Below are 121,896 nucleotides of genomic sequence, written 5' to 3'. Positions count from 1 at the left end.
TATTCATACATCAAAACACAAAAAGAATTTATTATTTGGGCTATTACTGTACAACTTCAAAATGAAGATGGCGTACAGATAAATCACAAAAGTACAGTAAATTGAAAGGGACTTTAACATAGTTCACACTAATGGAGTTATGATGGATTCTGTTATTCAGAACCTCAACAGATGTTTTAGTTGTTGCTTTGATGTTTATATAATTGGACCCCTTTTCACAAATCTGGTCATACTTATCTCCGTGATGCAAACATATGTAATGATGAATCATTTATCTTTAAACAAAAAACTGCCAACTTTATAAAACACTCACACACAGTCACTAAAGCATACAAGTTTCTCGTAGTACAAAACACCAGTCAGTGTAGCTATATAAACAATATACAAGTGTTAATCCATCACATTAAGCCAGACCAAGTTGCTCCGCCATCTTCCCCCATCATACTACTGGCCTTCTGTTGTGTCATCACCACTGGCTTGCCTTGAGCTGCTGCTATTTGTGCTGGAGTAGGGGCTACCCCTGGGGGAGGAGGCTGTGAAGACAATGAGATAAGCATGTCACTTCAAATCTAAAATTGGACAACATTATAAGTACTTAATTAAACAACATAATATTGTAGCAATTTTCATTGATCAAGTAAATATTGTGATCAGATCTGCAAAAACCTAACACAATCATGCAAGCCCAAATTTACAGCACAAAGAATTCATTTCAGTGACCTATATGCAACAATCACAGCAAAATCCTGTCTATAAGTATGTAGGCATTGAGCTGGATCCTCAAAAACATTTAATAACTCATGGATGTAATTATACACCATCTTGAAATTTGGCTCATTTGTAATACTGCATGCTTGACCCACTAAAAATATTTCAAAATCTTTTTGTTCAAATATCCGACATAATATTTACAGCCAATCAAAATTTTCACCACACATTTCCTATGAGGAAGCCATAAAGTACAGTGTCCATTACAACCCTTTCCCGAACTTGTAGTGGAGCCAAACTGTATGTGTCTGTTGTTGACAACTTTGTTGTTGCCACTAATCATCTGGTTGGCTGAAATGTTAACTCTGTTAAGAAAAAATCCACTTTTAGTTTTAGCTGTTATTCAGGATCCAGCTCAACTTGTACATACTATAGTTTGCACAAACATACTTTTTTTTTTTAAGTGAAATGTATGCTACAAAGAAAAAATATAAGCAAGTTTTAATTACATCATTACCCAGGGAAGCAAGTTTCAAAACCTATACACATCATCTTATTCTCCTGCTCATAGAAAGTTTGAATACCTTTGTTTAGGCCCAATGGTATGCATATCACATGCATTTGTTTACAATGCTGCAAAAGACACAATATTGTTGTCATTTCATCATTTAAAACATCTTCATACTTGCACGCACAGCGCTAAACTGTGCTTCAATTGATTTGCCAATTTGTGGTGAGCATTTTAAGCCAAATATCAACTCTGTGGATCAATGCAAACAGAAGTTATGGCTGTAAATAAATAGTTGTTGTACAAATCAATTTCTTTGTTCTTCCAACTGTCCACTGCTATGATCTAAAACTATTCAACATAATGGACCTTATCTGCATTGACATCACAACATAAAATGGCAGCAATAGTATGGGGACTTTGTACAGAGGGTATTGGGAGAGGTGGTGGTTTATAATATATTCCAGCAGGGGCCAAGGTGGGGCATACTGTACATACATACTTACAGAGTTGGGGTCATTACTCTAAAAATGTAACTAGTTACATATTACTCATTACTTACTGAAAAAAGTAACAAGTTACATATTACTCGCTACCCTGAGGGCTGTAACTAGTAATAATATTACACATTACATTTGTTCGTAACAAACTATAAAGTAAGTCCAACCTTCTAAATACAAGCTACACTACTATTCAGGGGATATTAGCAGATATTTGGCATATCTAGGAATAAATTCCTTACCAAGAAATTTTTTTACCAATGTGTTTGTAAAGGTGTCTACTAACCCTCCTCAAAAGATTTAAACACAACTCCCCTAGGAGAACCCATGACAGCTTCGGGAAGTTGGACTATCCATGACCTTATTTGAAAATGGTTGATTTGCTGTTAGCACAGCAAATCATGTGGTTTAATATGTATACATTGCAAGCTTTTAACCACTCCTGAAATTGATGAAAAGACCACATTCATTCATTATTATTGTTATTAGTTGGAACTCATGTATTTCTTAAGGACTAGTTTGATAATGTCTATTGCCTCATAAGTCAACGTCTGGGTCTTCTCCAGACTCTCCATCATCAATGCAATTCTTGCATGTAATTCCTTTGTAATTTCCACATGCTGAGATGCACTTGACATCGTTCTTCTTACAGCTGCACCGTCGGTTGCTACAATCTCCTTTACAATTACAGCTTATGAACTTTAAAAATTCATCAGGTGCCATAGGGTCTAATGTTGCAGTGCACGAAATGTGCTGACACACTGTCAGGACAACATGAAGGTTGAGTGGACATAAATCAATTTGTCCAGACATTTTTGCATTTCTCTTTTCTTGCCAAATCATTTGTTTCAAGCATTGGGGTCACTGTACAACTGATTATTATTACTTTACACTCAACTGATTATTACTTTTCACTCAATAACAGTGACAGATCAGAAAAGCACAACATTTTAGGGTTCTGGTCACATATAAGGTCCTATAAATTCAGTGCTATTACAGGAGCATTTGTAGGAAAGGACTCAAAGGAGAATTAACTCAGTATTATAATAGCTATGTAGTCAAACTATACTATTGCTGCTATGAAATAGTGCCTCTATTATGAATTGTAAAAAATGAACTCCATTCTATATAGCTCAAAATGCAAGTTGAGTGTACAGATGAATACCACAAGTAAAAGCTAGTAATGGCTAACAGGTCATAAGTACATTTGCCAAGTAACTGAGTCAACAGGCTGTGCAATGTAACCTGTTGGTCTCTTGGACATGGCTTTGTGGCCACACCACAAACCATAAACACATAACTCAATTACATGCCAATGTCACTATGTCTGGCCTCCTACTAAAGGACATTGTTTCTGGACAAATTCAATTATGGCCTGACAACTAGTGTACTTGACCAGAAATTGTCAGTGTCCTGACTGTTATTTCACGCACTGATGTTGGAACTGGCTCATAGCCTTTACTCCTTAATGTCCATCCATAGCCACTGGGGTCCAAAGACATGCTCTGCAATAGCATCCAGTCTTGGGTTTGTAGATAGGCACGGAGAGGGTTGTATACAATCACTGGATTGGACTAGTGGACTGGACTGGTGGACTCAGTTTTTTTTTTGTTTGTTTTTCATTTTAGCACATATTTGGGCAATTGATTGTAGCTATTGCTACATGGAATGTAAAATACGCAGGTAGACCTGTCTACTTGGCACTATCTCTTAACTTAGGATTGTGTGCAATTCTCTTTCTTGACATAATCTCTATTGTACGACTACCATTCATCTTATCATGAAGTACAAACCATACAGCACATGTGTATGTAGTGTTGTAGGGGAGGGGGATGCCAACCTAGGGGAGGGGGGATGTCACTCTCTAAAGGCAGTGTTTTCAGTCGTTTCTTTTTTTTCAGTATCATTCCTGCTGCATGACTTATAACTTATTGTAGGATGTTATTGTTTGATATCTATTATCAACTTACTACACTATCACTTGGATAACCTGTTAATAGATGCAAAAGAGCCCTAGTAGAATTCACTGTCAAAAACCCACAATTAAAACCTTTGTAGCCATGGGAATAAAACCCACCAAATGTTTCAAGAAAAGGAAGCTAGTTTTCTGCCTGTTCACTGAGGTACAATAATATAAATATTGTCAGGAAAGCATTATGTCCTTCATATTATAAAGATACTATTTAATTATAATGGCTATTGCTTTAGGAATAGTACTCACTGACACTGTTCTGCAAAGGGAATGGTGGGGCTCTTAGCCTCCCCCATAAATCTACCCTTGGAAGGGTGCAATATAGTTTTAGTTATGTAGTTTGACATTTCACACTATGCTTACAGCAATCAGACAATTTCAAATATTTCCAAATAAGGCTCATGGGTAGTCCAACTTCCAGCAGCTGTCACAAGTTCCCCTAGGGGAGTTGTGTTTAAATCTTTTGAGGAGGGTTAGTAGACACCTTTACAAACACATTGGTAAAAAAATTTCTTGGTAAGGAATTTATTCCCAGATTATATTAAAATTTCCTGACTATACCTACAACTACAAGTAACAGGAGAGAGACACGTGTTTCTCTGGTGTAGTTCAGCCACAAATACATGCATTGTTGTCGTATCTTGGTCTCAAGGGCACTCCCCATACACTATCATTCTTTGTTCATGCTTATAACGCTATCTCCAGTCTTGTCTGGACCCAAAATGCAGTCAATCACATGCCTGGATACAATGCACCTTAAAAGGAAGTATTGTGTTACATTTGTTACAATTTCCGGATGCAATATCCGTTACATATTACTCGCTACTTTGTCATGTAATGTGTTATATTACTCATTACTGTAAAAGCAATATTATTATGTAACACGTTACCCCAAACTCTGCATACTTACAATACAAATGCATGCTATTTTGTATCCATATCAGAAGTTTGGTCTGGTTTTGCTAGAAGGATGTAATTTCCTATCGCCACAACATACTAGTTCATTATCCAATAGTTCCACCACAAACACAGTTCATTTTTTGTTACTGTGTGATGAACTATCACGGCCATTTTGTCACATTTCATCCATGCGGTAAGGTGCATAGACTGAAATTTTGGTAACCCATTCCTTTAACACTGCAGATAATGCTGAGACAATAAAAATTTTGGAAATTGTGCAAACTATTTGTCACACTACAGTGGGTCCTCAGTTATCTAATTAAATGTGTTTGTACAAAATGAAGGAACAAGCTTAATTTCACAATTAATTTATAATTATTTAGATCAACCTTAGAGAGTTGGTTTACTAACAACCTTAGAGAAATGGTTGACAAGCATCAATCAACCTGAAACCAAATGCCAAATGAACTGTCTATTAGAGTATTTTTAAGTTGACAGGTGTAGGAAAGCTTTGTATCAAAGGAATGGCTCTTTGATTTTTACATGAGTTTCAATTATACAGACACTCTTACAAATACTTGAAGTGTTTGGATAACAGATGACAAAGGTTTGAGTAGGTAAGGATCTACTTATAAAGTCTCTATGATTTATTTTTCCCTATTATCATAGTATAAATCAATTATCCTGTTGTAACTCGATAAGTTTATAGCATACACTGTATACAAAGATGATGGAAATTCCTTGACAAAACTAAATAAATGAAATCAATTTGAAATGCATCGCTTTTTTACAAAGCTTGAGGATTGAAAATTACTGGACCATTTCACACCTGGCATACACATTACTATCATAATTTTACATTTAGCAAATAGATACTGTACAATATTCCAGTACTATTTATGGTACTAACTCTACAGCTTAACTCACTGGAATGGTGGCAGGCTTGTTTGGGTCAAACCGAGCACCGGCAGCATATTGACCTTGTACAGTAACAGACTATAAAATACAACAATAAATAATATACCATGGATGATAAGCACCTTATAATCTTACCGGTTTTTGAGTCCTTTGACCTGGGTAAGTAGCTGGACTCTGAACAGCTAGTGGAAAAGATCAAAATGCAGTGACTAACATCAACTACATCCCAGCCAATGGTACGTGGACTAAACCCTTAAATCCACTTTGGGGAACGTGTGCTATACCATATAGGCATGCATGATGACATTAGGTAATGTTTGATACAGTTGTTGTTAGACACTGGAGAACAGCAACAGTACACTTATAGCAACAAAAATTATGAACAGTCACAGACGGTACAATATTATTGTACAGTAATGAAAAGCATCTTGGCACTTTGAGCTTGAGATACTCTAATAAAACAGTCATTGCAATATGAAATATCCTAATAGAACAATCATGTATACCTAGGAATGTTGGTTATCTTATGAGCATAGTGACTCCTTAGTTATCTGTACACCTTCACTCCAGACAAAGTGTTCAGTTATGTGGATTAGTTTAGATAAGTACTGTAAATTTTGATAAATTTAAGTCCATTAAATTTATTTACAGTATTTTCAATTACTCTAAAAAAAACACATGAAATAAATGCTAAGATTACGGTATAGTCACGGGCAATCATTCAAAATTTTGAATGCCTATCGATACTTTTTGAGAAGCCCATAAAACCAGTCTAGCAGTGTGAAAAGTTTTAAATGAAGGTGAAGCCCTTCATATTTAATGTTTTTATGTAGCTACAGTGTAGTTTGAGGCAGGTGGAACACTACAATTTGTTGTAGTAACACAAGTAAGCCAACCCGTACATAGTCTCGTGCCCAGCCGGGCTCGCGCTAATGCGCAAACACCGTCTGGTGACAATGCTCGAGTTTCTTGGGCCCGGAAGTGCGATCCAGCCAAAATATTGGCTGGCTAATCAGAATCGACGAGTTGCATAATCGCATGAATGTATTGGAAGTATACGAAAAAGCAGACTATTTAAAGCCATTTTATCAGAAGTTAATCACCTAGGTTGTTCAAGATGTTTGTTGTCAAGTTGTTTTTTCTGATCTCACCTTATGAATCGTGACTTGACGCTTCACCAGAAATGAAACGCGTCCTCTACTAATACAATGAATGAAGAGATCGCATCTAGTAAACGCCCTATTCTGAGTTTTACTTTATTCCTAGCCATTTTCGAATGGCTTTTCACTGTTTTAAAACGATTATGCAACTCCTCGATTCTGATTGGCCAGCCAATATTTTGGCTGGATCGCACTTCCGGGCCCAAGAAACTCGAGCATTGTCACCAGACGGTGTTTGCGCATTAGCGCGAGCCCGGATGGGCACGAGACTAACCCGTACATCGCTCAGCTCCAGCTGTCACTACCATGTTTTTCCGCTGCCAAATACAGCAAAAGCTGTAGGCTCTATTGGCTTTTCTGGGGCATAGTGATACTGTATATTAAATTTGTTAGGTCCTGTGGAAGTGTTTTTGGCATGTTTCTCCCCAGTGACTCTGATACAAGCCTTCAAAGAGCTTGTTTCACCCGAAAAAACTACTAAAAGTTCAATAAAACGTCTATACTACCAGTAACTTAAAAAATCGCTTCCACAGGACCTAGATATTTTAGTTGTTTAGCCACTTGTGTTGAAATTATAAGGATTCAGTAATCTGTTAGTCTTTATAAAACATCGCTCTATTGTAGACCACACACCCAAGAACAGTCGCTGTTCTGTAGTAAAAACAAACAAGCACAATTAGTTGTATTGCTAACACAACACAGTTGTTGAAATTATTTATCCCTGCTTGGTTTAAAGCAGGCTTTGTAATTTGTTCCGCCCACGCATTTAAAACTATTCCGTAACCTTAAACGCTCTAATAGAACAGTCACTTTTGGAGTACAGTGTTCAGAAAGTTGAGGTTGGGATGCACTGTACATAATAGCTCACTGTAAGCCTTGAAATTTGAATGTAATAGTGTAGAGCAAAACAGACAATTAGGATTCTAATGTGCCTGTATATAATATGCTTGTGATGAGAAGAGCTTCCACTCTTCTGTAGGTCTGTGCAAACACTACAAGTCCTAAATTGTGTACGTTGACAAATACATTTATGAAATTAAAACATCGTGTGTGATGAAGGTGTCCAAAAGTAAACGTCATGACTGATCATTGGTACTGGAGCTTACAAGGGTTTACTACATGGGCTGAATACAAACCCACCATGATTGCAAAGCTCTGTATCTAATACTGACAAACACTGGGTTGAGTACTGTAGCCATTGAAAAATGCACAATCTACATATTTCAATCACATAAAGCTCAAATCAATACATTGTTGTATTTACATTTGTTTATTGTTTGTTGCTTAATTGTGCAAATGACTCAATATGATGTAACACCTTGATGAATCAGCAGCCAGTTCATGAACACAATGAGCTAACTTGTGTATTTGACTTATTCAAGTTATGATCCATTAATTAACTACTTTCAGACTGGTGTTGTACAAGTCTCATCTACTGTTTAGCATTATAAAGGATATTAAACATACAACTACAAAGGACAATTGTAAACTTTTCTCAAGAAAGTGAAAATTTCAGCCAACCAGATGATTAATGTGACAGCGAAGGTGTCAACAACAGACACGTACAGTTTGGCTCCATTACAAATTCAGGAAAGGGTTATAATAAACATTGCACATTTATGGCTTCCCATAGAAAATGTATGGTGAAAATTTGGATTGGCTGTAAATATTACGTCAGACATTTAGGATTTTGAAATATTTTTAGCGAGTCAAGCAAAGAGCTAAGTTTCAAGACCATGTGTAATTGCATCCATGAGTTATTAAATCTTTTGAGGATCCAGCTCAATGTGTATGTACATGTATAGTCGAGCACACAAAATGTAACCCTTGGCACACACCTCATTAATCCAGGTCACATCTGGGTCAGCATTAGTGGTTTCTGATCACATGACATCATAGTAGTTGTTACTAAAGTCATCCCAACATGACTCAGCATGGCTGACAACAATGATATCACATTGTCACAAGGTAATATGATGCAATAAGTTAGTCCAAAGCTTTTAGACAAATTGTATCAGCTGAGTCATGTTGATGACCTCAGTAACAACTAGTATGATGTCATCATGTGATCAAAGTTTGCAACAGAATGTCCCTCAAGTTACTATTCTAAATCGAGATTTAGTGGTCAGGACCAAGGTTTCTATTACGTCATCCTAACACTTCCCCTTAGTCTTTTTTTTTGTCCAAGATACTTTTTTACACATTCTTTTCATAACTAATGCAATACACAGGGAACCTTAAGACCTGTGATCTATGGAGTGGTCTCCTTCACAAACATTATTCTCTTACCAGAAAACTTTAAACCAAGAGTTTATATTGCAAAGTATTATTTGAAGTCTTGCTATACTTGTGTGGGTGTAGATGGGTACAATAATTTCACTACAATCCGAAGGCTCAACTATAAATTATAAGGTACAGAACATTGTGATACTCCAATACTAATTCAAAATTTTAATGTTTGGGGTAAACAACTGCACAGAACACACTACATGTGCACACACACACACACACACACACACACACACACACACACACACACACACACACACACACACACACACACACACACACACACACACACACACACACACACACACACACACACACACACACACACACACACACACACACACACACACACACACACACACACACACACACACACACACACACACACACACACACACACACACACACACACACACACACACACACACACACACACACACACACACACACACACACACACACACACACACACACACACACACACACACACACACACACACACACACACACACACACACACACACACACACACACACACACACACACACACACACACACACACACACACACACACACACACACACACACACACACACACACACACACACACACACACACACACACACACACACACACACACACACACACACACACACACACACACACACACACACACACACACACACACACACACACACACACACACACACACACACACACACACACACACACACACACACACACACACACACACACACACACACACACACACACACACACACACACACACACACACACACACACACACACACACACACACACACACACACACACACACACACACACACACACACACACACACACACACACACACACACACACACACACACACACACACACACACACACACACACACACACACACACACACACACACACACACACACACACACACACACACACACACACACACACACACACACACACACACACACACACACACACACACACACACACACACACACACACACACACACACACACACACACACACACACACACACACACACACACACACACACACACACACACACACACACACACACACACACACACACACACACACACACACACACACACACACACACACACACACACACACACACACACACACACACACACACACACACACACACACACACACACACACACACACACACACACACACACACACACACACACACACACACACACACACACACACACACACACACACACACACACACACACACACACACACACACACACACACACACACACACACACACACACACACACACACACACACACACACACACACACACACACACACACACACACACACACACACACACACACACACACACACACACACACACACACACACACACACACACACACACACACACACACACACACACACACACACACACACACACACACACACACACACACACACACACACACACACACACACACACACACACACACACACACACACACACACACACACACACACACACACACACACACACACACACACACACACACACACACACACACACACACACACACACACACACACACACACACACACACACACACACACACACACACACACCCACACAACCATGTACACACTACACAGATAATTAATATACTTACGTTGAATACTATAAGGTGGAGGAGCATGTGATGGATGCGGTGGAGCAGACGGCTGTGGGGGTCCTATAATAAACAACACACCAGTAGTTGTGTAGCATCCTACTGAAGTCCCCCATTAACTAATATAGGTTACTAGATAATGAAGAGCTCCACCATTGAGGCTGCATTACATTACAAACATCAATAGTTATGGAAAGTAGAAGCAAATGATTGTTGACAAATTCTCCATCTACAGCACTCAAAGCAGTTGACAATAGACAGGACCAATTTATAATATGAGTGGAGCACAATCGGGCTACATTCAAAGTTGTACTTACAAACTTTGACAAATGCATCCATAAAATTGCAGGTGCTAAATACGTAGCTACCCAGACTGTTCAATACTGGTACTGGGGTACTGGTAGTCTCATACCAGGACTATGCTACTGGTAGGATGTATGTAATGCTACCCAAAACATTCAGAAATGTCACTGCAGTAAATTCATGAGAATATTATGCTCTTGTGCCATTATCAGAAAAATGTACCCTGCTCACATACGTACAAATCAGTCCTTATAAAAATAATGATATTCAATGTTCGTTCTTAAATGATGTTAATGAATCAGCGTTTTGCTGTTCCAGTACTTCATTTGAAAAATGAGTAGGGATGGTACTCCAATATACCCTGCACATCCTCAGTTAAAGTCAAAATATAAGCCTTGACCCATGACTTGCACTAAAATCAGTGCTTGACTCTTGACCGAATTTTTATAAAATTATGGCTACGTTGTAATTCAAATATGTACACTTTTGAAACGAAGCTTGTCTTATGACCTACTGAAAATTTCTTGATTGGCTTTTGTTGTGACCGAGGACGAGATCAGAGTACACACGGAAAAAAATTTGATACCAATATTGGGAATTGTTCAATGTTTACATCGGTATTTCAAACAATACCAATATTGGTCGATATTTTTATTCCTTGAAATCCCAATGTAAACATTGGTATTGCTGAACAATTCCCAAAATCGGTATCAGAAAATTTTTTTACTGTGACAGAAAGGAGTAGAGTGCAACCCACTTGTAATTTGCAGTTGTTTTTTTTAGTGAAGACTGCTCAGTATAAAAATACTGCTTTTCAATAATACCCTGAGAAACGTACAGCTATTACAGACACATAATTACAAACATAAAATTGACTTATATAAAGATTTAAAATCCGTCAGTTTCCTTACTACATATGGTGTGGGATTTAGATGCTGGACAAAAGTATGGACTAAACATGAAAGGAAAGGCGAACTGTTGATCCTTGGTACAATTCAATGGCCAGCCTGGCGTACATTTGCTGGTTCACCTCATCATTATCTATGACCTCATGGAGAAGATCTATGTATGATGCTCTATTTAAACGCTAATTATCTCGCGAGGTGTGTGATTTTGTGCATGTGTTGTGACTGCATGCAGTATAGTCTACACACTGAAGCTTACCAGATTTTCCAGACATCTTTTGCGAGGTGCGCGAATAAATGACAACTGGGACAACTCGTGACGATATAACTCGGTAGTATCACACCCGTATACTATAATACATTCGTCTACCGGTAGAAACCCCTCCGTATACTACAGATACACTAAATCTCTTTAATACGCATATTGGCGGCATTGCATAGCATATTTCATAGCAAACATATACAATTAATGATAAAAATTTGAATCACGATGTCGTTTAGTATCAGTACCATGTGTAGCCTCCATCAGACCCCATGAGACTATCAGATTTGTTTTGTGTCATCACTACTTGTTGACCTTGTTGTGCCGCCAATTGTGCCGCAGTGGGAGCACATCCAGGGGGTGGGGGCTAGAGGTAAACATTCAAAAGACACAATTACAAATACCTCAGACACGTGTGACTATACATGCAAAACGCACAGCACAAACGTGGCAAGGAAGTTATTATAAACCAAACATATAACATACAAGACAAACACATAAACATTTTAGAACAAGGTCCAGAGAAAGCAGTCCGGCCAGTGACCACTTTTCAGCATTAAGTTTAAAAATATATATCCAAGTGGCTGATAGGCACTGGCCGATTATGCTGGCGTGTTTTTGGGAATAATAGATGTCTAAAGCATCATGTGATATAATGCCAGTAGAACACACTGTTAAATCCTTCTCCATGACAATCAGTCATGGAAAAGATTGAAACACTCTAATAGAACGGTACCCTAATAGAGCACTCAAGTTTTTATTTTACTGATTTATTAGTCAACAGCTTTATGAAGCTAGCAAATAGCTACGAAATATACATAGCTTTGCATGGAAGTGTACATAACTGGATGAATATTTGTTTGTGCATGTGGAGCACTGCAGCATAGCATGATAGAGTAAGATTAAGCATATACTGTAGCTTAGTGCTTAGCCAGCTATTCACTGAGTTGTGACTTCCATCATATTAAAATTAGTTATATAGCTATCAGTTTCAAATGTTAGATTCATGCTGCGGGCATATAGTAGTTATAACAAAAGGGAAACATACTGTATTTACATGTGTTACAACTGTATAATGTAAGAAGTTAATGTGAACACATGATGTAGCAACATACCGCCACAGTGAGTTTATTAATACACACAAGATTATAGTAAAATAATTTGCTAGGGAATTTACAGCTGAAAATTGTCTCAGATTTAATCTCAGAGCATGCAATTTTCCTGATGAAACATGCCCCCAGACCCCCTAGCATTCACACAACAAAGTGCTCAGCATTTCGTAGTATGTACCCTGGCCTTGGCCTGTAGAATTGCTTTCTCCGGCCCTGTAGAATGAATAACTAAATTGATAATATCATATACAATATGATAGTACTGTATAGTAGGAACCACAAAAATGTGGGCGTGGCCCACAATAAAAATGTCATGAAAAACCAGCTTAAATTTACCCTGGCGACAATGAGGCAGTATTGGTTAGGTAAAACTAAGCCCAAACAAGAGATCCTGGGTGTTTGGGGATCATGTGCAAGTTCATTAGTGCAGTGGATAGGTTCCTGGGTAATGGAGCAGTCTGGAGATAATAGGGCCACCCAATTTTTTATTCAGAAGGTTGCTATTGATGTTCAACGTGGCAATGCTGCATCAGTAATAGCAACGATACCATCAACACAGGATTGGACTTTTCTGCCCACAGTTTGAGCTAGGCAAAGACTTTAATTTATTTGAAATGCACTGTATTTGTATTTATACTTCAAAGTCTATCAGGATTGAGCTTTCTGATCGACCTGAAATGCTTTCAACAAGTTTTTTAAAGTTATTAAACGGAATTTTCTACGACTGCCTGACTGACTGATACTTTCAGACAAGCACAACTCGATAACGGCTAAGGCTACCGGTTTGATTTTTTCACTGTTCAAAGTTACTTCAGCCCGAGAGGTGTCTTTTGGCATACCGCAGAACGTACAACACATTCTTCGTGGACTTACCAGTATCCTCCGTTGTGTATAATTCATTTTGGCTGACAGCGAAAGGTGTCGATATGGTGGTAACACGTGATGGCTTCCCTGGCTTCGTAACATAAATTGTCCATATATCTTAGTAGTTACTAGTGATGCACCGATACCACTTTTCACTACCGATCCGATACCGATACATTTGAGGCCAGAAATGGCTGATACCGATCCGATACCAATACTTTGTCCCACGGGCATTTCTCACAAGAAACAGTTAGTGATTTAGCTTACTAAACTCATTTGCTAATCCCATCAACTGCAGTTTGCTGGTTTTGTGGCTATCAATTACGAGCAAAGATAAGTTTATGTCTTCAATGAATCTTATTCCGTGGCTTACTTCAGTTTCCACTGTACTAATAATGGTAGTAGCTGGCTTCTTTTAAGGAATTCATGGCTTATATCAGCTTTTGCTCAACTCTGTTCAATGCGCTATGTATGCCGCCATCTTGATAAGTAATTAAATGACATCACTTTTAAAGTATCGGGCATTTATAGCTTTACCGATACAAGTCCGATACCGCCAAAATAGGACCGATACCGATACTAGTATAGGTATCAGTGCATCACTAATGGTTACTTTGATTGCAGAGGTGCTTTTCAAACAGTTCTTGATTTGTAATGCTGTGTAACGAGTTGAAGAACATAGCTGACAACGAAGCGTAATGGATACTTCACTTTTCAGATGATAATTGGTAGCTGGGGTGCACAACACCTTTTTTTTTTTGGTACAGTATGCGTGAGTTCACCAGTCATAATTTTATTTTACAAACAAACAAGTACACAAAAAATTGGAATTTTAAACTAGAGTAGAGACATCAATAAAAGTACTGAAACAAGCTGGAATAGTGCATAATACTAAATCACAGTAAAGCAATAAGAAGTGTTATATCCCTATTGTGCTTTTTTAATGGTATCTTGAGCACAGTAGGGATATCACAGTTTACTGTGATTTAATATCATGTACTACTCCAGTTTGTTTCAGTACATTTTATCGATGTGCTATGGTCCCTACTCTAGTTGAAAAATCCAATGTTTTTGTGTACTTGTGTACAGAGGAACTGGACTACTCCACAGATGGCTACATTACAGTCACTGGGCTATGTTTTTGACCAATGCAGGCAGGCAGGTCATTATTCATTACAATCATACAGGTACTTGACTGTTTTGTTAGAGTAAGAGCTGAATGCTCTATTGGATTGTAAAGCAATATCCAAAGTGAAAGGCTAAAGCCCCTTCTCTTGACAATGAGGTGGGTCTTCAACCCATCTATCTATGTAAGCAAGCTAGTTTATTAACAGTCTTTACACAGGGTGAAAACACTTGCATGAAGTGAATAATGATGACCAAATTTAGTGAGACATAGCAATGTGGTTGGGCCACCAGAGATCTGAAGCATAACCCTAATTCCCTTTAACATGTGTAAAAATACAATGGGTTGTCTCTCAAATATCATACAGGGTACTTGTTCCATTAATTTCACTCACAGGAACATTGACTGGCCTTCCAGGAGTAAATCTAGCACCGGAATCAAACTGGCCATGAACAGCTGTCTGAGTTTGTGGCTGAGGTGGTGGCTGAGGTGGTGCTACTGTACAGAGGAAAAATAACAAGAAGTCAACACACTTCCCTTTCCTACTACATGATAGCCTGTACAACAAACATGCCAAATAATTGATGCAGTTATCTATTAAGATGGATTCAAAATTGAAACCTCATTATAATAAAATCATGAAGCACACCATAGCTACTATGTTTGGGACCTACTTGACATAATCACTTATAATGGGGTGGTCTTATTTTAATGAGGTTCATAAAGTATACCTTACAGCCTGTTTATACTACAGATCGCTCTGAATGAGATCAATTCAGTGCAATCTAGATCATTTTTGAGCACCGTTTATACAACAAAGGCCAAACCCAAAAAAACTAAAACCCACAATGATAAGTTTCATCAAAGTAGAGATTGCTGATGGAGTTAAAGGATTTGTGCTCTTTTTTTGTGCCAGGTTAGTAGGCATGATAAAGTCTTAAGTGTTGGCAAAAACCTCTCAATTCTGTGGAGTTAGTTAACTATTCAATTGCACATGTACCGGCCTGTTTTTTTTTGAGTGCTTGTGTTGTTCTTGAGGTTGTCCTTCCATACCGTCACCTAAAAACTTTGCTGTTGCTTCATTTCATCATTACAGTCACCATTTTACCTGTAGCTCTCCATATATAATCCATTTATTAGAGCCAAATCGAACTGCAGGGCCGCATCTGCTTATACTGGGTAAGTGGAGCAAACTAGATCAAACCAGACCCCCAACCCTAGCAGGTCCACTCCAGAGTGGTTCGACACGGTTCAGTCCAGAGTTCACACTAACTTGGAAATCGCTCTGATTCGAGATAGTTCAAACTAGGTGGCTAGTATAAGCGGGCTGTTAGCTACAGTATGATTGGGACCTACTGACCATGGCCACTATAACAAATGAAGAGGATTACAACTATGACCACTACAATAGTCAAACAAGTTGTCCATTACTTATTCACATTTATCACACACTAGTGTCACTACATGTTATACCTGACTGTGAGTATCCCGGAGGAGGTGCAGGATAAGCACCCACCTGTTGGTAACCACCTTGAGCACCAGGTGGTGGTGGTGGATAAGCACCCCCTTGAGGTGGCGGATAAGCACCCCCTTGCGGTGGTGGATAAGCACCTGGTGGATAAGCACCTCCTAGTTGTGGTGAGTTTGAGCCAGGTAGTGAGGTATTTGTCGGATACGGTGCAGTCTGTTGCTGAGGGTAACCTATTAAATATTACACAACTCCACACATGATCAAATTATTCTATTCCTTTCTCACCTTGTCCTGCTGATGGCTGTTTGGGATAAGCTCCCACAGCCGCTGTAAAACAAGATAAAATGTACATAAAACATTTAACTTTCACGTGTTACAGTATTTAACACATAAAGGTATAGAAATATAATTTTTCATTACAACAGTAGTGAGTAAGATTTTTTTTTTTTTTAACCCTATGGTCCCAGGAGATGCCTATTCAATGGTGATAAGTAAGAGAAGTATGTGTAAGTAGTGAGCTATATTAGAGTGTATTACTTCAAAAACACAATATCATTGTGCACAGCAAAATGTTAATGGCGGCCCACTGGTGGATGTTTCCCTAGTTACACCCCACACACACTTAGTTGTTGATACAATCACTGGACTGGACTGAGGTATTTCCCTTCTATAACCAAATATTTGGGCAACTGGTTGTAAGTAAGCATAACATCATCTAGTATACATCATGTGTTAAATTCTTCTCAACTGAATCACTACCACCAATACTTGTTAGGATGCATATATATTTTGGGACTAACTATTTTCAGTGCATTTTAATGTCATCACGGTTGTTCTCTCGGAGGTATAATGAGCGATACTGTATCTGCAATGATATTTCGTGATGTTGCGAATACATCACTTGATGTCACAAAACAAAATTGCCACCGAAATGTGGGGACTTTGTACAGGGAGGTATTGGGTGAGGTAGTGTTCTGCTATAATAGCACTTATACTAAAATCAAAAATCAAACAAGGGCAAAGGTGAGACACACACATATATACTATATTGCATGTATTTGTGCATGCATTGAAGAAATTTGTCTGCTTTTGCCAAATGAGCCCATTTTGTATCGTCAAAATACTGTTTACCATGCACAAGCCTTTATCCCTACAATACACATACTACATCTTACCTTTATTATGCCTAGTCTCACGTGGCCAGACTGCTTTTTCTCCACACGGCACTTATCGATTGGAAATTATAAGCGCCTGATCCGAAAAAGGGTTTGGAACGGTTAGCATAGGCAACTCGTTTCTAACACCCCCAATCACCATGGAGGGTGTTAATGAATTCCAACAAGCCTTCGCCCACACAGATTCCGTAGGTTTTGTGTGCTACCTAAAGTGAAGCATGGATTTTTCTTCCGCTGTCACAAAAGTGACTCACACCATGGGGTTACAGTCTGTGTGTATAAAATAGCTACCTCATTTTTACCTTACCATTTGTAGCTGGTAAAAACACCTTAGTGATCCTTCCAACGGGTTACAGAAAGCCCATAATTTATGGTATATTGCCAAGGGTTTTTAATTATATTCATGGTTAGTTTATACTATAAATTATGTAGTGATGAATGCAATGTAAATAATTTTAATCTTCATAGATAAAAATGGGAGCATAGTAGTCGTTGTAACTCCGCTTACTGCTTTAATGCTGGACCAAAAGAAGAAGGTTACTGACTTACGTATAATAACTGAGCTTGTTGGAGGTGCCCAAGATGACAAAGCAGCTATAGCAGCAGTCCTTCAGGGCAAAATTCAGTTGGTATATATCAGCCCTGAATGCATCATCGGCAACAAGAAATTTAGGGCCATGTTTCAGAAAGATGTTTATCAAGATAATTAGGTTGCACTGGTTGTTGATGAAGCTCACTATGTGAAGATGTGGTACGTAACTTAATTGGGTATCATATGGCTTATGCATTCTAGGTTGTTTTCTATAGGGGAGATTCATTCAGGAAGTCTTTTTCAGAAATTGGGACACTATGTAGCATCCTACCAAAGTCAGTAAACATTCTAGCCTTGACTGCTACAGCAACTAAACAAACTGTAGATTGTGTAGTAGAAAGATTGTCAATGAAAGAACCTGCTATGATAAAAGCCAATGTGGGACGGAGAAATATTAAATACATTGTCAAGCCACACCACATTAAGCAGACAGAACTTTGTGCACTGCTTAGCAAGGAGCTTCTGACCAGTCGTACAAGCACACCAAAGACAGTTCTCTTTTGTAGAACTTTGTTGATATTTATGGCAATTTAAAGAAGACTCTTGAAAGCAACATTACAGAGCCACCAGGTCTGCCTAACTTGGTAGAATTCCGCTTGATAAACTTGTTTACAGCAGCCACAACTTCTTGAATGAGGGAAAAATACTAGAAGAATTTTGCAAGAACAATTCTACGCTTAGGTTGGTAATAGCTACAAGCGTATTTGGCTTGGGTGTTGATTGTGGTGATATCATCAGAATAATTAATTGGGGTGCACCTCAGAAGAGCTTCTACAGGAAACTAGCAGGGCAGGGAGAAATGGTGCACCATCAGAAGCTATTTTATATTCCTTCAATGTTAGAAAAATACCACAAAGGCAATGAAGGAGTATTTAGTTAATGCAAGTTTATGTCGTTGTCAGTTGCTCCTGTCTAATTTCATGTTTTGTGAAGATACAGTGACTTTAAAATATTGTCGATGTTGTGATATATGCAGCATCTTGTATGATTGTTCAGACTGGTTTTCTGTCAACATATAATAATAATAATGATTTTCCATTAATACACATCTACTTCTGTTTTACCCAATCAGTAATGTTCTCCCATTTTAAATTTTTAAGGAATGGATTGCTTTTATAGCCACTCAAAGAAAAAAAAACTTTTCATCTTTTACTTGCTTGAGAATTTTTCAAAGTCTTTTTCAAATGATGGTACTGAACTGTGTCCTTTATTAGGTGTAGCCCCAGCTTTTGCTTGGAAGGCTTGACACACATGCTCAACAACAAAAAGTGATTTGGCAACACCAATAATGGCACTGGGTTTTGCATTAGAATGCAAATTCCCCATCATAGACTTCAACCTGCAATTAAGATGTTCCATATGTAAATCTATTGGAATGTTGCATGAACTTGCATCCTTGTCTACCGCATGTGTTCACATTTCGACTCCACATCAATTCACTAGCTTTTCTTTGTGACAAAAACTTTGTTTGAGCAAATAGTATAAAAGCCTCCTTAGAATAGTTGTAGTGGCCTGTCTGTTGAAATATTGGCAATAGGAATTTCCAATATTTCATGATGCGGTTCCCGTCACCTTCTTTAATAGAATCATGAAAGCCATGCCATATTAAAGAAAATGTCAACAAGTCAGTGGCATAGTAGTTATAAACCATACCACTAGAAGTCTCATTCTCATTTACAGATACTGTTAGTTGTACTTCAATCTTCACAAACTTTTTGACAATTGCTTTGGCACAGGCTAGACAGCAGTTGTCAGTCTGAGGTATACTTCTTGCAGCAGCAACAATTAAGTGCATGCATCACAACTAGCAAAAAATCTTCTGAAGCTTTTGTTTCGTGCTTTGAACCAGACCCCACTGCCGTGCAGTGCACAAGATGCTTGGGCTGTAAAGTGAACCTTTGCCATTAACTGTTGTCTTGGAGTAAAATATTTTCCAGATGATCTACATGAAAACATGTAATGTTACAGTGCTTTGAACAGTATGTTACCTCCACAAGACAAATTCTTGCATGCCAACCTGCACAAGTCAGTACAAATCCTGTTAACTTGTCTTCAACTAGTAAATGGGTATCTCGCAGTAACATAGCGAGCAACTGTCAATTGATTCCCAAAAAGAAACAACTTGGTGTCATCATACTCATAGTCTTTGGTGTCATCATACTCATACTTTAGATAGCACACGAAACCTATCCTATGGAATCTGTTGGTAGGCAAGGGCTTGTTGGAATTCATTAACACCTACATGGTGGTTGGGGGTGTTAGAAACGAGTTGCCTATGCTAACCATTCCAGACCCTTTTTCAGAACAGATGCTTATAATTTCCAATCGATAAGCGCCGTGTGGAGAAAAAGTGGTCTGGCCACACGAGACTATATTATACCTTGGTTTCAGTTGTAAAAAAAACTACGAACAATGTCTATATTGATTTCTGTGCAACAAAGTCTCTAGAGTCCCCAAACTACAACTCCCATTTTTCCAATTATAACATCACGCTACGACAGTTATCGTCATTGCGGATATCGTCCATTGTAGCCTACATATCCGGATCACTTCTCTAGAGGAGAATTTTAGGAGGTCTGAAGCACTCCTTCAAAAAGTTTTCGTCATGTATAACCACCATACTGCAGAAATTACAGGTCTAATTGTATCTTGGCAATAAAAAATATTACAAAGAGCAGAGGGATGGGGATGGGTTGAGTACATATAAGAATTGATGGGAGTGGTCAAAATTACAACTACATTTAAGCTGTTGAAAATCAAAATACTCTAAATATAGAACAGTCAATTTAGTAGGTCTAGATCTTTGTAAGTGTCTTCATATAGACTAAACATTTAGAGCAAGACTATTTTCGAAGTTAAGTAGTGTTGTAATAAAAATTTGCTGAATATATATATACAGTGATCTAGAATAGAAATTTTCTATTAGCCCGGAAACCACGAAATCAACAAAAATTTTCTCAAAATATTTGGTATTAAGATTGTTACAAAAATTTTCTTCTAGCAATTTCATGTGTGGATTGTCATTTCTAAAATATGTAAACCAGGCATACTATTCCATAAAAATCATTACAAACTTCTACTTGTAGGTGAATAGTAAACACACTTTCAGTTTCAGCTACAGGTGTTTAGGAACCGAAACACTGTAGCTGCAATATCAATTTTGTACTAACAAGACCACTGGTCTCATGGTCTATATACACATATATATATATATATATATATATATATATATATATATATATATCTAAATTTTCCTTTATAACAATAACTTCGGAGATTGACATCTAATAATATTCTAAAGGACAGATTGTATCTACATTCCAGGGCCCTTACAAGACTTCTCAGTACAACACACTGCTTTCCTCAACACCTGAAACAATAACATGCTTGTGTAATTGCACGTCATAGGGTTATGACACATGACCAACCTCCACGGTGTGGAGTGTGATACATGGCTATTTCCAACGTTAGTTATAGGGATAAAGTAGGCCGACACCAACACCTATCATGTGATAAACACACTACATTTCTTCAGTTAACAGTAGTAGTGTCCACTAATGGACCATAAACTTTGTACCTAATACCCATGCTACTATGACTGTCCCTAAAAGTTGTAGTGACACAGAAAGAATTTGAGAGAGGCAGCTTCATTGCAACTTGTGGCATTTATGGGTTCCTGGCTGGTAATATATTTGCTTGTGACCTTAACGTGAACATGAGATTTCAATGGCTTACACTGAACAAGTTACAAAATTTAACAATCTTTCCTTGTACTGTGCATGGCCATCTGCTGTTACCACAGCAGATGGCCACATCACAACAGCTGAGCATATTTGGTGTATGGAGTTCCATTAGTGAGCATCACAGCACATGTTATACCCCAGCGCTTTTCAGGAAACTCACAAGTCAAGGGCTGTTCTCTACACTTCGGCAAGGCCATACATTGATCTGAGTGGAACAGAACAGAATACGCGACAATTCCACCTCCTTAGAATAGATCAGTGTATTAATTAAAAGTGTCGAAGTTGTGGAATCACTTTATGGGCGGCTGTGCGTTCTATTCGAGGCTTTCCTCGTGAGTTTTACCTTGCGTACAAAACGGGAAAATGGAAACGTTTCTAGAAGGACAATACAAAATATTGGCATGTACGGCCTACTAGTCTCGACTGATAGAACCATAAGCTTTAACCGAGAAACTTGAACGCGCCAACAGAAAAAAACATAAATCATTATCACTTACAAATTTTATCCACAATACTGTATCACACTACACCAGGTATGTATGTATGCGATAATACCAACTGATTACTGTCACTCACTCGTTGAAGACTTCTTCTTTCCAAAAAGCGGCATTTCAGTGAGCGTCCTATAGACTATTACGTCAATGGAAACGAAACTACTGAAACCCACAATCGAAACTGTAGACCTCACGCTGTGCATGCGTTATGCCCTGATAATTAAAAATCCAACCTGTCAGATATGTCACATAGGGCACATCACACACTAATATGTAATTTGACTTCTTGTGTTCTTGTTACAATTTCGTCTTAGTTAACCAAGAACTCTCCTATTAGAAGATACAAGTAATGGTTATGTAGCCATTACAGATGAGCTACCTGAGGTCTCCGTGCAGACACTGGGTTAATACTAACATTAATCAACACCGGCTTCAATTTCTGCTGCAATGCCTTCTCAATACTTTGTCTCAATTCTCCTGGGGTACTGGCGTAGTAGCCATCAGCTCCAAATGCCAACGCCATCTTCTCATAATGTGCATCATGCAGCAGTGTAGTGGGAGCAATCCTACAATGTGGCAGTTCCCATTATACAATAACAATGATATTAGCTCATTCTCCTACGATAAAGTTGGATCCTTTTCAGCTAGAAATCCTTCCCATGTTTCCTTGTCCACTCCACTGTATATCCCATTGTTGTTCATCACAATGAAAATTATCGGTAGCTGGTACCTAACAGCAAAACATTACGAAAGTTTCAGAGTTCAACAACTAAACATGTTAACAACTACTCACTTTACTACATAGCTACAAATGAAAAAAGAACTCTCAAGGTCTAAGCAAGAACTACATCCTATTGTTGCAAAAGGAGGATTGCTGGGCACATACAGAACGTTACCATTAAAGAAAAAACCAAAAGAGGGCACCAACACGTAACTGAAACTGCACTATAATACTCCAATCTTAGAGTGCAGCTCTCTGAAAAAGAACATTAAACTTGTGTGATATATGTACACCACTAGTAGAAAAGGTAAGTACTAGCTGGTATGATAAAGAGGTGGCATAATTTTAGAGCTACAATGTGTTAGAGATTACTACGTATCACTGCATTTGGTTGACTGACTTAAAAGCAAACACATTTATGCTAGAAAATAGCACATTACGATTATCCAGTTGTCAATGAATTTCAAAAAATGCTCAAAGCTCAATTGACTGGCAATCATTTCCCATACTTATAACCAGTAATGAAGCAGGTATTATAGGACATGTTGTAAATATCATCAAGAGAACAGCTATAGTTTAGTTTTAAAAAGTACCTGACAGCCATAAAAGGGAAAAGGTTATTTAAAACTATGTGTAGGCATGAGTGCGTAATTAGATCTCAATGTCCTGCTTAATATTCCACCATTTTAGTACACCCTAAATAAAACAAACACCTAGGTGTAAATTGACCAAAGGTTAACTGAAATTAGTTGTTTTAGACTATTTGTTAATCGAAATATCTACCTGCCTGCCTGTTACATAGCAGCCATACTGACAAAAGGTTATCAAATCAAAATTTTGTAAGAGGTGAAATAGATACTTTAGAAGTTATTCTTTTTGCACCTGCAAGCAGTTTCAAATTCCATTCCAGAGAAGCCAAATGCACTGTCCCCTTGGATGCACACAACCCTTTCCTTTTCAGCAGTGGAACTGTCTCGAGAAAGTAAAGCAGCTGCAACAGCAAAGCCGCATCCGACTCCCATTGTCGCAAATGTACCAGCATCTAACCTGAAAAAATATAACAACAAATAGACTATATCACTATCTATGTACCTGTGACGTGGTAGCTCATTAAACAGGACAGTTCTTCCAATGTCCATTGTGGATGAGCCTTCATTGACAATGATAGCATTTCGTGGTAGAAGACTGCAAATCTTCACATAATCTCAAATACCTGCTCACAATGTATGGTGAGCTCACTTCATTATAAGCACAATAAAAACTCATTGGTAGACTCTTGTCCGCTGCAAGCAGCTATAATGGATGGTATTATATCATAGTCCCAAATACAATATATGGTGAACTCATACCTGATTGGCTCTTGTGTTGCTGCCGATTTTTTGGGACAGATCTTTCCACCACTGGCTACTCTTACTGACCTTGAGTGGATTATTCTTCATGACCTCATTCAGCTGGTAAATGTTATACTACTTAAAAAACAATCATTACTAGATGTTGATTTTTTACTTGCTTCATCACACTCTTAATGTGGCCATTTAACATCACATGGACCGGAACACTGTTGCCAATCTCTTCAGCACAAATGTCAACCTGGACTCATTTTAATAACAAAAACAGTATAGTAGTGTGATGGTGCATACCAGATCTGGTGCGTACCTGAATAATCTTAACATTTGGGTTAAAACGAGGTGGTCTTCCAAAATGCAAGATCCAGTTTAGTCTTGCACCAATCAATAGGATAACATCAGCACCTGCCAGCGCCCTTGATATAACAACGCAATTTAATAACTTCACAATGTTTAGCAGGAAAGTTTGGGAGCAGAAAAAAAATTTCCAGCTTAAATAGAAAAAAATTAATTTGATTGCTAATCTACTGACAAATTTTCCTGCTATTTGCTACTAATCTGACTACTTTGATCTGGCTGCTGCTATGCATAACGGATGAGTGTCAGAGATTACACCTTTGCCCATAGGAGTTGGTAGAAATGGAAGATTTGATCTTATCACAAACTCTTGTATTTCTTCCTCAGCATGAGCATATGCTGCACCTATGACGGTGGACAGATGTAGTAACATTGTGATATGACCACACAAAGAAACCATCATTCATGTAAGGGTTTCCAGACAACACTTGATCACTACTAACCAACTTAAGAAAGACAATTTTTGGTGAAATCCATTACCTTTTCCTATAATCACCAGTGGCCTTACTGCATCACTAAGCACCTTACAAGCTTTCCTCACTGCCAATGGATCCGCTAATGTAAACGGGGCATCTAGACATCTCGGACAAAATCTAAATGAACTTTCATAATCAATTGCATTATTCTAAATAATTAACCTTATTTTATCTTCACTGATTGCATCAGTGATCATGTTGCCCGGTACATCAATGTAACACACACCAGGCCTGCCATAGGTACTGGTGCGGACAGCCTGTCATGTGATACATACAATCAAACAGCTGATGGACTGAGTTAGCCACAACATTAATTTACTACAAGGGGGATCAAGCAAGCAGTGTCACTGCCGGGTTTCTGTGGGATATCAATTACCCATTTGTGGTAGGTTTCACTAGAGCTTCTGTTAGCCAGTCATTAAATTGTGTGGCATAATAGCATAATAATAATAACAAGAAGTCAGCTAACCATGAAATCTCTAGCATATGAAACAAGCAGTTTTATATATGGCATTTTGTTTTTACATAATACATTACACCGTCAATCCATAGATGGTTTTAATGCTAGAACATATTATATTAAGCCTAGAAAGGTATGCATGTAGCTAGTTCTATAATATAAGTATGTACCTTTTCTATGTGATATGGGATAGACTCCAGTGTTTCCAACCTTGTAGCATATTTGCAGTATCTACTGACAGCTTCCACTTGTGGTAGCTCTTGAAAACCACCCATACCAACTTGGTCTTGATCATACGAACCTCCAATGACCAGCAGAGGCCTTGTAGGGTATAAAGCAATTTGCTACATCTCATGAATATACTAAACAGCACACAAGCATGCTGTACGTCTTGTACCACAAAACCATCACTGTGATTTTCTACATGGTGTCGTACATGCATGCATGCACACGTATGTAGTGCACATGACACACACCACAAACATGTACAAATACACAATACATGTATAAGTAGCAAACACACACACACACACACACACACACACACACACACACACACACACACACACACACACACACACACACATACACACACACACGCACAATTTTTTTTTTAATTGCAGCCATTTACAGGAACAAAAGAACCAATAGGTGCTTAAATTTAACAAGACTTATCTCAGAACATATCTATTATGCTATGTCATTAGATTACCACTACTTCTCTACATAGTTCACAATTCATTACGTACTAATGGTTAGGTGTGACTGGTTATGTAGGAGTCATCACAGTATAACATAATCAATCAACTATGTCACAGGTACATGTGAAATATGAATAAGCCACCATGATACCAGTTAAACTACCATTCAAGTTTTTACGAGTCAATGTGATATAATAAAATAATAAAGTTTTAAGCACACAACATTAAAAACCCTCAATGCCACAAGATTGAAGAAATGTGGTCAATCATAGCTGCCAGGGCAGTCCCTGCCACACAGAAACTAACACTCAATTATTATAGCAAAGCAATACGTGCCTTTGTAGACGGAAATGTGGGATTCTAATTTCATGAATCATAACAGAGCATCCCAGCTCCTAGCCCATATGGGTATGTACACAAAAAGCTGGGCAGTCTTCTGTGAAATATGACACAAAGTACATTTGGGTCTTGAATCTACAGCATAAATCAGTATTATAGATTACAAACCTCATCAGTAATACAATTCTACACATTAAAATGTGTTGCTAGTTTATGATATGACCAAAACTCATGACCACTTACCAACAGTTGACTTGAGCATTCACGATTCCTGCCAGCGCATGAATAACCCCCGGTCCAGGCACCACCAGACATACTGCCGGCCTGTGTGAATGTTTTAAAGTACACAAAAGCTATACGTAACTCAGCATACACACCTCTGTGTCAAATATCCGATGATGGATGCAGCGTAACTAGCCTACAGTAACGTTTATTATTAAAACAAGTCGTCTCAGAAGAGTGTTAAACAGAAGGGATACCATATGACAATTCTCAGTAGGTGTGGCTCTATATACTTTAATTAATGCCCCACAATACCACTTCTATGATTAATCAGCTACAAATATGAACATCTCAACTTCCGAATACTTCAGTTAACGCGTATAATGAGCAAATAAATGTTACTGAAACGTTAAAACTCACCGCTTGCTCATTTCGCATTCCCACGTATTTAACGTCCTCAGCTTGAAGTGCCAGTGAAATCTCTACTATAGGAATACCCACTATCCCGAATACATACTCAATTCCCTGATCGCGGATCGATTTAGCGATGATACTTGCGCCATCCATGATCAAGCGACCACGCCCACATAAAATCAGCTGGTTGCGGTCTCTATAATTTTAGCAGCCAGCTGAGAGGCTATAAATAAATTTTTAGCACATTTTCTAACGCGGGTGGAGAGTGAAATACAATCTAACGATCTTAGTAACCTCAGAAGATACCCAGGACCAAAATTAAGACTGAAAAATCGCAAAAGATTATGAATCATTGACAATGTCAAATCATGCTGCTGTTAGCCTCGTGGCTGAAGAAGAATATCGTGATCCGAGTGAGTCGGACCAGTACCATTTCCTCGAGATGATTGGTAGCGGAGCTACGGGCACCGTGTTTAAGGCAAAGGATAAGAAAGACAAGGGCCGTCTTGTAGCCATCAAACAGCTGAGGTATGATAATGCCGAGGGAACTCCGCACTTTATCATGCGAGAGATCAGTGATCTGAGGAGACTCGGCGGATCAGAGTTTATCGTGAAGTGAGCCTTAGTATATGAGGCTTGCAGTGGTACATTAAATGACCATATGTTCCTCCTTGTTTTTCTGTAGTTTGCTTGATGTTTTCGCAGAGCCAGCCAAGTCCCTGCTGCGCAGAAGGAGTAGTGAGATGACACTAAATCTTGTGTTTGAATATGTTGAACAAGACCTAGCTCAACACATTCAGGGAGCAAGTGGTTCTTCGATGTTTTCTGAAGCATATATTAAGGTATGCTGTCTTTGGGTATGCAAGTTAGTTGAGTTTGATGTACTCACATAAGGGTGGGAGTTGTCCAGACTAAATCAACTTGGTTTGCAAATCAATTTAATCACACTTCTTGTAGCTAGCCAACCAGGAAGTAATATTTTAATTTTATCTATATCCTCAAATTCTTCACAATACTGGGTAGATGTTTGGGTGTGACTTGCCTCTAGATAGCTGTCTAACTAGATGGCAGAAGTTAAGAATGTTATAGCTATAGCCAAAAAAGTTTTTGATGGAATTTCTCTGCTTTAGTTTGGTGCGTTTGTTTTCATGGTGTTGTAGCAGGATTCAATTTTAGCTATGAATGAGTTAGCAGTAAAAAGCCAGCTCTACACTAATGTGTATTATGACCATGTTAACGATAGTACATGACTGCCACACTATAGGACTTGATGGAGCAGTTGCTAAGAGGTGTTGAAGCTATCCACAACAATAACATTATACACAGAGACCTGAAGCCCAGCAATGTTCTGGTAACTGATAATGGAAGACTAAAGATATCTGACTTTGGACTGTCAAGGCCGTTTCAAACAGGAAAAATCTTGAGCACACAAGTTGGTTAATATTGTTTTGTTCTCTGACCACAAAGACATGCCCATGTTATTGTGTGTGCGAATTCCAGTGTTTTTACACTTCTTTATGAAGTATTTATATTATTTTAGGTGGTAACAATTTGCTACAGAGCACCAGAACTGCTTCTCTCAACTGGCTCCTATTCTATTGCAGTTGACATGTGGAGTGTGGGCTGCATTTTTGCAGAGATGTACCTAAAACAGTTAGTGCTACTTATATGGTAACACAAGTGTATGAATGCTATCTTTTGGCTGGTGTTCATATGTATGTGAGAAATTACTATGGTATATATAATCTGTTTGCTTTGTAGATTAACAAACTCATTTTAATATTTGGCATGCTTATTAACTATGGAAATCACCGTGCTCTGTTGCAATAACTTTTATCTGTCCACAGTCCCTTATTCCAAGCTACAAATGAAATCAACATGCTCAAACAAATATTCAAGTTTGTTGTCTAATTTTTTTTTATGTTGTTATAATCGTAATATTTCCTATAGGGTGATTGGTACACCATCTATTACTGATTGGCCTACTTCAGTTCACATTGATCTCGATTCATTTGAGAAACTAAAACCTCAAGAACTGACTAAGATTTTACCAGGAGCAAGCAGAGAAACTTGCAGTTTAATATCAGTGAGTAATGTATTTCAAATATGCACTAAGTGAAAACCCCTACTCTTCAAATCCTTTTACGTATAAAGATCTATAACATTGGATACTAAGAAAAACCATTGTGTTGATTTATCAGTGGTCTTCGAATGTGTTGGTATGTGTGTGTACATTTGGTGTTAACTATGCAGAAACTATTGATCTTCAAAGACACTGACAGACTTACAGTTGAAGGTGCTTTACAAGACGACTACTTCCAGGCAGCAGAGAGCCAAGACTCTGGGATCACTGTTTAATATTTTAATAACCCCAACCTATAATGTAAACTACTGCTCAATCTACTAATTTAACTTTATCCCCCTTAATACATTTCATCTATTCTATTTTTATGCAGTAAGGCAACCACGTACATTGTACCAAACATGATTTAATCTATTGTAAGTTTCACAATGTAAAATGTAATGAACTTTTCAAAATCTATACAATAGTGAATGGAAATGATCTATGAATTGCAAAATTGCAAGAAATGGCATTCAGAATTAATGTTCATTGTCATCGCCATTATTACCATCTGCAAATTTCTCTTCAGCCTTTTCTGCTCCCTTCTCAACAGCCTTCGCCACAACTTTCACTGCTTCACTGTCTGTGGCATCCTTCACCCCCCCAGCTGCACTACCAACAGCGATTGCTGCTCTTTGCTTCACATTAACATCTGGATCAGCTGTTGCTTGGTCTTTAACCACACCACCTAAGAATATACATTAGCTTAACATCATGAGAACTGGAGTTGTGCAACAACAGTAACAACTAGTATCTTGATAAGTGACAACCATTTTATCTCGATAATCAATATTATTTCATGTGACATCATAAGATTGTTTGGTAAACACAGTTTTACATATTTGTTCACATAGAGCTCGTTAAGTTAGAAATTTTATCACTTCCTCAACTAGTTTGACACTTTTCCACAAGTTTTTCATCTGTAGATTACAACTTAGGGGTCATCCAATATTTTCAGCCTTTATGCAAGAGTACAAAGAGTACGCTAGGGGGGGGAGGGGGTTAAATCATGCGTACACTTATAAAATGATGAATAATCATCGTGTATATACTGTACATAGTATCAACATTTATACAGTATGCTTTGTGAAGGAGGGAGGGGGTTAGAAAAAAGAGTACTCTTTGTACGCTTGCATAAAGACTGAAAATTATGGATGGTCCCTTACTATTATCTTGATAAGCAAATTTGTTATCTTATTAACAATCAGTGAATTAGGTATCTAGAAAATCGTTTTATCTAAATTGTCTCCCAGCCCTAATATACATTCGTGTTCAAAGCTTCAGCATTTACATTATCATTGACCATTTGAGGAAATAAAAATTATTACTTTCTAATAGAACATTCGCCTACAAATCTACACACTTGCCTGCTATTGCAATAGCATCATTGTCCATTGCATCCCCAACTCCTTCTAAGGCACTTCCTCCAGCTAGTGCTAGCCGTTGCTCCACGGTCAAGCCGTCATCGGCCTCTAGTTGATCCTATAATATTTGAAACATTAAGTTTATTGAGCATGTGCGTAGTGTGTGTGTATGTGGTGTGAACTAGTATATTGTGTAAGTATGTGTATGTGTCAACAATACATGTATCAAACAATATTATGTGACCGGATCTGCGAAAACCCGACATAATGGCGCATTTTTTAAATTCTTTATTATTGAATCTTTATATTCTACTTAGCCAAATGCATGCTCTGGCCAAGTTTCAGCCTTGAATGCCTACAACTTTTGGAATTACAGCCCTACAAAGTTGCAGCAACAGAAAGATCGATTTGTACAGCAAGTATTGGGGAAATAAATTACAGGTGCTTACAAAAACGACTATAACTTACAAATGCAATTCAGTACAAAGTTGCAACTTGCACCATCGTGTTCACCATGAATAGGGGAGTCCATTACATAGTGAATTTTTTCTCCTACCACCTTTCTTCACTACATACAGAGACGAAATCAGTGAAGAAAAATTGATCACATGCGACCGCTTCAACATAACGTAAACAAATGCCCATAACTCACATATACTTTAGGCTACTGCTACGAAACAAAGATTTTCAAACTCCTTTTGAGTAGGCAAATAAGATGGTACCCATGTTTTATCAATACACCCTTTCTTCATAAAGAACAAAACGTTTAAAACTTTTACGAACTTTTTTTCATTTATGCAAATATTTTACACATTGCAATCAATAGCCTATACTGAAAATTTAAGCTTGCATCATTATGTCGGGTTTTCGCAGATCTGGTCACATATTACCTCCATTGTATCACGATTAGAGCTGTGCGATAATAGTAAAAGCTATATCTCAATAAGTGACAACCATCTTATGTTGATAATCAATATTATCTCGATAATGACATAACATCACAGGACTGTTTTGCAAACACAGTTTTACATATTTGTTGACAAAGTCACATGGTGTTTGTTAAGTCAGAATTTCTATTGCTTCCCTGACACCTTTCCATAAGTTTTCCATCTGAATGTCATTGATTTACAATAGATAACAAAGATTTACTATTATCTTGATTAGCAAATTCATACTCTTATTTACGATAGGTGATTTAGGTATCTAGATAATCCTTTTACTAAATTATCTCCCAGCCCTAATCACAATACAGCGATATATCACATGATACAATGTGGAATATAAACATAGGCGTTTGTTACTTTTTTTGGAAATAATGAAACCTTTTTTTCTTTTCCAAAATAATCATAAAAACTGACATCTACAACACACAATAATTTGATTCGTGATAATGTAGCCATTGAAATGTAGTAAAGTTATGTCCATATACTTCAATACATCGATACATCATGATACACGATATACCAATATAACCTATCGATACATATCATGGCCTCAACATACGATCAATATATTGCTGCATCTCTAATGTGCAGTGAGTGTACGTGACAGCATGAACACGTATGCGAGCACAAAGAATATATCATCTAATATAAGCACAAGTGCAGAACATATGATATGTCCTGACACCAGACAAAATCTGGTCAAATGGCATAGATGTCTGTCCATAATGCAATTTGTCCTGACATAACAGTGTCCCATCAAACCACAAGGAAGGAGCCTAAGGGCTGAGCTGGCATGTTATCAATAGTAACAGTCACTTGGTTGCCAGGAGATAGTATTTCTTACAACCCAAGGGAGTGACCACAAATGTACCATAGCCAAACCTCTTGTGTACTGTAACCATGTAACAACTGCAGTAAGGCATGTGACATCTTACCACTACAATGTTTATTTGCTATGCTACAGTGGACATATTGGGCATTCATCTTCCACATGTCCAGTCACTCTGGCAATTATCTGGCCAATTTTGGTTTGCCAAGACATTGTGGCAGGACAACAGAGAATTCTTATCATAAGTTCTGCAAGTGCATGTGTGTGTGTGTACGCACGCACGTGTATATGTGTGTGTGGGCTTTGCTTTTGTGTATGTGCATGTGTACACATGTACCATATGCAGAGAGATAGTAGGTATGCATTGTTAGAGAATGGAAATAGTAGGCACTGTATATTGCTAACTAACTTTAGCAACACCAGCTGCAACCTTCACAGCATCATTGTCAACATTTTCTTGTATACCAGTTGCGACACCAGTGCCAGCCTTCTTTAGTCTCTCTTGTGGCGTGGCATGTGGATCAGCAGCAATTTGGTCCTCAGCTACTTGTGCTCCAACTTTGCCAACAGCATTGAGGTGTTCGTTGCCTGTATCAATGTCAACATTACTCCGAACCATCTTTGCCATTTTCAGACTGATAGCTTGGATTATTTTTATGGCTGGATTAACTGGCTGGCCAACTGTATCATTCTTCCAGTCTGTATTAGGCTTGCCATACTAGTAGAAAAGCATATCACACATCAATCACAAGTCACATAGTTTAATTTTTTTTAAGTATTCTGCATTTAATTGAACAGCCTTCCAATTTATTATCTCATGTACATGTATGTAATTCAAACTGTACAATAAACAACAATGAAACCTAAAAAATCATGATTGTTCTGTAAGAGTATGACTTTAAGGTGCTACAACTGTACACAAAACCTTGCCAGTACCCACAGCTAAAGGGGTTATTTTAATTGAAATGGTAAAGTCACAAAGATAATGACAAAAAATAGAGTAAACATTTCAGAGAAAATTTTAGAAAAATTAAAATGTAAATGACAATACTCAAGGATATACTAACTTTGTCAATACAAGTCTGGATCTGTGTCTTCCAGTCCCTACAGGTACAAATAATGACAACACAGCAGTCAACAACATGTTGTACTCACTCTACATCAGAAGGATCCTCTCCAAAAAAGTACCAGGTTCTACCTTCAATGGCTACACCAAAACAGTGCTTGGCATTTCCTGGCCAGTCGTCATCAATGTTACATTCCTTCTTTGCTCTTATTCCACGGCCTTTCGTAAAGTCGATGGTATTTTTTTCTTTATCGTCTCCTTCCTTGGCATAGTAGTTAAGTGTTGTCTCATGTAAAATAAACCATCGCTTCTTCCAATTTCTGATATTTCCACCTGTAAGAAATAAATGATAAGTGTTTATGTCACAGTATCATAACAGAACATTCAGAAGTGTTACTAAATTTTAAAAACTTGATGAAGCAGTGAAAAGTCTCAGATATGTTGACATACATGAATTAGTAGAACTGAAGAAATAATATATCATTTATCTAAAATTTAAGTAAAGATATAGTTGCAAATGAAAATCCACATTTTTCTGGGATAGATGGACTGTCACCACTCCCAGCGCACTGGCTGTCAAAGTGCTAGACAGCTGGAAATACCAGCGGGAATAAGAGTCAAGGGGTAGGCCACATTGAAATCAGACAGTATGGGATACCAAGTCAATAACCAATGAGGAAACCTGCTTCCATGTTGGCAAGATGTTTGTTCTGACTTCAGTGTAGGTATGTTTTCTTTGATATGATCTGGTGTAATGTGTTTACAGGGTCTAAAAAAAGTGCTTGCATACAGCCAGTAGCCCCAAACACAATGGTGAAAAGTATACACTCTCCACTTCACGGATATCCCATTTATCGTATGACCAACGTTTCTCTTGCTTGAGAACTAAGCAGCACATGGACAGTAGATAACAACACAGGAGTATGCAAAACGGTTGAACACTGTAACACCAAAAACGCAAGCTGTCCATTTCCTAACGACAATGTCAAGAAAAGCACCATCTTTTTCTATTAGCAGCAGTATACCATAGAGGCTCACTATCTAGTGCCAGTAGAGTAGACTCAGCACCAACATCACACTCAGTAGACCTGCTGTTAAATCCCAAACTGCATTGTGATGAATGATGGACTAGTGATAATCCTTATGAACCCAAAAATGAAGATGCAGATTCTAATAACACTGATATATTTTTCCCACCATCATAACAATAAAATAATGCTTCGTTTCACAAATTCCACTAGATGACAATAATGTAGAGTATCACTTTGCACTGAAATAATCTCATCACAACAAATTTTCAAATGTTACTCTGCATGTAGGCATTGCCTTTACATCCTTTACAAATAATAATAATGTAAATTTATGTACGTGCCATACACACAGCTGCGGTAAGCTTTAAAGAGAATTACCTTCACATATCCTTCACCGGTGTTAAGTGTAGCGACGAATTCGTTATTTTAGCTTTCAACTAGCGGAGCCTGTCTGCAGCCCCAAACTTTCTAGGGGCTAATAACCGGGTACCTGCAGATAGTGTGTAAACTACAGTGTGAAACCTTCCAGGTGTACATTTACTTTGGAAGAAAATAACTTGCTGGCCAACACATGATTACATGTGATCCACTTAAATAACATCACACTGTACATGTTATAAGTCCCATTTGAGGAGAAATATCGATCACCAGTTAACACTTAGCAGATGACAGAGAACACTGTAGCACATTTTAGGTGATTCCTGGAAAACAATATCGGTTTTGCAATGGCCACAATTGAGGCGATGGTATTGTTGGCTGCAGCAGATGTTACAAAGACTATGCCATAATGTGTAATATCATTTCTAGTAAATAATTATATACTACCAACTACCATATCACAGCCCACTGTACTGCCAATACTTGAAGTTGCAGAGTCAAATGAGTGCCAAACTCTAGTCGTTCACAGTAAAGTTGCTGTCTGTGTCAAACACAGAGAGACTGGACTTACGTCCACCCATCTCAATGACTTGCACGCATGTACATATGTAGCTGCCAGTATGCCTCAAGGTTGAAAGTAGCTCAGTACTACTGACCTGGGTGACAAGTTGACCAATGTAAGCAAATACTGGTATTCAACTGGATGTGTACTGTAAAAGATCACATCTAGTAACAAGGATAGCTGTTGGACAGCCAAGCATTATAGGAAAACACCAGACAAATACAAAAGGACGATAATCAGGACATGCTGGAAAAGGTCACAACTCCATGATATCTAAGAGCCAGAGATTCTGTGCACATTGGCCCCTGCTGACACCTAGGAGTAATCTTAAACTGTGACACTGAAGAATCCCAATTCAAAGGATTGTTGATACACTGATATGACTGCAAAAGGAAACACCACTTGTGTTAAGCAGAACATCAACAGGACTACATTTAAACACAGGAGACAGATGTTACAAGGTATTTAAAATATACACTCATATCTAATGATGCCATATTAGGGGGTCCACCAGAGCTGCTGTACCACAACAGAAAAGCAGTAACAATCATGTCAAGGAAGGAACATCTCTTGTAAGTAGGGTTGGGAGGTATTTAGGTATTAGTAGTTTAAAAGGTATTTTTCAGATACCGTTGTGGCTTTCTAAAAATACCGAATACCGAATTTAATGTATTAATTAAATTTTTGGTGGTTTAGTGGTGGCTACACATGAAGTCAAGCCCCATACAACCATGTGTTTATGCTGTGGACAAGACAAACACAATAATTTACCTTTTGAGATATTCAAACCTTGTACACTTGTCATTTCATTTGTCCCTTTAAAAGATAATTTTCACTACTAGCACAGTGTGGGTATAAGTGTAAATCATAGCTTACCCAGGTTTTTAAAAAGTGTACAATATAAAAGGTATTTAGTGATACCGAGGTATTTTTTCTAATACCGTACCGTTCTTCAAAAAAGCAATACCACCCATCCCTACTTGTAAGCTTATTTGTCTTACAAATGAAGACTCTGTAAGAATCATCTATCAAATCAAATGTGAGACAAGATTAAAGGGGCCCAGTCACTTCCCCAGCATAGTTGCTGAAACTCTGAAGCACTATTTTGATACAGTTCAGAGAAGTATTAAACTTTATGAGAACTGCTCACCCAATGTTTTGTAATCCCTCATTCTATCTACCTGAATACAGAACATCTCAAATATCTGGAGGGTTTGTGGTGAATCCCCCCCCTCCAGATTCAAGGTACAGTTCATCATGTTGAATACATAGTACTACTCAAAGCATGTACAGAGAAGCTCTAGTTTAACAGGCAAGATACTGTAATAGAGCAATCATCAATAGCTCAAACAGTACCAAGTGTTTGAATGTTACTCAGTTACAAAATATCATAAAATCAGCATTCTCACTGCTCTCCACTCGGATGTAACAATGACAATTGAATGTAAAACTGTAACTAAAGAACTTTTCTCCCTGACCACTTTGTATCCAGCTCCAGGATCCACCTCTATAAACTTAAATTAAACCCTAATGCAAACCAGTACATAACCCTATGTGGGTAAAAGTGCATGTAAATTTTGTAAATATAATAACTTGCTGGCCATGCTCATGTACTACAACCATGAAGTAACCTAATTTGAAATGGAACCACATATCTTTGTACAAAAGGAAACATAGTGAGATTCTACAAACATATACAACTAGGAATTTTAAGTTTGATTAGGAATTAAAGAAATAAAAAAATAGTAAAACAAGGGAGGTCGCCTTCACCTGAAGATATACTACTGGACATTTAATCCCTACTTAAGGTTTATTGTTTTCGTCTGAATGCGTGCCTTAACTATCACTTACTGAAATAGCAAAGTGGCCACTACACTTTGTTGTCTGCTTTGTTCAGCTCATTTACACGGTGTTACAAACAAAGAATACTACAGAAGGACCTCTGCAATCAATCTAGTCAACAAAAAACTCTCGTTACAAACATAGGAAAGCCATCACACAGCGCTACTGCGAATCGACACCAACCTGCTGAGTTGATGCAACATTGAATAGTGAAAAAATCAAGCTCTTATCCTTAGCCGTTATCAAGTTACACTTGCCTGAAGGCATCAGGAAGGAGTTAGCCAGTAGAAAATTATTCAGTGGAATTTTTTTATTGTTATTATTTTATAGAAACCTATTGCAGGTCGTACTGAAGGCACTTTTGAGCTTGGGTACACCCAACCAATACTGCCGAGGTGCCATAAAGGTAATGTGAGGCTGGTTTTTGGTCAATATTTTTTTGTGAGAATATGCAAACCTGCACGACCCCAAACAATATACAGTACTATCATACTATAAGATACCAGGACACAGTGCTACAAAGTACCACCAGAATTTCTAAGTACACTTCGCTTTGTAAATAGGGATGAGTGGAATAGATCCATCATGTTCATCCAGTTGTTTTTTTGCTGATTATATCACTTAAATTGCACAAACAGGTGGGCAGCTTTAAGTCATGCCAATCTACAAAGAACTCTTCTAAGCAATTTTATACTCTCCATGGATTGTAACAGCTACATTTTATGATAAGATGTAAACACAAGAATTTCAAACAATAAATTGGACCATACCAAAATGACAAACGGTGACCAAGTGACCTGAAAAGATTGACAAGTGACAACTTGCTTTATCATTTAGAGTGGTATGTATTTAGTGACATAATAGTTTAAAGTTTAAAAGCAACAGCATCAACAATGACCAGGTTACATGTTGCACTAGTGAAGCAAAAGCACTTAGGTATGAATGGGACTTCAACCATCACACCAGGTACAGAGTCTATATAGTCAGGTAGTTGAGGATTTTGACCCGGAAAAAAAATGGAATAAAAGCAAACTTGGTATCATTTGAAATGTATTGGTTTGTAGTACAACATATCCAAAATCCCAAAAAATCCCTCTCAGGGAAAATTTTTTATGATGAATTAACTTTTGGTATGTTACCATAGCAAAATTGAGTTGGCCAGTTAACTAATATACAGCAGCCCTAATGCATTTGACTAAGATTTTCTTTCCTGAAGTTATTAAAGTTTTAATATCTTCTGATTTATAGTTGGTTTTGATATACCAGTAATAGTAGTGTACATAAACTGTTTAACAGTTGAAAATTTGTTCATCAGTGTCATCATTTTCTTCAACCTCTTCTGAATTTTCACAATTTTCTCCTCAACAATCCCCACAAGCTGTTACACACTTCAAACCATTTTTTCGACAAGAACATGTGTTGGTTCCACAAGGGTTTTTGGATGTCAACTTACATTTGCACCGTACAAACTTCAGTAAACTGTCTGATGCAGCATCTAAATCTGTCATAATTGGTCTTAGCACATCATGGTCAAGCCTCCAACCCCACTGCTGGGGGTCCAAATCATCATGTTCATTTAAAAGTCTCTTCCATAGCATTATCTGTAAAATAATAAACTATTAAACTATGATAAAAGGCAGCGCTTTCTGTAGGTGGAAGTTTTTGTGGGTCTAGAGATGTACTATTTGATGCCACGTTATCCAAATATTTGTAGTATAGTAAGTCCCTCAAGGACTCTTCTTTTTTACCACCATATAAAATAACGAATACACGACTGCCAGCTTTACCAACCTCTTCTGCTGTTATTCGAGACTCTGAAAATATTGATGATATCTGTTGTAACTCTTCAAACTCTTTGTTAAACTTTTTGAGTAAGAATGTTTTGCCTTGTCCAAATGTGGCAGATGTGGTAGGTATCACAACCATTCCATGCGTGAATGAAGAGTATAATTATGTGATGCAAGCAATTCACCAGCATTATTGATAATGTCTTGTATTTTCCACACCATCTTCTTTGCTTCTGATTTAAAATACACAACACTCATGTTCATTTTCCAGTGATGAATTAAAAGGACCAATATATCAGTGTCATCTGACACTACAGTAACTTCATTCCCTTGCGGAGCAAAGTCAAGTGCACATTTAACTATCATGGTGTCAGCATCACCAGTACTATTGTGAACAATATGAGAACCTTGTCGTTAGTAGTAACTCAGCAGCTGAATAAACTGATTTTTGTTTTTATTGTTTGAAAGAAATACTTGCTGGTTATTGTGAACCATCATTAACTCATTTAGATGAATATCTGCACAATTTTTTTCTAATTCTTCTTTGGTGTTCTGCATATTGCAGGTAAGAAACTGTGCTAATTGTGATTTTACAGGTTTTCGCATGTAACAGTCTTTGAACAAAGAAGTAGGTATAGCTGTAAGTTCGTAATCAAAGAATGACTTAATATCCTCTTCTCTATGCAAAAGAGCACTGAGTCATGTAACAAAATGCATGGATTGAAATGTATCTTTTGCTTGTCAATTTGAATAGCAGGATATAGATGGTTTAAACTCTGAATGTGATTGTTCCTCTTGATTGATGCATCTGGAATTCTAAGACCATCCAACTTCTCTTGAATTTTTGCTCCAATCTCTTCTACTTTGTCACAATTTATATGATCATCATCAGCAGCTCTTAATCCTGATGACAAGGATCGTAGTCTTTCTTCAGTAAGGTCAAATGGCTCATGCTGATCAAACCATTGCTGGATGCTATTCAGGTCATAAAAATCACGATTACTTCTGGAAGTTCCCAAGTCAACGTGTTGGTCACTTGTGTGGTGATTCAAACCAGTGAGAGTGGTCATGGAACTATGAATTGCAGCACACTTGTGCATACTGTAAACCCATTGAAGACAAACAGTTTCTGTCAGTCCCCTGCCACTTGTTAGTCCTCCCCGACTCTTAATGGATTTCATCATGACTTGTTCTATTGTCAGATCATGCAGTCCATAAACCTGCCCAAAATCTACTACTTCTGCGGATGGTGTGGTAACCTTTTTCAATAAAGCATTGGTACAGCCAAGGATGTTCAGATGGCAACTGCATCATTAGCTGCAGATAGTGCCGGGAACTTTTGGCATAGTTGATATGTCTTGTGGCAGCAAACAGATTGAGCATCTTTCCGATTGCTATCAAATGTAAATTCCAATCTCCTATTCTCTATGCTCTTATGAATATCTTCAGAGTCTCTATATACTCAAGATATTTTAACCACAGCCGTGCAGTTGGAGATTTCTCAGCAAGCAATTCTTTGTACCTGTGCAATAACTTCTCTAGCTTCATTAGCTCCTTAGAAGTGTAAACAAAAGAAATAGGTACTGTTCTGTTGCTTACTCCTTCAAACAAACTGTGAATCTTCTCTACTTCAGCAACACTGAGTTGGATATCGTTATACCTGTCAGTACTCATGAGTACGTCTAGATCAGTAGTACTATTCCCTCCTGGTGTAAAAGGTAAGGTTTCACTTTCATTCATATTATTACACGAAACTTCACTGTCATTAATCTGTGCTTGTATAAGTTGTGCTGCTGTTTTAACTATACGTTCAGATTCATCCTCTAAAGTATTTTTCCCCTCCAAGTACCATTTTTCATTGGCAATAAACTTGGCCATGTTTCTAAAACAAACAACATTGTGACGTCCTTCAACCTCAGCAAAAAATATAAAATCCTTATAATAATCCATAAGCTTCTGTTTCAATCTCTTGATTGTGTAGACTTCTGAACCTGATGCTAATTCTTCCAATTTCTCATGCAGTTCAGAAAGAGTGTACAATTCTGTGCCACCTTCTAGTTGTAACCATTGACACTTTTTCAAATGATTGTAGCATTTCTTGGTCTTGTGGTCTACCTTGATCTCTTTTAGAATTAGATTTACCCATCTGTTTACTTAACATAAATCTTGAATAGCAAACATTTCCAAACAAAGCCCACCAAAATGAATGGTAACCATGGCAACACAATACAAACCTATTGAGATACTATTTGTTGACAAATGTCAGCTGTTTCCCATCTGTATCAAAATCTTGCTTCTCAAGTACATCAAGAGCTTAATTAGCCTAAAATTGGATTTAAAATATAGTTAGTTATAGCAAAATTTTAAGAGGCTGTAAAAATTTTTCCCGAAGTGGATTTTTTGGGACTTTGGATATGTTGTTCTCCATTAAATTTTATACATAGGAGCAAAAAAGTGCTTTTATACCATTTTTTTCTGGGTTTTGTGCCTTTTTGAGCTTCAACTACCAGACTAATAGTTGAAATCTCCCATTGGGGGATAAGTAATACAGGTTACATATCTATACAACACAGGGAAGTCACTGGATATGTGAGCTTGTTATGTATTTCGGCACTTTTCAAAGACAATTTTCAGCTCTCATTATCTGTGCCCTGACCACACATGTACTAATAATAATATATAGCAAGTTAATTGCATCACCCTTGATTGTTATAATACCCACACATAATATTATCTTCTAGAGGTGACCACAAACAGGATGGTCATCTGTGATCATCCTCACCTTTAACATCATGTAGATAGAAAGGCTTCATGTAGATGCCATGGTACAGGGCAAGGGGGATTTTAGTTCCAACTTGACCCATCATCAGATTAAATTATTGATACAACAGTTAGCTAGCTAGAGTTTACGTACAAGGAAAATAATTTATCCACTTTGTAAAGTCTTGGAAATATTCTTCCCTGTTATACTGTTAAATTTAGAAATAAAGTGCAAATCAGAGACTAGCTAACAAAGGAATCCAACAAAACACGAATAATAAGGCTCCAATTGAGACCGAATAATAATACTGCCAAATGAAGTGGTCTTATTGACGAGACCATGAAATACCTTAAGTTATGTTTGAGACCTACTAAAAAGGTGCTCTTATTAATGATGTCATGATCAAAATAGCTACACACTAGGGCTGGGACGAAGCTTCGAATGCTTCGTGGGTTCGAAGGTTAAGTAAATTTCGATTTATAAAAGTATCCTTCGAAGGTTAGTAATGTACTCATAGTCTACAAAAGAATTACAAATAAATGTCGTTATCTTTATTGCAGCTACTCTTGTGTGATCAATGTTCGTCTCTTCGCGATCGATCTTCGTGTGCCATATCCACTTTTAAACTATCGCAGTTCAGCTTGCTACCATAGTTGCAGCCGTAAAACACCTTATAAAGTGATAGATAATGTATGGAAAACGTGTTTTTAGCCATTAGTTGATGTTTACCTATGCATAATTGCAATATAGCAGACATGCCCATTTGCAATCGATCAATTGTCATTCAGTACCGCTGCTATCCACTTTCCAAATGCTTACAAACTTATTCAATAGGACTAGAAAAATAAAGCTTAAGAAGGATGTGCATAAATACATGAAAACCTGTAACTTGAATGCTAACACCAAAGCTTTGAATGTTCGAATATTTTATTAGCGAATATTCGAAGGTAAATTTCAATATTCGTCCCAGCCCTACTACACACCCATTACATATGGTGGTTGCAAGTAGATTTCACCAAGACTTAGTGATATTTGTATGAGATTTCTTGGTTTATCCACAAAAGTATTTCTCAGCATTTGTTCATCACTACAAGGGGACAAACACACATGCTATATTCAGCTGAGCCCCCACCAAGTACAGTCATATCAAAGAGGTGAACATCAGGTTTTGTTCTGGGACAAGCATGTTTTTGAATTGTCTATCTATACCAAATGTATAGGATATTCCTAAAGTCTTATACCTCACTTGTTCTTGCTGTATCAAAGCATATCAAAATGTTCAAACTACTTCATAGCACTACTAAATGTTTGGGCAGCTGGCTCATAAGGTGAGGGACAAAGTTCATAAGGTGAGGGACAAAGTTCAGGTGAACACTAACCATAGGGAGTTTACTATCTACCTCAAGTGGTACAACAGAATCATTACAATCACGTTCCAAGAAAAACCTAACTGTGTGTTTTTCTTCTTTTTTTTAATGCATGAATAGTCCACTAGCTAAACCAAAGGTGGACAAGTTATTATATTTATATTTATGTCACGTATAGTAATGGTACTTGCAAATCAACCAAAATTCCCAAATGTTTTTTATAGGTCATGTGTTCCTAAAATTTAATACTTTACATACAGGCAGGCAAGTAAGCAAGCAAGTAAGCAAGCACGCACGCACGCACGTACACACATAGCGTACACGCACGCACACACACACACGCACACGCACACACACACTCCTCCACAACCACTAGCTTTATAATTTCATATACATTTAATATGTTGACACACCTACATGTTAATTTTCTGTACTGAACTTACCACAGTGCTTGAACTTGTAATTATAACTATTAGCATGTAGTGTGGTAATTTATAGCCATCAATCTAGCACAGAGGATTACACTCAGTATGTACATAATGTCTTCACCTACCAAATAAGGCTCAAATTTTTGAAACCTAATCTAGGAAGGACAGGATTACAGGTGACAAGTGTAATGAAACAATAGCCAGCCAACAATACTTGCCATAGCCATATCATGTTTTGACTTGTTATGTAAAGTTGGTCTTGTGTTTACACTAACAATCCAATATGTTAAAACATCGTCATAGCCCCTAGAAGCTTCCCTGTCACAACATCGCTCACAACTAACTTACATCTGCCCTACACTTGAGTATGCTTCAATTGTCTGGTCTCCACATCTAGATGGAGATATAAACAGAATTGAACTGGTTCAACGTCGCTTAGCGAGGTTTGTGCATATCAACTTTAACCGAACAGCTAGTGTAACATCAATGCTAAACCATCTGAACTGGCCAACTTTAGAGCTCAAGCCAAGTTACATATGTTTTACAAAATTATCGATAATCTTATATCAGTACCACATATCTTATTCAGTCGTCTACAACCACCCGCGGTCACAGCGTGAGATTCATACACCTGGCAGCTAGAACTAACACATACCTACACTCCTTCTTTCCCTCCACCATCCGACTTTGGAACACCCTCCCAGAACATATTGTTACATCACCAGACTTGGACAAATTGAAAGCACTTTTAGAAAATTACTTACTTAACTAATCACTTGCATGTTTAAATGTACCATATACTCAACTAGCTGAGTCCTGTACATTACAAATAAATAACTACTTGCACAGATGCTACCTTGATTGGCAGCTTCAATAACATCGCTAAGGCCACATAAACTTAATTATTAGTTTCTCATCCTCCTGCACTCAAAATACCAGTGCGAGAAGGGCGGATTTTTATTTAACTAGATAGCTGACTTAGCTAGTTAAAATGACTAAGAATGTAGTTTTCTTACACTACTCTGGCAAGATACCAACTTTAAAAGGTGCTGGATGGCTGCACTAAGCCACCAGTAGTGCAAAATATCCTAAGAACAACGACGGTGCGGGTGGGGATGAGAAACTAATAATTAAGTTTGTGTGACCTATAAACTACACTTAATGTAGCAAGGACAAAAAAAAAATGCAGGTTTTGCCTGCATATAGCGAACTGGTCGCATGTAGGAAAGGACAAAGTTCAGAAGTACACCAGCAGTCTTGCCTGCGCCTTGTAGCTGCCGCGCTCATTAATGAATCACCACAAACAGCTGCATGAACTGTAAACAAATTCATTAGCCATATAATATTCGCGCCAGACTAATCATCACCTTTTCGAGCAGCTGATGCTCTTGGCATCGCACTAAAACTACCTCAACCCTTCAGTCCTTTACTATAGAACTGTGGTCGACTGTGGTTTGGTAGCGACTATCCACAGTGACTGGAATAAACTACAGACCCCAGAGACACATATACTCACCTTGCTTGTAGAGGTATCCTGCTTTTAAAACTTCCGATGTTTCTTCCAATGTTGGCGCCTCAGCCATTGTATGTCGATATAATACGAGAAAAGTACTACAGCTTGACAGCTCCCCACGTACTGCGTCTGCGTGCCACACGGACAAACCAAGATTACGACGACCGTGTTATTCTAGGATATTCGTTGCTTAAATGTCAGCCCAATCTAGTACTACCACCTGCAAAGCCACTTTATCACAGCCATAGGTATAATATCTATATCTATGGGGGGGACACCAGGATAGTAGGTATATGAAGCAGGGGGTCCTCGGGGGCTACACCCCCCAGAAGCTGAAGCTTTTTCATATGTTTCAGAACTGGAATTTTTGATGCAGAGCAGTTTATGTACAAATATCTAAATCATACTGCTTTCTAAGTGGACTGTACCAGTTGATCAAAAATTGTATAGGGATAAGTGACAGTTCAGCTAGCTAGACTCTAAAAGAATGGCATACAAAGGACCATGTGCATTTCATTTGCAAAATATATTCTTAGCAGGCTAAATGTGCCCATGCATGGGATAATGTGTTGTAAATGCTAGCTTTTATACTCACTTAGCAACTGTGAAAGACTCTCAATAGCGTTGTGTGTTGACTGTTCTATTAGAGTATTTCTATCTTATATGATTTTTGTGTGTGTGTGTGTGTGTGTGTGTGTGTGTGTGTGTGTGTGTGTGTGTGTGTGTGTGTGTGTGTGTGTGTGTGTGTGTGTGTGTGTGTGTGTGTGTGTGTGTGTGTGTGTGTGTGTGTGTGTGTGTGTGTGTGTGTGTGTGTGTGTGTGTGTGTGTGTGTGTGTGTGTGGAGGGGCCCCTGCATGTGCATCCCTTTAGATCCACCACTATCAGGGGATTGTCTAGCAGTAATATTTCATAGCAACTATCTCAAGTGTACATCAAATCTAGCCAGTTACCAGTAATGCATTCATTTACATATTAAAAAATATATAGTTACACACATAGTTATATTATTAAGCACTTGAAAATATAACACATATTTATATAAATACTCCTAATTATTCAGAATCTGAGGATGTGTCCCGATTGTCAGCATAATGATCAGCCACATCTCCAGCTCCTTGTTCAACTGACTTAGCAACATGATATACTAATGCATCATCCGCACCTTCTTTAACTCCAGCTGCAACACTTCCCACACCGATTGCCATTCGCTCTTTCAGGCTAGCATCTTCATCTGCTGTCGCCTGATCTTTGATTACTCCTCCTATAAAGAAGACAATGTGGGCATGTTAAAACACATTAATTTTAGCTATTTTGTGCTTATTAAGTAAAAAAGGCAGAAATAATTTGCTGAATTTTCTTGCAAATCTCAGTAAACTATCAAACTGCACTTCTTATATGAAAATTACAAATCAAATACTTATAACAAACTGCAATCATCTAATAGATCAGTCAATATGTGTGATTACTGTATAGCCCGAATTGCCTACTAAACTAACTGAATTCTTGCAGACCTTAGTAAACTTTGTACATAGTTTTCAACAGAATGGAATTTGAAGGAGTTATAATGTAATTCAAATATGCAACAACCATAATACTAGTTACTCTAATAGAGTGGTCACATTTTGGAATTCATAAATTCACAAAACATTATCAAGATAGAATAAAATGCTGCACAGTATTCTAAAACCATACTGGAATATGTGCGGGCCACACAAAAAAATCATGTCCGTTTTAATCACTTTGGTATGCAGTGAAACCAAGCTCAAAGCAATAACACCTATATACACCAATGGATTCACGATCATTCACCTGTTCATGGAGAGTAAGAAACTCTTTGTTTTGTGTTCATACAGCAAAAGGCACGTGACTTATGGACACTTATTTACAATGCAATAGAAATAAAGTTTACTGTCATCATTCTAGTACAAAAATGGCCTTCTTCTTTGTGCACATAGAGGAATATAGGGAAAACACTATACCTTGATGAATTTGACAGTTCATGGTGAGTAGAATCGAAGTGTAAGAAATTTGCAAAGTATTCATGTCCAGTGGCGTAGCTAGCCCAGAAGGATTGGTTGGACACCATTGTATGCATGCATACAAGCTGCAGAAACCATGATGTGCAAAGCACATCATCCAGTATGCAGCACACTACGTACATTTTGTTTACATAATAATTATTATTAGTTACGTAGCTGTAGGAGGCTTCACATTATACCTCGTATTGCACAATTTAGCTATAGCTACATATGGTGAGTACCTGAGTTGGTAGGGCACTGGAACTGATTGGTTAGGCCTGTACCCTACCAGTACTCTCCTTAGCTACGCCACTGTAATCATGTCAAAGCAGCCGAATTTTGAAGGCTGCATCCTTTTTTGTGGGAGGTACTAATCTTTGGTGACTATTCAATTAGAGTATGATTTAACACCTGGTTAGGTTACAGCAAATTTGCAAAGTGTGTGAAAATAAAAAAGTCTAGTTTCCTGTAATCTTGTAAAAATAAGAAAGTACAAATGTGGCTGCACTTATCCAGGATGGCTAATAATCTATGTAGCCTACACTGCAGATTTGCAGAAGGAACCATGGAACTATGCATACATGAAAATTGTTTTTATTTTTTCTTTCTCTGTCTTCTTGTACAACAATAAAAAGACAGTGAAACAAGTCAGCTTTCTCTGCAGAGTAGCACACACTTAATCCCTACTTGAATCACACAAGTTAAATGATTGAAGTAATATTATAATGTTTTGGTTTTCAGTGTACTTTTAGATGTAATCCAAATTTGTGCTTTTTGTTGTTGTGATGCATACCAATTTAGTTCCTAATTTTCCTTTGCTTTTTTGCTAACACTGCACAAAAAATTAGATGGATATATTGTCATATTACAGTGTATTGCAGACTGCCAGTGAATCAATTAAAGCCTTGGAAATAATTGGCTACAAAGAAGTTACATCCATAACCATTAAATACACAAAATGATATACAGTGGAACCTCAGTTATCCGGACCCGGATTTTTGGTTAACTGAACTACGGAAATGAATGCTCTATTAAAGTAGTGACTGTTCTATTAGGGTAATTGATAACACTAAATTCTTCTTAATGCTATTTTAAGGTATACACAGTTTCAGAAATACGGACTTTTTAGACTTATGGACCACCCCTGGTCCAATGGGGTTCAGATAACTGAAGTTCCACTGTATATATTATTACAATTAAAGACAAACTGACAAAAAATGCAAGCCCTCATCAACAAAGTTATATGTATACTTGTCCAGATATGGTTCTGGGGGGTTTCACTGGTTGTTCTTGGTCAGGGAAAAGTTATGTGTGTATACTTTACAATGATTATATTTCATAAATAGCCTTGATTTATCACAAAATCACTCTAAACTGTTTCTTTAAGTGTGAAGCACCTCTAAAAATAATTACTACATTAGCTATTTTAATGTACTTGTAAGGCTTTTCGTAGCTATAATCTGCATAAGTAAAACAGCCCCTTTTCTGCTTTGGAAATGGAAACCAGTCTGCAAATTTTCTACAACCGCCCCTGTACTTGTCTGTTAGTTAGTGAGTCAGTCAATAGAATATTTCAAATCATCATAGAAATTCACTTCGGACTATACCGGCAAGATAATAATTCGTTGTACACTTAATTGTACTTGAAAAGTGTTAACAGTGAGAAAACATACCTGCAATTCCTACTGCATCAATTTCAGTAACTTCTCCCACTCCTTCTACAGCACTACCACCAGCTAGGGCTAGTCGCTGCTTCAGTGAGAGATCTTCATCTGCTTCTAATTGGTCCTGTAGGCAGACATAAATATTACATGCAAGCTCTTTTATGCAAGTAAGATGTCATTTTAGCCTTGTACACTACCATGCAGCCATAATTATCAAAAACCTATGATGCTGCATGGGTAGGGTGTCCTATATAACTCATTGGTTTCAACTGTATTTCATACAGTACGATAGCACTGTATAGTAGGGGTTGGTAAGAAATCATATGGTTTTGTGGATTTTTATAAATAGAGAAGCCTCACTTAGTGGTTACGTCTTTTAATAAGACCACCCTCATTATAGTGAACATAAGATTTACTTCATGACAAGACCACCTCACATCAAAACATTTTTCAACTTAACCGTACATTATAAAAATCCGTAACGTAAAACAATACATGAAAATAACACCATCTATTAAACACAGCACCATAACTTCCGTATATTTTGATTTAGATTTACGGAGATCTCTTATGGCTCATCAGAATCCTTGATGAATGGCAATTCAAGTGATGTATAAGAGTTTGTGAAGTGATCAAGAGAAAAGGCAGGATAAAGCCTTGTATCACCAGATTACATGTTCAGGTATGTAATAATACAGTGGAAAAAACTGTGTTTTTTGTTTTGTTTTGTTTTGTTGTTGTTTTTGTGTGCTTTGCAATGTAATTCTGTATAATGATCAGTTAAGCACTCACTTCAGGTGGATTCTTAATCAGCAAGCGTTGCCACATAGAATGATACCAAGTTTAGTGAATTCTGTTGAGGGTAACACACTGCTTTTTTGGGGTTTTCCCACCTGAGTAATTAAATTCTTCTAGAGGAAATTGTATGGGGGCACATATTATGTTGCAATCAACAGTAAATAAGTGTTACTATGGTAGCATTTAGAGCATTACTTTGGGTGGAACTGTATAGAGCAATTCAAGGGCTTTAATTTTTTGTATAGCATGCTATAAAGATTATGGGTGCTAACGACTGCTTCTTGTGTTTTTTGTAGTTACCGTATGGAGTGAAACTTTAGCACCAGAAAAATTTGGCAAATTTGGTGAATGACCATGGATTCGCCAAATTTTATTCATCCAAATATTTTGCATGCTAAAAATAGGTCACCTGACAGGCAGCCGTTTCGTGTGATCTTTCAGTCTAAGCTTGATCAATTTAACTGAAGGTATGTCTATTTTACGGTATTTCATGCGGGTGAACAAAACTGAGGCAAAATCGGCTGATGATGATGGTTTGCCAGAACCTAGTGGTCCGTTAAGTAACTCTGTGCCACCAACGGCCATCAAGCTAGCAAATGCAAAGGTTTCACAACAGCTTAAAGCAAAGAATGATCTTCGAGGTTCACGGTCCAAGCCATACCTGATGCTAACACCTGGCCAAAGGTACAAGATAGGCAAGCGAGCAGCAGAGTATGGTGTGACTACCACTCTTCGCTACTACACTCGGAAGTACTGGGATCTCCCATTAACAGAAACAAGCACGCAAAGGTTTAAAGATTTGTACAAAGATCACTGTTGAGAACAATCTAAACCTCGCCAAGCTTCTGCAGATGGCAACAATGCTGACCCGAGTGCTGGCCCAAGTGAAGAAGCTCACCGTGAAGAAGTTGAAGAATTGCCATTTAAAAAGCAAGTATGACCACTCCTTTTACTAGATGCACTAGATCACCAAGTGCAAGAGTACGTTAAAGATTTGCGAAAACGTGGGCTGCCAATAAATACATCTTTAGTGGTTGCAGCTGGAGAAGGAATTGTCATGAACAAATATGCTGGGTCAGATGGTGTGGAAGGCAGCATGTTCAGTTTAACTACCGACTGGGCTAAGTCTTTGTTAGGCAGGATGGGATATGTCATGAGAAAGGCATGTAGTAAATCAAAAGTGGATGTAGCTCAGTTTGAAGTATTGAAGGGTGAATTTCTGCTTGAGATATAAAATATTGTCAGCATGGACAGCGTTCCACCAGAATTGGTAATTAATTTTGACCAGACAGCTCTGAACTATGTGCCAATTCCTGATTGGATAATGGAAAAGGAAGGGACAAAACAAGTTGAAATAATAGCTAAAGATGATAAGAGACAACTCACAGCTGTCTTTGCAGGCTCTGCATCATGCAGGTGAGTTTTTACCCTTGCAGCTCATCTACGAAGTCTCCAGTTCCTGTTAGGTTCCAAAGGCTGCAGTGCTGGACACTGTAAAGTACTAATAAGAATAAGAATAAGAAGGAAAAACTGATCGCTGCCTTCCACATTACAACTTTTCTTCTTCATGGCACATTACTAAAACACCAACACACTGGTCAAATGAGCTTACAATGAAAGAGTATTTCACTGAGATAATATTGCCATATGTAAACAAAAAGAGAAGAATACTGAAACTTAGCCAGCTTTATTAATATTTGACAACTTTAAGGCTCAGTGTACCCCATCCTTTCTAACTTTGCTTGATTCAAACAAGATCAATGTTGTGATGATTCCACCCAATTGTACTGACAGGCTACTGCCTTTAGATTTGAGTGTCAACAAGGCAGCAAAAGATTTTTACGTGGTCAATTCAGAGAATGGTATACAAAACAAGTTTGCTCTCAGCTTGACAGACAAAATGCCGTAGATTTAAGGTTGAGTGTTCTTAAGCCTCTTGGTGCAGCATGGATTAATTCTACGCATGCATACATCACAAATAACCCAAGCCTTGTTATAAATGGATTTAAAGAAGCTGGTATACTTGACTGTATGCAGAGTTGTGAAACTTGAATATAGACTTGAAATTAGAATTATACTGCTAACCAGAAACTGATTACACATTTTTAAATATAGCTATACAATCATTTGTGAATCACTAATTTTAATTTTAAACCAATATGTATAATCAGGAGCTTATAAGCGACGAATGTATAATCTACATAGTTACACAGGTTACTTACAATGAAAAGGTGAACTAAACAATTATACTCATTGCTATAATCATTTGTGAATCATTACAACCAAAAACCATAATAACTATAAATGCAATTAAAAAGTGATTTTAAAATGTTCATGTTTATATTTGTAAACCACTATCATTGCAGATCTAAATACATTACTTACAAGGAAAAGGTGATATTAATTTACTATTAAAGCAATCAACTAAATGGGACCTAAGGGATGCTTGCATACATTGTAGCTTGCAGGGATTTTTACCAAATGCTATGGCTGTGACATTTGCTATAGCAAATAAACCACAATCAGCACCCCCCCCCTTTTGTTTCTGACAACGAGACATCATTATGATTGGTTTTGAACAACTGGTCCTGGACTGGAATAAATTTGCAATGACACTTGTTGTTTCTTTGTCACAGTAAGTAAAAAGTGAATCATAAACTTTTACCTGGCCAAGTCTACATCCTACTGTGGAAGCAACAATCTAGTGACGACGGGATCTGCAATGGATTATTTGAAGCTTATTGTTCACACCGTTCTCTGTTAGGTTCTGTTCTTTCTCTTGGTATAATGTTGATTGCAGACCATTCAATGTTGGAAACTGCACTTTTAATAGCTGCTGAACCAGGTTTATTTCATTGTCAGTTACCTCCTGTCCCATTATTATTTCCTCAGCATCAAACAATTTAGCTTTCTTCATTGGTGATTCATTCTCCAATGTACTCGTTAAATCAACATCTAATTCCGGCAGCTTAGCTTGTTCCTCTTTAATCTGAACTCCAGCAGGCTTTGCAGTAGTTGCAGCAGTTCCACTTTGATGACTGCAATCTGAGCTGCTAATTCAAGAGTGCGTGTCTGCAGCTGCATTACCTGTATCTGTTTTTTCATCATCTAAGGTTCCTTCACGGACTTTCACAGATAGAGTAATTTCCAGCCGTTTCCTTGTGATTTGATTCAACTCAGCACACGTAAAAGACCAGAATGCAAGGTAGCTCAAGACCACCTTGTGGTAGATCAGAAGAATACCACCTGCTCTCAGTTATTAAGCACCAGATAGCGCCACCCTGTCATATAAAACTTGAGCAAATCGATGATATTTCACGTGGCACGTGGCCAACAATGCTTATGATACCGTCAATTTCTTTCTTCATCGCTACTGCTTGTGGATCATGAGAATTACCTATTTTCCACTCACAAATTAGTTCATCTCCTATACATGGGTTTGTCCAAATAGCTTGGTATCCTCGAACCTTAGAGTCCAGACGAAACGTAAGTGCTGCCGGCATATCTGCTATTCCTGGGCAAAGACTGGTTTGAACCTGCAGTTGATTACCACATAGTCTACATAGCTAATACTGAGTTCTGACGTGTGTGAATGCAGCGCATAAGAAATTTAATTAATTGATTACGGGCGCGCGTCTAGATAACAATTCACCAAATTTTATTTTGCCAACTGTAGTTTCAAACCTAATTCGCCAAATTCCCCCTCGCCAAAGTTTCCCTCCGTACGGTAGTATAGAATACATGTATTTTACATAGGGCAAGAAATGATGGCTGTTGACAAGGTTTTTCAACCAACCGGTTTGACTAAACTATGAATACCAAAATTAAATGGAATTGATTTTAAGCTGTTTTATTACATAATTCATAAGATCAAGAGTACAGTACCGCCTATAGGTAACGACGTTACACTCACAAGCAGTTGACACTCGTGTAGCCAATTTTCGACCCGCGATTTCTTTGGCATGTATGTGCTAACTAACTCACCACCTGTAGCCACGATAGGCGAACTCCCTTGGGTGGCTGCTCCAGTAACCGCATGCCTTCGAACGTGATGTATTCCAGCCGTGCGTAATGTTGAGTCGTGGCCTGGATTTGAGCACTCGCGAGCAATTGTAACGTTACCTCTGGGCAGTGCTGTACATAATAACTCCCTATTTTTATATATGTACCCTTGATAAGATCTAATAGTAAAATTTGAAAATTTTATTTTAGACCACTTCAGTTTACAATTCTCAATAGCAAGTTTTGATATGCTCTTTATTGAGGATAACTATTTTGATCACATAGTTGGCCCTATATTAATAGCATTTCACTATATAACCAGCTTTAACTTGTCAACAGTGATCTGCTGCAAGAAAATGTCCCAAACTTTTGTATACAAATTACCATTTACCAATGAACAAGCCTACAATAGATTCAGCTGAAATGCTCTGTTTATATTTGTGTATATATATATGCCACAAACAATCATTAGTTAAAACATGTTTACCACACATTTCACTTACTTTGGCAACATTAGCTGCCACAGTTACAACAGGATTGTCCACAGTATCAGCCACACCAGATATCACGTCACCTCCAGCCATCTTCAGCCTATCCTTTGCTGATGCATGAGGATCTGCATCTAACTGATTCTCTGCTACATCAGCTGCTGTAGATACAGCACCATCAAGGTACTCATTCCCAGTGCTTGGAATATGTCCTTTGCCATGTTTTATTGCAGTTTTAGTTGTATTCCGAATAGCTTTTGAGACCACACTCTCTGGCTTTCCTTCAGGATCATTTCCCCAGTCTTTAGTTGGTTTACCAACCTACAAGAAGATGACAAATATAGTCAAAAAATTGGCTATAAAAACAATATAAGTACAGGATTTCCTATCAACCTCCGCACCCAACATGCTTGTGGCAACCACAGTTGATATAAGCTAACCTTTTCAATGCATTGCTGTATTAAATCCATCCATTCCCTAAAAAAAGAAACCAGACATGATTTAATTTACATGCACTACTCCCAAAGCTATATATAGTGTAACACATCTATAACATGTTACTGATACCCATCAAGAAAACTGTCAGAGATAATTGGTGGAAACAATACACATGTTTGGCAACAAACCAGTTAGTAATACAATACAATGAAATATTAAAGCCATGCAAATGTCATACACTGACTCACTTTACATCCTTTCCATCAGAACCATAGAAGTACCATGTTCTCTTTGACGATGCCACTCCAAAACAAAATTTAGCATCTCCAGGCCAATCCTGCATTGTGCATTGTTTCTTTTCTCTCACTCCACGTCCCTCTGTCAAGTCTATTACCTTCTTAGGCTTGTTGTCACCCTTTTTGACATAGTAACTAAGTGAATTCTCTCTTAAAATACAGTATCTCTTCTTCCAGTTAGGCCATACCTACTGGATCTTATGTTGCGCGGGCAAAACCTCAGAAAATTTGGGTAGGTAGGTCGATTTGATAATGATAATTATCTACAGTGGTTCTTCCTCTTTGGCTGATGACCTAGCAGAATTTGCATTCAATCATAATTTAGTACAACACATCAATGGCTCCACACATTCTGCTGGGAATACTTTAGACATAGTCTTATCCAATATTAACAGTCTCTATCATGTTTATACATACTCAGTTTTACCATCCGGTCTTTCATCAGATCACTACATAATAACTCTCCTTATCGATCATTCCTCCAACAGGCCTACAAGGGTTTACAAACAAAAATTTGATTATAACAATGCTTCCTGGGATGACATGAATGAGTTCTTCATCCAATACGACTTTGTCTTAGCACTAAACTCCAGCAACACCGAATTTATTTGGCTATTCCTTAAGACAGCAATTAACAGTGCGTTAAATCTCTTTGTACCAAAATTACCTGTTAAAGAATGTAATCAACCCAGATGGTTTAACTCAGCTATTCGTCATAAAATTAAGTGTCTCCGTACCTCCAAAAGACAACTTACAAGACACCCTACTACCAGGAAAAGACTCAAAGTAACTAATTTACAAAACGAGCTACAACAGATGATAATAGAAGCCAAGGCCAATTATGAGACCAATCTTGCACTTAGTTATGCTCACACAAACAGTAACAAAATCTTTCAGTATATTTCTAGCATCAAGGGTCAAGAAAACTTTCCAGCCAACATGACTTACAATGATGACTGTGTATCCTCAGACTCAGATAAAGCTCAATTGTTCAACAACTACTTTTATTCTATATTCTCCACATCTGATGACGTACCAACAAATGAAACAGATTATCAGCCCAGATCTCCCATTGTACAGGACATTAATTTCTCTAATTCTGATGTCCTTGAACTGCTCACAACCCTGGATGTCAGTAAAGCATGTGGTATTGACAGCTTCAGTCCAAAAATTTTTAAATATTGTGCCCTACCATTACTTCAAGTGATTTGCCATCTTTTTCGTACAACTTTATCATGCAGCACCATACCCCAGGACTGGCGCACCCACTGTGTGATCCCCATATATAAATCTGGAGATAAGACTTCTGTTTTCAACTACAGACCCATTTCACTTTTATGTATTCTCTCCAAGGTAATGGAAAGATTAGTGTACAACAATATTATTGATCATGTACAGAAACTCTCCACTAAATGTCAATTTGGTTTTCTTCCCAAAAGATCTACATTACAACAATTGTTGGTATTTGCCAAAAACGTTTTAGAGCCTAAATGTGAAGTTGATGTCGTGTATATGGATTTTCGAAAAGCATTCGATACTGTTTCTCACGATCGTCTTTTACAAAAACTATGGGCTGTTGGAATAACTGGAACAGTTTGGAAGTGGTTCCAAGCGTATCTGAAGCAATGATACCAATGCGTCAAGGTTGGGGACTCATTTTCAGATCTATGTAATGTTTTATCAGGAGTTCCTCAGGGAAGTGTCCTTGGACCCTTACTGTTTGTCATTTTCATCAATGATTTACCCGAACATATTCAATTCGCAATTTCCTTTATCTTTGCAGATGACACCAAGTGTCTGTGTAAGATTAGATCTTCTGATGACACTGAGAAATTACAAACAGATATCAACAATGCCTTTATCTGGAGTATTACATCAGAACTATTTTTTAATTATTCCAAATTCGTTCATCTTCGCTTCTGGGCCAAAGACTCATTAGACAATTCAATTTATAGTATTAATGGACAGCCAATCCCTCGTTTATCACACCACAAAGATCTTGGGGTAATATTCACATGTGACTTCAACTGGACAGCCCACTATTCATCTATTTCTGCAAAAGCTTATAAAATTTTAGGTCTTATCAGGAGAACTTTTAAAACCAATTGTGTGGAAGCCAAGAAAAACTTGTACATCTCATTAGTAAGATCCCAACTAATCTACTGCTCACAAATGTGGAGACCGCAATTAATAAAAGACATAACATCACTAGAACGAATACAACGAAGAGCAACTAAGTATATTTTAAATGACTACACCTCTACCTATAAATCCAGACTGGAACAACTAAACCTCCTACCACTAATGTACATCTATGAAATAAATGACCTTATGTTCTTAATAAAATCATTGAAATCGCCATCAGACAACTTTGAAATTAGAGACCATATTACCTTTACCAGTAACTCTACTAGATCAGGGACACATCACAAGCTAACCCATCCTAGAACATCATCAGCGGTACAGCGTCACTTTTACTTCAATAGAATCTCACGACTTTACAACTACCTCCCAGTTATTAACATTTCATTACCAACTAACATTATCAAACGCCAATTAATCCAACACTTATGGACTCATTTTTACAATAATTTCAATTCTGATCGAGCCTGCACTTTTCACCTTCTTTGTCCATGTCATCGTTGCTCCAGTGTGCCTATATCTGTAAACTTCAATGAACTGTAACTATAATTCTGTAATTAATGGTAACTAAAATTGTTTATTTATTAATTTTTTTTTTTTTTTTTTCACTTTGGATGTCAGCACCTGTTGCTGGCATACCTTCAGCATGTAATTTTGATTTTACTTGCACGCATGCTGTAAAGCTAAATAAATAAAATAAAATAAAAAATAAAAATAATAATAATAATTAGTACATAATAGAAAATTAAAGTATTATGAACCATACAAAAAGAGCAACAACTACAAAAAACGTTAATGAAACATATAGGGTGTTCTGCAGCACCATAATGTATTGCTGTACAATGAATCAAACCTCTTGAATATAAGAACTATTTCGTTTGGAGTATATTCACCATTAAAGCTCAACCTTTTGAAGGGTTTAATCCCTAGAGGAGCCTGGTTATCCCAATAGCTGATTTTCACTAGCACATAAGGCTGCAGCACATGTTGCTGCAGACCTTCAGTGCTGGTCACTGTAAAGCATTAATACAATACATACGAGATTGACCATCTTGGCACACGTGATCCTATATCACGTGATTATCATTATCATTTCAGGTCATGAAAAAAGACAGTCGGTCGGGCCCGTGCAACATAAAATCCAATAGGTATGGCCTTACGATATCCACCACCTGTTATTATAAAAATTCACATCATGTATGTAGCTAATAAACTGTAGTTATATGAATGTGAACACGCGGCCAGTCAGCCAAAATTAACCTATGACTATGTAACATGCGTTTTAGCTCCATGCACAAAACGTAGTAATAATGCCATGATTATATCTGTAATATAGCTATAGCTAACTGCTTTATAAAATAAACGACGAGTAGTTCAGACGTCAGGTCGGTATACACGTTAATAAAACACGGGTGGCTGTACTAGCTAAAGGTGTCAGATACCTTGCTTAGAAAGAAATCCGTCTTTAAGAATATCTGCGGCTGGTGGAGAAGATTCTGCCATCCTTTTACTGGGATTATAACCACCCTACTGCTTGAGTTCAACTGAGAAACTGGGGTGGCGCATTCGCTTATATTTACCCATTACGCATGCGTATATGGTCACAGCGTATACCTGGTATGCAAAATAAAAAAAAGTCCCGAACAAATACAACATTCGTATACTACAACTACACTGCAATGAAAAACTGCACTATACTTTTATGACTTAGCTACAAAACTACACTATGTAAATGACTAGCTATGAATGGTCTTCTGAGGAGAGGGTATATACTGCATGGTGAAGAACCATCTATTGTAATGCCACAAGGTTACATGGAAAGCTTTTGTAACAACTGATCCTTAACAAACTTTGGTTGTAGAACATTCACTTTATAAACAGTGGTTCTTGTCAGCAATTGAAATCAGACACCAAAAGTCTCACAGATAAAGATTCTAAAATATTGGCTATCTTTAGCTTCCTCACCACCACCACCAACCACCCCAGCCTAAGAATCAGCAGAAGAAATAGCTAACAGCAGGCTGAGTGGTGCACCTGACAGAAACGTCAAAATACACAGGACTACCAAGAAGAAAATCAGGATGATAATATCTCCTGCATGGACAAGAACGAACTACAGTTGATATACCTTGTTCCCTGGGTGATTTTGTAGCAAAGCATGGTGACCGAAGCATCATGATGCTGAATGCACAAGGGATGATGAGAGCATGCAGCATAGGAGATGGTCACCAAACTGGTCAATATTAACAGACAGACAAGTACAAATAGGTGATAATGGTTTCCCAGTACACTGAACATTAACAGCAAGATTGATCAAGTATTGATATTTTGGCAAGAAAGATTATAGCAATTCCTTTAACAGACCACATAAATTGTACCACCAAGGTAAAGACAAAATGTCTCACTCGCAGCAACACTTGGGAGATTTTTGATTCAATGAATTATATTTGAGACACCTATAGAGTGGTCTACAGAAGCTCTTCAAGTACAACCAATTCTTGAGAACAAGAAGAAGGGGAGTTCATCACATATAGTGAGGTACAACCTGTGTATAAAAGACTGCCCATTGACATTGTAGTTAGTGGCAACATTAGTTTGCAATGACAACTGAGTACCAAGAGGTCAGACTTGGTTAAGAGGATTCTTTGACAACATTGCTAAGTCATCTAATGAACAGTCTCCCCTGCACTGTTGAACTCTTAACCAATGATATAAGGTTGTTTCCCAAGGATGTAGTCAGGATATGATCAATATCAGTCTGGTTTCATTCTGAACTGTTCAGAGACAGATCATAGGAAACACTAGTTTGACAGAGACGTATCGACTGTGCAGTGGACTTGGCATTATAGCTATATACATTTAGCTAGCATCAAGTATCAGTCATCTCTACTCTGTAGCTATGGCTTGACATAGTCAACTCACTTTATTCACCTTATTTGACTCATCTAAATGACTTATTTGTGACCGCACCATTTAAGGCAGCTATAGGCATGCATATACCAGGTAGTACACACACTACCTATTGTAACAGTGTATCATAACCATTGACAATGGCTTTAACTGTTGTTCACACTTTGTCCTCTGTGTATGTTCTGATATTTCCAGTGATTGGCTTCTTGCTTTATTCATTGTGACTATATTAGTAGTGCGGCTCAATGGCTGTGGTAAGCTAGTAAATGGTACATACACTGGTATGGAAAATGACCATGAAAATTTATCCAAGCATTTGATCATGAGTGACACATTTTTTTATAGATTGTATATGTGTGATGAGTTGCACTGTAGTGTCTCCATTAGAAGTTAAACCTCACCTATTATGGCCTCAATAATGAGCTGATGTCATGAAGTACATGTTAGCTGTAAATGAAACTTAATTTACATGGTCAATACAATGAAGTGGTACTGATTGTATCAGCATGATATAGTCACTCAGTGAGGTTTCACTGTTATGTGTTGTATAATCTATACCTCCAGACATGAAGGTACATATTATCTATGGTATAATAGGAAAATGTGGTGATGAACCAATATTATAATAAAGTCATCCAAAATCTTTCCATCACAAAAATTTACCTAATCCACCGGGCCAAATCAGTATTGTCGTACATATAGCTGTGCCAAAGTTTCCAATGTACAAATTAATTCAGTACTATCACATTAGGGGACCTACCAAGAGGTCAGAGGCTTGAATAGCGGGGAATAACAATCTGGGAAGAATCCATAAAAAATCCCAAAAACCATATTATGATGACTTGATCTTCAAGGCCAAGTGCCTAAAGAGCCAGCACAACTAGGATCTAGAATTTTCTGTACATTGCATTCAACCTGTGTTTGTGTTGTGTACTTCAACTCACCTGCAGCATCCAGATTAAAATTCTACAATAACATTCAACTAGCACAACAACATGATGAAATTTGGCATCATTTTTGGTTGTACAGAATTACAGAATGTACAGTTGTAATAACACTTGGGTAGTTAGGCTCGATGACAATTAGCTCTATGAAAATAATTTACAAGAAGATACATTCTCTAGTATTAAATTATTTTTATTGTACTGCATGGGCAGTCAGCACAGCTGGTAAATGCCCAAGAGGAAAAAAAGAAAAAACAGCAATTAATATACAGTTAATTATTGGTTAGGAATAGTTGTAAATTATTTGAAAAGGTGTCATAGTCAGTTGTGTCTATATAGAATAGATGTGGGTAAGTTGTTCCATTCTTTGATTGTTCTTGAAAAAATGATTGTAGATGTGTATAACCGCTACAATGAAGCCTTTTTAATCAGTAAATGTGTAGTGTATTAGTACTGAAACAATTGCTTGGATGTTCAACTAGTCAGTCATTATTCAAATCGTTCACACACCATGTAGTAAAGAAGACTTAGAAGCTTGAAATTGTCAATAAAGTGTCATATTCACACTGCAAAAACCATTTTAGAAGGGATAGAAATAGCTCTCATGCTTTACCTTACTGCCCAACAAAGATTTCGATGCTTAAAGAATTAGTAAATAATCAGTTGCTTTTGATCACAGCTATTCGAATAGTAGAAATTGCAATTCATTTCAGCACTATCGTGTAGCTATCGTGGAAGTTCAATGGTATATCATTTTTTTGTCAAAATTTCCTGTCGTATGGTACTTTTGGGGAGGTGGCATTTATTGATTAAAGATTATCAAGTCAAAGTGCCCCCTATGCCATATCAATACAGTGGCAGATCCTGGGGGGCACGTGCCCCCCCCTTCCCTTCCTTCGTCCCTTTCAAAAAGGATCTGAATAAGGATCTTTATATACTTTATAGTAAATACATTTGCAAGGGCATGCAGCCACTATTGCTGTGACTTTTTTTTTGCTCTTCAACATTTTGGCAAATGGTGCGCACCCCCCCCCCCCCCCCCCCACCTCTTCCAAACTCTGGATCCGCCCCTGCAATATAGTTCCTTATGACAAAAAGTCAGGATTACCTTGACTGACTAATCCCAGACCACACCACTGTGTATGTATAAGGCAGGCTTTGGTTAGTAGACTGTTTATTAGGATATACAGTATATATAACATGGTGACACAACCACAGAATTTTAAACAATAGCTAAAATGTACAGGAACCTATTAATGCTGTGGTTGCAATAATATACTCCAACTGAATTCCTACAAATTAAATGATTGCTTCTATGAAAAATGAAATCTATATACTGGATTCAGAAATTTATGATATGTCAGAGTCCTGTTTATCAGCCACATCTTCAGCTCCTTGTTCAATTGACTGAGTAATGGTAATTATCAGTGTGCCTTCTTTGACATCTTTCTTGATTGTGGCTTGACCTTTGATTACTCCTCCTATAAACATGAAGACAATATGGACATGTCAAGATTGTGCAACAAAATTAATAACATTTACATACGTGTACATTTAGCTATGCATAGTTCATTTCATACATGGTCAGTATACCGTATAGCTGGAAATTATCAAGGGACAAAACTTTCGTGAAATTGTGTAAAATATTATTTTTGCATTTTTTTTAATTTACAAAAGCCCAGAAAACATATGTAATATGTGGATGTAACCTCAAACATTTCACGATTATGTTTTCACAAAGCTGTTGTTATTTGCAAAATTCATGAAAATTTTGGCCCTTGAAAATTTCCAGCTATACGGTACATAATGAATGTATAATCAGATATATGTGGCACCTATCAGAATGTACACCTATCAGTTATGATCATTAATTTCATAATCAACAAAGCTTCAAAAGTTCAGTGGCTTTACCTTCAGGGGGTAAAATTTTACTTCGTTGCAGCCCTGCAATACATGTACCTTTGCTCTCTCCTTTGAGTGCTGTTTCTTTCTCCATTGCCACGTAGGTGTTGATTCACAGTAATGCATCATGGCTTCAGTACAGTAGGCAACGTATATCATGAGAAATGTCCACAATAATTTCTACACATGGCTGGATTGATTGCAGAGGTGTTTCTTACACTGTTCTTTATTTGCAACACTGTATAACAGTTGGAACATGAAAAATGAAGCAGAATGGATACTTTCTTTTTTCAGTAATTGATAGTCAGGGTGTACATTCAGTTGTACAATTAACTTTTATGCCACCATTGTTTCCTTTGATGTGGTATGTGCTGCTTCACCATACTGTAATTATGATATTAATGATGCCAAACAAATGTAAGAAAAATTAGAAGTTTTACACTTGAGTAGGGATGATAGAAATAAAAGGCCACGAAACAATTATCTGCACTTATACTGCATGGTATAGTTGCAGGTGTAGATGACAGGTGCTAAAATGTAATTTTGTAGTATGAATAGGGTGTGATATCAAAAGACTATGTATATTATGGCCATTTCTAGGCCATCAGCATTTACCATTACATCATCTTCGTACTAGCCTATTTTTAGATATCACTTCTTTTTGAACTTGCATGTGCAAACTGCAAAGCCAGCCTGTGGCCAGCTTTGGGACTTGTTTATGTCTATCTTATCACAAATTTTCTACAGCTATAAGTAGCAAAATTATTGGATTTTGTGCAGCATTTTATGAATTCCTACATAAAAGATATGACTGCTCTATTAGAGTAACTATAGTAGTGTTACTTGACTACTTGATTTTCTCCAATCTCTGTACAGAGTTTATTACCTTCCACAAGAAAATTCAGTTAGTTTAGTAACTTTACATAAGCAATTTAAGCTGTAGGCAAAACAACAAATCAGATACTGCTCTATTATTAGAGTATAATAATTGCATGTTTGCTGTGCACATGATTGATCTCAGCAAGAAAATTCAGCTGGTTTATTAATTAATATTTGTGTTTTAACTACATTGTACTACAGTATGTATCTTCTTACTTGACATATGAAGCCTAAAATTTCATCATCTTATTCCTTTGGCTGGGAGATCTACTAAATGACTCAGATCCATTCACATTCGTTCAATGACTATTTACAAGTGTAGGAAGTTTAAATGTCAGCAGGTATCTATGTCAAAGCAGCAGAGCTTTGAAAAAAATAGTTTTTTGAAGGCTTTACTCTCTTTTTCACAGCTTGACTTTTTTAGCAAAGGTGCGGAAAGCACAAATTTCTTCTTTTCTTTTTTTTTAACTTCTTGGTGACTATTCAATTAGAGTATATCAACCATTTGATTTAATACTTGTTTGATTTTCACCTTGGAACTCCATAAATGTCACAACAACTTCTTTCAAACCACTAAGAAGCAGTGCAGTATGATAGTTAAACTATATACAGCAAGTTATTTCTATAAGCAATTTATCTAGTAACCATACAAAAAACCTCTTCCACAAATAAACTTCCTTGAGATATTTTATCGTATTTGCAGCAAAATCGGTTGTAAATTAACTATAAACATTCTTTATGATTGTGCAGGTAACTGCATGAGTTAAATATTTGTGTGTTACAGCAATTTAGCAAAGCGTGTGAAGAAAATCTAGTTTCCTGTAAACTTAAAATATATACAGTATAAGAAAAAGCAAAATTTTGGCTGCATATGGCTGCAATTTTAATCAAAATTTGGTGTGTAGCCTGTCCTGTAGCTACCTAGTAAGCAGTTCCATAGAAAGAACCGTGGAACTATGCATGAGTGAAAATTCAGTGTATTTCTTCTTGTTGACGTACATGTAGAGTGGCATTCCAGCATTACTTGGCCACCGTCATGTGTCTTAATTTTAACAGTAAAAATTGTAGCAAGAATTAAAAATACACAAACTTCTACCAATGTAGTCCCTAATTTCTTCACTTGTCAGTGGTAGATCTAGAAATTTTATAAGGTTAATACAACAAGGATATAGTGACTTGCAGGGGCGGATCCAGAGTTTGGAAAGAGGGGGGGCACCTTTCTGAAAAACAGTTGAAGACCAAAAAAAACTGAAAACCAGTTGAAGACCAAAAAAAAAAAAAAAAAAAAAAGGTCTCGACAATAATAGCTAGTTATCCTTACCAACTATATCACGTCTGTTATGTAAAATAAAATCCTATTTATAGCTTCATAGGTAAGCTACACTGCCTCATGAACATTGTGACTGCTTTATTAGAGTAATTGACTGCTCTATTAGAGTATCTCGATCTTGTATGCAATTTCTTGAAGGGGGGGGGGGGGGGGGGGGGCATTTGCCCCAAATGCCCCATCCTGGATCCGCCACTGACTTGTAGGGGGGAGGCATAAGTGGAAGTCACTCAACAAGCATGTGTCAACATGTGAAGCATGTTCTAACTGTGGGGGTCTGGGGGCATACCCCCCACAGAAAATTTCAATTTTGATTGAACAAACAAGTATGTTAAAAGAAAAGAATTATTTTTGCAGGTATGTGGCCAGGATTTTTCAAGGAGGGTTTCCAAAAGTAACACTGAGTTACCAACAGCAGGGTTCTGGCCCAAAATTCAACAGATTGCTATATATTTCATGGATACCCCTGGGACATTATGTACTGTAGCTAGTGGGGCTACACATAATATATATATATATATATAGACACGAATCATGAAAACATTATTTTGAGTTTCTAACTGCAATGAAATGTATCAATAATGCATGTGTCTTGTACACCAAAGTGCATAAATGCAATGAGGTCATATTCTATTCCAATGCATGACTAACTAAAAACTGCAGACTATAGAAGCCCATCACCTACATTAACTGCTACAATGTTATACATATAGACTAGAAAAATTCTTTTTCAATGAAAAACTCTCTCTACATCATGACTGATTGCCTATTAGAGTATAGGTGACTGAATACTTCATCATGTAACAACAATAGTCTTGCACCACAGCCCTTCCACCCGTATACGGGCAGGGCTGGAGCAGCATTGAATTAAGGTATACATAGCAATGGTGGACGTACACTTAGCTACTACTACTACTACTAGTGATAGCCTGCAAACTACGTAATATCACCCTATTCACCCACCTGCCCACCCGCAAACTGATTTTGGGCATGCCCATTTTTCAGAGGGATTTCGGTCAAAACCACTGCAACCCCCTGTATCTGCTACTGCTTGTTTTCCAACAGTTGTGACTAAATAAAAATTCCCATTTTAAAAATGCATCAAAATACTAGGTAAAAATACTCAACACACCTAAAAAATTTTACTCACATTTTAATCACTTTGCTATGCAGTGACACAAGACCCAAATCAATGAAATCATAGTTATCAAAATTTCCTTTTCGTGGAAAGCTAGAAAATCTTTGTATCATGTTCATAGAATAATGGGTACATGAATTATGGGTGATTGTTTATGATGTACCATCATCATTATTTCATTGTTAGAATGACCTTTTGTGCACACAGAGGAAATAAGGAAAAGCGCTATACTTGCCTGTTCATAGTGAATAGACTGAGCTAGATCCCAGCCCGTTTCAGTCATGTATGATGATTGACTAAATTAATTGTTTATAATATATTTTGCTGTATATCAATCTCTATTGCAATAATTCCAAAACCTTTCAACATACAAGCCTAAAGCAGTCTTTTGATATTAGAATTGAAGAAGGTGCGAAAATGACAGGTTTTACTCAACCAGTTACATTTGACTGGATGAAGCAAATTCCACATTGATAATGCCACATCGCAGGACTTCTTGTGAATCAATTTACACCTTTAGGAAAGAATTAGATAAGTCCATTAAATCTACTGCTACACATGGCTGTCAAAAAGTAAACCCTATATTATCAATTAACAGAACACTTTAAATCACTATAGAACCTTACTTATAGTACAGGTACTTTGGGGTGGACCAGTAAGTCAATAATTTTCATTGTATACCTGCACTTGTAGAAGGTCCACAGTGACAAAACATACCTGCCATTCCGATAACATCAATTTCAGTAACTTCTCTTACACCTTTTAGTGAACTGCCACCAGCATGGGTTGGTCGCTGCTTCAGTGAAAGATTTCCATCTGCTTTTAGTTGACTCTAAGGGTAGACATGTACGTTCCTTACATGCACATTCCTTTACAGCAAAATGTACACACTGAATCTGAAATTGATGCAGTAAAATTAGCATTAAAATTATTAAAGCCTGTATTAGTGCTATCATGAGCTGGACGGTATCCTAATATATCTCACAGTACTCTATAAACAAGAGAAAAAAAACTTAGTGGTAATGAGACCACTTCATTATAGTGGCCACCTCTAAAAAGTCCCAAACGTAAGATGTAAACTTCATAACAAGACCCTGAGGATAGCCAATTTTGTCCTATAGGTGTATGGCCTTATTTAACAACATTTCACTACCTTAACCCGTTTATAACTTGCCAACTGGCAATGATATACTGCAACTGTCAAACAACTGAAATATACCAAACTTTTGTACACAAAGTACCAGTGAAATAAGTTTACATTATAGAACAATAAGAACATTGTTTATTTTGCAGCTATATAGATGCCTTGTACATATGTATTTGTGTACATATATGCCACAAACAATATATATGTTTAGCGGACATTTTGCTTACTTTTGCAACATTAGCTGCCACAGTTAAAGCAGGATTGTCCACAGTATTAGCCACACCAGAGATCACGTCACCTCCAGCCATCTTCAGCCTATCCTTCATTGACACATTAGGATCAGCATCTATCTGACTCTCTGCTACATCAGCTGCTGTAGATATAGCACCATCAAGATGTTCGTTCCCAGTACTTGGAATAAATCCTTTGCCATATTTTATTACAGTTTTAGCTGTACCCCTGATGGCTTTTGAGACTACACTCTCTGGCTTTCCTTTGGGATCTTTCTCCCAATCTTCAGTTGGTTTACCAACCTATAAGAAGATGGCAATAATATAATTCGGTTGTAGCTAAAAGCGATTCAAGTATACAGAACTTCCTAGCTGTGAACCTCTGCTTGTGGCAACTCCAATCTAACCTTTGCAATGCATTGCTGAGTTAATTCCATCCATTCCCTAAAATGGAAACCAGACATGATTTAATTTACACTACACCCAAAACTATATAAAGCAGCATGTTATATACGTGTAATATATAGTACCCTTCAAGAAGACTGCTAGGGATAAAATTTAGTGGTAGAAACAATACACAAGTTTGGCAGTACTGAGACCAGTTAGTACATAGTATAATACCATGCATACGGTCATAAATTACAGCAATGCAAATGTCATACACTGACTCACTTTATATCCTCGTCATCGGAACCATAGAAGTACCATGTTCTCTTAGGCAATGCCACTCCGAAACAAAATTTAGCATCTTCAGGCCAATCCTTCATTGTGCATTGTTCCATTTCTCTCACGCCACGTCCCTCTGTCAAGTCTATTACCTTCTTAGGCTTGTCGTCATCCTTTTTGACATAGTAACTAAGTGAGTTCTCTCTTAGAATAAAGTATCTCTCCTTCCAGGTTACATGATATACACCTCCTGTTAACACAATTACACCTTCATATGAATGCGTGCTCATAATGCTAGCTAGCTAGTACAGTGAAACCTCTTTAACCCGATACCTCTGTAATCCAGAATACCTCTGTAATTTTATGTAGCAAAAAGATTTCACATTGATAAAATCACTAATCCAACACAATTTTCTCATCCTAATGAATAGAGGTTTTACTATATGCAAGTCTTTTCATGATCCAAGGCCCATATCATATCAAGTGATAAAAACACAGCTTAGGTTTAGCAATTGCTGTAATACTCTGGACTGCAATGCTATAATGATGCAGAAACAACTGACAAATTAATCTATCAAAACCACTTGTTGTTGTAACTACTATACTTAGCTATAGTAAGCAAGATGATAGATACTTTTCTTAGAAAGAAATCCTTTATGCGGCTGGTGGAGAAGATCATGACAATGGGGTAGTCACATCTATACCGTCTGTTGAAACACTTATGTGACCAATGAAGATTTAATGAAATGATCAAGGGGCTGTTTTACAGAGAATCAAGCAATCAAGATGCTTGCAAAAGTGGCAATCAAGCACCTTTGAAAGTTTTTTATAGCAACATGAAAATTTACTAGATAGCTATAATGTATGTAGCATAGCTATTTACTTGTGTATACATTTGTACAATCATCTTTCTCTCCAAGGTAAAAAAAAGACAAAAATTAATGTTGATGATCAAAATTCTTGATTTTGACAGACAGTAGCAATCGATAATACGTAGCTAATAGCTAGTCAGTTCACCTTCAGTGAGCCCCACGAAGTGAATGCATCAATGGTTTTGCATGTAGCTACTGTACAAGCATTGGGTTCACTTCCCATGGTTTTGTCTGTAAACAAACATGTTTCCATGTGTTAAGTCTGATGGCCTTACTTATGATCGATAAACAGTTCCAGGGCATCTGGATTCAGTGAAATGGAATGATGGATTGGAATGGTGGAATGGACTGGAATGGTGGAATGGAATGGAATAGTGGAATGGAATGGAATGGAATAGTGGAATGGAATGGTACTTGGGTAATTTCAATTAGTGGTCACCTCTTTAAAAAGACCACCATGACCACCTCTTTACAAAGACCATTTTACTTTAATATCTGAATTGTTGTTTTAGAGCCCTATAAGACAGTCTTATTGATGAATTGTGTGTCACATGTTATGTCTAGAAAAGCCAGTGATATATATCCGATTTATAATACAATACAGTAATAGCTATATACCCTATACAAAAACAGCTTGGCTATACAAAAAATGATGTGTCCACGAAACTAAGGAGCAAATATCTGGTGAGGCCAAGAAATGAATGTTAATATATACTGGCAACTAAGTATAATTTACAATCTTGGTCCTTTATCACTGACTTGTGCAGTCTGGCTGTATTCCTAATTAATTCCCTGTAAATCTAATAGGCTAGTAAATTGGTACCTTTCTCGGCATTGTAGAGGAGAAAAAAAGCAGCTAATTTACTAGCCAATTAGAGTTACAGGGCCGGAATTAATTAGGAATGCAGCAAGACTGTATGAGTCAATGATAAAGGGACCAAATTTTTATAAATTATAGCGAGTTATTTGCCAGTATTCTTGGCCTCGCCCAGGTATTAGCTCCTTTAGTTGTCAGTTACTTTTACTGAGTTTGATGGAGGCATCATTTTTGTACAGCCAAACTGTTTTTGCATGGGGTATATTGCTGTATTACAAATCAGATATTACTCTGACTTTTCTAGGCATGTGGCGTACAACTGATCAATAAGACCATTCTATGGGGATACACTCTAAAACAATGATAGCAGCAATTTAATCATTAAAGTAAAACGGTCTTTATTATACCACCAATTGAAGTTACCAAAGTACCGTTCCATTCCACCATTCCATTCTAGTCCACCATTCCAGTCCATTCCACCATTCCATTCCACTGAATCTAGACGTCCATTTTTGAAGGGCTAGCTGTTTGGGAAGCTGCGAGCGGGTAGCTGCGAGCTGCGAGCTGCGAGCTGCGAGCGGGCAGCTGGCCCAGTTATTGCAAAAAACGGGAGCTCAGGTACCGGTGTAGACTGAGCCCCTTGTTACTGCACTGATGATCCTTCCACCGCCCACAAAGATTGCGGAGGCTGGTGTCGTAGACCTAGCCTATCTAAACACACAGCTTAGGTCTGTGATACTCAGTCCTGTAAATGTCATGTAACAACTGAGATGTTACACTATATATATTTGTTGCTTTACACTCTACTCAAGTGTACTAGCTATAGCTACGGCGTAGCTAATGCATGTCAGCGCAAGACTATACCTTGCTTAGAAAGAAATCCTTCTTTAAGAATATCTGCGGCTGGTGGAGAAGATTCTGCCATTCTACCCGACAATTATAGTATCACTCTACTTTGTGCCCAACTGAACAACGAAAACAGAGGCGATGCAATTATATATTTCCAGTATGCTCATTGCGCATGCGTGTCATAGTCAATATTTTTTCGTTAGAGATGTTGTCAAGATAAGGAGAGAAAATGTGGCATACTGCTAGCACCAAGGGAAGGACGACAAAAAAGGAGGATAGACCGTGCATAGATGATCTATGGGATATAGCTGAACACTTGGACACCTTAAACATATGATAGCTATAGTTACAAGTGTATCATCCATGCAGAAGTTCACCATGTTATTTTTGAGAATAGAAAGAGGGAAGTTCACCAGTGTAGTGAGTGAAACGCAGTAATTGACAATGTAGTTTGTGGTGACATGTATCCAAGCCTGCATGCAATGACATAGCTGTGACTAAATACATGTAGTGAAACCTCTCTAGTCTGACACTCTGTAATCCAGAATACCACCTGACATTGTTTTATGTACCAAATATTACCTGGCATATGTTTTTTTTGTATTATAAGTTGTTTACTTTGGTTATCTTTACATCGGTTATACCTTGCTTTGTTTAGTTTTTTGTGTACTATCTAGTATCTATATGTATTGTAATGTGTTCCTCCAGGCCGGCTGCATGTAGCCGATTGCTTGGAGGTTAAATATATCAATCAATCAATCAATCAATCAATCAATCAATTAATCAATCAATCAATCAATCACTAATTCAAAACCATTTTTCTTGTCTCAATGAGTGTCAGATAACAATGTGAACCTGTTAGTCAGGATACTCAAAAATAAGGACACCTGGACATTTGGTAATGGCTCCAAAGTATTCCTTAACATGTAAACTGACTTGGAAAATCAGGACAACTTGGTGTCCTTCTTCTTAATACACAAGTTTCATTGTATAGTGGTTTCACTGTACATGGTACAGACTGCAATGGCTATTGTATTGCATACATTTTTTTCAGATCATACAACAATTACAGTTTAAACTTTCAGACCACCTGTTTCATAGTGTGCACTACTTGTGACATGTTCTTTATATGAATAGCTTTCCATGATTCCTTGGTTCACTCCCAACTTCAGTCAAGTCAATCCAAGTCTGCCTCAGTAATTTAGTGTGTTGCTAAAAGATGCGCCTTGTTAAGGTGCAGAGTGTATATGCCACATATAATTTTGCAGGATGATAGAATTATATTGCAGGATGATAGAATTCTTTGACAGCATTACTGCTACGTAAGTCACTGGATCTGATGGACAGTACCTCACTATTGGACCCTTAATCAGTGATGTAAGGTTTTATCCCAAGAAAGTGTATATGCAGTCAGGATATGACCAGTACTGATCAGTCAACTATTATAGGTGCCTATATGGCTAGTCTCATTCTTGGCCATAGCACTTGTTTGTGCATGCATTTCTTTCACCTTGATTTTGTGCACAGGGATTTGTCATCTGTGTAGCTACGTTCTGGCATTTCCAGTGATTGGCTACTTACTTTATTCACTGTGAAAAATTAACCATAAAAATTTATCAAAGTTGATCATAGGCGATAAATTCAATACTGCCTAAGTGTATAGCTATTTCTCAAGAATGCATGGCATGCAGCAAATTATAAGTAGCAGACAAAAGGTGCAGTACCAGCTTAAAAAAAGGCTTTAATAGCAACGAACAAACATGTGTGGGATGTTGACACAATCAAAACTAATTCACAAAAAAACACAGTAAAAATAAGTAGTGAATACTGTGGCAAATAGTGAACATCACTGGACATTTTAGTGACTGTCACTATAAGAATTTCCAGTGACGTTCACTATTTGCCACAGTATTCACTACTTATTTTTTAATGTGAAGTATACAGGAAACCATCAACAAATAAGTTCATCAGAAGAAAGAAAATCAGATTTGAATATATGTGTGTGTGTGTGTGTGTGTGTGTGTGTGTGTGTGTGTGTGTGTGTGTGTGTGTGTGTGTGTGTGTGTGTGTGTGTGTGTGTGTGTGTGTGTGTGTGTGTGTATTATGAGTTAGCTACTCCCAGTATAGCTATAGTTCCATAAATTAGTGTATGGCAATAAACTATGAGCTAGATCTTGCATGAAGTAGTGACACCTTAACTGTAAATGAGACCAATAATATTGTTAGCCAAGTGGATTACCTTATATAGACATAAGGTGTGCATCTACACAACAGCATAGTTCTAATATACTAACCAATGAAGTGGTGCAGCATAAGATGGTCACTAAGTGAGGTTTTACTGCAAGTAAGAAATTATAATAATTATGGTGGTGAACCAATACCAATGCTAGTAAAGTCATCCAAAATCTTTTCACCACAAAGCCTCACCACACAGTGACCAAATCTTGTTGTATAGCTGTGCTAAAGTTTGTACTGTTCATACATCAGCAGAAAAAAAGAAAACTGACTGTATATTGTGTAATACTCGTTGTAGTGAATGGTGGTGAACCAGTAGCATTTTACTCTACTGATTACAAAGTCATCCAAAATCTTTCCTCCACAAAGCTGGCTGTGCATGATTTATCTATAATTCACCCTAAGTGTTTGGCATCAAAAGAAATTTTTGACAAAAAAAGTGAACATTCATCAGCTGTGGTTTTGTCCTCAAGAAGCAAGTGGCTGTTTAGATCAACACAAAAGTACAAATTTATCAAATTTTTCTTCTGTCTGTTGTACAGAATTATTTGGCAGTTTTTCTAAACAACATAGATGATTCACCAGACATAGCACAGTCTGTTGTATGTTAACTCTTGGTTTCCCACCAGTAACTTCTACCATTACTATGGAAATTCTGATAAGGATGTATTACAGCAAGCCATCTATATATTTTCTAACATCTACGTCATGACAATATATAACCATCGTAATGGATCGTACAGAAATATTTTGCCCTGAAACTTTTGCTGCTGGTGTATATAGCAGCTATCCAGCAAACTTCTATACTGAGGGCACCTACTGTAATAAAATCATACACAATGATTTATCCTTTATTCTATAACCAATGGCCATCCCATTGCTATCACTATTGGATAATTATATAAAGGAGTGTTGCTAAAACTTTTCTGATGATAGCTACAAGTACACTAGAGTTATGAGGTTATAAAGGAGTTTAATTGTTTGGTTAAAGGAATTGGTAATATTTGGGAAACCAAAAGATAATTACTATCACATTACTGAAGGAGCCGCTAAACTTGCATATAACAGGGAATTAGAATCTTGAAGCCCCGGCGAATGGAGTAAAAATCCCATGTTAACCTGATCCTCAAACACAACCGAACAAGTGCATAAGGAGCTGCACAGGTGGCCAGGATCTGGAATTTCTGCTGTGTTGCTTCATTTTTTTTAATTGAAAATTTTATGATTGCAACAGTGAGGCGAAAATTGGCCACACATAGCTATGCAGTACCAACACTTAGGTTTGATGTTGTTGTTTTTTTTTGTATGAAGGATAAGGCATTGAAATTATTAACACACTCATATATCAGTCCAGTCTTCCCCATGCAAGATTCTTATTCCCTGCTATATACAGGTTTTTTATATAGCCAACATACTCCAGTACATGTATATGGTAAATATATAATGTGAATAGACTGGAAATAGCTACTGGACTGATATGTGAGTGTGTTAATATCAATGTCTTATATCCTTCTACAAAACCCCAAAACCTAATGTAATTGTATCATCTCAACCTATGGCTATGTCCATGGCCAATTTTCATCCCACTGTCATCATTGTAGGATTTTCAATAAAAATAATTTACACAGGTATGCATGGAATTCCAGATCCTCACTTGTATACAGCTGTGTTTGAGGATCAAGTCACCATGGGATTTTTTCTCCATTCAACAGGGCTCAATATTCTAATTCCCTACTATATGGTTTCAGCCAACATATTCATAACATGTATTAATAGGCTTGACTGAAGCACTTGTGCTGCACTAAAAAGTACCGGTCACATTCTATAGTGAGCCATCCAGTAGATATACAAATTGACATTTTATGAATATATTCCAGTAATGTACAAGGACAGGGAAGACTGCAAGTGTGTCAATAATTTCAATACCTACCACCAAACCTCAACAAAGTGTCATGTACAAAAACTCAAGTGATTTTTGGATCCAACAACAATCAGTCTTGTGACTACACACAAACATACACACACAATATTGTATTGACCATTGACAGCAACACCATGCACTATAATAAAGCTTATAGCATTACATGTTGAATACTGAAGGCTATAGTCATGTATATTATTGTGATGCTCCAAGAAAACAAATGAAAGTGCTGTGGCATTTTATAGCTTACTTTGAATTTTTTAGATGACACATATTGGTATTGTGTAGATTAGACAACTACCTAAGATGACTGGAGCACAACTGGCAGTAATGTCAGTGACATACACACTATTAAAGGCAACACATACCTTTATAACAGTTTTATGGAAATGACTTACAAGAGGAAACTTTCTCATATTAAATCAATTAGTATAGCCCATATATAGAGTTTTTTTACATGAATGACACACCATTGAACTTCCACTGTAGATAGGGCACTGAATGATTAAAAGGCTGAGTAGTACTTAGAAATGAAATGTCAGTTAGAAAGAACAAGCTAAACTCATTGTATAAAGTCGTATAAATTTTCAAGAAGTATGATTTTAAAGGTGAGAATTACTTCTTGCATGATGCATTACTCATTTTGCTCTGTTAAATAGTACAAATCAATACACACTGTAATTGCAATTCAAGGATGATAAATTTAAAGAGTCACATAAGTACACACAAAACATGCATGCATCCCTCAAAAAGTATGCATACAGCTAAGAGTTCATAATATTTGTATACTATGCAAATACTATGGCTCTTATTAATACAACCATGTTTGTACAAATTGTACTTTTGCAACACAGCAAAACTTGGGTAGTATAAGTTTGACTACTATGTACCACAAGACAGTTTGGGCAGATTGGACTCAACAAGGCTGAGAGAACAAAAAATCATCAGTTGGCATGAGTTTTTTAGGAAACTAAGTTGAATGTATTAGTGTGCCATTAGTTTAAGCACTTGCATAAGAGACTCAGACTCCCTCAGAGGAATCCGCCAGAATAAATCTTAGCCTCTTAGGACCCTAAACTAATCTTGTTATCACGCTACATAAATATAAAAGTATACTATACTCTATTATATATACTCTTGCTTTTATATATACTGTATGAATTCAGGAACTATTTCATGATGCATGCTGGAAAATAACTTCACAATTAACATGAGATGAAGAAAACTACAAAACTTTATCTGTTAAAAATTAGTGGCAAGGAAAAAAGATTATTTTATGAAATGTTGCAATTGCACACACAATTTATGAAACTTTCCAGATTTACAGCATTTAAATCTTGCTGAAACCTGTCCTTTGAATCATGGTCCAGAGGTAGCTACATACTATCTATGTCCACCATAGGGCTGAAATTCAATACAATTCCAGGTATTTATGTCATAGTATTGATGTATTTTGATATTGAATAGTTACGATAGTACTGTATATTAGGAATTATGGATTTTTGCGCATTCTCACAAAGAAATATTGACCAGAAACCAGCTTCACAATGCACCTTTGCAGTGTTGGCGAAGTATAACCAAGTCTTCCAAAACATTCCCAACATTTTGCTATGAAATTTTCTATTTAGTAGAATTTTCTGCTGACTGACTGACTGACTGACTGACTGACTGACTGACTGACTGACTGACTGACTGACTGACTGACTGACTGACTGACTGACTGACTGACTGACTGACTGACTGACTGACTGACTGACTGACTGACTGACTGACTGACTGACTGACTGACTGACTGACTGACTGACTGACTGACTTACTAATGCCTTCAGACAAACATGACTCAAGCTATAGGCTAGATTTTTCCACTGCTAGATGTTGTTTTAGTCTGACAGGTCCCTTGTAGCATACCACAGTATGTGCAACATACACATTACGGACTCACTTTGTTCCAGTAATTTTCACCGACAAAGCTAAGTGTTGTATGGGGTAGTGAGATATGGCTTCCCTGTGGATGCGCTGAGCTAGCTATCACGCTCCATATTTTTTGTATTAAATGACTGGATTGATTGCAGAGATTCCTCTCATACTGTTCTTGATTTGTAATGCTGTGTAACGGAGAAAAAGCACAATGACCACTTGATATGCACAGGTCATCTTTGTGCAAATACTAAAGGCCTTCTGAACTAAAGTGAAGGCACTCCCTTTGCCTATATTACTGCTTCTACAATATCAAAGAATCTACAGTCATATTAACACTCTTTTTAAAAGATCACATATGATTTGTTTAAAATTTTTGAGTTTGTCAAAACACTGACCAGCTGCATCCATGAAACATAAGTTCAATACTGCCTGAAAAGTGTAAATTTCATTACAAAAAAGTCCTTACTGTTTTATTGGACCTATCTCTTTTTTGAACCACCATAGATCCTTTACACTCTATGTTTGAATCATGTATTATATGACCCTATTTCCTCAAGGGGTGGTACTTATCTAGTCTATAAGCACCCCAAGCCATATCAATAGCACCTCATGACCACCAACAAACATACAGGTGTGTACAAGACCTGTGTTAGTGTCATGTATTATCACTTCACTATACTACTCAAGATGATTGCCTTGACTGATTAATCTCAGGTGCACCAGTGTGTATAGACAGGCTTTGGTCTTTTAACTAGTAGCTATATACACTATATATTTTTAAGCTATACAGTATGGTTACACAACCACAGATAAAGAAAAGCTAAAATGTACAGGAACCTATTGAGGTTGTGATATTTTGGTGCCTTCTTTAACACCAGCAGCTACGTCTCCTACACCGATCGTTTAGGCTGGCATCTTCATGTGCTGTGGCCTGATCTTTGATTATATACTCCTCTTATACACAAGAAGTCAAGAAGACAATATGAGATTCTGCATGTACATTCAGCTACAGTACGTAGCTAAGCATAATTCAATACACACATGGTCAGTACAATGAATGTATAATTGGGGACATGTGATATTGTAATATCAGAGCTGGTAATAAATTATAGTAATTCCATTATCATTCATTTCAGACATCTTATTTTTCTATATAAGTCAATTGACTGCTGATAAATATTACCACTTACTGCTTTTTTCCTTAATAGTGTTTGTAATTGTCTACAGTGTAGCTATAGATCAGGACAGGAATACTACAATATTTATTTAACACAAAAGAGCAAAGTTGTGATACAAACACCATGCACTTACCAAAAATAGCTCTCTCTCGTAGGTAATGATTTGCGGTATGCTTCAGCATAGCTGACTATCATGAGAAATATCTTGTAATTTCTGTCTGTAACACTGTATGTATATATGAGTATTATCCCAAGTTGTGCAATTGGCTTTTGTAATGTGTTTGCCACATTCATTCCTTTGATGTGGTATGCACTGATTCACCACACTGTAATTATGTTAGTAATGTTGCAAAAAAGTAAACGAACAATTGTAAGGAAAATCTGTATAAAAAGTTAGAAATTTTACACTTGAGTAGGGATAGTTTCTCATAAACTCATAAAGCAAAAGTTTGGCTACACATGTCTCCAAGATGGCCGGAGCAATTTTAATCAACTTCAGTGTGTAGCCTGCCCTATAGCTACCTGGCAAGCAGCTCCATAGAAGGGACCATGGAACTCATGCATGAGGGAAATTGCATTTCTCTCTTCTTGTTAACATACACATGGTGTGGCATGCCTGCATATTTGGCCATGCAGTAGCCAGAATTTTTCAAGGAAGGATTCCAAAAGCAACACATAAGTTAGGTGTCTGGGGCCCCCTGGGACACACAGTTAGTGGGACTACACATAAAAAAATATTGCCTGTTCATAGTGAAAAGCTTGCCACCATCGGAGCCTGTTTCAGTCATGTATTATGATCAACTAATTAAATTCCTGTAATATATTCAAATCTCTATTCCAACTGTCAAGTGTTATAACTCCAACACCATTCGCCTAAATAAAACTTTAGTAGTCCACTCCTTTGATGCTATTCAAAGAATGTAAAAAATGGCAGTTTTTGCTCAACCAGCTGCAGTCACACAAAGATTACAAACAAATTCCACATTGATATAATACCATATAGCAGGACATTAGAATAACCTACCTCATCATGTATAGTTAAAACAAAGTTTGTAAAAGTTTACCATTGTGGACACTTCGAACCTTTCTTGAAATACTTTCATCAATGAATCTCCTCATATTCTGAATGCTATGGAACCTTGTGAATAACATAAAAATTTACTTGGCTGTAGATGGTCTACTATTATGTATGATTTTACTAATAAGTTAATTCTTGTTGTATAATCTGTACAGATTTATATTGTAATTATTAATAGGCAATGATTATTGTAAAGATCAGGCTTTACAGGCTCATTGAGCCTCCTTACCTGTACATCTAATACTAATACGAATACTAATTAACACCTTCATGAAAGAATCAGTCACAGAGAGGGTATATAAGTACATATGGCCAAATTTACTGCTATACACACAATAGGCTTGAGCTTAACTGTAAAAAAATGTAAGCCCTATGTTAGTAGCATCACACAGTCAATGTTCAAGTCACAATGAAATCTTCTTAGTATATTCTCCTCCACCTTCTACTACACTGCCACCAGCAAGGGCTAGTCGCTGCTTCAGTGAGAGATCTTCATCTGCTTCTAGTTGGTCCTGTGGGCAAATGTTTATTGTTCTTACATGCACATTCCTTTAAAGCAAAACATACAAATAAGATGTCATTTCAGCCTTATACTGCACCTGAAGTTGCCAATGCAAGCATTAAAATTATAACAGCCTGTATTAATGCTAGAGGGTATCCTAATACCCACTGTACTTTATATACTAAAAGATACAACTTAGTGGTACCTATTTAATAAGACCACCTCTTATAGTGGCCACCTCAAATAGTCCTATAAGTGGCATTAATTTTAACAACGTTTCACTACCTTAACCAGTTTAACTTCTAAACTGGCAAGTTAAGTTGGTTAAGATAGTGAACGGTATGTAGGTAGGTAGGTAGGTAGGTAGGTAGGTAGGTAGGTAGGTAGTGAAATAAGTATGTTAAGGTAGTGAAATACATTAATAAGGTAGTGAAATGAGTCTACAATATATACTATAATTATGTCAAGCACAATATTATTGGTTGCAACATGATTATCACACATTTCACTTACTTTGACAACATTAGCTGCCACATTTAAACCAGGAATGCCCACAGTATCAGCCACACCAGAGATCATGTCACCTCCAGCCATCTTCATCCTATCCTTCATCGACACATTAGGATCAGCATCTATCTGATTCTCTGCTACATCAGCTGCTGTAGATATAGCACCATCAAGATACTTGTTCCCAGTGCTTGGAATATGCCCTTTCCCATGTTTTATTGCAGTTTTAGTTGTACTCCGAAAAGCTTTTGAGACTACACTCTCTTGCTTTCCTTCGATATCATTTTCCCAATCTTCAGTTGGATTACCAACCTACAAGAAGATGGCCAGCAATAATATAATTTGGCCATAAAAGTAATTAAAATAATACTAAACAGAAGTAACAGAACTTCCTAGTTGTGAACCTCTGTTCCAGTTGGTATAAACTAACCTTTACAATACATTGCTGAATTAATTCCATCCATTCCCTAAAAAAGAAATCCAACATGACTTAATTTATAGTGCAGCACATTCTATAAGTGTACTATATAGTACCCTTCAAGAAAACTATACTAGAGATAAAATGGTGGAGCAATACACATGCTTGGCAATAGACCAGTTAGCAATTACAATACAGTGAATTCCATGGTCATAAATTTCTGAGCAATGCAAATGTCATACACTGACTCACTTTATATCCTTGTCATCGGAGCCATAGAAGTACCATGTTCTCTTAGGCAATGCAACTCCAAAACAAAATTTAGCATCTCCAGGCCACTTTTTTGTTGCACACTGTTCCTTTTCTCTCACTCCACGTCCCTCTGTCAAGTCTATTACCTTCTTAGGCTTGCTATTATCCTTTTTGACAGAGTAACTAAGTGAGTTCTCTCTTAGAATAAAGTATCTCTCCTTCCAGGTTACATGATATACACCTCCTGTTAACACAATTACACCATATGAATGTGTTGCTCATTATTTTAGCTAGCTAGTATGAACATATCTTCGCTCAATTGATAAAAACACAGCTTAGGTCTAGCTAATGCTGTGATATTCTGTACTGCGATGCCATGATGATGCAGTGACAACTGAGAAGTTAATCTATCAAAACCACTTGTTGTTGTAACTAAACATTCTGCTGTACCTAGCCAGAAATCAAGATGATAGCTACCATACTTAGAAAGAAACCCTTCTTCATGTGGCTGGTGGAGATGATCGTGACAAGGGCTAAACACATCTATGCTGTCTGTTGAAACACTTATGACCAGGATCACAGGTTCAATGAAGCGATCAAGGGGGCTGATTTACAGGCAATCCAGATGCTTGCAAAAGTGGCAATCAAGCACTTTTGAAAGAAAACATTTAGCAATGCAGTAGACTTTTACAGTAGATGATCAAGAATTGTGTATTTGGCCAGGTATTAAAAGTTGATTCACAGCTTATTGTCAGGGTTTTCACAAAAGCATGAGTGCAGGTGGTCATTTTCCATTATAGAAATTGAAATATGCTATACTTTAGAAATCATTGTTGAGCTACATACAGTGGCAGATCCAAGAGGGGAACAAGGGGCACGCCCCCCCCCCCCCCCCCCCTAAAAAAAAAAAAAAAAAAAAACAGTCTAGCAAAACTTTAAACAAGAGCGAGATACTCTAATAGAGCAGACAGTCAAATACTCTAATAGAACAGTCACCACGTGTAACTACTAAGAATCTTTCACAGTTGTTGAGTATATAAATATATGCCAGGAAATTGGTACCTGCAGCACTATCTCATGGGCACATTTACCTGCTAGGAATTTTTCAGATTAAGTGTATAATATGGTCCTTTGTATTGGTCATAACTGCTAGGAATTTTTCAGATTAAGTGTATAATATGGTCCTTTGTATTGGTCGTAACTGATCCCTACAACTATTGGTCAATGCATGCAGTACACTTAATAAAATAATGTATTATTTAGATAATTGTGCATAAAACTGCTCTATATCAAAAAAAATCCAGTCCTAAACATATAAAGTACCTTCTTTATAGCACAGCCCCCCCTTGCCAAACCCTGGATCATGCATTCCCTGGCATATCAACTAGATTTACCTGCTAAGCTTAATGATCCATATACAAAAATTGCCACTGCCAATTTTATGCAAATGTATAAGTATAATGGAGCAACTGCTATTTGACTGCATATGATAATACCTCTTGAAAAAGAGAAAGACTAGTTGGTAGCAATATATAAAGTCCCCATGCTCAAAGAAGCTGATCTTAATGCTATGGATAAGGTTAACAAGAGTAATAAAGAAGATAGTGACTGACTATCCTGTTAACAGTAACTAGTTCAGTAACATCAGCTCATATAGTTTTCAGGTGGAATATAATAAGAACAAGACAAGTAACTATGTAGTAGTTGAGTTTTTGTGCCAAAATTTATTTGCTTTGTGCTTCAGTAATTGCTTATAGTATATACGCGTTGAGCTGGATCCTCAAAAACATTTAAAAGCTCATGGATGCAACAACACATGATCTTGAAATTTGGCTCATTTTGCAGCACTGCTTGACCCACTAAAAATCTTTTCGTTCAAATGTCTAACGCAATATTTTCAGCCAATCAAAATTTCACCATACATTTACTATGGGGAGCCATAAAAGTACAGTGTCTATCACAGCCCTTTCCCGATCCTGTAAAGGAGCCAAATTGTACATATCTGTTGTTGATATCTTTGCCGTCACCACTACCGTAATTCGCTTTATTTTCGTGCAAAAAATTTTCGTGATAAAAATTTTCGTGTAAAAATATTTTCGTATGATTTACGTTAATGATTGCTCTATTAGAGTAGTTCGATCTTGTATAAAAATTTTCGTGCAAGAAATTTTCGTACAAATTTTGCATACGAAAATTATTTTACAACGAAAAAAAAGCAATTACGGTAATCATCTGGTTGGCAGAGAAAAAAAATCCACTTTTAATTTTTAGCTGTTTTTCAGGATCCAGCTCAACTTGTAGCTAGCAATCATTTCTTACACACTGTGTTCTCTTGTTCTTGTTGTGTTCCACCTAAGAAGTTTACAGGATTCTTTGCAAATCCCTGAAAAAGGTCAATGTACAGCCGGATTGAGTTTTAAAGGACAATGATTTTTTTGCGGATCCTTCTGCTTAGCAATTGTGACACTCTAATAGAACAGTCAAGAAAGTTTTTCATAGCTATTCCACAAAAGAGCAACTTGCATTGAATTAAGTGAATTTTATGGACTAGGTTTGATATCTAGTCTAGCTAATTAAGTTGTCAACACTGAAAGCTGGTTACTCCCTTGAAACCATAAACACTTTACTAAAGAGGATTATGGGCTTTGAAATTTAACCTGCAGCTTCTGGATAAGAAGTCATGTATACAACAGTATGCTTGTAGGGCTAAAACGAATATTCTAAATGAAAGAGAACGAATATTTTTAGTCAAGAACGAATAATAGAATATTCTATATATAGTGTAATGCTCTTATACAGTGTACATGTGTTATTTCTTATTATTTGTATTCAATTGTAAAACATCATTAAAATTTGATACAGTAGGCAGCTTTTGAAATGAAGTAAAAGTGTCTGATGATGTAGCTATGAGAGGTGTACCGATAAGGATTTTTCAGTTGTATTGATATCTGATTAATTTGTACCTAAAAGAGTTGATACTGATTATATACTGATTAAATTATTGTATATTCGTAAATCAAATAGAACTACAGGTGTAGCTACTGCATGATGTATATTCTAATGATTTGTAGCATTGAGAAAGGAGAAGTGATGTAACTTTACTATATTGCACAACTACCTATGGTGGTGTGGCCTCTATTACACAACCCAGACAATTAGGCACCGCAAATATTTTAATACATGCTCCTTTGTCCGGATTACTCCGTGTTTTGATTAGTTACCAAGATGGCTGTTATACACAGGTGATCACTTTAGTTTTCCTGTAGTGCAGATTTTTATTCTTAAAGTGCAGCTAACAGCTACTGTTCTGGGTAAGAATATTTTAACACTAATAGCAGTACTCACACACGTCGTCATATGGCTTCTCGTAACTTAGCGTTTTATAGAATAGTGTAGAGAGGCTTTCTGTTTGTTTGTAGTGAGCAAAAAGGCTTTTCATAGCTGGCCATGCAAACTAATCGATTCATAGAGCGTTTGTGCCCATTATTACTGAATATGGAAGGCATATCGGCAACCGATCTGATCACCCTCGCGATCACCAATCCGATTATCGGTGCATCTCTAGTCCAGTGTCTGATGTTGTTGAAGTTGTAGAAACTGACAAAGATTCCTCATTACTAGTGTCTGCCATCTTTACTGTAATTTCGATGTTTCGAATTCAATAATTCCTTCGAACGAAGTCGAGTCGAATACGAATTCGAATATTCGGTATATTCGTTTTAGCCCTATATGCTTGTCAGGCTGGGATGGCTCCATGAGGTGGTCCTATGACTGTTAGTATAGTGCAAAGTGATTAGACACCTACTATACTGTGACATCAATTGTTATCACTCTATGAAGTGCAAAATAATAGTCTCATAGTGTTGATTTGAGTGGGTCAGCTGCATATAAAGACCAACATATTCACCATGTAGCCACTCGCCACATTCATCACACCTAATCATGAATTGATCCCAGCCTGGCCTTCTACATAGGCACCAAAGTTTACTCCTGCCTTTCATGTCTCTGCTGGAGTCAGGTGGCTTCCACCTTCTCAAAGATGAGTGCTCCACCAGACGTCTTGACATGCAACAAGTGGCAGTAAACAAAGTGTGAAACAATCAACAAATATATACTTGTGAAATATGCTGTCCAGTGTCAAGCACAATGCAAGAACACAAGAACTTTCACCACCTTGCAGTGATTTAGTTGTGCCTGACTTTTCTATTAGAAGACTCCACTTGACTGCTACATTAGAGTATCTATCTTACAAGTCTGAAAGTTGTGGGACTTTATCCACATTCACCCCACATAATTACATTGTATACTCCCTTATATTTAAAGCTGTAACTCCCCTTTCCCTGTTATTATGGAAACATACTTAACACATAATAGCCATATTACATAATGAAATAGCTCATATAATTCTGGAGCAATCCTGCTGAGGGTGACAAGAAACTGTGAATTTTACCTTTGTCTCACTCTCGTGGGTTTTTACTACATAAAACTTCATAGAGGCATAGCTAAATACAATGAAAATTTTGTGAATGTTTCAAAAGCCATGACGTGGAAATAGCTATAAAGCCAGATAAATGAAATACAGGCAGAAATCTGTACGTATAGGAATCAACTTGGCTTAATCTTATAGCTGCACACATACTAGTGCTGTAGCATATACATTTAAACTCGCTTGTCAGCTAGGTTCTGTACATTAGCTACATGTTTAACAATTTTACTGATACAAGATCTGAACTCTTAATTAGCTAGTTCTTTATTTTATTCGAGCTCAAAAGTTCTCATCCAAAAGGTGAAAATTGAAGTGATCAAGACAAAATGCTGCCGATCAAAATTCCCAGTCATAAATGTATCAACTGGCAGCTTGAATGCAAACATGTGCTACCTCTTATCACTTCCATATAGCCAAGGACGGATCCAGGAATTTAGGCAACAGGTTTCCAAATTTTTTGCTGTATGCTGGTTGCATGCTGGTAGCATGCTTACCCAGATTAAACCTGGTAGCAAAACAGCTGAGCAGTGAAGTTTGAAGGACATCGAGGGATATGGGGGCATGCCCCCAGGAAAAAGAGAGTTTCATTCATTCTTTTAAATCTAGCTATTTTACTGTGTTGGTATAGCAACGGCATGCAGGTAAAACAGGTAACTTTAAGGATACTAAAAGTAGTTTGACTGCTGTATTGGAAAATTTCAACCTGAATTAACCTTGGTGCTTCTGCCTCGACCTTTGCAAATCAATTTTACAATGATTTTAAAACCTCACAAGTGAGTATATAATGCAATATGGCTACAAACAGTTAATGAAAATTAAAATCACTAAGTAGTTATACGTCTGCAACAAAACAAATGTCATTTAAGTGGCACTGACAATAGTTTCACTTGGTATAGCTAGCAATTTGTTCTATGATGTAATGCTAACTGGATAAAAATAAACTTGTATAGCTATGCATCAATCCATGTAAAAGGAATAGTAAATTTGAAATCATGGCCTCCTGGTAATTCCATGATTGTATAAACTAATACAGCTAGTTTGGAGTCTACTACGACTGTAGACAATCTTATACATCATTCAGTTGTACAGTCTAGAGTGTCCAATCATCTCAGTAACACCATAGATTTTAGAGGCGCTTCTAAAATCTATGGTAACACTACTGAATCATTTTTAATAACTAGGCTTGACCAGTTTTTGGAAACCGGGAAAATACTTAAGTAGCTATGATCCACCCCTCAGTAGCATGAACCGGAATTTTATCGTCAATTTTTTGCTTTGCAGGGCTCGGATCGCTTGATTTCATCATTCAGTTCATTGTCAAAGTCTCGTCGCACGTTGATAAAAACACATGCAGATGATAAAAGGTCATCCGCCCTGAAGGTGTTTCAGGTCTTGATCGTTTAACTGTAGAAAAGCCCCCACTCCATCGCTTTATTGAACTGAGTTTTTAGTGTTGGACAGACAGTACATGTGACTAGGCTATACTCCGCCGATATCCCTTCCACATTCAGTTGCAGGTAGCTAAAAACACCGCATAGTTACGTAGGTCTAATCATAGTACCGTGATACTATGCCACGTGCAGTAGTCTAATAACTGACTGTTAATCTATTGAAACCAACTAACTAAACATTCTGCTGTAGCTACTGAGCTAGACGATATAGTTATAGCTAGCTACCTTGCTTAGAAAGAAATCCTTCTTTAATAATATCTGCGGGTGGTAAAGATTCTGCCATCCTTCTACTAAGATTATAGCATCACTCTATCTTGCACTCAACTGAACAACTGTGATGAAAACAGGGTTGATGCAATTATATGTAATTTTCAACCATACATGCACCTATTGCGCATGCGCGTGTGTATACTGGCTCCCTAAATATGTATTTTTCGGTTACTGTACAGTACAGTATGGCAGGATAGAAAATGTAGTATACTGTTAGGCGACCAAGAAAAGGACAAAGCATAGATAATACACTGAGCCGCTGTGATTTAGGTAGAATTTCCTCAATAAACCAATTTTTTGAGCCAGGAATAAGAAGAGGAGAACACCAGTATAGCTAGACCATACATGCAACGAAACACACTGACAATGCTAATTGTGACAACGTGTCATTTGTAATGACACTATATATCATACAAACTAGTTATATTTGTTACTGTGCAGAGCCTCCACTGGCAGGGAGCATAAGCCACAAGAAAGTTACATACAATTTTTGTACATTAATAGACAATTGACAATATATACTGCTAATACTGAATCTAATGGACAGTAAAACACTTAATCAGTGATGTAACTAGGTACATTGTTATCCCAAGGAAGTATGTGGTTAGGAGGTGATCAAGCTCAACTAATCAACCTACTTGTGACACCATAGGCACTCGTGCACACAACACACACACACACACACACACACACACACACACACACACACACACACACACACACACACACACACACACACACACACACACACACACACACACACACCTACTCCTCTCCTCATGAGCTATAATAAATAATAATTTAATATGAGAATATTTCGTGTAAATCATTCCATAAAATTGTTATTGAAGGCATGAGTTGTCTACCATTGTGTATCATCACATCTGACAAAAGTTCAAAGTAAGATAAAAACACCTCTACTTGTTTTCTTGTGGCAACTTAGTATAAATTACTAGTTTCAGTATTCAACATGTCATGCTGTGCTTTGTTGTAATGATGTTGTTATCAATGTCATTGACTGTTGTCGGGCATTGACTGCAATACTTTATTATGAGTGTGATGTTTGTGTGTAGTCACAAGATTTGTTGTTGGCCCAAAAATCACTTGGATTTTTGCATATGACACTTTGTTGAGGTTTGGTGGTTTTTGTAGGATATACTTACATATCCTTCTAAAAAAAACACCAAACTTAAATGTTGGTAATACAACTGTACTTCTCAACCTACAGCTATGTGGCCAATTTTTATCTCACTGTTAATTGTCATCATAATAAAATAATTTTGGCTGGTGTTGAAGCAACACAGGTTGAACACAGAAGTTACAGATCCTAGGTTGTGCAGCCACTTGTATACAGCTGTACATGTGTTTGAGGATCAAGATTCTGTACTATACAAGTCCTCAGTGGCTCCCCATTATGATAGTGATTATCTATTGGTTTCTCAAATATTACAAATTCCTGATTACTCTCCTTGCTTTATAACCTCATAACTCTGGCAGTTCTACATAATTATCTACTAGCAGCATCAGTGCATGCATGGGATGGTCATTGAATTAACTATTTAAATTTATGTTGCAATGCAAAATGAACTTCAATACAGCTACTAGATGCACTCTGTTTATTTACTGAATCGCTACACCAGCAGAAAAAAGTCAAAGCATAATATTACTGTATGATATATGGATTTACGATGGCTGATGGCGACAAACTGTATGATGGGTTTAAAATACTGTCATGATGTAGATCTGGGATAATATAAGAACATAAATAGGTGGCTTGCTGTAATAAATCTTTAATAGAAAGTTCTGAAGTGAGTCCAATGGAAATGTATGTTGTCATTGATGCTGTCTGAAAAATTAAGCAGTATCTCAAAAGTCAAAAAATTTACGGCAAAAACTACTGGTAGGAAAGCAAGGGCAAACACACAATAGGCTGTGATAGAGAGGTAAATCATCTAGAACAAATTGTTTAGAAAAACTGCCAAACAATCTGTAAAACAGACAGAAGGAAAAGTTGATGAATCCATGCTTTTGCGACCACTCTTCAATGTTGATAAAACAGAACTAAACACCCACTTTCAAAAGCTTTTTGAGGACAAATTCACAGTTGATGAATAGTCACTTTTTGTCAAAATATATTTTCTGCTGATTATCGTGGTGTGTAGAACACTGTCAGTTACAACGAGTATATCAGGTGTGTGTACTAAGTGTACTATTGTAGGAGGGGAGTGTTGGACACCATGCAAGCGACATCTTGTTCGTCTGAACCGTTTTCACCATATAGGTGTATTAGAACAGTTCTTTTTTGGATAAGCAGGAGGAAACAGTGGGAGCAACATATTACTTCTGAGACAACTCATCTGATGTGAGGGTGATTCTGAGACCATCACTGAGAAGCTGGTTAGGCATCGATCGGACATTTAGTAAGGATAGAAAACTACAGGACCACTAAGAGAACATTCAAATGGTTTCCCAAGAAGCCACCACTTGGTGGGCCACAAAAGAGATGGAGAGATGTTGTGAAGGCAGACCTAGCTTAAGATGACTGAACTATTGGATATTTGGCATGCCTCAGCACTTCACAGAGATCAGTGGGGCAATCTGTATGATGAGAGCAGCTTTACCAAAAGTGCAGTGTACAGTGTGCAGCAGGATTTTCCGTAGGGAACAAGATAAAGCAAGACATAATCTACTGAAGAGAGACTGAAACCAGTGCACCAACAACAGGGTGCGCTACAGTGTACTGCTTGTGGAAGGTGGTTTAGAAGTAAGGGTGGTCTTGCTGCACATAGTTGTCATGAATATAACTCAATCAACCATAATAATTATCTCACAACCAACTTCAGCAATGGACAATAGAGTGCATTGTTCTATATGTGAAAGATCTTAAATGAAGCCTTTTTAACCAATCAGTGCATAACAAGGTTATACCCCATCAGTTCAATGGTCCCTAAAATGTGTTATTCATGCATGTACAAAACTTAAATACTTAGAAATGTCAGTTAGAGTAAACAAGCTAAATTCACTGTATCTTTTCAAAGGTATAGTTTTCAAGGTGAGATTTTTTCTTGCAGGAAGCATTGCTCGTATTTTCACCTAGTTGCTTAGTACAAATCAAGATACACAGCAACTGCAAAATTCAAGGGTGATAAATTCTATATAAGACAGCCAATTAAGCAAATACTGCATCTTTTAAAATTAGTATATATACAGCAACGTTTGTACAAATTATACCTTGCATGGTGATACAACTAAAGTTTGGCAGTAACTTTTAACTACTATGCACCATGGGACAATTGGGTTCAGCAAGGCTGAGAACACAAAACCATTGGTCAGCGTGATTTTGTTTTAGGAAAATCAACATTAGTGTGCCAATATTTAAACACTTGCATAAGAGGCCCCTCATAGGGATCCACCAGAATAATCTTAGTCTCTTAGGACTCTAAGCTTTGAAATCTTGCATACATATACTGACTTTTATCAAGAGTACCATAATATAATATTCTATTACTCTTGCTTTTCAGGAACTATTGTATAAAAATAACTATCATGAGCTAAAGAAAACTACAAAAGCTTTAGCTTTCGGTTAAAATAAGTAGCAAGCAAAAATTGCATGAACACAAAGTGTATGCACAATTTATGAAACTTTTTCCAGATTTAAAATCTTGTCATGGCCCAGAGGTAGCTTATACCTGAAATTCAATACAATTCCAGGTACTTGTGTCAGAGTATTGATACTGAATTGTGATTAACCCCCACGTACTGTATATTAGGGATTGTGGGTGTTTGCACAATGCACATTCTCAAAAAGAAATATTGCAGCATCACAATACCTTCATAGCGCCTTGGTGAAGTATAACCAAGTCTTCAGTGCAACCCAAAATGCTTTTTAAAATTTTCTATTTGATAGAATTTTCTGCTGACTGCCTGCCTGACTTACTAATGGCTTCAGACAAGCGTAACTTGCTAGATTTTTCACTGCTAGATGTTGCTTCAGCCCAACAGGCACCTTTTAGCATACAACAGTATGTGCAATACATATCATTTTGTCCTGTTTTAGTGTCCCAGTTCTTTTTGCTGACAACACTATAGTTAATTTGTGGTAACGTGATACGGTTTCCCTGCGGATGTCCAGAAATATCACGCTTATCACCATCTTTTCTGTATTAAATGACTGACTGATTGTAGACTCTCTCATGCTGTTCTTCATTTTTTTGTAGCACTGTGTAACGGACACAGCATAACTGAAAACAAAGCATAATAACCACTTCACTATCTCAGTAATAAGTTGTTGGGGTGCACATTCAGATACAAAATTAATTATCTGGTATTCTTGGCAGTACTCAGTCTTGCTTTTGAAAGTGTGGTATGTACAGGTCATCATTATGTCACAAAAAAAGTAAACAAATGAACACAAAGAAAAATTAAGGTAGGGATCAAAGCCAAACAAGGAAATATCCTTTTTGCTAAAAGCAGTCAAACATAATTAAAGTGCAGAATAAATGTCTACTAGCATATCTGCAGGTATAGGCAACCTCCCTTGTTTCCCCTAGAGCAACATTCCCTTGTTCCACAATTTTTTTTTTCATTCAATCCTTATAGTCTTAAATCTTACAGTAGGCTGGTGGGTGAAAATAAAGCTGTATAAATCACTCAACATATTACATGGCCATTGCAAGTTCAGCAATCATGATGAAACAGCAAAAATTATGACAGTCATGTATCACCAGGAATGAAATTTTGATTGTTATAGAAGTACTCACTTCAGGCATTTCCAATATCTTTTTATTACCCATATCATGCACCCCTAGTCTTTCCTTTAAGACTATTTCAGTTGATCATTGGCAATTTATTTCACTTTGGTAGCACCAACTTGAAAAAAGGATTTTAATTGCTTAAGTGCCCAGCAATCAGTTTGTCATTCTGCTTTCACCATGGGTGGTACCAGAAATTAAAACCATACCATACGGTCATGAAACAGCAATTACCAGCCCAGCCCACAATACTCCTTACTAACGGGCCTGTTTGTTGCCGAGTCCCACCTTATATAGCTACATGGCTGTTTGAAGCATACTAATAGTAAGTAGGAAATAAAACAGTAGCTGTACAAGTCTACAATATGCAGTCTCTGTGTCAAGGCGACCAAAACGTTAGAACTGGTTGTTGTACTGTCACGATCATATTGGTTAATATTTCATCTTCCAACAGCTGTGCTTCAATTAGACTCTCCGACGAGGTAAGCTCAGTAGAAAAATATCCAGAGGCGCTCGTGAACGTTGCAGCTTGAATTGTAGGTAATAATGACATCCGGGCTAGAGTGTTACGTTCAGTAGAATAGAATTGTTTTCTTACGGACTTGCTGCAGGAATTGTCTCCAAACATTTTAGCGAATCGATTCGACCTTGACTTCGAGCTGGTTCTGGCAAATCTGGCGCCGCTGTTGAAGGCCCACCTCGCTCCTCTGCACCAACTAGCCATCTCCGAGGAACACGTGCTTTAAATTCTTTAGCACAGGATCACGTGAAAATTCTTTGGTGGGTATTATTTAGAAATAAACACATGTCTTCGTTTTTTAAATTAACCCGAGACCTTCCTTTAAGACTTTGTCGGTTAAAAGTGATTAAATCAGTCGGTCCATTTGTCAACAGCAGCAGTAGTCAAGGTATTTACTGTTTCAATAATCTCCGTCTATTCAGTTGTCTTAAGCTTGAACATGCGCACCATCGTTCGTGCATCAAGAATAACCAAACATCACTAACAATTCCAGTAAGGAGTCTTGTGTATTACAGTAGACGAGGAGGCAAAAGAAAGACTGTCAAATCAGTGATACGCAGGTTTAGGAGGACTGGATCTGGAAAGTGGAAGCGGTGGCAAGCCGGTAGGACTCATCACATGACGAAGAAATCAGCCAAGAGGAAAACACGACTGAGAAGATATGTGATCTGTAACAAGCAACAAACTAAACTCTTGAATAAAATGGTTAATGGTTGGTAGATTGTGTTGGATATATGTAGTGTCTAAAATTGTATTGAAGCTCCTCAGTCAACTCGAACAAGAAATCCTGTTATGGTGAAAGGGCATTTCATGTTTGGCTCCTTTGACACATGCCTAGCTCGTGCTGGTCAGAGAACTCTCTAGAGTTAAAGCCCCTCATCATTGGTCAAGGGGTAGCCACTACCAATAGGCCTGTAGAACCATCTGCGACCAGGATCAAAGTTTTTGATCAACAAAATTATACCTTGATTACGTGATTTCACCTGAAAATGTGTCTTGATTGCTTGATAATTCAACATTTTCATATATTCTCATTTTGTTTTCAAGCTAGCTCAATCACCACTTTGTATCACGTCTTTGATCACTCCAAGATTCGACTTCAATCCCGGTTGCAGAGTTCTACAGGACTACTGGTAGTGACTACCCCTTATTGGTGGCTGGACACAGCAATTAATAAAGTTGTATCAAGTCATGTGAATTACATGACCACTCACACGTTTAGACTCCCAGTATTAACAGGTATTCATTGTCTTGTGGAGATAGCACTCGTGTTATCCTGTAGCATGCACCAGAATCTCCAAAATCATGGGTATAATGCTTTTCCAGGTTACCTTTACCTCGTGGAAGCAGTCATCAACTAAGCAGGTTTTTGTACATGTGCATCTGTACTTGAAATTAGAGGTGTGCCGTGGCTTAATTGTTCGAGGTCAATGTCAATAATGGTTGTTACATAAAACTGTGCACTTCCAACAGTGAAATGAGCAAGAACAGAATACATCACAACCAACTTTTATCTGGGCACCCAAGATCCACATTTTATAGTGTCCTTTCCAATGGTAGGGACTGATTCAAAATGTCACCATACATAACAATTTACCATTGCACCAATTATTATCTGAATTTCACTACATGGTAGAAAATTTTTTACAGAGTACGACGATGTAGTGTGTGTGTTTGTGTTGTGTTTGTTGTGACAATTCTGTTATTAATATTAGTCGATGCTACATTGTCAGCTCCTGAAAAGAAATAAACAGTTAATAGAAAGATGATCACAAAAATACAAGTTATCTTCAGCATTTTAAAGAACCAAGATCCATTCTAAACCCATAATCACAACCATTAGAGTGCTCCAAATAGGGTCAACAAAATTTTCAGGATGAAAAACTTCTGCTCTGAAGATAACTTTCACAGTGGCAACATGCCATATTTTGCATCACATAGCATGCATGATTACTTAACGAGAAATTCACAAGTATTAATTCCTGCCAATTAACCCTTAAACCCACATAGGCCAGAAAACTGGCCCAAATACGCGTGCCTTACACAAAGCGCCGTAACTTTCAAAGCACCTATTCTATGGCTACGCAATTTACATCATTCTACTTGTGATTTAACATGGATTGAAATGATACCAAGGGTTTTTCCCTAATGCTAAACAGTGAGGCCAAAACTAGCCACGTAAACAACTTTTTGGCAAGGAAACACGCAAACCCTTTACATACCTTTATAAAACAATCCATAACTCAATGATGGTTGATTCTATCAACTTGCAACAAGTTCTGTTTGTTTCGCCATAAAATTTTCTATCAGGCCCATATGACTCGCGTGAGTAAACCCACCATCGAAATTAAAGATGTGGCAAGAATTTAGAAACACTGAGAAGCAACTAGCTGTTGTTCATCGCTTCTTAACAAGCAAGCCGCTGTAGTTAGTGTTCATTTAACCTTATCCAAGTAACCCAGTGAACAGACTTTTGGACGTGTTGTAATATAGGCTATAAGAATTAATTATCCCACCTAACATCACCATGCATGCCCATATTGTGTAAACACGCATCTCCAAAAGTTCTTTGCAGGTTTAAGGGTTGACTATAGTAACTGTGTGGCTTAAAACAGACACTATAGTATGACGTATTGCTTCATGTAAGTGGACAAACAAATATGGCGCTTGGAATCAGTATTGCTCATGAAGCGATTTTGTTACATTCATGAAAAGTATGCATGTCCGAGGGCTACAATGCATTAAATTCACAGCAGTGTCAAACCGTTATGGGTATGTATATACATGCTTCGCCATTGTGCATGGCAGTAGCCAAGTGCCATCCAGTGACTCTATCCCATGTAGATTGTTGAGATCACATTACATTGTAAAATAATAACTATCACTTTACAAAGCATTATAGATGCATAAACTAATTTTTAAGCAAAAGGAACCTGTGAACCAAACTGCTAGTATTTACAATAACATCATGGAATTAGATACATGAGTAGCCAGACTGTCCACATACAACATACTACCAACTTACCATAATTGCATTGACAATATCATTTTTATTATTCTTCAATGCTTTTATCGCCTGTAAGAAGAACAGGAGAAAGGTACACTCTGTGGTTGGTAACTAGTAGGTTGCTCCTCACCTTTGCCTTGCTGACATTAGCTTGTTGCATCACTAACTCAATATCTTTAGGCTCCACATCAGTGTCATCAATCTATAACATACAAACCACCATAACACTACCATACTACAGATGAAGCATGTGAGTTTTGTTTTAGTATTGCAAGCATATTCAATGCCTTAAGTTTCCAACACTGATATTTCCCATGACGAAGTCACAAACAATTGCATATTATTCTACAGATTAATTTTTGAAACCACATGTAGCAAAGATGATGAGATTTTTAAGATGCCGTCAGCTTTCATATCAGAGAACAGACTTTGGTGCACTCTCACTCACACACGCTTGGTTCTACTGTACACAATTCTGTGCAGGTACAACCATAAGAGTAGATAGGTAATTCACAAAAAGATGCATACTAATCACATCACCTCTTCATCCTCTTCCTCATCTTCTTCGTCAATTTGTGCAGTCGTCTCCTGTTCAGGTTCCTTTGGTCGACCATTGTTCTCTTGACTGGTCAACTTTTCAGCCGCCCTGATCTGTGCCTGAGAACTTGGGTCTTCAATCTATGTAATTTACAAATAACAGACTCAGTGTAAAACTACTTCAGTATGTTATGTGCAATGTACATAGTGTGTGTGTGTGCGTGCGTGCACGCGCAATGTGTGTGTACCACAACATAATTCACCTTGGCCTCTCCAAACACAATGTACGTGTCTGAGGCAGGACTTTTGAACACTTCTGGTTTAGCTATGACAAATAAGATGTTCTTTGATTTTCTGATGGTGACTCGATTAATGCCCATAATTTGTTTCAGCCCCAGCTTCAATATGGCTCTCCGAGACTTCTTCTCTGACCGACTTTGTTTACCCTGCAAGACAGGCAACCAGTATCAACCTCATCACTACATCATTCACTACAGATGTTGAAAGTGTTACACTAGTAACTTTCAACATTTAGTTGTAGTGGATACCAGCATGTGCACAACACCATGTTCCATTAAATCAATTATATACCCACATATGTGAACACACGTACAGCTGCACTTGTCAAATTTTTTTTTTCATTACCTCTTGAGGCACCACACATAATTATCAAGCCCTAATGTCTACATAAATATTAAAGTCTTTGAAGGATTTGTAAGCCTGGCACCATTGTTAATAATCATGCATGGCTATTAACACAGTAGAGACTAGCAGTGTGACAAAAAAAATTTAATGGAACGATTACATATGGACCATCATATCAAATTTTGCTATTGACCATATAACCAACATTTTGCAATGAAGTTGCAGCTTTCACAGTTCGGCACTGTGCAATATGGCCACTTATAATTAAAGGATAATCCTGTTTCCCAACTGGTTCTATGCAATTGTTGAACAGTTACAGATTTGTAAATATCAAATCGATAGCAATTATTTGTATCAATGTCTATCAAACAGCACTAATAGAGGAACATATTTAAAAAACAAAAGAAATACCTTGCTATCTCCACCAGCGTCCGCTCCTGTGAGATCCTGAGTGTCATCCTTCATATCATCAGCTTCATTGAAGTCGTCATCATCATCACTGCTTTCCTGCTCTCCACTGGCTGAGGCTACCAGAGGTATGTTATTTTATGTTAAATAAAGTACACCATACGATATAGACTACTTGTTGTTTTTTTGAGCTACCTGAATATTCTATAACAGAATTTAATTCTCCACACTGGCTGACTGGAAAATCTCAAGACAAGCCCATGCATTTAAACCCACCACCTTGTAGTAATGCGCCTATCAATGTAATGCCCAACTACCAGATACAGACTGAGGGTGGGAGAATTGATCACCAAATTTCCCTGACATGGTGGGGTTTGTCTTCACTAAAAAATTTTTGCTGAAGCAAAGACATGTGCCTTTAGATAAAAGAGTTTCTCAGATGCTAGCTAGCTAGCTATTAGAATCCACTCAAACTCACTCACAACCTGAATCTCTCAACCAATGCCTGAACGTAGCGCTACATAATCACACAAATCCCCTCCTAGCCCCACTATCCCTGGGATCAATACTTCCGCAGTAGGTGGGGAATAGTAATTTTCTGTGATGCAAATCTCACCTCAGCCCGTATCCCCAGTAGTCGGGGATTATATTGATAGGTGAATAAAGGCTAAGTTATAGCACACATACACTCTAGCTTAAACTGTGCACTATTATTGCGATATGATTAAGAAACGGCACACATCTAACAAGGTCAATCACCTTCGATCTCCTCAAGAGTTGGTTCTTCTGCACTCGTCTTGGGCCTATGGATATTAGGAACCACTTATATACGCACGATATTACACATAAAACACGCTATGTATTTGTTACGGTGTGTTGAAATTACTACGTTGACCAATCAGAGTAGTTATGACTTTATGTACAGAAACTAGCCAATACATGCTAAATTGGTTATGGGACTAATAAACTACTCACATTTTTGCTGATTGCTGCTGTTCCAGATGGATTCTCAATTGTCTCGGATCACGAGAATATAGTGCGCGTAATTAAGAGGAAGAACATCCACACGCGCATGCGTATAAATAATCGTTATAAGGTGAGGCTTTTCGTGTGCAGCAATTCCGGGCATCTGAGCGATCGTTAAGTAATTGTTCGATGCATATATGACGGTGAAATTTTTGTGTGCCATAGGATACTGGAGGCTAGGAACGTGCACTCCCTCCTTTTACAAGCGGCAAGAAAATAAAAACGCAAACTGCAAGTAGATTAACGGCTGGCTGGAGAGCAGCGTGGTCTTCCTTGCAATCAGTAGAAATAGCTCTCAATGAAAACGATGTGTTCTGCAAACTATGGTCTATGGCTGGTGCGGTTGGAATCCATCAAAATTGTGCCAGTATATTGGCAGTCAGGGGCGGTGGAGTAGGCCAAAGAGTGAGGGGACCAGGCACTGTAAGTTGAAGACCAAAAAAAGAAAAAGAAAAGGTCACAGCCTGCTGACAATAGCTGCTCTCCACCAATTACATCTCCTTATTACGTAGCTAAGTAATTTGCTACACTGCTTCTCTGAATACTGCATGTGACTGCTCTATTAGAGTATCCAGATCCTGACTGTTCTATTAGAGTATCTTGATCTTTTCTTGTAAACAGTGCCCCCCCGGCTCCACCGCCCATGTATTGGCTAATAGTATACACTGTGCCGGGTCATCCAAACACTCTAATGCAGCACCCGCCTGTTTGATTCTGGCTCGGTGATGGTACAGATATATGTACAAGTGGTTTTCCTCTTGCAATCACAATTTCAAAGCTGTTCAAATGCTGGGGTTCTGAAGAACCTTCTTGGAAAATAGGTCCACAATAATATTAATTAATCATTAATTATTACTGTGCAGACCTCACATGCAAGGGGCATATATGAACAAAGTGATTACATTACAAAAATTATCAGAGCAGTCCTGTTATCCTTTGCTTAAATTGGCTGCAAGAGATCAGAAATATTTACATCATCATTTTATAGACAGTTCCGTAACTTGATACTACTTGGAAAAAAGATATGAGTAAGCAATTTCAGCACAATATTGAATAAAATTTTGCGGTGATTGCATAAAATGTCACCAACTTCAGCCCTTATAGCATTTATTTTCAGAAAAAAGCCCATCCTGACTTATTCTGATAGACTGAAATTCTTAAATTTGTCCAGATTTGTAATATAGAGGTTGAGGATGGACATGATTATGACAACAAAGTGCAGTTTCAATACCATATATAGAAGAGCTTTTTCAATATACGTAGCACCGCCTGTACAAGATTAAACTAAGTTAATGAAACTCCATCTTTAGCAAAGAACTTCAACAAAAAAATGCACTATTAAAATATATTCATATCCCTCTATAGCTAACTATAGCTACTTGGTTTCTTGGACGTGTTGCATGCTGCAAAGAATTTAGCACCCCACTTAGAATCTGCCCCATGGTCCAATCCATGCAATATATACTCTAATTAAACAGTCAGCACTACAATTAGTTTAATTTTAAAGTAGAAGAGACAACAGTGGCAATGGTCAATTAGTTAATATGTACTACAGTGTTTAGTCACAAACACTTTGGGGTAGGTAAATCAATTGTTTTTTTACCTGTTCAAGAATGAGTCATAATGATAAATTCTATTAAACATTTGCAGCTTAACCATTCATTTTATGGAGACTGTGTCAGCCCATAGCAGGTTGGGTGTGTCACTATATAGATGGCCCAAGGCTATCGCCCATCACCATATACAACATAGCAGGCTGTTTAGCTATTAAACAATTCATTTAGTCCGTTTGAAGATAACTTTTTGGTGGCAATGAGTGACCTACATTAATTATGAACTACAATACATACGTGCATACTTGACATAAGGTTAGTTTTTATCTTGACATCGGACGGTTTACACAGAAGGCTTATTAAGGCTTAATCCTGTAGGTGATCACCAAAGTCTTAAGTGATGTGCTTTCATTCAAATTGTTCCCTAACTTTGCACTATAGTACAGTACATGATCCCTAGGCCAAATTACAGTGTGCATGGCTTAAGGTATCATATTATAGCATGCATTGTGTGTGTGTTCAAATTCCAGGTTTCACAGCCCTCCTGTGTCCTCAGTGCCTAGGAGGATGTGCCTGCAAAGGACTCCCAGTACTGGTTCACTGGGCAGCAATAGCTGTGTTTCGCATGAATGCCAGAGGCTTTGCTTGTGCATGTGTGTGTACATGCGTGTGGGTGTGGGTGTGTGCATGCATGTGTGTGTGCGACTGTGTGTGCATGCATGCGTGCGTGTGCGTGTGTGTGTGTGTGTGTGTGTGTGTGTGTACATTTTAAGCACACTTTAATTTAGTGGTAACTTTTTACAAGTAAGGATTGCCTTCCTTTAGCACATTACCACAATTCTAATCAGTGCTCGTATCCACATCAACTGTCTGTAAACACAACAGAGATGGAAATGTCCATTTTCTAAACAAATTTAGTGGCTGATAGCAGAGTGTTTCCAGACATCAGAAACTGCTATCACAAATCTCTATACACCATATTCTGCATGTATAGGTATGCATGGTTGGGTGAGAACATGAAATAGGTTGTGCAGGAATGCAGAGTACAGCTTTGCCTGAGTAACTGTTGTTTACAAAATTCAGTAAATAAAATAGTGATATCAACAATGATCAGGTTGAAGAAAATATTTTTTGAACCAATGGTCCATCCCACTAATTTAGTTTTGAGTCACAATAATGGAGTGTAGAGCCTAGACGTCCTGTTCTAGTATAGCTAGAATGACTTGCAGTTAATGTCATTCATGACAATGTAATTAGCTATTGGTAATTTTGTTATGAAAAATGATCAACTACATGTAGTACATACATGAATTCAAATTCCCGGTGGTATTATAATGGTTGGAACGCTGAAACCCTTTATACAATGTGCTAGTAGGAAGTAAAATTCTAGGCAAGTGTGACTGTATTTAAGCAATGGCAACTGAATTATGAAAGAGCAAATAAAATCATATGCTAAATTAAAAACTGCACAGTAGAACAGTTGACTGCTCTAAAAGAACATCTTATAGGTGTAGCAACAGGGGGGAGGCTTTGGGGCTCTCTCCCTACTCTTATTTTAGAGGGGGCTTATAGACCCTACACTTTCAGATATACGTTAATAGAGCAGTCACATACTCTAATAGAATAGTCGATACACTAAATCAACAGTCAAATGCAACAGTCAAATACTCTAATAGAGCAGTCATGCACTACATAAAGCAATTTTTAACCAATATTCAAATTCAAAAGGCTAAAATTCCTGTGGGGGGACATGCCTCCATACTCCCTAGAAAGCACCTATTTTGCATACTGAGTGAGCTTTAAGATTGTACAAACTGTATCAACCAGTAAGGCAGTAACCACCCCTCACTTTAAATTTTGTAAATTTTGTTGCTATGCCTCTAAAGAACATCCAACAAGATTTCCATAATGCACTGATAAACCATAGGTGGATCTGAGGGGGCCAAGGGCTCCCCCCCAACCCCTCTCTTGCCCCCCTTAAACTTACAGGACTGTATTGGCATCAGAAACAGGAATCATGCATTCACACTGTATTCAAAAGTACAGAAAGCCAACAGACAAATAGAAGACAACAGTTATAAATGCACTTTACAATTATAAACTGTACACTGTGAAAAAATAAGACAAGAACTTTTGTGCTTAAGATTGAGATACTCTAATAGAGCAGCCACTACTCTAATAGAACAGTCACAATTCTAATGTCATTAACTGACAATTTTTGTAAATTATTACAATGCTACCTTAAAGTTATGTTTAGCATGCTTTACCATCAAACAGATTTATTTAACCAATTTTATATGCTTTGCAAATCATGCATTTTGTGTAGCTAAATAGCTATGAAAATACTCCCAAATTCAAACCTAGGAGATCTAATTTTAAAATTTTTCTCAGAAGATATCCAACTAGAGTCTTAGAAAGTGTATACCCTTCATTCATCCAGCTATACCAGACAAAGTTATGTAAATGAATATAACTTGTGTACTAGAGTTCCATTCTTCTCCTATTAGTGTATTTTATGCTATAAATTCTTGCCCCCCCCCCCCCCCCCCCCCCTCAGCTCCCTTCCAAGCAGTGTCTCCTAGATCTACCTATATGTGATAAACCATAAGAAACCTATACTTCTGCACTGTTGGATCACTATGCCAAAAATCCTGCAATACCAAGGTTGAAGATCTATACCATATCATGCACTGATCTATTAAAATTCTGTATCGTTGAGTAGCTTAATATTATGTGTGTAGTATACAGTTGGCTCCAGTTCAACTCATTAAGTCAGCTTTCAATTTATCCAGCATCAGCCACTGCAAAAGTTTTTAAGAGCTTCACCATAAGCTGCTATAGCAGCATACTGAGGTGAAAGCTAAAAATCTTGCTAAAATCTTGGGGAATAGCTATAGCTATAGCTATAGCTATATAGCTGATTGACATTGTTAGTTTTTCCATGTTTTTAGCATCTGAATTTTAGACATTAGTGATGGTGCACCACTGTTAATAACAGGGAAACTGATAAGGATTGTTTAACAAAACTGATTTGCATTGTTAGCTACATTTTAAGCACTAGACAAGTGAAACTGAGAATGAATCAGTGAGAGGTGGGGTCAAAACACTGAAAATAGAATCGTCAACTATGTGCTCATATAGCCAGAAAACCATGCACCGTGTTAAATTACTTTGAATATCAACATTGAGAAAACACACATGCATTCAAAGTACATACTGAAACATCCATCAAAATTCCCTCAGATTTAATCACAGGAGTTGTTCAATTAGACTCTTAGCCTGGGGAGGGGAAATGTGTGTTTCAAGCGTTACAACCCTGACCACGTGAGGAAAGAATCACTTGTGTGTCTTAATTGTCTCCTCCTGAAGTCTGTCCACCCCTAAAAATGTTCCTAGTGTATAGTAGGTTGGCCTATGGTGGTAACTAACTAGCCTATGGTGGTAGCCTATTATTATTATTATTGTTTACTGTGCAAAACCTCTTACAAAGAGAATAATACAAGCACATAATGAATCAACAAAATTAATTATGTGATTAATTGATGTTCAGCTATAGCCTTGCTTTAAATTGGTCTAAACTTGAACAGGTGATGAGGTCGCTGGGTAAATTATTCCAGATCTTTATACTTGAAGGGAAGAATGAGTTAAGGTATGAGTTTACTCTTGTGTTTGGCTCATTGAATGACCTCTTAGAGAGTAGTTAGATGGAGCTGGTATGAGTATGGTATGAGTCGGTATATCTATTAATTAGTGCATGATCTCGACAAACATTGTGATCGCTTTCAACTGGTTTCTGCAGTGAACCAGAGGTGGCCAATTCAAATTTTGCAACATATTTGTGACACTTACATATGAAGAATAATTATTGTACACAAACCTCGCACACCATCTTTGAACTGATTCAATAGCTAAGATGTCCTTTTGTGTATAAGGGTCCCAGACCACACAGGCGTACTCTAGGATTGGTTTAATAAGTGACTTATAACAACTCACTTTGACCGAGATTGGGCAGCTATGAAGGTTACGTTGCCTATGGTGGTATGCACAATGATCCATGATTAAAACATTAGGACATCTTATGTACATTTAGCTGAACTATATGCAGAGAACACATGCTGTAGTAAGCCACTGAACTTCTGTTTAGTATCAGTGAAAACCTCTCAAGTCCTGTAACACCAACTTTAGCATGATTATATTGCTACAGTGAAACCCAGTCTATTCCAGTCATCACAGGGACAAAATTTTCTGACTTCATTAAGGAGGTGGTGGCATTATTCAGGTCACTTTGTACACAGTTGGCACATGTGGGGATTTTTATAATGGCCATGCAGTTTAGACAGGTGGCCTCTTTATGCAGTGAACAGGTTTTACTGTACTACTGAGCCCGACTGAGACACTTACATTACCGAGTACATTACAAATTTATCCTAACTATCTAACCACACCAGCTAGTCGGCGCCATCCCCTTTGTCCATATAAATTAGTGCATAATTTTGCTCACAGGGCTCCATCAGTACTTTGGTTATTGAGTGGACCCCCTGTTACAATTACAATAGTAACGTGATTCTGTTACCGGATATCATAAAATACAAGCAGGATGATCATATTCTGTAGTCACACCTCGAGTCACACCCATACGAAGCTTTGAAGGTTATGGTTACCTACTCAAATCATGGAACCAGTGCAACAAGGTGGAGAGAGGATGGACTTAAGGGTGGACAAATTGCTAACTCTTCCAACAGAGTTGATACTTTACATTGTTTCATTCCTGCCGTTTGCCCGTGACAGAGTTAAACTGTGTTACGTTTCTCGTAAGCTGCGAAGCGTCATCGAGACGCCATCACTATGGCGAGAATTTGAATGGCCCTATTATGATGATCGAGAGGAACGTTGTTTAAATAACCTGTTGAAGACGTGTGGAAAGTACATCCAACGTTTAACAGCTCCTGATCACGTGATTCCCTCTAGGTTAATAGAGATGTTACAATATTGCAGTGCTGTGACATGCCTTAGTTTATCAGTAGGAACAAAGTTCACTCCTGAACAACTAAGAAGAGCTGTAGAACACATGAAACAGCTACAAATGCTGAACGTCCTTTGGGAGGGTGAAGACATTAAGCCATTACTATTGACTGGTGCAAATCTGAAGAAACTTACAGTATATGTGAGTGGAAATAAGGCACCATTAGATCAATGGATGCACCAGTGGGTGAAGAGTAAATTTATACCAAGGAATGTAAACTTTGTCACAGAGGTGTTCCCGCATTTTATGATAGAGCAGGTTAAAAAATGGTTTAGGCGTAACTCAAGATGTCCAGCAGGTCACAGTGCTGTTGTTAAATTTTATAAATCTCTAAAAGTACCACTAGATGTGTTTCCTCCTGTTCCTATGTTCCAGTTAGATTTTGGTCCAACAGCTACCCTTCCATTCATTAGAACTAACAATGTTGCAGAAGATTTAGAAGAAAATTTAGTGTTAGTAACCAAAACTACTGGCAATAACAAACCAGTGGCGTGCAAAGCTATAGTGATGGCAAATAGTTTGTTTTCTGGTAAAGCCACTTATTCTCAGTTTCACTGTAACATATCTGATCTGAAGTTTGTAACATATTTTGATGCTGTTTACTGTCGTAAATTTTATTCCAGTCATCTTGAACAAGTAGCCACTGCTTTTCCCAATCTTCAACAGCTCAGCCTTCAAGGAAGTGACAGTTTGAAGAGTCTACAAGGACTGCGCTGCATTGCTCATAACTGTGAGAAATTACAAGGACTAAACTTGTTAAATGTGTCAGTTAATACTGTGGAGAATCGCTTACAATTGTGGAAAATACTAAGTGAGATGAAATTGACTTGTCTTATGATGGACTTGTGTATGATAAAACCTCCCACAGGTGATGACAATTATGAACAAACTCTTGCTCCTTTTTTTTCAAAAATTTGTATGGCTAAAAGTGCTAACAGTTGCTGCCGATACTTATTATTGTAAAAGTTGTCAAAATTTAACCAACGAGAAATTTTCAATGCTGTCTTACTTTCCAGTTCTCACATATTGTAAGATAATCGAACTCTCTTATCATGATTTGATTGTAAAGCATGTTACCAACTGTGAGAAACTGGAGTATTTGTATATATCACTTAGGGGACCGAGTGTGCTTTCTCTGGCTCCCAGTTGTAAGCTACGACAGTTATGTGTTTTCTCAAAATCTATGGTTGTTACAGACAGATTTATGGAAGCTGTGTCAGCTCATGGTGGACTAGAACATGTTGTGTTTGTAGTAAACTCAATGACTATTGATGGTATTGCTACCCTTGTGAAGAATTCTCCTATTTTGATTACTTGTCGAATTATCTATTTTTGTCGAATTATCTATTTTTGTCGAATTATCTATTACTTGTCTATTTTGATTACTTATCTCAGCCTCGGACTGCTCATCATTCATTGCTTCAGACAATGAATGATGAGCAGTCCGAGGCTGAGATACCAAATTTGGAGGTGCTCAATTCAACACTGAAGAAGAGATATTCTACAAGAAAACTGTTCACTACTGCTGGAAGCTACCAAATTGAACATGTTGACAAACCTGGTTTGTTGCAAGGCACTGAATTTGATTCTATGTTGTGGACAATCTGGCATCATTACAGTCCTTCATATTGGTGTGGGACGTGTTAAATGTGTGTGTAAACTATGTACCATACCTTGCATGCTCTTACTTACAGTTAATGCTATTGCCATCACTTTTTACTTGAATGTATTCTAAAAGGTTGAGAGTGTTGAAACTTGAGAGATGCTTTATGAATTGGCTATGTAAAAAAAAATTAAAAATCAGTACTTTGTAGCTACCCACAGAATGAAAGCTAGGTAATAAATATAGTCACCATTGGGTCTGGGATTATTTCTGTATTTAACAGTTTAGTGTCATGATTCTGACTCCCTATATTTACAGGGTTAATCTTCTCATGGGTGAGATAATATTTGTATTTTCACTTTTGATGGTACACATGTCCACTAGTATAGGTGACCTCCCTTGTTTCACTACTTTTATGCTTATGATCCCTAATCAAACTAGTACTTGTTTGTTTACTATTTTGTAGCATCATTATGACTGGAGAACCCTGTCCCATATATATTACATCAAATGAAAGAATAGCCCCAGTGTTTCATCTGAAAGTGCACCCTAGCTATTATTACATGAAGTGGCCATTACGCTTCATTTTCAGTTATGGTCAGAGCATTGCCCTTCCCTGGTGAAAATGTCTTAAACAGCAGTTGCAACATAGGTTCCTGGTTGCAGTTGCTTGAGCTAATAGAAGTATGTTACATTCTCAGAGCTCTTGAAATTTAACTCAAACCATAGCTACTTCTGTGCCCTTTTATATATACCACTGCTAGAGAATAGCATTGATCTCACTTAGTCAAAGTGGCTCACAATACTTATGCTTATTCAATACATTTCAATGAAATCTATTACCACATTTGTTCTCAGAAGGCTAAATTTGCAAGTCATGCCCCCAGACCCCATAGAGCCGGTATCTTCCACATGCCAAGTGCATTTTGCACACTGTACTAGCTAGGTGTGGTTCCATGCATTATGCATTGCTATGCACCTCAGGAGTCCAGCGTAAATTCTACTAAACTGGTCGTGATATATACCTTCAGTGCTGCATGGTCACCGTAAAGCACTAATAACAATAACAATGCAGTACAATTTTAAACGCCCACGCGCTTGATTACTCAGCGTGCCTGTGGGCTGGGGGCAAGACTACCCTTGTATAGTCACACCGATGAGGGCGAATTTTTTTTTGGGCCCACTTTGACTTAAAAACATTTTCACTTTTTGTGAATTTACCGTTTTCATTTGTTTTACGGAGTCACGTTCCTCGGTTGAATAGCATGACATAGCCAGTGTACTCCTCACGATACTGTGAACTCTATAGACAGCTACGTGGGTGAACATTTCCTTCCTCAGCAAGGCACGTCTTCTCGCAACACGTGGCCATGGGATGACTGCATGAGGCCAGACCAGCTGGGAGTGAAGGCTACTCGTAAGAACATGTCACAAGTAGTGGCTTGTGAAATTGAATATAGTCTATGTGGTGTGACAGTTTAAACTGCAATAATTATTGTTGGTTAGTTGCATGCTCTGAGACTACGTGAGTGGCTATCTGGCTTGCACGTGGATGTCATGGGTTAGCTAAGTTTGTGACCCGGCGGCCCAGTAGTTGGTTTGTTTGATTGAAATAATATCTAATCATGTCAGTGAAGTGGAATCAAGACACACGGTAGTGTGTCGTGCGGCCCAAGAAGCCGGCGCGTAACACCCGTGAGTAAAAAGAAAACGCAACTTTCGCACCTCCGTAGCTCTGTGCTGCCTTAATGAAACAAGACGATATTTGCTGTGGACATGCCCTTTAATTTCAGCACTCCACATTCCAAATTTGAGCGAAATCGCTTCACGCGTTCCCGAGATATGCGACTTCAAAAATTGGCTTAGTTTCTTCGGGTTTTTTTTCTTATTTTTCTTCCTCTTGTCGCACACTTACAAAAACTGCTATAAAAACGCGAACGCCATATCCGATTGCCTTTAAATTTGGCACACAGCAGGGGGGTATAAAGGCGCATCTCGGTATCAACTTTGGCTGGAATACGATAGACAGGCAAAGAGTTATGAGCGATTATTCACGAAAAATAACACCAATATGTTGTCACGCTTACAGGGTAAACCGCGTATGGGAAGAAGCTGAAAATCGGTGGGTGAATAGGTTAACTATTGAACCTCAAACCTTTTGTGGTTTGAAAGAAATCGAGGTAAAAACCAGGAAGATACAACGAAAAAACCAACAGTGTGTAATAATTATGCAATCGAGATTAGCTAATAAAAAAAAACGACTGCTTGCCACGCCTACCAGATAAACCGCTTGGGGTAATGCTTTGAAAATCGTAGTACAGATAGAGTAATCATCTTAGAAAGGCTCATCAATGGTGTAGAAGAATCAGACTTAAAGCCACGAAATCCAACTTGGTGCAGCAAGTGCGAGATCGAGATACTCTAATAGAGCAGTCATCCTAATATAGAGCAGTCACCCTGAAGAGAATTCAAGAGATCAGCTAGAAACAAGAAACCTGTATAGAGATCAGCTACACACAAGTCACCCTGTAGAGAGATCAGCTAGAAGAAGTTACCTTGTAGGGAGTTCATGCAACTATGGAAAGAGATAGTTCAGCTAGAAGAAATCACCTTGTAGAGTTCAGCTACAAAGAAACCACCATGTAGAGTCAGAGTTCAGCTACAAACAAATCGCCCTGCATGTAGAGAGATCAATAGAAAAAGTTACCTTGCAGAGAGTTCAGTTACAAAGAAACCATCATGTAGAGAGTTCAGCTACAAACAAATCTCCCTGTAGAGAGATCAGCTAGAAGAAGTTACTTTGTAGAGAGTTCAGCTACAAAGAAACCATCATGTAGAGAGTTCAGCTGCAAACAAATCACCTATACAGAGTTCAGCTACAAACAAATCTCCCTGTAGATACATCAGCTAGAAGAAGTTACCTTGTAGAGAGTTCAGTTACAAAGAAATCACCATGTAGAGAGCTCAGCTACAAACTAGTGACCTTGTAGAGACATCAGCTAGAAGAAGTTACCTTGTAGAGAGTTCAGCTACAAAGAAACCATTCTTTAAAGAGTTCAGCTGCAAACAAATCACCTGTACAGAATTCAGCTACAAACAAATCACCCTGTAGAAAGATCAGCTAGAAGAAGTTACCTTGTAGAGAATTCAGTTACAAAGAAGCCACCATGTAGAGAATTCAGCTACAAACTAGTGACCCTGTAAAGACATCAGCTAGAAGAAGTTACGTTGTAGAGAGTTCAGTTTCAAAGAAACCATTCTGTAAAAAGCTCAGCTGCAAACAAATCACCTATACAGAATTCAGCTACAAACAAATCACTCTGTAGAGAGATCAGCTAGAAGAAGTTAACTTGTAGAGAGTTCAGCTACAAAGAAACCATCATTTAGAGAGTTCAGCTTCAAACAAATCACCTCAGCTACAAACAAATCTCCCTGTAGAGAGATCAGCTAGAAGAAGTTACCTTGTAGAGAGTTCAGCCACAACAAATAAAAGATCAGTTAGAAGAAGTCACCTTGTAGAAAGTTCAGTTACAAAGAAACCATGCACCATGTAGAGAGTTCAGCTACAAACTAGTGACCTTGTAGAGACATCAGCTAGAAAAGTTACCTTGTAGAGAGTTCAGATACAAAGAAACCATTCTGTAAAGAGCTCAGCTGCAAACAAATCACCTGTACAGAATTCAGCGACGAACAAATCACCCTGTGGAGAGATCAGCTAGAAGAAGTTACCTTGTAGATAGTTCAGCTACAAACAAATCTCCCTGTAGAGAGATCAGAAGAAATTACCTTGTAGAGAGTTCAGCTACAAAGAAACCACCATGTAGAGAGTTCAGCTGCAAAGAAATCACCCTGTATAAAATTCTGCCACAAACAAATTGCCCTGTAGAAAGATCAGTTAGAAGAAGTTACCTTTTAGAGAGTTCAGCTACAAAGAAACCATTTTGTAAAGAGCTCAGCTGCAAACAAATCACCTGTACAGAATTCAGCTACAAACAAATCACCCTGTAGAGAGATCAGCTAGAAGAAGTTACCTTGTAGATCGTTCAGCTACAAACAATTCACCCTGTAGAGAGCATCTAGAAGAAGTCACCTTGTAGAGTGTTCATTTACAAAGAAACCACCATGGAGATTTCTGTAATCAATATATGTATTATACATATATATAATTTGTACATTTACTGATAAAATATTTAAAGTACATCTACTTCATTTTTTCTTCTTCCTGTGGTAAAGAAAAAAAGATAGGTTTAAAAAGTCCCAAAGCCGGCCATAGGCCGGCTTTGGGGTATGGGGTATACAAATACAAAAAGAAATGAAATCTAATCCAAAACAGCCAAGTGGAACAAAATTCACCTGAATTGTCATTATTAAAATTTTTACCATCACAGCCATTTCTTGGCCGCCACCTTGGATTTCACATCTTTTTTCACCATAGCCTTTTTGAGGGCTGCACACTTTTTTTACAGCTTAGCTGTTTTGGATTAGATTATAATTAGCAGGGCCGCCAAGAGAATCCAAGAAAATTTAGGGGGCCTGTGGCTAATCAAGAATGTGGGGCCTATAACTACAGTTAATGTAGCTTTGGAACCTGGGCTCCCCCCTGTCGGCGGTCCTGATAATTAGCATCACTTACTCCGCTAGTATTTGCATCAACTGGGTTAATGGGAACAGAAGTACTCTCACTTTTGCTATAGCTACATGAGAATCTGCGATAAAATCAAAACTAATAATGACTGCCTGCCAACCTGCATAATTGGAAGTCTTTAAAATAGAAGTCTATTACAACAAGCCTATTGCAAGGTGTAGTAGCAATGGGGAGGGAAAGTGCTAATCAAAATAGCCTTACAAGATACTCTAATAGAGCAGCCATTTTATTCTGATAAATCAGTCTGAAATTTTGTCAAACTGCTGGGTCACTACTAGAGGGATAAAAACTTCATGAAACGTGATATTAATTTGGTATGGCTTAATTGTGGTCGCCTACCTATTTTGATTAAGGAAGGGCACAATGGTGGATTCAACACTGCTTTCATTGACCCATTATTGGTGTTGACAAGAAGAGTTGCATATAGTAACATTAGCAATGTGGAAATGGATTTGTCTGCTTGCTGCTTACTCCTCTGATAAAAATTTGCATATTATCAAAAGTGAAGCTTGTGGTGGTTATAGATGAAAGTTCTAAATTATATACCTACCATTAATCATTTGTGAAGTAAAATTTATTGCCTGGTAATTTTATCCAACTAGTTCATACAAATGTTTTTGAATTTACCATTTTTAATAATTATAGGTGCACCCAATAATCATATCAGCTGTTGAAAATACCCTATGTCGGCTTTGTTTGTATCAGGTTGAAAAATGTACTGAACAAGCAGCAGATACAGCTGTACAAGTTTTTGTTAGAGGTATACATACGTACATACTTGAACGTCATACAGTGGTCTCATAATATCCTAAACACATACACTGTATGTTTACGTATACAGAATTTTGGTTTCACACTATTCCATTTAGATCACAAATAATTATTGTTGAAGAAAACGTTTCTTCCGGTTTATCATTTCAAATTGGTTTAAGAATAATAGTTAATATTGATAGTTCAACATAATAATAATGACAAAACGTCCTATCGTTACATTTTGAATTATTGTACTGGCATTTTCACCAACATACATTGGGACTACTACTGAATTGCTGTATATGTGCCCAAGTTTTGCCTTAAGCCTAACCAACTTAATTAGCTATTTCACAGGCCTGATCGACCCATATTTTGTGTAGATTAAAATATAGTATATATTTCTTTCCTATGTAATACTCTGTCGAAGTCCGACCAGTTAGTGAACCAGTGATTCTGTACTCCACAATATGGTAGCTAGCTAGTTTAGACAAGTACACTAGTTTCTGGAATTTGGACTCCACTCTAGCAATATATGCTTCCAAAGCTACTTTCATGCAAGGCTACCAAATGTGAGAAAATCTGCAGGCAAAGTCTTGCTGCCTGGACAATTTAAAAAGTAAGAAAATCAGTATGTGGTTATAGCGGCTTTATCCTGTGAAGTTACAATGTTTAAACACTTTTATTCAATACGTGATATCTAAATTAATCAGTGCATGAATATTGCTAGACAAAATTCTCCATTAAACATACCAGTGATTAATACATACATGTGTACCTATTAAATGCATACATTAATAAGTTTTGTGTAGCGTTTTATAATATGCACTATAGCAGTAGTTGTAAACATCGTTACTATAGTCAAGTATGTACACACAGACCTTTTATTGCCTCAAACTTCCATTGATTGAACAATATTAATTTGGCGCAACATGGGAAAACTCACCATGTTCAGATATGGTAAGGATTAACAGACCAAGAGCTCTTTCTTGATTTTATGGGTGGTGATGCATGGCCGTTCTTAGTTGATGCAGTGATTTGTCTAATTCCATTATATAATGCAAAATTCTTTAATACACACTTCACTTTTCTTTTTATGCATACACAGATGTGCATATAAACATTGCATGACTTGCCCCTCTATCTGGACATGACAAGTATGCAAATATAGTGAAAACACCAAGTGGCTTCCTTCAATATAGTCGAGTGAGTAATGTCGGTCTCAAACTCAGCTAAGATGACCTTCATGATCAGGGGCGTATGGAGGAGGGTTTCCAGGGGTTTCAGGAAACCCCTTTTGGATTTTACACAGTACTTGAAACATTAAGAAATTGACACTTCAGGTTTCCAGAATCTGGAATCTGTCATGGAACAGGATACATTTTAACTTTTATCTTAGTTAAATAATAGTTTCTAGCATGATAGCAAAACTTATAGCATTGTTCTGAATTATGATTCTGGTGAAAAGATCGAGATATTCTAATAGAGCGGCCAGGCAATATAAACTACTCTAATATAACAGTCACATAGTTGTAGTGGAAACCCCTTTTCAAAATTCCTGCGTACGCCCCTGATGATCTCATCAATAAGACCACCTCATTATAGTGACCATGTCAAGCAGGTCCCAAACATAGCTAAGGTGTACTTCATGACCTCATTAATAAGACCACCTCATTATAGTGACCATGTCAAGCAGGTCCCAAACATAGCTAAGTTGTACTTCATGACCTCATTAATAAAGCCACCTCATTATAGTGACCATGTTAAGTAGGTCCCAAAACATAGTTAAGGTATACTTTATGACCTCATAAATAAGTAATTATTGACACCATTCCAAAAGTGGCCACATTGTATACTACACGGATTTCAGGACTCTGTAATTCTGGAAGTAAAATTAAATTTTCAAAATAACTGCACAAGCATCGTTTAAAGTAGTAACCACCAAACCATTCAGTCATGCGATTAAACTTCCCATCTGCACCAGTGAGACTAGCTACCTCTCTGCTGCTGTAATAGGTTGTACTTGTAGTGTGACAGACTCTTGCATATTCATATTCCTGGCTCAGTCTTGCCACATATATAAATCTTTGACTAGAAGCTGTCAATATTTAAACAAACTAGGACTGAACACCTATGTGATATGTTTTACACTGCAGGTAGTAGTTGTAACAATACACATTGACAAACACGCCACACACTTTGTTGAAGTATACTCATGTAAATGTTTCTGGCAAGTGGAATGCATTGAATTTCACAAATCAGATTCCACAGCATTCATGGCATCATTCATATGGCAAAATATATGTGTATCTTGATTCTTGAGTACTAACTTTACTATCCAAATACCAAAGTACTTAAGGCCATGCAAAGTTAATTATATGTTTCTGGTAAGTCTAATTAATTATATGTTTCTGGCAATATGCGCCATAGAAAGTTGTCCTGAAACATGTCCGCCTAGCAGCCGTTGCTTCATGCGTGCAAGTCCTCTGTTACATGGCTGATGCAACAAACAGTGTCAAACTATAGAAGTATTCTGGATTACAGAGGTGTCTGATTAGAGCAGTTTCACTGTAGTATGGCTATGTAGAGGTGTCCGATTAAAGCACAGACTGTTCTAATTGGACACCCCTGAAACCAGAATACCAACTACTGAGTAGCTGGATTCAATGACTGACATCCACTAAACTGAGACACTCAATTGTGCAGTCTCAAAGCAAATAATTGCATTTTTAACTGTCACACCATGTACATCAGGTTCATAGTACTCACTACCTTACGAGTAGTAGCCTTCATTCCCAGCTTTAGTCATTCAGGCTTCAATCGATCTTGTCACAGTTGTGTGTTGCCGGTGAGAAAACATGTCTTGTTGAGGAGGGAAATGTTCACCTACGTAGTTTTCTGTAGAGTTCAAAACATCGCTTGAGGAATAGATTTTAATGTGCCATTCCATGCCATATTCAACCTGATATTCAATCTGGTCCAAGATCTGGTCAAACCAATTTGGCTTTCCATAAAACAAACCGGCAAAAACGGTAAGTGCACAAAATGTGAAAAATTTTCTAAGTAAAAGTGGGCCCAAAAAAAAAATTTGCCCGACCTGGTTTCAATGCTGATGAAAACCCAAACCACTATAATCCCTAATATTATATACTACCATGCTGTATAATAGTGCAATGGACACTATGGTGAAAGACAAAATTACAATTATTGTGGTTCAGAATATTATACAAAGCAACCTTTTAAAATAGATCTATAGCTTTTGAGAGCAAATTTATCATCTCAATGTTACACTAGAGATGCCACTATATACATTCATAGTACTATAACAACAAAAGTTTGGTGTAACTAAAGTTTGGTAAATCAGCATGTAAAGTGGTTTGCTGTGGATAAAGTTACCATGCAGACAATGAGAAAAATAAAGTTTAGTAAATTTCCTGTTTGTCCCACCAGGCTTTTGTCACTTACAGTGTGTGTATATTTATCCTATGATATTTCTCATGTAGATATTTGTCCTCCTGTTTCATACTCTACTACTGGCTTGTCACCATGTACACTGTGTCCTGCTGACACTTACCAGTCACTACCGAGGAGCTTACAGTGTGTCAACTGTCCCCCTGATACTAGAGCTCTAAATGGAAGCACTTCCAACTCAAGTTGTGTAGGTAAGCAACTGTGATACTGGTGCCTTGCAACTGCTTCTTATATTCTTTAGAAATCAAGACACACAATACTGTATAGCATCCTATGATATGATTCTAAGAATTATCATTGATTTAAGATTTTTTGTGGCTCAAATTATATTGCACATTTTTGCCATTTACATGGTAACCTTCTAAAGCTTTTGAGAGCAAACTTATCATCTTAAAGATGCCACGAAGTACTTTGTAGCTCCAAACAACAAGGGTTTATTGTGACTAAAGTTTGGTGAATCAGCATGTGAAGTAGTAAAGTTTAATGGTAAAATATAGTTTAGCAAAATTAATTTCCTTCAATTTGCCCCACCAGGCTTTTGTCACTATTTACAGTGTGTGTATACTTATCCTATGATATTTCACTTTTAGATATTTGTCCTCCTGGTTCATACTCTACTACTGGCTTGTCACTATGTACACTGTGTCCTGCCGACACCTACCAGTCACTACCGAGGAGCTCACAATGTGTCAACTGTCCCCCTAATTCTAGAGCTCTAAATGGAAGCACTTCCAACTCAAGTTGTGTAGGTAAGCAACTGTGATACTGGTGCCTTACAACTGTTTACTTTCTTTAAGAGCACAATAGTGTGTCGTACAGCAAACTATGATATGATCCTAAGAATTATTTTGATCTACAGGAATTATTGTGGCTCAGATTATATTACACATAACATAGCAATCTTTTACTGAAGCTTTTGAGAGCAAACTTATCATCTTAACTTATTCTTGGTTTCACTAGAGATGCCACCAAGTACTACCTCTAAACAACAAAAGTTTATAGTGTGACTATAGTTTGGTGAATCAGTATGTGAAGATTAACAAATTTACCAGACAATATATATTGACAATAAATAGTTAATGGTAAAATAAAGTTTAGCAGATTTCCTATTTGCCTCTCCCCCCCCCCCCCGGTTTTATCCTATGATATTTCTCATGTAGATATTTGTTCTCGTGGTTCATACTCTACTACTGGCTTGTCACCATGTACACTGTGTCCTGCTGATACTTACCAGTCACTACCGAGGAGCTTACAGTGTGTCACATGTCCCCCTGATACTAAAGCTCCAAATGGAAGTACTTTCAACTCAAGTTGTGTAGGTAAGCAACTGTGATACATCCGTACCTGCTGTCTTATATACAACTGCTTTAAGAAATCAGGACACCCGATAGTGTGTCATGTGGTCATGTACATTCAGTGCAGGCCAGTGACATAGCCAGACCTTCAGGGATGGGTGGACACACTCACCCACACATTTCAACCCATGCAACTAACTAGCACAAATGTGAGTCCATCTATAGCGGACTCTACATTGGTTTAAAAACTGTTTCTAAAGTGCATAACTAAATGTATCCTGAGCAGTACAGCCAGTATGCAGGCATGTGACAGACAAGCATGTGTATTATGGAAACCAAGAAACTCCTGCATTCATAGCTTGATAGTACCTAAACTGAAATTAACCATTTTTGCTGTGAAAACTCCCTCAGGATAGTGTACCTCCTATTTCAAATTCAAGTCAAATCTTCCCAGCCATCACAGATATATACATCTTTAAAGTTCATCCTATATTCTTCATATTTTTCTTCTTAATCTTGTTTTGCACACTTTAGAAAAATTGACATTTGCTTTAATCAATTTACTCAATACATTTATAGTCCCATTTTCATACAGATCAGGTAAATAACAAGAGAATTATGTCCAATTTTTGAAAAAGTAACACTACTTTCGTGGAAAAATTATTTTGTTATTACACCTACCAGACAAACCGCTAAAGGGGATGAACTGAAAATTGTAATGTAAATACCAGTGAGCAGTTGAGTTATTCTAATAGTGCAGTCATCCTATTAGAGTGTTCAGCTCAGTGTTGGGAAAGTTACTTTGTCAATGTAATATATTACATATTACTCTTTACTTTTGGGCAATGTAATAAGTTACAGTTACATATTACTCCAAATGAAAAGTAACTAATATATTACATTAAGTTACTTTTGCTCTGACCATGCATACACCTCGTTTCCTTTCGCTACACCTTGTATGTTAGTTACTGAGCTAGTATATAGTAAACACTCCTGTAAATATCACTACTGGCTCCTTGCACCTATGTGGAGATGCTCTCTTCAACCATACCTAAACATTGCTGGCAAATCACGTGACCAGTTGTCTGAGGTGTGAAGTAATATGGATAATTTTATTATAGGGGATCGAGACAGTAGATTATTGCAGTCATTAAGCTGTTGAGTAACACTAATTGGACCTGGTAATGTGTTATGAATATTGTTACATGTCGCTAACGAACTGTAATAGTAACGCGTTACATAATAACACATTACTTTCATTACTAATATAACAAACTGTGGGTTCCTTGAAAGAAATTTAAATTATATTACTAGACTATGAATAATAATGCATTATATTACTTGAAATCACAAAATGTAATAACTATTACATAACACATTACTTTAGTAACGCATTATTCCCAACACTGGTTCAGCTACATTTAAAGTCATCCTATAAATAGTTCAGCTACAAACAAGTCACCATGAAGGGAGTTCAGCTACAAAAATTTTACTCTGTAAAGAACTTAGCTATGTTACTAGTCACCCAGTAGAGAGTACAGCTACGTATGTAACAAGTCAGTGTGTAGTGTTCAGCTACCTAACAAGTCACTCGGTGGAGAGTTCAGCTACATTACAAGACATGCTGTAGACTGTTCAGCTATGAAACAAATCACCCTTTAGAACTTTTGCTACATGAAATTCAAACAGACCATACAAATTGAAAGCCTTTTCTTCTTCCTGCAGTATAGAAAAAAAAAACAAGTAAAATGGAAGCCCCAAAGTTGGCTCATGAGGATAAACTTAATTTCTACCATATTGTAAATAAGTGCCCATAATTGATGTGCCTTTTGCTGTGCATGATAATGTATAGGTGTTATTGGTTTGAGCTTTCTATTTTTGCATAACACACTGGGTAGAAAACGTACGTGTGCCACATAAAATTTTTCACACATCTTAATTACCTAGATAGCTTATACCAACACTCAGTTAGTGTTGTGTTTGTTTTGTTTGTTGCGTATGTTTTTTATGTAGGTTTGACAGCAGATTATAGTTGTTACTTTCAAGTAACTACTAATGCTTTCTCTATATGTTATATGATTTCTAATATGTTGCAATTGCCATATAAACCAGATATACATGTTCAGGTTATTTGCATGTTGTAAACAGAAAAGATAAGGAAATGATTTAAAAGAATATAAAAAATAAAGCAAGGTTTGAAGGCATGTACCTCAGAGATTGCTGGATTGATTTAGCTTAAACTTGCTGCATAAGCCCACTCCAAGGATATAAAAATGGTCTGCACCTGCTGAAATAAACAATGTTTTTTTTTAAATATACAACACTAGTCTGTTGCATGCCAACACTTGGCCACAAGCACATACCACTACATGTGTCACTTTATATAGCTAAGCATGGCAGTTTCATTTTCTGTTTGTAATCTGCAGCAAATGAGATTAGTTCAAACAAAATATCAGGAGGTGTCATTGGTGGAATTGCTGCTGAGGATTTATTGTGATTTTAGGAGTAGTGGGAATAGTGATTATAGTAGCAGCAAGATGGCTAAAGAGGAAAGAAAAACCCAGGTATATATATATCAAATTACCATGTGTGCATAAGTATGTTTTGCTTGTTATGTACTCCATATGTAGAAAAGTATTATCGACACTAAAGCAGCTAAGCTGTGAAAAAAGGTGCGGCCTTCAAAAGCTTGGGCAAAAAGTTGCAAAATCAAAAATGGCAGTGATAATAAATTTTAACAGTGTTAAGTATTAATATCACTGCAGCCATTTCTTGGTTGCCACCTTTGATTTCTCAACTTTTTCACCTAAGCCTTGAAGGCCGCACTATTTTTTCACAGCTTGGTTGGTTTTGTGCGGATTTCACTTCGTTTGTACTTATAAGGCCCCAAAACCAGCCTGTGGCTGACTTCTAGGTTTGCTTTTAGGCACATTTTTTCTGATCTATACAGACACAATAATGATTACTGAAGACAGACTTGTAAATGTGTATTGTATTGCATGTTTCACTTCAATATTAGTTTTGTTGACATTATTGTAATGCTCTAATAGACCGCACATTTTTGAGGACTTTTAATAATAAGTTTTCATTTATAAAATTATGTGAGGTGATCAACCAACATAGCAGTGGTTCAGTAGTTAAGGATGTGAATTATTAGATATGGAAGTCCCTGGTTCAAACCCTGGTAAGTTTTTTGACGTTTTTGTGCACTTTTTTTACCCTGTGGTGACTGCTCTATTAGAGTATCTCAATCCTATGATTTTACACTTGGTTTAGTTTTTGCTTTATAACTCTGTAGATGAAATTCTATTGTTTTTTGAACCATCAAAAGACAATGCTATGATGGTCAGCCTATGTGCACACCAATTTTCAAGCTATTTCCATTTTTGGTTTACCCTGTATCCATGATCTTTATAGGCTAGAGTGGTAGATTGCTACTTTTATATGGCTCAGATCAGTGGCCTTGTGCATATACGCATATGAAAAAGTTTGCTACATGGAATGGACGTATTGTGCTTAATCACAGAAACACTGTAATTTTCACAAGCTAACCTGCAGAACTAATTCACAATGCTTTTGTTTCATTGTAGCACTAATGTAGTGAAGGTTAATGGGTGTCAAAACATTGAAATAGTATTTCCTTTCATATCGGTAATCGGTAGAACTTGATAATTAGCTGCGTGTTTTTACCATAATCGGAAATCGGTTGTAATAGGCTGTGGCCAGCAGATTATTAGTTCATTCAGCTTTAGCAGCTGCAGTATCACTGGAGGGCTGGAGTCAAAGGCTCTGGCATGTACTTAGGTAATTTGTTGATGTTTTGTGGTAACTTGGCACAATAATAAATAGTGATGGTTGGAGCCCTAGCCCACTTGTCAGACTAGCAACTTTGAGTTGAGGTAAGTGTACAACCTCACAGCGTTGGCTTTACTAGCTCTACTTTTAGTGAAGTATGTATATATACAAGTGTAGCTTGTAGAGACCTACAATCAGGTATCGGTTAACTATCAATACAGTAGGGTAAAAGAATATCGGATATCAGTTTTTCCTAAAAAGTGGGAATTGTTACAACACTAAAAATGATGCACTTAAATTTCCTCTGATTTCCTTCTGCTATAGTTCAATTTAATTGATATTCATTGCTCTTTCCAAATCTGTTCCAGAATCTAAAGTGTCTATCATGTGTCACGGGTTGTTATGCCATTTATTACATGCCCACGAAATGCCCAATACAAAATATATGGAGAAAAATTTGCTACACCTGTCCAGATCAGTTTAGGCTATTCTGATGCACCAGAATTTCTGTGAATTGGTCTTCTTTTGGCTTCACAGAGAGTTGCTCTACACTTATCACTCCTGGAAAAGTACTAAACAGACACAAGGTGGGCGGTATACAACAATTAATTTAATGGTTTTGGAATCGAAATGTATTGGACATGCCTGTTTCAGCTGGCATTTTTGCCATGTACAAAAGTATCGCAAATGTCTGCAAACTTCTTGATATGTGTGCATGCGCACTTGCTGAAACACCTGAAAACCAGTCTTGGAGGTAATCACTTCGATTATCAACAGGTTCACAATGTTTATTATAAATGGCACTAGACTGATAAGTTATGAAATATTATATGTGTTTGCCCAGCCGATTTTTGCATTATAATAATGGCTTTGTGTATGCCATTGTGTATGCCATTGTGTAAACAACAATTCAATAATCAAATTCCTTGTTCTATAGTAAGTATTTTGATATATATATAGTTTTGTAGAATTATAATGTATGGTTTAGCAATTTAGAAGCAGTAGATTGGAGCCTCCACAAATTTGGCAGTGAGGGGTTAAGTTATTACTGATTTTCTTTTTGCTTAAAAGTGTTACTGGTTTACACACTATATTTTAAATAATAGTATGGTACCAGTTTTGACAATGTTTCAGTTGGAATCGTCAATTTTAACTCTAAAGAACAGAAGTGGTATGAAACTGTATATTTACTAATTATGCTATAAATGTACTGTTACTTTGAAGAGGAACATCATTTAAAAAACCTTAAGGAGATGAAAGAAATTTTGGTATATGTAAAAGAAAAATTTTCTGATGTGCTTCTCCCTGTGGAGAACATTGTAAAGCAAGACTTTTTAGGAAAAGGTAACCATTTCTTTTCAATATCAATTGATAAAGTATACATGTAC

The 121,896-nt window shown here is 37.4% G+C and overlaps 11 protein-coding genes and 1 long non-coding RNA gene across 13 annotated transcripts in view; 4 read left to right on the top strand and 8 right to left on the bottom strand.

The window, feature by feature from the left end:
* Positions 1–255: 255 nt before the first annotated feature.
* LOC136236555 (DAZ-associated protein 2-like) lies at positions 256–12,246 on the bottom strand. 2 transcript variants are annotated; one of them, XM_066026771.1, is made up of 5 exons: positions 12,125–12,246; positions 10,658–10,720; positions 5,642–5,688; positions 5,516–5,584; positions 256–533 (listed from the first exon to the last, which is right to left on the bottom strand). In XM_066026771.1, exons 1-5 carry the CDS (start codon positions 12,138–12,140, stop codon positions 399–401), a joined length of 330 nt encoding a protein of 109 aa, XP_065882843.1. In that variant the 5' UTR covers positions 12,141–12,246; the 3' UTR covers positions 256–398. The 2 variants fall into 2 exon arrangements, with proteins under 2 accessions (XP_065882843.1, XP_065882844.1); XM_066026772.1 differs by lacking the exon at positions 10,658–10,720 and having other exon boundaries at positions 12,125–12,205.
* Positions 12,247–12,263: 17 nt separating this feature from the next.
* Positions 12,264–22,910, bottom strand: LOC136236551 (DAZ-associated protein 2-like). The gene is made up of 5 exons (XM_066026752.1): positions 22,787–22,910; positions 16,986–17,027; positions 16,703–16,930; positions 15,624–15,727; positions 12,264–12,494 (listed from the first exon to the last, which is right to left on the bottom strand). The coding sequence occupies exons 1-5, from the start codon at positions 22,905–22,907 to the stop codon at positions 12,369–12,371; spliced, it is 621 nt and encodes a 206-aa protein (XP_065882824.1). The 5' UTR covers positions 22,908–22,910; the 3' UTR covers positions 12,264–12,368.
* Positions 22,911–22,924: 14 nt separating this feature from the next.
* On the bottom strand, positions 22,925–27,943 carry LOC136236544 (2-hydroxyacyl-CoA lyase 1-like). Its single transcript, XM_066026733.1, has 16 exons — positions 27,747–27,943; positions 27,482–27,522; positions 27,348–27,428; positions 26,235–26,385; positions 25,767–25,861; positions 25,609–25,721; positions 25,338–25,473; positions 25,082–25,187; positions 24,932–25,015; positions 24,775–24,876; positions 24,665–24,718; positions 24,518–24,618; positions 24,308–24,472; positions 23,327–23,434; positions 23,084–23,270; positions 22,925–23,034 (listed from the first exon to the last, which is right to left on the bottom strand). Exons 1-16 carry the CDS (start codon positions 27,891–27,893, stop codon positions 23,002–23,004), a joined length of 1,704 nt encoding a protein of 567 aa, XP_065882805.1. The 5' UTR covers positions 27,894–27,943; the 3' UTR covers positions 22,925–23,001.
* LOC136236546 (cyclin-dependent kinase 6-like) lies at positions 27,928–30,303 on the top strand. Its single transcript, XM_066026738.1, has 7 exons — positions 27,928–28,355; positions 28,426–28,582; positions 29,005–29,172; positions 29,281–29,393; positions 29,588–29,638; positions 29,691–29,826; positions 29,994–30,303. The coding sequence occupies exons 1-7, from the start codon at positions 28,099–28,101 to the stop codon at positions 30,096–30,098; spliced, it is 987 nt and encodes a 328-aa protein (XP_065882810.1). The 5' UTR covers positions 27,928–28,098; the 3' UTR covers positions 30,099–30,303.
* LOC136236547 (uncharacterized) lies at positions 30,238–45,921 on the bottom strand. The gene is made up of 6 exons (XM_066026739.1): positions 45,738–45,921; positions 34,155–34,398; positions 34,067–34,103; positions 33,409–33,717; positions 31,230–31,344; positions 30,238–30,550 (listed from the first exon to the last, which is right to left on the bottom strand). The coding sequence occupies exons 1-6, from the start codon at positions 45,802–45,804 to the stop codon at positions 30,342–30,344; spliced, it is 981 nt and encodes a 326-aa protein (XP_065882811.1). The 5' UTR covers positions 45,805–45,921; the 3' UTR covers positions 30,238–30,341.
* Positions 45,922–46,655: 734 nt separating this feature from the next.
* On the bottom strand, positions 46,656–59,162 carry LOC136236533 (chaperonin GroEL-like). The gene is made up of 7 exons (XM_066026713.1): positions 59,023–59,162; positions 58,740–58,752; positions 55,391–55,618; positions 55,145–55,181; positions 54,720–55,025; positions 49,426–49,540; positions 46,656–46,995 (listed from the first exon to the last, which is right to left on the bottom strand). The coding sequence occupies exons 1-7, from the start codon at positions 59,081–59,083 to the stop codon at positions 46,787–46,789; spliced, it is 969 nt and encodes a 322-aa protein (XP_065882785.1). The 5' UTR covers positions 59,084–59,162; the 3' UTR covers positions 46,656–46,786.
* A 3,557-nt stretch (positions 59,163–62,719) lies between these two features.
* On the bottom strand, positions 62,720–71,407 carry LOC136236532 (uncharacterized). Its single transcript, XM_066026712.1, has 6 exons — positions 71,277–71,407; positions 68,730–68,973; positions 68,465–68,501; positions 68,055–68,360; positions 67,398–67,512; positions 62,720–62,915 (listed from the first exon to the last, which is right to left on the bottom strand). Exons 1-6 carry the CDS (start codon positions 71,335–71,337, stop codon positions 62,785–62,787), a joined length of 894 nt encoding a protein of 297 aa, XP_065882784.1. The 5' UTR covers positions 71,338–71,407; the 3' UTR covers positions 62,720–62,784.
* An 8,439-nt stretch (positions 71,408–79,846) lies between these two features.
* LOC136236531 (pleckstrin homology domain-containing family A member 1-like) lies at positions 79,847–87,548 on the bottom strand. The gene is made up of 5 exons (XM_066026710.1): positions 87,435–87,548; positions 81,273–81,516; positions 81,033–81,069; positions 80,609–80,914; positions 79,847–80,105 (listed from the first exon to the last, which is right to left on the bottom strand). Exons 1-5 carry the CDS (start codon positions 87,490–87,492, stop codon positions 79,998–80,000), a joined length of 753 nt encoding a protein of 250 aa, XP_065882782.1. The 5' UTR covers positions 87,493–87,548; the 3' UTR covers positions 79,847–79,997.
* Positions 87,549–93,035: 5,487 nt separating this feature from the next.
* LOC136236813 (large ribosomal subunit protein bL35m-like) lies at positions 93,036–93,470 on the top strand. Its single transcript, XM_066027045.1, has one exon. The coding sequence runs from the start codon at positions 93,036–93,038 to the stop codon at positions 93,468–93,470; it is 435 nt and encodes a 144-aa protein (XP_065883117.1).
* An 872-nt stretch (positions 93,471–94,342) lies between these two features.
* On the bottom strand, positions 94,343–98,425 carry LOC136268482 (nascent polypeptide-associated complex subunit alpha-like). The gene is made up of 8 exons (XM_066063838.1): positions 98,323–98,425; positions 98,107–98,150; positions 97,351–97,466; positions 96,558–96,740; positions 96,298–96,435; positions 95,888–95,959; positions 95,776–95,826; positions 94,343–94,486 (listed from the first exon to the last, which is right to left on the bottom strand). Coding segments are annotated over exons 1-8 (621 nt in total). The 5' UTR covers positions 98,325–98,425; the 3' UTR covers positions 94,343–94,471.
* An 18,283-nt stretch (positions 98,426–116,708) lies between these two features.
* LOC136269076 (uncharacterized) lies at positions 116,709–121,679 on the top strand. Its single transcript, XR_010707211.1, has 3 exons — positions 116,709–116,737; positions 119,140–119,277; positions 121,615–121,679. It is a non-coding gene; the product is annotated as an uncharacterized lncRNA (long non-coding RNA).
* Positions 121,680–121,737: 58 nt separating this feature from the next.
* LOC136269075 (tyrosine-protein kinase receptor UFO-like) overlaps positions 121,738–121,896 on the top strand; it is an 8,382-nt gene continuing 8,223 nt past the window's right edge. The window contains exon 1 of the mRNA XM_066064538.1: positions 121,738–121,852. Coding sequence (XP_065920610.1) covers positions 121,762–121,852 — 91 coding nt within the window. The 5' untranslated portion in view covers positions 121,738–121,761. The remainder of the gene's footprint in view (positions 121,853–121,896) is intronic.

The sequence above is a fragment of the Dysidea avara genome, chromosome 10, assembly GCF_963678975.1.
Source record: "Dysidea avara chromosome 10, odDysAvar1.4, whole genome shotgun sequence".
NCBI classification, from domain to species: Eukaryota; Metazoa; Porifera; class Demospongiae; order Dictyoceratida; family Dysideidae; genus Dysidea; species Dysidea avara.
The sequence above is the reverse complement of the archived record's forward strand: the minus strand, read 5'-3'. Positions and strand labels throughout refer to the sequence as shown.

Bases quoted from the DNA above. Each gene is read 5' to 3' on its own strand.
- LOC136236555 (XM_066026771.1), bottom strand. The intron at 5,689-10,657 runs GTAAGTATATTA...CTTTTCCACTAG, and splicing joins TCCACCTTATAGTATTCAAC to CTGTTCAGAGTCCAGCTACT. The intron at 5,585-5,641 runs GTAAGATTATAA...TGTATTTTATAG, and splicing joins GTCAAAGGACTCAAAAACCG to TCTGTTACTGTACAAGGTCA.
- LOC136236551 (XM_066026752.1), bottom strand. From the start codon at position 22,907: ATGCACAGCGTGAGGTCTACAGTTTCGATTGTGGGTTTCAGTAGTTTC. The intron at 15,728-16,702 runs GTATAACATGTA...TCCTCTGTACAG, and splicing joins TCCGGGATACTCACAGTCAG to TAGCACCACCTCAGCCACCA. The intron at 12,495-15,623 runs GTGAGTGAAATT...GTTTACCTCTAG, and splicing joins GAAGGCCAGTCAATGTTCCT to CCCCCACCCCCTGGATGTGC.
- LOC136236544 (XM_066026733.1), bottom strand. From the start codon at position 27,893: ATGGATGGCGCAAGTATCATCGCTAAATCGATCCGCGATCAGGGAATT. The intron at 25,474-25,608 runs GTAATGGATTTC...CCACCGTCATAG, and splicing joins ACTGGTGATTATAGGAAAAG to GTGCAGCATATGCTCATGCT. The intron at 25,188-25,337 runs GTAGTCAGATTA...TGTTATATCAAG, and splicing joins ATAGCAGCAGCCAGATCAAA to GGCGCTGGCAGGTGCTGATG.
- LOC136236546 (XM_066026738.1), top strand. From the start codon at position 28,099: ATGTCAAATCATGCTGCTGTTAGCCTCGTGGCTGAAGAAGAATATCGT. The intron at 28,356-28,425 runs GTGAGCCTTAGT...GTTTTTCTGTAG, and splicing joins GGATCAGAGTTTATCGTGAA to TTTGCTTGATGTTTTCGCAG. The intron at 29,639-29,690 runs GTTTGTTGTCTA...TATTTCCTATAG, and splicing joins ATGCTCAAACAAATATTCAA to GGTGATTGGTACACCATCTA.
- LOC136236547 (XM_066026739.1), bottom strand. From the start codon at position 45,804: ATGGCTGAGGCGCCAACATTGGAAGAAACATCGGAAGTTTTAAAAGCA. The intron at 34,104-34,154 runs GTGAGTACAACA...TTGTACCTGTAG, and splicing joins GAGGATCCTTCTGATGTAGA to GGACTGGAAGACACAGATCC. The intron at 33,718-34,066 runs GTTAGTATATCC...CTTTTCTACTAG, and splicing joins TCCAGACTTGTATTGACAAA to TATGGCAAGCCTAATACAGA.
- LOC136236533 (XM_066026713.1), bottom strand. From the start codon at position 59,083: ATGGCAGAATCTTCTCCACCAGCCGCAGATATTCTTAAAGACGGATTT. The intron at 55,182-55,390 runs GTGAGTCAGTGT...TTCTTTTTTTAG, and splicing joins TCTGATGGAAAGGATGTAAA to GGAATGGATGGATTTAATAC. The intron at 46,996-49,425 runs GTATGTTTTCTC...TCTTCTTTATAG, and splicing joins TGATGCAGTAGGAATTGCAG to GAGGAGTAATCAAAGATCAG.
- LOC136236532 (XM_066026712.1), bottom strand. From the start codon at position 71,337: ATGGCAGAATCTTCTCCACCAGCCGCAGATATTCTTAAAGAAGGATTT. The intron at 68,974-71,276 runs GTATAGTCTTGC...TTGTGTTAACAG, and splicing joins AGGATTTCTTTCTAAGCAAG to GAGGTGTATATCATGTAACC. The intron at 68,361-68,464 runs GTTAGATTGGAG...ATCTTCTTATAG, and splicing joins CTCAGCAATGCATTGCAAAG to GTTGGTAAACCAACTGAAGA.
- LOC136236531 (XM_066026710.1), bottom strand. From the start codon at position 87,492: ATGGCAGAATCTTTACCACCCGCAGATATTATTAAAGAAGGATTTCTT. The intron at 81,517-87,434 runs GTAGCTAGCTAT...TTGTGTTAACAG, and splicing joins AGGATTTCTTTCTAAGCAAG to GAGGTGTATATCATGTAACC. The intron at 81,070-81,272 runs GTGAGTCAGTGT...TTTCTTTTTTAG, and splicing joins TCCGATGACAAGGATATAAA to GGAATGGATGGAATTAATTC.
- LOC136236813 (XM_066027045.1), top strand. From the start codon at position 93,036: ATGTCTTCGTTTTTTAAATTAACCCGAGACCTTCCTTTAAGACTTTGT.
- LOC136268482 (XM_066063838.1), bottom strand. The intron at 97,467-98,106 runs GTGATTGACCTT...TACCTCTGGTAG, and splicing joins AACTCTTGAGGAGATCGAAG to CCTCAGCCAGTGGAGAGCAG. The intron at 95,960-96,297 runs GTGATGTGATTA...TGTATGTTATAG, and splicing joins ATGAGGAAGAGGATGAAGAG to ATTGATGACACTGATGTGGA.